This window comes from Sturnira hondurensis, unplaced genomic scaffold (genome assembly GCF_014824575.4).
Source record: "Sturnira hondurensis isolate 20B ecotype Veracruz unplaced genomic scaffold, ASM1482457v3 Scaffold0021555, whole genome shotgun sequence".
In the NCBI taxonomy this organism is placed as follows: Eukaryota; Metazoa; Chordata; class Mammalia; order Chiroptera; family Phyllostomidae; genus Sturnira; species Sturnira hondurensis.
In genome coordinates, this window is record NW_028094186.1 from 3735464 (window position 1) to 3878805 (window position 143342).

The window sequence follows — 143342 nt, forward strand, 5'->3', positions numbered from 1 at the left end:
GAGGTGGCGGCAGCAGATGTGGGCTAGGCGAGGCTGGTGCTGACCCAGGGAACAGGCTCAGAGGGCGCCCCTGGTGACCATGGGGGGCTGGACATGTCAGGGGGAGAGGAGTGTGCAGAAAGGGGTCCCAGGCCCTGGGATGGTGGCCCTGCCCGAACCCCCTGCCCAAACCCCACCGCCCACAATCTCATTTCTGACTGGGACTCATTTAAGAGCAATGGCCAGCTTGCTCGGGAACTTCAAAGATAGTATTTGATGAGTTTTAGCAGCTTCAGCAAAACTCTAATTTGAATTTCAGGTGCTGGTGTGTGATTTCCTCGGTGACAGCTCCGAGGGATGCTTGGGCTCGGCTGTCATCCGGTGGGGCCTCTCACTGGCTGCCACTGTAGCCGCCTGCCTTCCCGAGGAGGAGGGACGAGGAGGAGAGAGGGAGGCGGAGAGAAGCCGGGCTCCACTGAAGCTCAGGGAGAAGAGGCAGAAACAAGTGACAGGGAGAGAGGGCGGGGGAGGGAGAGGTCCCAGAGCAGAGAAGAAACAGAGAGAGGGGGAAGGGGGAGGAGACTGGAGAGAAAGGGGGAAAGAGAGCCGGGGAGTGAGGGTGGGGTTAGGGGCCTTGGGGAGAGATGACAGGGCCACAGAGAGCAACAGGCACAGGAAGACCCAGAGGGGACGAGGCGAGACAGAGAGACAGACTGACAGGCCCAAGGCAGACCAACAGAGGTGGAGAGGGACACAGGAAGTCAGTGGAAGGCAGGAAAAGATGGATGAGAGGGACGAAGAGAGGCAGACTGAGGAAGACCAGAGAAGAGACCCCCAGAGAAGAGACCCCCAGAGAGACGCTCGTCCAGCCCATTTACACTTACTTGCTTAGTGCCAGGCCTGGTGGGCATGGGGTCCAGGGGCCCCAGCTAGGAACAAGCCAGGCAGGGTCCAGGGGCTGAGGAGGGGGCCTGGGCTCAGGGCACTGCGTCGCGCGGGAGAAGGGGGCTCGGTGTCCAGCCCCCCTCCCCTTCCTGCAGCTCCTCCCACCTGGGTGTGGCTGGGTGAAGCCCTGTTCTGACCCTCTGCCCCCTGCCCTGACCCCGCAGCAACAGGAGCTTAATGCTCAACCCCAGGGCTGGGCGTGCAAGTGTAGTTCCCCACGGCTCGTCCCGTGTAGTTCCCCACGGCACACCCCCATGCAGGCAGAGAGGGAAGGGAGACAGAATGAAAGGGGGGTGTAGGTGCAGGGAGAAGCGTCACTTCGCCCCGTTTCTTCTTCTGTAAAACAGCGGGAGCAGAATATCACACGTCTTACCTGGCTCTTAGCAGGTAAAAAGAGATTTACGTTAAGGTCTTAGCCCAGCACCTGGCTCAGGTGAATCTGACCCGAAGGGACACACACCTGATAAAATGGACCTGGGTTCTGAGATCTGTCCCCCCACACTCCTTCCCCCCACTTTGCCCCTCCTGGGGGAGGAGGAGGGCAGCGCCTTCTGCCCTCAGTCTCCTCCGCCCCAGCTGGCAGGGAGAGAAGCCTTACCAGACAGCAGCTCTGGCTGGTGAACCCTCAAGGCCACGCAGGACTCCTCCAGCCCAGGCACGAACTCTTGTTATCATAGGTCCTGTGACTGCCACCCAGGCTGGCACTCAGCTGGGGGGTAGGAATTTGGAGAGATGGGACCTGCGGCCCTGGGCAGGCGAGAGTGGAGGCTGGGGCAGGAGGAGGTGAGGACGCCAGCCCAGCATATCTCGGGGCTCCTGAGCACCTGCAGGAGCTTTTTTCTTTTTAAATGAGCACACTCCTTTAAAAGCACACTACCTCGGTCCAGGTAGTCTGGACTGAGCTGACTGAGTGTGAGAAAATGTGAATTGTCTCATTAGGATTTTTATACTGATCACATATGAAAATGAAAATGATTTGGGTGTAATGGATTAAGTACACCATTTATATTAATTTCACCTGTTTCTTTTCACCCTTTGAATGTGGATATTAGGAAGTTTGAAATGACACAGGGACTCATATTTCTAACTGGACCTCACTGTTCTAGAACATCCAAGCTGGAAGGGCCACTAGGCATCCCGGACTCGGAACCTCCCTGGTACCAGTGGGGAGGCTGAGGCCCAGAGGGAAGGGACTTGTCTCAGGTCATACAGCCAGAAGGCAGAGTCCAGGAAACTGAAACTCAGGTCTCAGGGACAGAGGTGTGAAGACACACGCTGGGTCCACTGGTGTTGCCCAGGCCACAGGCTCCTCAGGACGATGAGGAGGCACACGCCTGAGAGTTGTAACTACTACGAAGTGGGGTAGGAGCTTGGAGAGGCTCCCACCAGGGCGGTTGGAGGGTCCTGACCTCGGCCTAAAGCCCTCAACAGTGACAGGGCCAGAGAGTTAATGATGCCGCAGCTGCCCAAGGAGTGTGCTCATTTAAAAAGAAAAAGCGAAGCTGAACTGCGGACAATAACAAAAGCTGCAGTCCTTACGCGCTTAATGAAGGGCAGAATGAAATTCTGAGAACATGACCTGCTCTGTGCCTTCGGCCCTCTGGGGAAACCAGCAGGGAGCTGTGGGAAGAACAAAGCCTGCATATTCTGCTGAAGCTGGCTGGGTGACCCTGGGCCAGCCGGCACCTCCATGGCCCAGGGTTTAAGGGTGCAGACTTTGGAATGAGATGAACCCAGTCACGGGCTCTGTGGCTTGTCACTGATCCCGAGCCAGCTAGCCTACCTCAGGCCACACGTCCTCGTCTGGAAAATACCCCTGACTCCTGCTCGAATCATTGCTGGGAGGGTGGGTGGATGACAGATGTGAAGAGTTTAGCCTCCGCTGGGCAAACGGGAAGTGGTCCTGTGCTCAGCAAACATTTGCTGCTGGGCCCTGGGAGTCCGACAGCCAACCAGACGGGCTGGGGCCCAGCCCTGCAGCTCTCTGGAGCCAGAGGAGACCGACCAATGAGTAGTTGACTTGGATAGAGAGGAGTGCCAGGAAGAAAACCAGAGGACAGCTAAAGGATGGAGAGTGACAGGGGACTGATTTAGGCAGCAGGGACAGGGAAGGCTCTCTCGGAAAGTGGCATCTGAACTATTAGGAATGTGGGTGGAATCCGAGAACGCTGGGTTGGGAAGGCCACGATTTCGCAGTCCTCCGTCTCCTGGCGTCCCCGCCCGGGGGCCCTCCCAGCACAGCTAAGGCACCGGCATCCTACGGCCAGGTTTCAGCCCCAGTTCCGTCTCCTGGCAGAACCTCGGTAAGTTCCGTTACTTCTCCAAGACCCTGTTCCTCCACTTGGATAACAGGGGTCATGACACACAGCGGGGCTGCTGTGGCCACCCCGGGAGGACCCGTTGGGTGGCCAGTCCCCCACGGATGCCAAGTGCAACCCGGCCCTGGGCTGGCAGCAAGGCAGGCACACACAGACAGCTGCGGGGTCCCCTAAATTCTAGGATGTGGAATTTAGCACAAGCACAAAGGAGGATGCCCTGAAAAAGGTGGCCTTTGAGTCGAAGCTCAGAATGTCTTCAAGCATAAGCGGGAGTTGTCTGGGAAAACAGGAAGGGGAGGCCTTGGAGACAGCCCCACCAGAGGTTTGGGGAGCAGGCGCTGTCCTGCTCTCCCTTCTGGGCCCAGAGCTGGGGCAGGCAGAGTGTGTGGGCGGTTTGAGCCCCAGGAGAGAAGAGTCTGAGGCAGGGGTGGTGAGTGATGTGGCTGAGGAGCGGGCAGAGGGCAGATCTGGGAGGGTCCGCTCTGGACTTCATCTCTGGGGGCCAGGGCGCCGTGGGTGGGGGCAGGGTGGGGGTTGCAGCAGGCACCACAGGATGCGGTTGGATCGAGTCCTAGGCAGATCCCTCTGACAGCCGAAGGTCTGTGAAGACAGCTCTGGAGCCCCTGGTGCCTTCCCTTCCCAGCTTGGGGCCTCCAGGGCCTCCAGGGCCTCCAGGGCTTCCAGCTGCCCCGGAGCCCATCTCCTCTGCACATGCTCCGCCTGGAAATAGCACCCACAGGAGTCAGAGCAGGGCAACTTTCAGGAGTGAGAGACAAGGGGCTGGGCCGAGGAGGGTGGGGAGCAGCTGGCTGGGAAAGGCTGGCAGAGGGCACAGGTGGGGGATGGGCGGGGGCGCGCAGGACGGCCAGGGCAGGTAAGCTTGGCCCCTGGGCATGCGCACTTGGCTGGCTGCACAGGATCTCACGTTGGGGACCTTTCAGCCTTGTCACCTCCCTTGTCCCTCCCCGGCAGCCTGTGTCTGCAGCCCCAGGAAGTCTTGTGGAAAAGCTTCTGATCAGAGAATTAGGGGGAGCCCTGTGGTATCCAGGGGATCCCATCTCCTCTGGGCTCCTGAGTGGTGGGCTAAGGAACTGCCCACAAACCTGGCCTTGATCACCCAGCCAGCCAGGCCTGCCCTGCGTGACTCGGGGCACAGAGGCCCCCCTTCAGGCCTCGCCCTCTTGGTCCCCAGGCGACAGGCCCCACAGGTCGGGAGCAGAGCCCACCCACACTGGCTCCTCCTGCTGCCCCGTGGGCACCCACGTCCAGACTCGAAGCACCGCCTCCTCCCACGGCAGCTGGGTTTCTGGGATCAGGGCCAGGGAAGCCAACAAGCACTCACAGCGTCTCCTCTCTGCCAGGCACCCCGTTAGAGCCTTCGTGGGTTGAAGTTGTTAATCCAGAGGCAGGAGGTACTGCTACTGCCCCCATTTCACTGATAAGGAAACGAAGGCTCAGAGAGCTATGCAACACGCCCAAAGCCAGGGCAGCAGCATGGCTGACATTAGACCCTGTGGCACGACAGCGCTCTCAGCCCTCGGGCTGTCCTGGGCTCTAGGCTTGCTTCAGACCGGGGCTCTCGCTTGGCAGGACCACTGCCCCGGGCTGCTCTGTCTCCCACGGGCAGCCTTTCCCCACCAGCTCTGGGAAGCTCCCCTCTGCCAGGCCTAGGTACTTTCGTCACCTTTCCCTGCCAGCTCCGCTCAGCTGTGCCAGCGGCGGGCACAGCCCCCGAAGCCCAGCCCCACTAAGGGGCAGGGGAAGCTGGGCTGCCCCAGATGGACACAGCCATGGGAGGCTCTTGTTGGTGCCACTATCAGCACCCGGGCTGCGTCTCGGCCCAGAGTGGACACGTTCCCCCTCCCACTGGACACAGGGAATTCTTCCAACGTTTCTTTCCCCAGTGAGCGATGAGGTCCTGCTGGGGTGCAGGGCCTGCCGACAAGCCTCTCAGGGCACCATGGCCAGCAAGGAAACGGAGGCTGAGATAAGCCCCACACCATGAAGGTGCAGAGTCGGGCCCAGAATCCCAACTTCCCTACCACCCATGCTCTGTCCGTTGCAGAATACTGGAGAAGGGCCCTCGGGGTTACTTAGTCCACAGCCTGGGGTGCAGCTGAGGAGACCTATCCAAGGTCACACAGCTCATGTGTGGTGATGCATGTGGTCTCCCAAGGTTTTCCATTACCAACATGCTGGCATATTGCCACAAGTTTTGTTAGTTCCAAGATAAACATCACATCCAAGATTATGGAATGCTTTTTTAAAAAATGTGTTCGATTGAGGCCAGTGCCTCCTACTACGATAGTAGTTAGAAAGTCACACACACACACACACACACACACACAAATGAGCCTGCCCCCAAGAGCACCCCGGGGCCCGGCCACCCATCCCATGCGGGTGGAGCTGGGCCTGGGCAGCATGCTCGGCGCAGTGTCTTCCCAAAGACGGCGGACGGGAGAGAGCTTCCTGGCCGCCTCTCTGCCCCTTTCTAACTTCAGCTTAGCTCTGGAGCAGGGGAAACAGGAGCAAAATGCTGGGTGATCTTGGACAAACCTGGAGAGATCTTGGATGTCTCGACCCCTTTGAGCTTGGAGTTCGCATGTGTAAAACTGGGGAGCAGTGGCATCGTGGTTGAGGTGGCGTCACTATCGGTTGCGTTGGAGGTAGAGACTCAGCCCCAGGAACAGAATCGACAACGAGGAGGGTGAAGATGGAGGGCCAGACGAGAGAGGGCACTGGCTGTCGAGCATGAAGCAGGGGCGGCCATGGAAGTGAAAGTAAGTACTCGGAGCCTGGCAGCAGCGTTTCCACTCAAGGGCATTTCCCTCCTGACACCGGGCACCCGTGGAAATGTCACAGGCTTTGGAGTCTGACATTCCTGGTTTGAATTTGAGCTCAGCCACTTCCTATACGAGCCTCTTCCAATACGATACCCTCATCCAATGTGACAGCCACATGTGACTATTTAAACACAAATTCTCAGCCACACTAGCCACTTCACATTTGATCACTGATTCCCACATCAGACAGCGCAGCTTGGGCTGTCCCTCATCACAGAATCCTACTGCATGGCGATCATCAGGTGACCTGAATGTGGACGCAGGGCCTGGCCCAGAGCAGCGGGGAACGTGCGGCAGCGCTCAGCCCTGCCTGCCTCAGACTCTGGCTGAGCCCCGAGTCACTGCACTCACCTGGCCAAGACGGTGCTTTTCTGTGCCGAGCGGGTCAAATGCCGGAGCCGGCTGCTCTGGCTGCGGTTCTGCTACGGACTCGTGTGGCTGAGTGATGCTGCCCCCTAGAACCGTGATTTCTTCATTTGCAAAACAGTAATTTATGCTCCTCCAGAATCAGAACACTGCTGCCAGAGTCAAGCAAGTGATGGAAAGTGCTCTGAAGCACAGGGACCAGAGACACAGGGACGGCGCAGTGAGGTGGGAATAGCCTGCGGGCGGCTGACAGGAGGCGGAACCGCAACTCCACCTCCACTAGCTGAGGACCCTTAAGTCCACCAAGGAGGCTGAATCTGAGTTCCTTCACTCTAGAAGGGGTAATGATGAAGATGCCACTCTGAACTTTCATATTTCTGTGAGGATCAATAATGCAGATGCAAGTGGTCTGAAAATAGCCGAGTGCTACTCAAGAGTGGGACACTTGGGACTTCTGTTACCCATACCAATACCAGGGAGGCCAAACACTTGCCACCTCCTCTCCTTTCTCTGCCCCCCTGCCCGAGAGCCGTGCTCCCCCAGGCCAGGCCTCTCCGCTCCAGTAGACCAGGTCACGACAGCACCCAATGGATAAAACCTGTTCTGCTGATGCTGCACAAGACCCTGACTCCACTGGGGCCACATGGCCACACCTTGGCGTACGTCACGTCTAGGAAGTTTGCTTGCACTGACACCCCTTGGGCTGCAGGGTCTTCTCCTGGGCAGCTCTGTGGCACAGCGGGGAGCAGGGGCGCAGGTGTCCACAGACCCCGGCTCTACTCCTGGTTTGGCTCACACAACAGGTGTCCCCTGTGCACGAGCCATATGCCAAACACCAGGAACTGGGGGACAGAGAGATGGTGAACCCCAGGCCTGCCCTCCAGGGGCTCTGTCCAGCCCCTGCTTTTTCTTCTCTCTCTTCACCCCCGCCCAACAGGAAGCCCTCCTTACCTGAGCTCAGAGGCACCCAGAAGGGTCTCTGCACTGGGGCAGGGACCATCCCAGAGCTTGGGGTCCCTGATAGTGTGACTGGTGTCATTTTTATTGAGCACTTGCTACATGCTGTTATCTAGCAGAGTCCTTTATGTGCATTCATAACCTTCACAATTACCCTAAGAATGTTTGTTGCCTCCATTTTATAGACAAAAAAATCATTGACGTTAACATACTGGAAGTGGCCTGTCTAGCAAAACAGAGCAGGAGTCTGAACTCAGATCTGAGTAACTCTAAGGCCGGCTCTGAGCTCTGTTGTCTTCCGGTCTGATACTGCCCAATAAAATGACCACTGTCCTGGAACACAGGTTTCCTTTAGGAGCCCAAGAACAGGGAAGAGAGGGGAAGTGAGATCAGCCACAGTGCTCCCCAGAGCCTCCTGGGTCAGGGAACTGCCCTTGTGCACCTGTGCCAGGCCCTGTGTGGGGCTCAGCTGCCCCCACGCTGTCCTCCAGTCAGAGGAAGGGCCCCGAAGGAGCTGTCCAGTGTCAGGACTGGTGAAACTAAGGGGTGGGTCCCGAGTCACAACGGATCTTGTCCCAAACAGGCAGAGGGCAGGTAGGGAGACTCAGTAGGTCTTATGACAACAGTCCAGGCAGGCCTGACAGACAGACCAGGCTGCTGAAGGCCTGGAAAGGATGGCTGGGTGCTAAGCAAGAAATGCCTGCATACACAGCACAAGGTTGAAGAGCAAGCTCTGGAGCCAGGTGGCTTGGGTTCAGCTCCCAGCTGCACTGTTCACTGGCCATGTTGTTCAAGTGACTTCTGTGGTGTCAGTTGTCATGGACATCAGGGTGCTGGTGAAACAAGCTTCTGTAATGCTCTGTCCACTGTCCAGCATGTGCTAAGTGCTTAACAATAGCAACTATTAATTATATTTCTGAAGAATATTAATTTTCCATCCTCATGAAAAAGACAAAGAAAAAAGAGAGAGAAGCACAGCGTTTGTGGGTACTCAGACCTCAGTCAGGGCTCACTCGGGTGCTTTTGGTGCTTGTTTCTCAGACATGACCCTTGCCTGGCTGCAGGTAGCCTGTCCCCGCCAAGCAGAGGCCATGCACCCTGTGGCCGGACACGGACCCAACCTCCACAGCACCTGGCCCGGGGCCAGAGCACTTAACAGGCCTGCAGAGTCTGGGACTTCAGGGCTGGGACACCTGACGTGCCAGGCCACCTATGCACGTGTGCGTGTTAACAAAAATAGTAACGCACAGGTCTTGCCCTTGAAGAGTCACAGTGGAGCCAGCGAGGCGCTGAAGCCACCCAGTGACAATCTCTTTATCTATGCTCCCGACCCCACTCCTGCTGCCACCCGCTGTCTCTCACCCCGCAGTCGCGTGGGCACAGCTACCCTTTCCCTCCTTCTGCCTCGGCTCCCTGGGCTTGAGGCAGCTCTAGCCCTGGCCTCTCTGGAAATGCTGGCTTTGGCCCGAAAACTGTGTGGAGCACAGAAGTTCCAACCGTAAATGCAATGAAAAGCCATTCGGTCCTGAGCCAGCCCCAGGGGCCGCCTTTCCCACCCCCTGCCCGTTCTTATCAGACCCTCGTGATGACAGGTCTCTGAAGTCTCCCCTGGAGGGGTCTGTGAGTCCCTGGACAAGGTCACTTGTCCTGATGTGTTTGATCAGCTGCTTCTGGCTTGCACTGGGGGAGCCAGAGCAAGAAGAGCCGGCAGGAGTGGTGTTTGATCAGAGCAGCCAGGGAGCTCTGGCCTGGCGGGCTGCTCTTGGCCTCCTGCTAATCTCTCCTTGGAGGACAAAGAAAGGAGGATGTTGGGATAGGCCAGCCCACAGGTAACCTGGGGAACATCTTTGCTGGCAGAGGTGAGATGGAGAAGCTGGACTCTTCGTGAGTGGCCGGGAGGGCACGAGAGAGGCGCACTGCTCGGTCCGGGTTGGGCGGCAGCATCTAAGCCATCCGAGTTGGGGCCTGGGGCCAAGTGTGTGGTGGGAGAGACAGGTATCTTCATGGACTGGGGCCTGTGATCGGGTAGCACTAGGTGACTGGGCAGAGGACAGACCAGGTGCACAAGAAGAAAATGAACTTGCTCTCTATGCCTCTGTCCTAGACCCTTGCCTCCCAGGGAAACCCGAGTCCTGGGTTATTTCCCGATGGAGGGTGATGGCTCTTGTCTAGGACAAGTTATTTTTCCACACGAAACACATCCCAGAGTGCACGCTCGCAGAGGGTGAGGTGAGCGATGAACAGGACAGCTCAAGAGGCAGGTTGGGAAGGCCAGCGTTCCCATTTCCTCTGCTCTCCCTGGCTGTGTTCCCGCCTGACCTCCAGTCTGTGCCTTTGCTCAGACACGACCCCTTAGCTGTGGCACGTCAGGGCTCCGAGTCCCTGCTCCAACCTCCTCTTATCCCCATTCGCTCTGGTCTGCTGCGGTGCAGCCCAGAGGTAAACCCTGCCCTGACCTTGAGCACCCTGGCAGTGCACGTCAGGCCCTCCACCTTAGGACACGCTGGGCTTCCTTCCGTCCTGTCCTTTCTGGAGCATCTCTACTCTGCTAGGCATTGAACAAACGCTAACTCTCCTCCACACAATCACTGTTAGGAACGACTTGCCCAAGGTCATCGTCTAGTCAGAGTGGGGCTGAGAAGTTCTGAGTCCAGGCCTGAGATAACTGGACCACCAGGAAGCCGCTTGGCCCATTTCTTACCTCTGCTCAGCCGCTCCTGACCCGCAGCAGCACTCTGCCTCCGTACCCGTCACCTTCATGGCTGGGTCCCAGCTGTGTGCTGCTGTTACCTTCAGGTGCCTGGAATGCTCTTGGAATTACTGCTCTAAAAACGACAGCCCTGGCCTCTCTCTCCAAAGACACTGCCTAGGCAGAAGAGCCCCGAGGGCTTTGGGCAGGAGCCTGTCCGAGCTGGCCACACCAGGACTGTCCCAGGAGATGCCAGCAGAGCGCCCCACCTGCAGCGCTGACCTGAGCTTGGAGGTGGCGGGATCCGATGCCTCCCGGCCTCACACACTGGTTCTCACTGCAGAAATCACGTGCAGCCTCGCTGGGCATCTGCCTCTCGTCTCCTCGTTGGCCGCCAGCAACATGACATTTTCAGCTTTCACCACAAAAGGTTTCTGCTTATTTTATACTTATCTGCTCAGCGCTTTATGCTTTGGGGGGCAGTTGAGATTCTAGAGATAAATGAGAAGTAGTGCGTGTTATAAGGATCCCTAAGGATTCAGAGAGATTGGAAGAAGAGACACAGCAACGTGAAGGAATGAATGTTCTCCTCAACGCTAGAAATTGCAGGGAATGGCTGACCAGTATGTGAAGGGCTTTATTAATAAAACTAAAATTTTCAAGACTAAATTAATTAAATCCAGGCTTTTAATCTGCACTACAGTTCTGCGTGGCAGATATAATACTGTCCCTCACTGACAGACGGGAGTCAGAGGAGGGCGCTCAGAAAGGGTGTCTCACCCGAGGGCACAGTCAGAAGTGGCACAGCTGGGACGTGCCCAGGTCTGACACAAGACTGGTCTCCAAAACACTGCACCACACTCGCTCCTTGGGAAAGAGGGTTTAGGAAATGAGACTGCATACACAGGAGAGCACCCCACACCTGCTAACAAGGCCTGAAGGAACACAACAGCCCCTAGAACCCCAGGCCTATTAAGCCGGCTTGACAGCTGCCCAGAGGCAAAGAGAAAACACTTGTATCATCACCACAGCCCACTTGAAACTCACAGGGCATCATGTTTTTCAAAGTACATGTTTTATTTACATGGAATAGTGCAAAGTGAGCACAAATAAAGGTGTATGATCCAATGTATCTAGCATCCTGTGCTGAGTAGTTGTCCGGACCATGGGTGGTAGTGGGCGGGGCTGGCCCTAGCAAGGGAAACGATAAACATTTCTGTGATTTGGAAGCGGTCTAAATTCACCGAGCCCAGGGGACACCTCCTCTCTCGACACGTCATCCCCAAAGCACTGACAGCTCCTCTTCCGCAGGGGCCGACTCGCAGGCATGGCGAGTCTCTGTGTCCTGGCCGTGCGCTGAGCTTCTGCCCCAAGTCCTACCAGCCCCGGTTTTCCATGGCAACCCGACAACGACCAGCGGCCTTCCCACTCCTTTTACTTCTGTTTCCCCCCATCTCCCTGTGTCCCTGGGATACACTGGGTGGAGAGAGCAGGGCCGAGCTGCTGAGTTTTCTTCGGGAGGATGGACTAAAATGTGCCAGCACCTCCTCCACCACCGTCCACCTTTCTGGCCCCAGTTGAACAGAGACACCACAATGTCAGGTGACTTCCATCCCTCGGTCAGTTCACTGGCCTCAGGCACAGAAGATTTCAAGGCACATCCCTCTGATCTCATCAACGTGCCATCAGCCCATGCTGACCAGACCATTACCTGGCGTGAGAGAGCAGCTCTCCAGGCCCACCTCATCCCCTCAGTCCTGGGAGCGTTCCCGATTGGACCAGGGGCAGAGAGCAGGGCCCTTGTCCCCCACTTACCTCGCTGGACCGACCCGCTGGAGCTTGCTCCCAGGGTGTGCTCCATGATCAATAGGAGGGGGAATCAGGACACTTTCTCAGAGGATTGGGATCACTGGGGAACCCAGGATTCGCAAAGGGTAGGCCCTGGCCTCAACTTTTCCAAACGCAAAGCTTCTGAGACAGAGGAGGTGGGCTTTCTGAGATTAGCAAGTCAACACCTTGGTCGCTGCCCCTTTGCTGCCCCTGTGGCCCCAGGTTCTGCTCACATACTTGCTCTTGGGTCATCTATGTGCTGTCTCACTTGCCTAGGTAAGTCCCACTCCGTAGGAGTTCCCACCATTCCCACCAAACTAGACTCCGGCTGGCAGTCTGCCTGCCTTTCCCTCTTCATCAGCTGTTTCATGAGCTCTGGGAGCCACAGACGTCCCCGCACCTCCTCAAAGGCCCCCAGTTCAGCAGGGAGCCTGCAGGGCAGCACCCAAGGCGATGAGGCAACTCGAACACCACTGCCACAAAGTACACAGGTGACGTGGACTGAGCGCACGTAACAACGCCCGCCCTCTGTGGTGGCGATTCCGAAGGTCTCCTGGGCAGAAGTGGGGGAAAAGAATAAGATGGCTAAGTAGAGCTAGAAAAAGTCTTTCCGCAGGAAAATTCACACTTGGGTGTCTCCAGGGAGTGACACTGGAAAGTCACTGCCAACGCAGAGTCTTGCAAAGGTCTACTCAGAGCAAAGACTAAATTCGGGATGGCCTTTCCTTTCTCCCGAGCAGATGGAGCGCAGGGTTCGTGCGTCCTGCCGTGTGTGCTGTCGGGGGGTGGGGGGGTCCACCAGCAGTACCTCCGACTTCTGTGCCTGCCCCCAGCGCAGTGACCTCTGCTCTGGGGATTCTGAAGGAACCGCATGTCCTGTCCCAGGCTGGGCCCGTCAGACACTGGGAAAGGGTTTATCAGTGTGTCTAAGGACCTGGAACTTGTCTTTAAATCGCATAGCTTCCTTTATTCATAAGACTTTTGAAAAAGAAACATCACTTTCTCTTCAGGCCTCAGCAATTGCTTTTTAATGTGTCTGTGTCTTGGCTGGAAGAGGTCATGATGGCGCTGCAGTTCCCAGCCACTGAGCAGCTGCCGCCTCCTCCGCGGAAGTGCAGCCAGTCCACTCCCCTCCGGTGGGCTTTATCTGGGGTCTAGGGGAGAGTCGGTGCCGCGGCGCCATGTGCAGATCAAGAGCTCTCTGGGTCTGAGAGCTCACAGGACTGGAAAGGAAAGAGAGACGGCTTGGCCGAAGCAGTGAGGGCTTTCGGTAGCGGCAAAGTCTTAAAGGTTTGAGCACCACCTTCTGGTCAGTTTTTGGCTTTTGAGGCTGACTTGCCTTTGAAAACTTCATTTACTTCACAAATAAAGATCCCTGGGCTGACAAGCTCAAGTGATTTGCATATCAAAAAGAGGGTACTCTGGAGGCAGGGGCCTCGGGGGTGAGTGGGCCCAGGCTGGACCTGCTGTCCGCACACAGCCCGATGGGCGGCCTGCGAACTCGCTGGGCAGTGGTGAGGATCCGCCTTCTGCCTGTCCAGTGGTGCCAGGAACAGTCCCTGCCATGACCCAGAAGCAACCTTCGCCACTGCTTGCCCCCGGTGATGACATGTGCTTGGAAAGAAGGGCTGGGCCAGGCTCCGGCCAGCTGCAGTGGGAGGGCCAGTGTCAAAGTGGGCACTGCCCTCCCAGGGGCCGGGCCCCACGCTGCGGCCGGGTGCCCTGCCCATGCGTGTGCGCTGCACAAGCAGACTCCCCCTTCTGGCATGGAGGAGAGGAAGACAAATGCTAGTCATTCCCTCCGAACGGCAGGAACCTACATCCATCTAATTGCACTTCATAATGGATTCCACAAACCATTAATTATCAGATTACATGTTAGGAACTGAAGATACAAGGGCTTTGTGAAATTCAGACTCCAAGGGACCACTGACCTGCGGTGGCAGTGGCAGCCGGAAAAGTGGGGACAGTGGACCCCTCACACTGCGCGGAAGACGGTGGCAGCAGGCAGAGCTGGGGGTGGTCACGGATGCTGCTCCTCCTGGCGCTAGCTCCTCAGCTCCTTACCTGCACCGGCGGGAGGAGCAAGGCCTCCAGGTGGGGCAGGAGTTGCAGGGGCTGAGTGGGAAGCGGGTGAGGACAGTGCGGAAAGGCCACAGGAACCGGCCTTCAGGCGCAGAACACCATGAAGAACATCCCAGACGGCCTTGGAGCAAATGAGCCCAGCAGGAACCCTCCAAAGGCCTTGTTTTTGGAAGGGCTGACTGTGCTGACCAGGTGGGACTCCCCAGGTAAACATGTCATCCCTATAGTGACATGCTGCTACCTGTCCCATTAGCACCATGACAGGGGCTGGGCAGCCCAAACTGGGAGGGTGGGAGAAGTGAGGAAAGGGCCTAGTGTGCTCAAGACCAGGGTGGGGGGCAGTCCCTGGATGGTCTGTGGGTGCTTTTCCTTTGATTTTAAGAGGCACTGACATGCAGCCCTACTGTGTGGGCCACAGCCCCGGGCCCACATCTTTGGTTCTGCAGAGGGCTGCTGGCACCCTGCACCTTGCTGGTGACCCACAGCTCTTCCAGACTCTGTTTCAGAAGCTGCCCTCCGCTTACGGATGACAGTGTCACAGATACCACGACAGGCCTGCGGGGAGGTTGGCCTGCCTGCCACGGAGAGCAGCCGAATCGGGGCCGATGACTCAGACATTGGGGGTTCTATGAGGACAAGCACTCGTCTTCCGTCTGGTTCCCAAGTGAGACTAGTTTGGTTGCTGGTAGGCTAAGATGCTCACCATCCAGGACAGCCAGGGGCAGAGGGCAAAGGGCAAGCCGTGGAGCTTTCTCTCTGCTGCAAAGGCAGGATCTGTCACTGGATAAGCAGCCACTCACTTGGCCTCCCCGCAGATCAGGGTCACGGTGCCGTCCAGCAGATCCTCCACGGTCACCGCCACGAGCTCCGAGCTGGCCTGTGATGTCTGCGCATCTGGCAGCGCCACAAACACCTGTGAGCCAGCAAGCTGGGTCTCCTCCAAAGTGATCACCTGCTCGGTTGCAGCCACCGGTGGCTCTGGGGTTTGGATCACCTGAAAGGGAAAAAGCATGAGGCTGCTCTGGGCAGTGTCCACAGTCAGCTCCCCAGAATCTACCTGGCTTTCATCTCCTGCTGTAATGATGATATTTATGTGTCCGCCTGAGGAGAGCAATTACATGTGCCTAATGGGAAGAGGCAGATCCGACACACTGGTGATGCAAAAGAGAAGGCAGGCAAGCAGCCTAAACAGCCGTGTGCCACACTGCTGTAATTTGGCACAGCGTGCCACCTCCGGGTACTCGGACTCTGTGATTACCGGCCACTGAACGCGGGCTCCGTCTCTCACCGGCTTTCCTGGCTCGGGCACCGCACTGCAGAGGTGGGGCCGTGTGAAGGGAGTGCTATTGCAGGCGGCCGGCGTCACGGTAGAGCCACGGAAACTGGAATGGCTGACCGGCAGCCCCGGCTTGCCAAAAGTGGCGTGTCTGGACCTCAATCAGGTTAAGAGCCTTCTTTGGTGGCTCTGTGGGTACAGAGCGAAGGTTACAGGAGGGAGAGCAGGGAGACAAAATGTGACTTTTGTCAACTTGCTTACTGGTCTCACAGGGTGGGTAAGGCTGTTTCCTCCTCTCCTCCACAGGCCACATAGGCCCCTTCCAAATCTGCTGTTAAAGGGGACTTTCCCCTCTCAGGGAGAACTGGTCTGTGCTTAAGAACCCCCAGTTCCTGCCTGACCCCCCACGTGATGTTTTTGAACTGTGGAGCTCAGGACAGCTGGATGACCCCTGATATTCCTGAACCAGAGTGCCTGCAGGGGGCAGGCACAGGCACCCTGGCTCTTGCGAACTGGCCAGGAATGGGCAGCGGCAGGGAAGCCGAGCTCAGCCACATCTCTGCACTGCTGGGAGTCAAGAGACCAGCTGTGACGTTCAATCAAAAATCACCCAGGAGCGTAGTTTTCAAAGTGTGTTTTCTTTCTCTTTTATCAATGGAATCTTCCTTTCCCCCAAAGGACACTGTACCAAGAACCCTAACAGAGAGCTGACAGCAGAGCTCCTGGTCCATGTGGCAGGAGCAGCATCCGGAGGCCTGCACGCCCGCCCTGCCCTCTGCTCCCTGAGGCTGAGGCACATGGTTCAGAAGTGACGGCTCCAGACGGCTGGACGGGGACACGCAGTCAGTCTGCGTCCTTCTCCAGTCTACCCACAAATGACTGCCACCAGGCTTCTCCTCTTCTGCCCACTCTTGGGAGAAGACAGGAAGAATGAAGGAGGAGCAGGACATGGAGAGGGGTGGAGCAAGCTTAGCTTTGGGACATTAGGAGAGGCAGCTCTCCATGGGAAACACGAGGCCCCACATGTCCACAGGTGTCCTGTGCCCAGCCCAGAGGAGTTACCAGAGCATCAGCTGAAGGTGTTCCCAACAAGGAGCTCAGGGGCCCATCCCCGAGGTTTTCTGCAACTCTTGCTAGACCCCACAGTGCGTCACAGGAGGCGGAAGTGCAGGGACAAGGAGAGAAGCCAAGGCGGTTCCGCTTTTGGAAATTCTGGTTCGGGCTCCCACTGCTTAGAGGACATTCCTTATGTGGCCTTCAGGACACTAGAACTTTCTCTTCTGTCTGGTAAGAGGCCCCGAGAGACTCACGCACAGGTCTGCCTGTGGTGAACGTATTGCTTACAGGACCCTCGGAGAGCCCTGGAGAGCAACGCTGGTGTTGTGAGAGGGATACCTCGAGAAGCCCTAGGAACCATGTTGGCAGCCTTCTGTCTGATGGCCCCAGACTCACCTGCACCACCTGCGAGGTTGCTGCTTGGGTTTCGGGCCCCATCACCTTCGGGTGTTCGGATTCCAAGTGACCCTCCAGCTGGGCCTGGGAGGTGAAGAGCTCCCCGCAGAGCTCGCAGGGGAAGGTGCTCTCTGACTGCTTGAAGTGCTCCGTGGTGACGTGGTGCTGCAGGGCTCCGGGGAAGCGGAACGTGGCCGCGCAGTACAAGCACCTGAATGGCTGCGACCCTGGAGGAGGGAGACAGAAGGGATCAGCTGTGCACGAGAAGCTGAAAGGGATAAGAGCAGGGGGAGGGGAGAGGAGGCAGCAGCGAGGACCACGGTTCAAAGGCAGACCAGGTTCTGTGGGACCAAAGCTCCCCTGAGCCGTGGCTTCGCAGCACCGGATGCAGGCTCGACCTGCCTCTGCTGAAGCTCACTGTCCACTCGACTGCCCGTAGTGATGCTGACGGCACCATGTTCCAGGCAGCAGATTTTAACGACTCTGGAGTGGCTTCAGTGTCATCTTAGGACTGCTGCGGGCGAGGTGGCGGCCAGTTACAACTGTCCGTGACTGTGCTTGGAGCACATGGGAACCTGACAAAGGCCAGCAGCAAGCCCGCGGAACACGTGTCTGGGGCTTGGAAGAAGACCCCTAAGCCAGGGTTGAGGCGCAGGGATGCACATCTTTAACTGACAGGAATCCAGAGGTTGAGAAGAGAGGAGGCCAGAGGTGAGTGTTCAGAATGTTTGGACGCCCCCAGAGCAGGCATCAAAAGCACGCTGGTTCTGCACAGCGCTCCACAGACCACAGCCAGAGGCCGCTCTGTGTTCGCCATCTGCACCCAGTGCTCTTGGTGGCGGGTGTAACACCACATGCAAAACACACACAATGACAGTCTGAAATGAAGGTGACTCTGAGAAGCTGGATCCTTACCTTAATTTATTTCTTGTTTTCCTTTTTATATATGCACACAAGGGTGCATGAAAATCCATGTCAAAGCAGGCCTAAAACAGCATTCGGAAGAGCCTATAAACTCTAAGTGACAAGGAAGCGCAGTTTCACTGGTTCATTAAAAAGGGTGCATCTCATCACCGGCCCTTTGGATTTGATGAGACACAGCAGTGACAATGACAATCACGGAGAACATGGGACGTTCCCTAGTGCCAGGCCGCTACGTGTTTTCTGTCTGCTAACACGCTCAATTCTTACGGTTACAGGGTGAGGTGGGAATGACGGCTGTCCCGTTTTACAGACCAGGAAACTGAGGCATGGGTAGCTACTAAGCTGGGCCCCACAGCTGTGGACAGTGGAGGGGAGAGTCACCACTGGGCACTGCAGTTCGACAGCGTCTCCAGGGGCACTGACCTGAATGCTGGCACTTGATGTGAACTTGAAGCAAAGCTGGCGTGGGGAAGAGCTCCTTGCACTGGTCACACTCATGGAACTTCATGTCTGTGGAGCACACGAGGGAAGAGATGGTGGGAAAGAACAAAAACATGGCTCTCCGAGGCTGGACAGTACTGCGGCCGGGGCGGGGCGGGGGCTAACACCGAGCAGCATCTGCCGAGTGGCAGGCCCTATGCCTACGACGCATTAGTGCGCTCTAGTGGCAAAGGCTGCAGGTCTGGGGGTGCAAACAGGGGCGTTGTGAGGATTACGTGACAAAGCACACGTGGAGTCCTCAGCACTGGGCCCTGCGTTTAAGAAACTCGCCCCACTGCTGGCTGTGGCAATTACCCCTGGATTTGCCTGCCAGGTAGGGATTAATAACAGAGGAGGGGAAACAGGCTCAGAGAGGTCACTTGTCAAGACCATGCAGCTGTCGGGGCTGCAGTCAGGGTTTCCACCCAGAACCTGTCTGCCACCAAAGCTGCCTCCTAAATGCTCTGGCCGATTGTCACTCGGGGGCTGGCAGGAGCTTGCCCTGCCTAGGTGCCTGGGTTTGAGAGTCACCACCACTCAAGCTGCTGACACCGGTGGGCTAGGGAGCCCCCTTCAGGCATGCTGGGTCAGAACAAAGGTCACTGCCACAAAACGCCACGTTCTAGCACTGGACGTTGGGATTCTGGGTCAGGAACCAGGAAGCCATGTCACGGGCTCACGCTCCCCGCCCCTGGCCCCCAGCGCACCTGCATGCTCTGTTTTGATGTGCTTCTTGTGTTCAATGGTGTTGGGAAAGGTTTTGTCACACGAGCTGCACTGAAGTGACGAGAACTTAGACGATCGATGATTCTGAGCGGCAAACACATCAGGGTGGTGGGTCCGATTGTGGTACCACAAACCGGACAATTGCTGCAGGAGATCGGTGCAAGTGTTAGGGTTTAGAATGTTCCAGCAAGCTGAGGAGCTCACAAAGCCCTCATGAGAGAGAGGGAATGTTCTCAGGCAAGCTCATGGGTCGAGTCACAGTCTCACCCATCACACTGAGTGCTGACGTGATGGAGCCTAGTGTAAGCGGGGACAGGTTACCTGCCTGTTTCCCAAGAAGCTGCTACAGGACAGGGCTCAGCAGAGAAACCAGTCTGAGAGGAGGAGTTACAACTTCCCAGGGAGGTGGAGGCTGAGGCACAGAGGGGTAAAACGACTTGCCCAGGGTCACACGATTAGTGAACAGCAGGAGCAGGATTCAAATGCTGGCGCCTGCTCTTCACCACCGAGCTGTGTCTCACTGCTTCCCAGAGGCCCAGGGTGTGGCAGGGCACACACTGTCCATACTCCACAGGCAAGTGTTCCCCTCCTTCCCAGGCCCAGAGAAGCACCAGGACACTCTGCCTACAGTCCTGTGGTTTCCTAAAGACAAGCCCAGGTGTCACTCAGCCCAGGTGTCAGTGAGCTCTGTAACTCTAACGTCGCAGCACAAGGCTTGGCACAAAGTTAACTCCTGACCTTGGTTGAAATGAAATTAGCCACCGTGTTTCACTCTCTAACCCAAACCCTACAGATGTCAGCGAGAAGCTCTCTGTTCTCTGTAGTCTTAGAGTTTCTCAAAGATGCTTTTTCTTCTTAGTTATATATGGGGTTTCATTTGAATTACATACCAAATTCTAAGGTAAAAAAGCAGAGCCCTTCCCTGGGAGTTAACAAAAGTAATTGTGCTAGAGAAGAGGATTCCATGCAGTGTTACTACACACCCTACTGTCTTTCTCATGTTCCTGGACACATGGGCCAGTAGGTTCTGAAGAATGTGAGTTCCCCCAGGGGAAGCAGCTCTCAGTTCAGGGGTGTGAGGACCACCCCAATCAGAGCCCCCCACTGCATCCCCCCTACCCTGATCGGACCCCCCCTCTGAGGGAGTCTGAATTATGACAAGCTGCACCTTCGTGAGTGACAGCCAAGCTGTCATCTCCACAGACGACAGGTGCCCCACGAGCCACAAATTGGAAAAGGCCAAAGGGAGGATCGTTCAGGGGCAGGGCAAGAGCCCCCAGGGGAAAGAGAGGTCACCTGGTAGGACTTGTTGCAGATCCCACAGCTGAAGGGCTTCCCGCCGACGTGGGTCACCATGTGCCGCTCCAGCATGGAAGGGGCGCTGAAGATCTTCCCACACGTGGGGCAGGGGTGGTACTCTTTGGAGTGCACCTCGTGGATGTGCTTGCGGTGGTCCTGCAGGGTGGGGAAGCTCATCCTGCACTTCTTGCAGTCGTAGGGATCTTCTATGTCTGGTTCCGCCAGAGGAAGGGGCGGAGAAAACACACCACAGGTGGCCGTCAGCCAGGTGCTGGAGGCTGTGCATGGCTCCAGACACAGGGCTCTGTTCAGAGGCCATGCACGGTCACAGACTCCCAAGACCAGAGGTCGGTATAGCGATCACCCGACCACCCCCATCCTCATCACGGGGGGTCGGGTTCCTCCGAGGCTTCTGGACTAACCACCTGTGCGCATCAAACGGTTCACCTCAACTCCTGTCGTACATCTTACAAGTTAAATTCCATCCTACGGCTCCCCAGGGGGTACGGCTCCTGTGCTTCCCCTGCTCGCAGGGTGCGTTCTGTTTTCTAACTCTACAAAGATTTCCAACACGCTCCCCAGCGCGTCACTGTTTCCTTTGCTGCCGGTCACATGAATGATAGGAGGAATGCTCCCTTGCTCCCCTCTTCAGACTTAATAAAAACACTCTCATGGGTAAAGTTTAATGAGCACCACGTGAAAGGCACGTTCTTGGTGCCTCACACACACAAGCCCACTCAATCCTTTCAATAACCCTGTGAGTATGCTCTGTTATCGGTCTTACTCTGTAGACAAGGAGAGTCAGGGCTCAGAGAGGTGGCCAGTGGCACGAGGCGGAGGTGGCTGAAGGAGGTAACAAGCCCAGCCTTCATTCCCAAGGCCATGCTCTGAGCCATATGCTTAATTAGACATGCCGACTCTTTGGTGGCATCTCAAAAATAAGAACCAGTGGGATGAAGAATGCATTTGCCATCCCTATGGCAGGAAACTTCAGTCTTTTTCTGCAAACAACAGAAAGTGAAATGTTTCGATAACAGAACCCTTTGCCCACAAGGAAGGGGCAGCCGCGAGCCGGTCTCCCACGCACACCGGCTCAGACCGACTCGGAAACTCGGACGTGCGGCGGCGCTCAGTGCCATTAACTGCTTCCCTGTGGACACACAGCTTTGAAATCTCGGCTCTGCTTTGTCTTTAAGACACTCTGAAGCAGTTCCCCACCAGCAGTGAGGAGGTCCTGAGAAACAGGTAAGGAACAAAGAGAGGGGCCCGCATGCTGGGCCCACTGCCTCCGACAGCCTCTAAGGCTCGACAAAGCATTACGGGTCCTTGCCATTGTGGAAACTGAGAGTGCCCCCCGCCCTGCTCCTGCCTCCCATGTCATGCTACTGAGAAAAGGAGACTGAAGCATGACGTCACTTAGAAAGGCTGAGGGCTGGAGAGCGTCCTGCTAAGTGAAACGAGCCAGGCGGTGAAGGACAAGTACCATATGATCTCACTTCTAAGTGGAACCTAATCAACAAAACAAACAAGTGAGCAAAACGGAACCTGAGAATGGAAACAAAGAACAAACTGACAGTGACCAGAGGGGAGTGGGGTGCGGGTGTGTAAGCAGGATAACAGGAAAGAAGGGGGTAAAGTCAAGGAACATGTATAAAGGACCCATGGACAAGGACAACAGGGTGGGGTATTGAATGTGGGGGTGTGTGGCAGGGGAGAGCAATGGGGGAAATGGGGACAACTGTAACTGAACAACAACAAGAAGAAAAGGTTGACAGGACATCAAACTTGTGGGGCTGGACCCAAGCCGATCTCACTCATCTGGAAGTCTACTGTAACCGGATGCTTTGCACAGGCCTCTAAACCCTTTGGGGGGTGGTGCCCTTTATATTCCTCCTGGACCACCAATTCCCAGCCATGGGCTGGGCACACGGGAGCTCTGGCAAAGTCCTTCGCCGGCTGGCCGATGACAGATGTGACCTCGTGGACATAAAGCCTAGGCTTTCGAGGTGCGGTGTTGGTGGACGGCTAGAAACTGGTGTGGGGGGAACAAGGACAGGGACAGGAGAAGGGAAGGTGGGTACGCAAGGGGCACGGCGCACAACAAACAGGCTTTGATGGTGACCGAGGCCCCCGAGAGGGCTGCTCTCGTCACCAGGACTCCTTTCAGGAATCCGCTGAGCACTTTTGTGTGTTAGGACTGGAGCTTTAAACATGATAGCTCACTTCATTCTCAGGACAATTTAAGGTGCTAGCGTCATTATTTTCTTTACAGAAAGGGCCCAAGAGACTTAGAAAGGTAAAGGGATTTGTTTAAGGTCTCAAGGAAGTGAACAGCAGGGTCAAGATTCAAGTCCAGACCCACGTGATTTCAGGGACCATGCTCTTAACCCCCTGCTGAGCTGTGCTGATGACACACCTGCTGCAGTGACAGCAGGCAGTGTGATGCGGCTGCCAAGGGCCACATGGTGACTTCCGGATGCTGTAACAGGAATCACGCCCCGCCCCCCGCCTTCCTGTGCGTGTGTTTGATACAAGTGTGTTTTGTCACGTATTGGTTCTAGCAGAAGGGGAGAAAGATGGAGGCAGACCCCACCAACTGAGTGACTACCATGGCATTTGAAAGAGAATGTTGGCAGAAAGCTTTTAAGCAAGCGTGACTAGGGACCACTTATGAGGGTGTGTGTGCACTCAAAGGGTGCTGGTTGCTCCTAAGGGGAAAGGTGGGCATGACCCCGAGATCAGAGTGGGAAGGAGCGTGGGGGTAGGATCCAGACGCTCGGTGGACTAAGGCGAGCATCCCAGTGCTCTGTGAGCCTGTCTGTTACAGAGGCTCTTCCCTTTGGCCAAATGGGGCTGGTGGGGGCTACAACGGAGACAAGGAAACAGCCCACCCAGTGGACAGGCATCACACAGTGACATGTCAAATGGGATTCCCCCTGAGACAGAAATGAGGGACTCTGGGTTTTGCAGGAGAGCAGGGGAGAGGAAGGCAATGAGCGCAGCCCAGCCCTGGTAGAGTGACAATTCTGTTGTGACTGCTGCCCGTCTGCTCAGGGCTGGGTCTGCATGGAATGCTCCCCAGCTGCAATCTCAGTACTTACTGTGAAATGTGTGCAGGTGGATGGAGAGCCCGTTGGCTTGTCGGAAGCCCTTGCCGCAGTCCCTGCAGACATACGGCTTGTCCCCAGTGTGGGTCCGCACATGGCGGGACAGCTCGATGGACTGGGCAAACACAGCATCACAGTACTGACACGCATACATTTTTCCTGGAAACATACAAGAACATATTAGAGCCAGCACTAACCCTGTATGGCATTCCTAAAGGAAAGTCATATTCTAAAGCATGTACTGGGGAAATGTAATCTGCAAGATGAGGGTACAACATCACGCAGTTTGCAATACCCTGAGTGAGAGGTCTGAGCCCCCCCATTAGACGATGCCTCACAAACACGGCTGATGGAACAGAGATGGTGTCAGTGTGGTCTCCCTGCCCTGAGGGACAGGCAGAGTTCCTATCACACAAGATCATCCATCTCTGAAACAGCCATCACAGGCATGAAAGAGCTCATTCCACTGCCAGGAAATGGATATACATCCTTGTGCCCAGAAACACCCGAGTCTGAACCCCCTGAAACAGATTCGGCACAAAAATGCAATAGCACATAAAGGCGAGAGACGTGGATTCAGAGAAGAGCCAAAGCCGTCTCTCAATGACCTGCTATAGTCACTACAAATCACTTGGCTGCTCTGTTTCCTCACTCACATGGTAAGAATGTAATGACCAGACTGCCAAAGACTGTTATAAAATATAGGTAAAGAGCAGGTAGAGAACTAGCATTTGTTAAATATGCTAGACCAACTATACCTTCAACCACCCCTATGGGCCAACAGAGAAGGAAAATCGGTGGGGTGAGGGTCCGGACTCTCCAAATCCTAGGCCTACTCACACTATAGCAATCAAGCTCATTTTCATTTTTCCATATTGGGCTTTGAAATAAGTTTCTGTTACAAAAAAAAGGATGTCTTAAGCCAAGAATTCGAGTCACTGAGGAGTCTCAGATTCAGACTCTCCTTTGCCCCAACTTCCTAGACAACCTTGTCTCGGAGCCTTGGGTCCCCTCTGCACACTGACAGTGCCTGCACCCGTTGCCAGTTCCCAGAACTCCAGGCCTCTACACCCGACTGCTCATCAGTCTCTGTCTGTCTGGAAGCCTAACAGGCATCTCAGATTCGTAACGTCCAAAACAAAGCTCCTGATTCTCTACCCACCCCCAACAGGCCAGTGTCCCCCACCTCAGTAAATGGGAGCGCCATTTACTCAGTTGCCTGTATCAAAGTCCCACAGCCACCCTTGCTTCCTCTCCTGCCCACACATTCCTCATCCAATCCACCATTCGTCCCACTACTTCCACTTTAACAATCCGTCCCCAAACCGGAACCTTCCACATCTCTCTGCTCCCAACTCAACGCCAGCTGACAGCTCTGAAACCCCTGCACCGGATACGGCAATGCCTCCCGCCTCCCCGTTGACACCCTACTCTTGCCCTATCACAGTTTACTGTCCAGCACTATCTCTAGAGGACGTAAGTCAGACCCTGCCACTCCTTGGCTCAAACTCTCCCATGGGCTCCTGTGGTAGACAGCACAACGCCCCAAAGATGATGTATCCCAACCCTGAAACTTGTCAAGATTGTCAGCTTACATGGCAAACGGGACTCTGTAGATATGAAAATTAAGGATCTTGAGATGGGAAGATTGCCTTGGATTGAACACGCAGGCCCAAAGCAGTCACCGGGGTCCTCGCAGGACGGAGGAAGGAGAGTTGGGGAGGAGGCATGACAGCAGAAGCAGGAGTGATGCAGCCACGGGCCAAGGCGCGTGGGCAGCCTTTACAGGCAGGAAAGGCAGGGAGTGAATTCTCCCGAGGCTCCAGAAGGAATGCACTCAGCCCAAACTTCAGTCTTGTTAAGACCATTTTGGACTTTTAACCTCCAAAGTGACAAGATGACATATTTGCGTTGTTTCAAGCCATAGCATATGACACAACAGTTCACATCAAACTGAAGCCCTTACCTTGGCTTGTAAGACCTGCAAGGTCTGGCCTCTGGCGACCTCTCTGATCTCATCTCCCAACACTCACCCCTCCACTCCGCTCTGGCCCCTTCTAGCTTCTCTGGGCTCTCACACAGCTCCTGCTCACTCCTGCTTGGGATGTTTGTCCCCTAGAGCTTCCCCAGGTCCTATCTCTACTTCATTCAGGTTTCTCCTCAAATCTCAGCTCTCAGAAGCCTTTTCTGATGATACAAATAGTGCCCCGCCCCAACCCTGTCGTCCTCTTGCTGGTTACCCCACCCTATTTTTCTTTATAGTAATAACTACCACCTGAATTTATGTTGCACAGTTGTCTATGGTCTGCTTTACCCATTGGGATTCAGCTCCATGAGAGCAGCACGTGTATAATTACACCACCCCCAGTGCCTGCCACAGGCCTCAAGAAATTCACTTACTCAGTAAATATTTACTGAGGGCCTACTATTGCCCAGGACTATTCTGAGTTCCACAGATACAGCAGTTTAAAAAAGTCTAACAGTTGTGCCCTCATAAAGCTTTCATTCTAATGGGGGGAGACTAACTATAAACAGATTCACGAAGCAGGTAATGCATCATGAGATGAGCACAATGGGGAGAACCAGTGTGGGGGCCTGGGGCTGGGCTGCTGAGACTCGGCACAGGTGTCAGCAGAAAGTGGGGTGAAAGCCTCTGCAGGGATTGAAGCAGAGGGGACACAGGATACGGTTTAGCTTCAAAAGGACCCCTGGGAGGCCACGACAGTCCAGGGAGACGAGGCAGCGTTGTTGCTCACACACGGCTGCTCCCAGCTACACACAGAACCTTCGGGACGGCTGCTCCCCGCTGACTGGACTGGGAGCCCCTCCTGCCGCCTTCCGGGCATTGCTGCGCACGACACCACTGGTGACGCTGCCTGTTGCCGTCCTACACTAGACACACTCCACGCCACCAGCTCTGTGAGCACAGGACCAGCCCAGTCACCAGCACCGTCACTGCCCAATCCACAGGTGCTCAGCCAAGGTCTGTCTCACGCTCAAAGGCCGCCGTCAAGCCCCAGGAATTCCTGGCTTTATGTAGATTCTGCAACTATAAAGTTGTAACCCTCCATCAGCCAGCCTCGCTTCAGAAACTCTCACCACGAGCATCTGACATGCCTGTGCACATACGTGCTCCTGGCCCTCTGTGTACCTAGATCTTACATTGTGTTTTGTTCTTACTCTCCTTGAGATACATACCACGCCTACTTCCGCGCGGGTTTTTGGGCAGCTCATGCAAAGCCTGCGGGAGAAATGGAGACACTCCCCGCGCCTCACCTTCTGAGTGCTTCTTCTTGGTGTGGTAGGCTAGGGCCGAGGCCTGCGTGAAGGTCATGAGGCAGTGCTTGCACATGAACGGGCGGTCCCCCGTGTGAAGGCGGAGGTGGTTCTTCAGGGTGGAGTTGGCCGCAAACTTCGCGCCGCACTCTTCGCAGGAGAAAGGCTTCTCGTCGAAGTGCTCGGTCAGTTTGTGGTACTGCATGCCTAGGGAGGCCGTGCCGGAGGGACGCTGGCGTCGGGGTCACGAAGCCGCACCACACCCAGCCCCAGGATACACCCGACAGCACTGCCTCGGGGCGGGCACGGCCCGCGTCGGCCTCCCACAGCCACGCTGCTCATCACACATCCCTGCTGCCCACCTGCCCGCCACCCACCTCTCCAAAGTCACCTCGGCCTCACTCACAGTTTAATCAGGCGTGATGCGTCCTAGGCATATCTTTCCCCCTCTCTCTCTTAAATAGGACCCAGTCACCCAGAAAGAGTGAAACAAAACTCACTTTTATGTTTCATTAGTTTTACCCAATATCTGGGGCAAGGGAAAACAACCCTGACTGTGCATCCCGTCATTTCCGGAACTCTCATTTATTACCAAGAGACAAGTGATGCAGAAAAGCCAGACCGTCAGGGGTGAAACAGCTGGCTGTCGTCGTGAGTGAGGACAGGCACCAGGTGCCGAGTGCCAACTCTACTGGAGGCACCGCACCATGTATCTGGCTCTATCATCTCAAATCATCATAATAATCTAAAAGGTATGTGGCATCGGGTGCCTGTCGGTGGGGAACTTCAAGTCCAGAGAACTGCCTGCAACGCTCGTGCTCTTCTCAAAACAGGTCCTGCCCCCAAGGGAGCCCCTCCGTTCCCTAAGGCGCCCACTGTGCACAGCTAGAAGCGGCGCTGGAATCCCAACCACGGCAAGAAGCCCCACCCTCGCTCACTCCATACTCGGGAACATACCTGAGGCATGAGCAAATTCTCTTCCGCAGAGGTCACACGTCACTGGAAGCCTCTTCTTCTTCTTCTTGGGGACGTCAGGCTCTCCGCCTGCACCATGAGCCTCCAGCTGATGTTTCTCCAGCTCCCGCTTCGAGCCCCTGGTCTCGCTGCACTCCTCACACCGCACCTGTTTGCTCTTGGCCACCCGGCAGCGCTTCATGTGCACCTTCAGGCGGCAGTAGAAGTGGAAGCTTTTGTCACAGGCCTTGCAGATGAAGCTCTTCCTGGCAGAGTCCGGGGAGGAAGACGTGTCTTTCTCCTGCCGTTCTGCTGAGGAACCAGTCTCTCCTTGGTCGTTCTGCTTCCCAGAGTGGCGGTCTTCTTCACCTGGTTCAGCTGCCTGTTCATCTGCTTTGTCATTAGCTTCAAGGTGATTATTACTCACCTTCCACGTTTCCTCCTCTCCATCTTCCTGAGTAAGGAAACCTGCATGGGAGGGAAAGCACATGGCCCTGGGAGTTCTCTGAGTTTCTACTTTGCTCTCTAACGTTTCTTCTTAGAGGAGAATGCAGACTACTCGAGACCCTCAGAAAACGCTGGAGCAAGATCTCTGTCATCTTTACTTGATTAACACAAACAGTGTCATTTTACATCTATGTCTATGACTTTCCTAAGTATTGAGAGCACATGAAATAACTAAGGCAGCTAGGGACGAACTCTCACATGAACTGCTGCCTCTTCTCCCCAGTGAGGAAGCGACCTGGGGGCCTGCCAGGACCCGCACCCGCCCGCTGCTCACCAGCGCGTGCCAGCTCCTGCATGACGGGCTGCAGGCCTGGGCAGGACCTGTGGGTGCTGCAGAGGAGCTGACATATCTCCCAGGCTGAGGCGGACTTTCCCACGGCTCTGCTCAGCGCTGCTCTCGGGGACGCTCCAGGGCTGACTGTCTCGGAGGAAATGCTCAGAATCTAAATGAACACCAAGAGACAAAGGTTTGTGGTTCATAGCAGCAGATTTTCTGCATGGTTTTCAACTTTAAAAAAATAAAAGCTAAGTTCAGGAAGGCACTGCCCCATCTGTACCAAGTTTACATGGCTTGTGATAAATGTAGTGGAGAGCCCTGTTTTCCAAAGAACAGGGAAATCAACACAATAAAAAAAATAGTAGGCACATGGGAAGGCACATGTGCAAATACAAAGAAGGTGCAAGCGAGGAAGCATTAAGTATTTTCAATGAGAAATACCCTTCTAACAACTAGGAATCTCTCAAAGAACTTTCCTAGATCTCAATATTAAAAGCTTGGAAAACTGTACGATTTTGTTGTTGGTGTTTCTGCCTTGAAGATCAAAATAATTTTTCATAATATATAATTGTCTCAATGTCTGGAAGTCATTTTGCATGATCAGTGGCTTCACATTTTTAGATACTCGGATGTGCCCTTTTCAACATCATTTTCTTTCATAAAGAACTCAGCTTTTTAAAGAAAGGGCCTTTCAAGAGACCGAGAATATTATTTCAAAGCCGCCCTCTCTCAGAATGTTAGTGCTATCAGCAGAAAGACTCGGTACACGGAGAAAATAAAGCAAACCCATCCACAGATGGCCAAACGGAATTTTCATTCTGGAAGGTATTTTATTCCTGCTCTTTTCAAGTCTATCTACATAAACCCGACGTCCCTGGGGGCAGGCATGAGACTAATTAGGAGGCTAACACTGATCAACGGCAGAAGCCCATCTCTGAAGTGCGGGCGTGCTGGCAGAGAGTCCAGCAGACGAGTCTTTCCTCGGAAGCCCGCAGGAATGTGTGCCTTCTTCTCCCCATCTGAGAGTCAGACTGAGGTGGGGCCGGTACCTGTGCGGGCCATTAGAAACCAGCCCTTTGGCCCTGGCTGGCACGGTTCAGTGGATTGAGCAACCGAGCGAGCATCAAAGGGTCGCCAGTTCAATTCCCAGTCAGGGCACATGCCTGGGTTGTGGGCCAGGTCCCCAGTGGGAGATGCCTGAGAGGCAACCACAGAATGATGTTTCTCTCCCTCTCTTTCTCCCTCCCTTCTCTAAAAATAAATAAATAAAATCTTAAAAAATAAATAAACCAGCCCTTCTGTCCACCTCCCATGCCTGCTTGGATGAAAAGGCTCTACAGGTGAAGTTGGGGTTTCGCTCTATGTTCCTTTATAATTCCTCCCTGTGCAGGATACACACGATCCTGAACCAGACGTCCCTGAACTCTCCCCCAGTCCCCACCTGGTTTTTCTGGGATGCAGCCCACACTGTGAGAAGCCTTACAGAAAAGGAGTTGGCATTATTCGTTACCCCATATGGGCAAAAGCTTTGTTCTATCTATGTTTATCTTGGCTCTTTCTAGAGCCAGAATGGAGCGTGTAGTAAGACCATCTTACTTTCCTTCCTCTAAAAGAAGTTGCTTCTGAAAACATGTTATTTAGAGAACAGTATTACAGTTCCCTTTGAGTTCATGGAGATTCAGAGGGATGGAATAAATCTAGGTTTGAATCACCTGAAGCTGGTTTATACTCTGGCTTCACCTGTGACCAGTGGAGCATCCTAAACAAGTAACTGAGCCCCGGGAGCCTCAGTCCCCTTGTCTGTGAAATGCAGACAACAGCATCTACCACTTCGTTGGGAGGGTCGAGGAGCAGACGTGCTGTGCACGTGGAGGGCAGGCACGCGCAGGCGTTCCGCAGCAGCGGGCTCCTCCCGCGGAACGGGGCGGCCCGGGCAGTGACTCTGACCAACTCCCCGCAGGGGTGTGTTTGTACTCCCACCACACCTCCTTCACTGTCTCCGCCAGGCGCTCTTCCTCTGAGGTAAAGCCTCCGTCTGCCTGCCTGCGCTGGACGGCCTCCAGGATCAATCTGTGATGCCTCAGGATGGTTTCAAAGGCAGCACATTCTGGGGTGCTCACTGAAAGGAAGGGAGTGGAAAACTCATTAGTAAAACTAGGAGCACCATTTTCGGCCCTGGGAATTCTCTTCACCTTTTCTCACCTTAGCTCCACAACGAGAACCCACTGCACCTGTCTGCTGCCTGGCGTCGGGAGCGAGGAAAATGCACATAGCCCTGCACTCAGAGTACAATTACTAATACAAGCTTGGAATGCTTACCGCACATTTTATCAAAAAAGGTTTACACCAGGATCAAAATCACTAGTCCCTGCTCCTAGTGGTAGAGACGTGGAAGATTACTGAGAGAGAGTTCTGTCTTCCGAAGGAACTGACAATACCCTCCAGCGGGAACAAAGGCATGACCAGGTCGGGAACCCACCTGCCCGGAAGAAAGCATCGGCACCAGGCTCCCTTCGTATTTCTTCCATGAGCCGGTTCAGAGGGCAGGCCTTTGTCCTCCGAACCATCAGCAGCAGCCGCCACACGGCTGTCGCAGAGAGAGTCTGCTTTTCTAGAACTGCCGACATCAAAGCAGTGAAACCACCCGAACCAGAGTCACGTTTCACAAGCTTCTCCATGACCTTCAAGATGCAGCACAAACATACGTGTCAGGGGCTTTCTGGCCACCAGCCCAGCCACAGGGCCGCAAGTCTGAGCACGGGGTCCCCGGGAATGGACTCCTGGGGGCGGGGAGGCGGCGTTTCTTAGCATCCTTCACCTCTCTCAACCCGAGAGTTTCATGTGTAAGCTCTTCATTCCTCCCGTTGCCTGCCTTTCCTCATCACTGCAGAAATTGCAGCCACCCACTGTCACGCAGCCTCACAAACTGAATCACCTGTATTCCTCCTCCATGGACACCTCAGCATTTCTCAACATAGCGTGTGTGTACATTTATATAAAATATGAACATGTTTAAAAGTATATACATACTGACCTTTCCTCCTTTCTCATTTCACTCCCCCGCCCCCTCGGCCATGCTCCCTCTCTTACCTCTCCTTCTCCAGGGGCTAAACTCTTCACGTGCGGGATCATTTTTAGTAACACCTGGTTGTCTGTGAAAATCTCGGAGAGGTTTTCGTGGTACCGCCTCAGCAGCTCAGTGCCGTAGTCATCAGGGCTCTCCTGGACTGCAAGGACATTAGCAGAACAATAACAATGCTCGATGGACCACCCGTTCCTCAAGGGCTTCTGCTACAGAAGTGCAGGGGAGTAACGAATGAGAGGCAGAGAGCGGTGTGGGCGCTGTCTCCTCGGGAGAGCGAGGGCAGCTCCTGGCCTGGGGCCTCCCACGGAGGCGTGTGCTCGGGGCTCCTTTGATCTGCACATGATTACTTGGTGCTTCGGGGGCACAAGACCACAGAGCCTTTGAAAGTTAGCGCCCGGTGGCAGAAGCTGGTGATTGCTCAATGGGGTGGGGAGGTAATGAGAAGGCTGCACTTGTACGAGATTCAGATGTACAGATTCCGGGGGTTAGGTGAAGGGTCCATGGGCTGGTCCAGAAAACCAGCAGGCGCGAGCCGAGCCTGTGCTGGTGAAGCCAGCCCACTGTTCTTCTGTTGATACACTCTTTGAGTCAGTCTGCTAGATCTTCTCTTAAGAGGTCAGATTTATTTGAAAGTAAAGAAAAATCGACACCATCAGGCATCTCCCATAGTTTTGCAGATATTTAAAAATTTACTTTCCTCTTTGGCCCAATAACTCTGCTTCTGGGCATCTAAAGTTGAGAAATGTTTTGAAGCAAAAAGAATGCGGTCTATGTACCAAGGTGTCTGTCCCTATGCAACCTGTGGTGATGGCGATGGTGATGATGCTGATGAAGATGACAACGAACATTTACTGAGCGCCCACCACGTGCTAGGTTTTGCATGTGTAATCTCACGGTAGCTACAAACATGAACGTGACAGGTGCCTTCTTCTCTTTATTTCACAGAGGAGAGAACAAGGTTCACTTAGGCTACTTCTCAGGGTCACACGGCTACGAAATGAGTCAGGATGCAGAGCCAGGCGGCGCTGACTGTCCTCATCATTAGGCCAACCGTGCACCAGGCAACACCCTCATGATGGGGGTGCAGAGCCTTCGGAACAGGAGTGTAGGGAGGTTTTTTTGTAAGGGGGGGAGAACGTTTGTTATACTGTTAAATGGGAAAATTATAAAATGATAAATATGGTAGAGTATCTCAACACTGTACAAATAATGTGACAAAATATGTCAATGTGTCAATATTGACACCATCAGGTAGTAGGGTTTAGGCTTTCTTATTTTTAAAAGTGTTCAAGTCTGCCTAAGTACACATTACTTTTATAAGCTAGGAAAAAAGGTCTCTCATCTCCCAAATATGCCTTTTCTGAGAACCATCTAGTTTCAAATGCCCTAAGTTAGGGGAGAACTGGCTGGAGTTGTTGCTTTTCTAGCAACGGAACAGGGACTCGCCGCCCCAAACTGAGTGGGTGTGAGGGACAGCCGGAACCAAACAGCACTCAGGTGGGAATGGGGGAATCAAGATTTGCGGGGTTTCTGTTTTTGCTCATGTTTGTCAATATAATGTGTTGAACTCGTGAGCCCCGTGAGCCTGTGTGGCTCCTTAGGCATTCACAGGTGACACAGGACAGTCCTGACAAACCCTGCACCACTGGAACCTGACGAGGGAGCTTAACAGAAAAGAGTCATCCTCAGGTCTCAGGTCTTCACTCCGGAAACACTGGAATCATTGATTTGTGACAGGTGGTCCCTGTTTTGCAATGGCATTTCTTAACGTATGATCTTGCTGCCCAGCATGGAGCTAAAAGGGTGTTTTAAGCTATAATTTTCTGTAGGAGTGGTTCCAGCCCGGAGAGCCAACAATTAACTAATACCTGTGGTGCTCGGCAAAGTGGCTAGTTTCTGCAAATTCTCCAGCAGAAGGGCCAAGTTCGGGAACATCATCTTCACAGCCTGGAGGAGTTTTACCAAACTCTCAGCAGTCAGGCTCCTCTCCTTAGACATTCTGTTCAACAGATTTTCTATTGTCTCCTTGGGTGTTCCGCCCTCACAGCAATTCAGAATCACCTGCGGTGGCAAGTAATCAACCAGACACCAGTTACTGGCAATTGCAAATGTATCTGACACCACTGAGAAACCCAGCAAGACGGTTTTACAAGATGCTCTGTCTCCACATCCCCCCTCTGCTGGTCTCTAGCATTTTTTCATAATTTCTTCCTTATTCTGTTTCAGTAAAAATCCAAAACATTCTCCAAACAAACAGCTCTATGAAAATAGATCTTTCCCAATTGCAGGGCTGTGTATATTCTTTGCCTCCAAGAGTTCACACTCTGAAAATAGTTTTACACCAGGCCTGTACGGCAGAGCAAGTAGCTCACATCTGACCTGACCCTTTAGACTGAGTTCGTTCAGACAGTAGGATTGAGAAACAGATCGGCAACTGATTAATACAGCTAGAATGTTTTTCAATTTCTGTTCAGTAAAGTATAGGTTGCAATTTCAAAGCAATTCTATTATTTTATTTCCTTTTATTTTATCTGTACAGAAACCTGAATACCCAGATCATCTATACATTATCCGTGCTTCCAAAATAACAGGTTTAAAGTACATTTCTGGGTCACTTTTCTCGCAGATTCTTTACTGTCTATCCTCCCCGTTCTCAATGGCCACATATGTCAGCTCCAGGCCACACCCCCCAGTTCCACTCGTGCTCCTCCTGGGTGTGTGAAGGGATGTTCTGAGTCAAGAATGCATGGGGCTCAAGCAAAAGGATGAAAAAGCAAACGCGTGACAGCTATTTTGCAGGTATTTTCCGGTCACAAGAGAACTGTTTCCTAAGGGTTACAACTCAGTCTGCATGACTCAGCTCTTAGGACACTGACAAGGCAGGGGACTGTGTCAATACACGTAATCTACAGATTCACAGTAACTGAACTTCGAGACGTCCTTCGGAAAACTACCAGCTCTTGGCAGAAGCAGTCAGGTGGGCTGGTCACGACAGCACGCCAGGGGGTGCTGCTATCAAGTTAACTCCCATTCTAAAGGAATGAATTGTGCTATAAGACCAAATCGGTTTTATATACATGAAAGGGAAATCTATGTTGTATATATATTATAAATCAAGCTGTCATACTCCTTGTCAGTACGGAGCACAGTCATCCTCTTTACGAACTAATATGTATTAGCTTTCTCCTAAATGAACCATAATTTAAAATGTAAGAGCTTGTATCTAAAAACCATACTGATTTCAGTGCTATCTCTTCATTCCTAAGCAATAACCTGACACGTAATGAGGCAGCCAGTTCCTGCTAAGAGTAGGAATGGGTTTTATAGCCAGACAGGCCTCGTTTGAATCCCAGTTCCACAATGTATTGCCCCTGTGACCTTGGGCAAGATATTTAATTCTTTGAACCCCATTTTCCTCATCTGCAAAAGAAGGTAACTGTACCTCTTCTTGCACAGTTCTCATAAGGATTCTGTAAAATGGAGTTACTATTTGTGGAGCCTAGCAGAACGCCCAGGACACAGGAGACTGTGAGTGAAGGACCGTGGTCACTGACGTCACGGGGAAGCAGCATGCACGGTGGTTAAGAGAATGCGCTCCGTTTGGAAGCCAGGGTTCCAGTGCTGGCCATACACAGTTGTGTCTCTGGGTGAGCTGCTGAACCTTCCTACGCGTCTGTTCTTCATCTTTAAATTGGGGCGATACCTGTGACTTCATCAAGTTGCTCTGAGGGTAGAATCTGCACGCTTCGAATGGCCTCTACGTACTCCCTGGCACACAGTAGGCACTAAGTAAATGGCAGCTATGGTAATTGCTGTTTTTGTATGTTTCCAATCCTGAAGACACTCCTATTTACCATTTCTTACAGGAGCCAAAGTATCTGGAGATAAGGGCCATGGTGCCTGTGATCAGCACCGCTCCTTAACTCGGGAAGGGTCAGGAGGCCTGAACCCACGTGCCTCGATGTCACAGCACCGCGGCTCTGCAACCGGCATTTACTTCTAGACTCCTGTTCACTGTTTTACCTCAATTTTCGTGAGAAGAAGTAGTTTAACGAGGCTCTGGTGGAACCCCAATCCTAAGAAGTGGTTTTTTGTGTGTGTGATTTATAGCTAATTTAAGTTCTCCTGCATCAGCCTTTTCTGTCAAGTTAACTGAAAGAGACAGAAGAAAATGACAGTGTGGTCCGTCTTGCTGCAGAGAATGAGGCTGACTGTGGGCTCTACCTATAAATGCTGCTTTACCAAGATAATGAAGCAGTTCGAAGGACGCATTCAATCCAGCTCATAAGGAAAGGTCTGAATGAGCAATTGACTGAAATCACTATGGGAATCAGGTGCTTCTAGGTCTATAGGCAACGTTCTCTAACTGGCGACTGAAATTGCACTTAATACGAAGTCTAAGGATAAAACGGGAGTTTAACCTTACTCTTATCTTGTGCATTACCTTTCTCTAAGAAGTTCAAAGGAGTTAAAGGTTGAAAATATAATTAATTTTCAAAATACAATTTTTTAAGATTTTATTTATTTATGTTTAGAGGGGAAGGGGAAGGAGAGAGGGAGAGAAATATCAATGTACGGTTGCCTCTTCTGAGTGCCCCGCTGGCAACTGGATTGCAACCCAGGCATGTGCCCTGACTGGGAATCGAACCTTGATCCTTTGGTTCGCAGGCCTGTGCTCAATCCACTGAGCTATACCAGCCAAGGCTCAAAATACAATTTTGAGATTAAAGACTATTTCCATCTTACATGGAAAAAAGCAATACAAGATTACTGAGAACAAGAATATCAAGAACTCAGTCTCACTCCTAACCTAGTGCTTAGCCATGACACCAGCGGCTTCCACCCATTTCTCAGCTGAACACGTATGCCGCTTCCTGCAGTTTTAGAACGGATGCCACAGAAGTTCTCCGTCCCTATTCCTTCCTTCCAAATACAGAACTATGTTTTAGCACCAAGTCGAAATCAATAGCATCGACAAATACAGTTACCTAGCTGACCTGAGAAGTCATGCCGGCAGTTTCACGAGGATTTCAGTGGCCAGCTGGTGGGAGAGTGAACTGGTGTAACCTTCCTGAAGGGCAATCTGGCAATGCGTATCAAGCAAGCACTTGGAAAATTTTACACGCTTTATCTGGATATCCCACGTCTTGACAATTACTCTAAGGAAGTACTTTCACTAGTGTGCCAAGACTGTGCGCCAGGACACTCTCTGCAGCATCACTCATAACAGCAAGACACCGGGAACACATGCCCAGCAATGAAGAACTAATGCCTGATGGTGTGTCCACTAGGCAATACAACACAGCTACCAAAGTCCATGCTGTGAGTATGGAAATGCATTCACGATATATTGAGTTTAAAAAGTTAAAGAACCGTATGGTAATCCCATCCCAGGGATGACTCAAATAAGAAAAAGTGGGAGCACATGCTTGAAAATGTTAGCAGTGATCATCTCTGAGCAATCATCTCTGAGTGTTGAGATGGTAGAATATTTTAATTTTTTCCTGTTTGTTTTCCCAATTTCCCACAGATGAATAGTATATCATTTCTGTAAAGAGGGAAAGTGTCATAATAATTACAAACATACCAATCTACTTCAGTTCTCAGGACAGCTGTTTTATAATTAAACTCTTTGGAACAGAGTGGGAACACGCACCCATCGATCCACCTCACCCTTTAAGGTCCAACTAGCACGTGCGAGGCTCTCAGCAAGCTGAGGCCAGGATACAGAGGCATGAGTCAAGGGCCTGAACCTCGAGGTGCTTACTATGTAGTACGTACAAAAATACTGCAAGATGGAAAGTCCTATGTGTCACAAAAAATGTTTTTTAAAAAGTGCTATACAAATTCAGAAGGGTGGGAGAGACACTCGACACAGTTACCCTTTTCTCAGTGCCGGGCAGGAATTCCTCCTTGGCTGTTTCCAGGAACTCCATAATAGGTCTCAGCTGTGTCACACACTGGATCAGGTCCTCCTTGTGCTCCAGTAACAGAGCGGACAAGGTCCTTCCCTCCTCTGTGCTCCCTGGGGGAGAAAGAGCTGGAGAAGCACAAGAGGAGTGAGTCGATTTGAAGAAAACGACAGCAGGGTTTGTCAAGCGAGATCTAACAGAATTGTAAAGTGATTCTCAGCCTATTCTGAGGACGCAGATGCACTCTCTCTCTTTTCAGAGAGGAAAATACTTTATTATTCTGTTTAAATTGTATGAAAGGAAAAATGTCTCGCTTATCTGTTGAAACACAAAGCTGCAGAGCCAGCCAGAGGTTAACTTCTGGTTGGCAAGGCCACCACTCTGTGCCGAACCCAAATAAGAGGAAACTTCGGCCTTTAAAAGTGCTGTCAGCGAACCAGCTCGCCCTGGGCTCAAAACATTGGTTTGGGTGTGTGGCTTTCTGAAGGGCAGAAGCACACTGGTGGTATTCTCCAACTTCAAGGTGTCAGACAGTTTAGTTAACTAGGAGATAGAAATGGAGACTCCAATTTAGCTTGTATATATTTAACTTGCAGCTTCCTGAATTACATGCACAGTGCATGTGAAGAATCACTTAACAATAACTAAGCCACTGAAGAAATGAATTGCTAGAGCAAACTTCATAGCATCTGCTGAACAGAACTCGGTGACTCGGGTGGATGGGTTTGCTCCTACCTTTTGGCTGTACCGCTTCCACATCCTCTGGCTTTCTGCCTAACAGCGCTGCCTTCACCGCAGGGTTAGAATCTTGGTACCGCTGCAAAAGGGACACAACGGACTGAACATCGAGGCTCTCATCTCTCACTTTATCCAGGATTCTCTGGAATGCTAAACGTCCTTCTTCACCCGTAAGACATCCCATTATGGTCTGTGGAACACAAGTACCCAGAAAGAGAGATCAGCCGGACACAAGAACCTCACACCTCTTGAATTTGTCAAGTAAGGTCCTCGACAATCTGATCCCCTCCACTTGACTTTCCGGTGACATCTGGCATTGCTACTGCATCTGTGTAACGACGGTCCCCTAAGTGCATCGTGCTGAGGCATTTCGAGTAGCACTTTCTGACCACTCCTTTCCAGCCTCGCTCGTTGGTTCTTCTTCCAAATACCTAAGACTGCTCTCAACTCCTTATTTTTTTCTCTTTATTCTCTCCCTTTTGAAAAGCTCTCAACTATCACTTTGGTGTAGCTAACCCTGAAAAGAACTCTGATACTGAGCTCTGCATTTGAATTGAGAGCCGCACAGTTTCTGCTGGACATGCCTTATCACCCAGGGGCCTCGGCACCACGTGTCTCAGCCCGAACTCACCGCGCTGGCCCTGCTAATCCCCAAGCCCCCAAAATGTCAGCAATTCCAGTGACGGGAGAAACGAATCGCCTTCCCTTTCTTTGTTCTGACAGAGAACCTCTCCCACACACATGGGAGGAGGGCTAACTAGAAGGTGGGATTAACACTTCTACTTTAGCAATAATGAACTTATTGGAAAGCAATCTGGTAACCAAAACTTAATTTCATGTGTACAGTTTAATGTACATAGCCTTTACATTTTTACTTGGCAAAACACAACCTACCTTTGATGTTTTTTTATTGCCGATACTATGAAAGAAACCAGTTTTCTCACGAGAGTCTTTAAAGAACAAAATGAGAGTTTTCTACCCCCACCAACCTGACACACAATAGGATCTCCTCAATATCTACACTTGCCAAGTTAAGCTAGTCAGTTATAAATTCTGGTAGTAATTATATGTTTTAAATTTTTTGTTTAGAGAGACGTCGTCTTTTTCCCCTTGTCCCAAATAATTAGGAATTATAAATGAGTTAGGCTCTGCATTCTAGGTTTTGCTTTAGCTCATTTCTGGATTGCAGAATGACTGCATAAAGCTCAATTAAACCTTTTTTTTTTAAAGGTCCCTATGTTTTTTGGCCATCTCCAAAGTAAACTTAGATAAAACACAGTTTAGTCATCCACATTTTTACTGGAGTAAGTAACTACCATGAACTCACCTCTATTTTAAGAACAACAAAGAAGATAAAGGCATCAATTGAGTGCTTAGTCCCCTTTAATCACATTTATCCAACCCCTCACCCTCCTTGGTTAGCTGGCCCACGCTCCCTTTACAATGGCGCTGAGAGCAGGGGGAACTAGGGAAGGCAGCCTCTCAAGCGGCTCCCAACATTCCTGCCCCCGGGCACTCCTGCCCTGAGGCTGAACCGAATAGTGAAGAAGACATTATGGCAAAGGAAACTGGACGCCACTTCCAAGATTAGGTCCCTGTGACTCCGGTCTTGCCTCTGTGTGCACTGCTTCTGTCTCTTCCCTGGACGGGAGCTGCTGTGCTGTGAGATGCCCCACAGAGTGGCCAAGAGTCAGTGAGGGAACCTGGAAGTGGCTCTTCTGAAGCCTGCCGAAAGTCACGTGAGCGAGCTTAGAAAGAGACTCTCTCCTGGCTGAGCCTTGAGGTCTGCAGCCCTGGCTGACACCTTAAGGGCCAGCCTACGAGACCCTGAGCCAGGGACTCAGCTAAACTAGGCCTGGACTCCTGACCCACAGAAGGCACAGGTAATAGAGGTCTGTTTTTCCAAGCTGCTAAACTTTAATTTGTTACACAGTAACTGACAACTAATGGAGGCTCACTTGCTGCTAATGCCCTTAAGTACACGTCTCTTTCCCTTTATTTTCCTTTCCTTCCTTTCTTCAACGCATCATAATTGATAGAGCACGTAGCTATCCCATCCCACACTTGGCCAGCTTTGTTCACCCCCCCGAAGCTCTCCGAATGCCCCAAATCCACCTTTCTCAGCATCCAATCTGTCTGGTATCATGATCTGAGCCACTGGGGAAGAGAAGCTCTCATCAGTGGTGGCATCTGAAGGGCTTCTCATTATCCTCTCTGCTGTTTCCTCCTCTGCAGAACTACTCGGCAGTGAAATTAAAACATTTGTTAACTTCCTCGCTCAGCAGTGCCTAGGCGGACCATCTGGGGAGGGGGCAGGGGTGTGCTGCTGAAGGGCCGGAAGGGGGCAGTCAGTGGTCTGGATGGCCCTGCTCTCTGCTCTCTCCTCCAGAGCCTGCCGGGGGCCTGCCCCCGAGCCAGCAGCAGTGACTGTCACCTCACGAGCCCCACCTGCCCCGCGGCTCCTTGGTGGAGTGAGCTCTTTCCAACCCCCGCATGTATCTGCCTAAACAGAAGGGCGTCACGTGCTGCTGCAGGATGGCGTTCGCTGACTGCTCCCGTAACAGAGCTCCAAGACGTGAGCCGGAACAGAGGTCTGTTCTTTAGCCACACATTTGGAACTCCTTTGATTCTCAGAGCTAAAGGCACTTCAGTAAATTCATACCAATTTACAGTCACATGTGTCATCAAAGCGTGTTATCTGAGTAAAATATTTAAAGATGGGACAGTTTCCTTTCCCTCTATTAGATGTAAAAGAAACATTTAATCTTCCCTACACTCAGGTCTTTTCACCGACTTTACTTGATTCCCAGCTGTTTGCCCACTGCGTCCAGGTCTGGACGGGCACACTCCAGCCTTCCTTGCTCACAGTCCCCTAAACGCTATCAGCAACAGGGACACAACCACCGCAGTCTGGCACCCCCCCAGACACTGTGCGCACGTGCTGTCGACTTTACTCCCACATCAGTTCCGGGAGGCCTTACTACGACTAGTTAAATGGGAGTTGGAGGGGTGAAGGAACCTGCTGACGTCACAGGACGAGCAAGCAGAGTAGCCCGGAAGGAACACTGCGCTCACTCCATCAACCTGGCGCCCTTTTTCCGCAGTTCCATCTCCCAGATTCTGGGCGTAACCACATCCTTTTACACTGGATCCTGCTGGGCTGACTAGAGTCAACGCCACTTTGAACACTGAATGGTACCTAGACAAACTGCAGCACTCCTCTGGGTCTCAGTGATTAGCAGACACTGGTACACAATAGGTGCTTAAGAAATGTCTAACTGAATGGAATTCCCTTGCCATAAAACCACCAGGCCTTCTATTTACACAGCGTATCTTCGACTTGATAATTAGCACACAGGAGGTTTGAGAAAACGACTTATTTCATCTCTTACAGACCTGCAAAATGAATCTTAGTCACTCCCTGCTCAAGAGGGCCAGCCTAGCCTGTCAGCGCCCTCGGTCCACAGACCTCCAGCCTGCACTTCTGACAAACCTCCAAAGCAGTGACACAGCTGAAGACAGCTGATTCACGTGGAAGACAAGATTGCCTTTGAAACAAAGTTGAAGAAGAAAAAAATGCTACTACCTCTTCAACGTGGGAGTCTTTCTAGAACTTTAGGTGAAAGTGGATCAAACAGCAAGGAAGTCAATAGTAGAAAAAGTTATCACCTTATTCTAGTGAAAGACTCACTTTGCTATATACACAATTAATTAAAAGCAGGGATATGGCTAGAATAAAGAAGACAATTAAAAGTTCTAGTGTAAAAGCTGAAAAAAGGCCGAGTTTGCCTTTGAATGGAGATTTTACTAAGCTCAGCCAGAAAGCCTCCTAGGTCAGGAACTGCTTTTCCTAGTGGGCAGGGCCTGTTACACTGAGACACGGGAAGACAGGGGCCTCGGCCCCACCCCAGCACCCAAGAGATTCCTCCGTAATCAGTTTCGGCTTCGGTTTCACGGTTCAAGCAGCCCAGCCTCTTCTCACGCTGCCGCAATCACTGCCTGGGGAACGGCTTTTCCGCCTTTCATCCTTCCCCTCAGGAAACAAAGCAGTCAGGCCCCTGGTTCCTGGTGTGCACCCTGACGGCCCAGACCCGCTGCACACCCACTACCTGTTTTTCAGAAGGACAGGCTGGTCCATGTCAACCAGAACACCATTCACAAGCCCTAAATCAAGTCTCACAACTACACATCTAAGGACAGATTATTTTTCAAGTTAAGCTCTCTCAAGTTATGACGATTAACCAAATAACCACCACTGCCAACAACAAAAAATACTCAAAGTTCTTTGGGAACTCAAAATACAAGGGGGAACACGAAAAAAACCCAGAATTATCTTCTGAGGGTGGGCCCCTTGTACTTACTACAGGCTTCCCCGGCCAGGTGAGTGTTCTAGGGGCCCATCTGTGTCAGTGTACCAATTGGTGGCATTGTGAGAGGCTGCGTTCAGCTTCAGTGAATTTTTTTTGAAGACTCAATGCCTTTGCCCATTTCATGACGGGTGATTTCCGAGCTCACGTGCCCACACCATGCTGGGTGTTCAGCACTTTTTGACCCAAAACAACATGACCCCCCTGTGCCCCACCCTCCCTACTCACCCAATCTCATCCCAGGTGACTTTTTTTTTTGTTTCCCCAGATGAAAAAGGTCCTCAAAGGGAAACATTTTGCTGATGTGGAAGAGGTGAAACAAAAAATGGCAGAAGCATTAAAAGGCATCAAAATCAATGAGTTTAAAAACTGTTTTGAGCAGTAGGAAAAATGTCTCCATAGGAGAGTACTTTGAAGGCAACTGAAGTTGAAACATGTAAAAATATACAATTTTTTATAAATAAATTCTGTTTTGGGGGTCCCCCCTCATACAGTTTATCCAGCTCTATTAGCCTCTTGACCTTGAGCAACCTCATCGCCGTAAGCCTTCGTGTCCCAATCTGTAAAATGGGAATGTTACCCCCACATGGTAGAATCGCTGTGAAGTGAAGGTTATTTATACAAAACTCCTACTAAATGCCAGGCACAGAGAAGGAGCTCAGGAGGTGGTGACTACTACTGTCTGTTACGCATTAACACAGCATTTTAGACTTAAGTTGACCTTGAAACCCCCTTTCAACTAATGCCTGTTAATACCCTAGTGCCACGGTCATCTACTCCCACACATGAGCTGGTGTGCTGTTACTTTAGGCATAATTTGCAAGTCATGTCTTCAAAGAGGTTCCATCGCCATCCCGGAAGTAGCATCCTGAACTGCAGGTGTGGTGTCTCGTACAAAGCCATCAGTCTCGAGAACAACTGTTCCGTGTAGCTAAAACTCACCAGGTGTGCTTGTTAAAATGCACACCTCTAGTTACGCTTTCAGAGACTCTGATTCTTAGGCTGTGACAGAACTTGGAAATCTCCATCTTTAACAAGTTCCCTGTGGGCTGCTGGTTTTCATCTCCCTAAGCCACACTCTGTGAAGCACTGCCAGTAAATTAACAGCTTACGGAACTCTCAAAAGTCTGACGGTGGATGTCACGGTGTCTCTGCTGACATCTCTCAAACTTTTGAGGGGTCACTGAAAATCCATTTTCCCCAAGTGTTACTCTCTGCCTACCCCTTGATTTGACAAATATTTACTGAGCAATGGGCATGTGCCAGACAGTGAGCTGGTAGCTAGGAAAACATAAGACTGGATCCGTATCCTTACAGAATGTCCAACAGCAAAGGAATCATGCCACACTTGTAACACAGAAGCCACCGAACCACAGGAATCACCACAAGGCTTCAGTGTTCAGTGTATTTGAGAACCATTCCGCATCGTTCTGCATTTCAGCCACAGTTGTACAGTTGTTTCGTGGGTTTTGCTCGTTGTTGCTCTTCTGCTTACAGTTCACTGTATGTCAATCACACTTCAACAGAGCTGTCTAAGGGCAAGTCAAACGAGAGAGAAGTGTGGGGCCCAAGTACAAAGCAGTACCTCCCTACCTCTCTATTTATCTAATTTAATTTAATCTTACATTCTTCAGGCGTTTTTTTCCTTTCTCTCTCTGTTGTGGGAAGGTTTATTATGGACTATAACCATCAGTTTTAAACACCGCCACCACGTGGTTTGTAGAGCTCTTCCTCTGACCTCTGAAACCGGGAGAAATAACAGAGCCTGCTACGACTGCCAACAGTGACCCTGTGCTCTTTCGAAGCATTGTTAATGTTACCACCAGCAAAGGATTAGGACAAGAATTGGGAGGAAAAAAAATGTTAAATGATCCATGTCTGTAAATATTTTTGAGTACCTGTTATTTGTCAGATACTTTTAGGTACCAGTGTTAGGAAAAAAATGCGTAAGACCCAGTTCCAGTTAAGTACAGAGGCGTCACAATAACTTCAGTGTGGCTGATCTCAGGAATGGCTTTGCTCTCTGTATCCAAACTTAAGCGGAAAGGAAGTCTTAAGGAAGAAAATAAAGAGGTGTGCCTGATGGATTAAACAGTTAAGAGAACACCCATGTGCAAAAATATAAAAGTGTAATGTCTTCCAGCATAACGGGTGCAAAGAACACCAAGGGTTTACAGCTTGAACCTCCCCTAAGAGAGTCAGCAGGGTTGGTCTAGTCTTATAAGTAGCTTATCTCTTAAGAAAACAATTTATAGCCAATGGTTATACTAACTACAGTTAAAATAAATACTTGACATTGACTTTGTTTTTTTAAAGTAATTTGTTATATATATCAGGAATACATTTAAGTATTAGAAGGCATTTATTTATTGGATTAATACGAACTAACAAAACTAAACGCCTACAGCAACTTGGGCGACCTCCCAACACTACCCCACCAATCAGGGGAGAAAGCCTGCGGGGGGTGGGATCAGGGGAGGGACAGTGTCCTCTCACTCTGCACTGGGAGAAAGCGGGGGCCAGGGGAGTCCCAGAGTGGCCCCAGAGTCAGTCCTGCAGGGTCACGAGGAATTAGGCTGGGAGGGGGCCACCAGGTGCGGGCGCGTGTCACTGCAACACTGAAGAAAGAAAGAGACAACTGGAAAATAGGGTCTGAAAACCATTTGGCAGCTTTCTGTCAGTTAATTCTTAAGCATTCATACATACATCATAGAACATATCATTTTTACCTTGTTAGAAGGCAGTATGAACTCAATTTGTAAGAAAACAGCTCAAAGTCACTGCTTAGGTTTGAATCCTTGCTCAGAGTCTTACTAGCTCTGCAACCTGGGACAAGTTACGCTATTCATTTGAGATAGTTTTCACATCCATAAAACAAGTAAAAAAACATAAAAAATAGTAAAACAGTATCCACCTCAGCGACTTCTGTGAGGATTAAACGAGACAGCACATGTTCTAAACACAGCACCGTTCAATAAGCGTTCACCGTGACTGTTCTGACGTCTGAAACGGCCACTGTGTTCCCAAATGTCGGATGCGATTTGTTGTGAGTTTACGCCCTCTTTGTGCCACGTGTTGCGTGTTTGTTGGTGTTCTGTTTAACCCTGATGACTCGGAGGGAATGTGGAGTCACTTAAGAATCAAAACTGGTTGTAAGCTGGAATTCACCTGGTAATCAAAACAGAATTTCATTTTGAAAGTATCTTGCCTAGTACTTTTGCAAGACTGCCCTTTACAGCATAAATGTAAAATAATAGTTTGAAAATACTGAGACTGTGGGTGATTCTGCATTTTCTGCTCCGTCTGGGAAGCAGATCCGGTACCCTGAGAACACTGAGCTAGCAAATAAAACTCACGGTACCTACCTCCTTCTGTACACCTTTAATTTCTGAACACTCCTCTAGTTTTGTTAAAACATCCTGGGTAACCAAGAGTGCTTCTGAGAAGACACTTTCATTTTCTAGAAGAAAATTCAGCTGGTATTTCTTCTCTTCCTCTAAATGTAAAACAAAACAAAATTAAAAAATCAGTGATTCATTCCTTGAAATGACTTTTAAAAGTTTAAGTCACCTGAGAACCACTAAGGCACAGACAGTGTGTGTAACTGACACCTAGCACGTCAGTTCTGAGTAGTAGAAAACAGGACTCAGACGCCCTCCTCTGTGCGTCCGTCCTCACCCTGGTTAAAGCCACGGCGAGGTTATCAGAAATGGCGCACTATTACTTCAACACTGCTCTTCTGCTCTGAAGTTCAGCTTCAGGCTTCCATCACACAAAAAGGCATATTTAAACAAAGAATGCTCCAGTAGGAGCCACGCATTGGACTTTGGTACCCTAGCTAAGAGCCACCTTTCGTAGATTTATCAATGAAACAAACCATTCATGAAGACCACGGAATCCAGTAACTGACGACAGGAGGACAGACCACACAACGGCCCTCACGCGCGCATTACCTGGCTCTGCGCGGGCCGCCTTTGCCTCCCCAGCGGCTCGTGCGACAGGGGAGGGAGAACTCACTGCAGCGGTGTGAGGAGGTTCCCCTGGGGCGTCTGCACCGCCCTGCACCCCCTGGGCAGGGGAAGGGTCCACGCTCATCTCTTGTGCATCCAGGTGGACGGCTTCCTGGGTCCCCACTTTCACAGGCGTAGAACCCTCTGGGGAAGAGTGAAGCTCTCCCGCCCCCTGCGAGGAAAGGATTTCTACTTCCGGCTTCTCCAGCCCCTCCTTGAGCGACTCAGAGGGTGGTGCGGAGACATCCCTCACCACCTGACCCTGCACGGAGCAGTTCACGAGGCTGGTCAGGAGAGTCTTGCAACTGACAGCCACGTCGAACATCTGGAGGCTGTCGGCTAAGGAGATGATCTTGGAGAAGTTGTGCTTGCCCACGGGCAGCCTGCCGGTGTACACCATCTCCAACAGCAGGGCGAACTCCTCGGGGCTCACCACGGACGCGTCGATGGAGATGGTGTCGGTGTTGTCCAGCAGGGTTTTGAACAGGAGGCTGGCGGCGGCCAGGACGAGTTTGTGGGCCCGGAAGTAAATGGTGCCGATGGAAATGGTGCAGTCACAGAACTGCTGCTCCTTGCACAGCGTGTAGAGCTGCTGCAGCAGCTGCCGGCTGTAGTTGGGGAGCTCCATCCCGCCAGCTCTGCCCTGAGGACTGCTCTTCCTCTCTTTCCAGAACCCGCTCTGAGGATCAGCACTAGATCCTAGACAAACCCAAAAAGACCGTGTGAATACTCCACAACAGGCAGGGAACTGCTTCGGATAAAATATTAAAACAAACCAGCAAAAAGGGCAAGTCACTCATTCACTTAACAGATTTTGCTTGATGTGAAGGGGCACAGTGCCAAGTGTACTAAATTAATGCTGATAATAACCGTCATGTGTTTAACTAGAACAGGACTGTGCTTAGTGCTTCACCTGGATGACCCTTTAATCCTCACAACAACTCTACGGGAAAGACAGTGCATCCTCCCCATTCTACTGGTGAGACTGAAATGCAAAGGGGCTGCGAGAACCGGCTGAGGGAAACAGCCATTGAACATCGTGCCGGCAGCTCACTGCTTTCAACGCTGTAAGTACCCATGTGGCTGTACGCATTCCTGCTCCCAATTACCGTATTTTGCCATGTATAATGAGCACTTTTTTGCCCATTTTTTTGAGGGGGAAACAAGAGTGCACTTATACATGGGTAGCACCAAAACATGGGTGCACATTATACACGGCAAATTGCGGTAGTTCTCAGCCAACTGAAGGAGACAGATTTATAAAGAGACTCATAACTCACGAGTCCTCATTTATTCTACCTACCTGCAACATCGTTCACGAGTCATCACGCTCCCCCCGCCCCCACTAAAATGCATTTCCACTTGCTGCTGCTCTTTCCTTATCCTACTGCCTCACTGGCCTTCCCAGCGTCCTTTGGTCAGCCGCCTCTGCATCACTTTGGCCCCTAAAGTCTGGGGTGCTCCGGGACTCTGTGACTCTATTGCCTATTTTCTCTCACTTGACGCAGTAACTGTGAAATCCCTAAGTGCAGACAGCTTTCAGATTTCCACCTCCATTGCAGACCTCTCCTTGGAACTCCAGACGCATCCCTCTAACCACGCATACAGCATCTCTGCCTGGAGGCCTCCTCTCCAACCTCAGACCACCCCCTCCCTCTTACTCACTTTTGTGAGGAAATATTTATCTCCCACTGACATGTTTTTTACTGTTCATTATGTAAGCTCTATTATAGAAGGACCTCTTTTAAATTTTTTCTCATTTTCTATGTCCTAGTACTTAAAATTCTGCCCAACACAAACATTGTTGGTTGGTTGTAGAATGCATAAATGAATGGAAGAAAATGTAATGATATAGATCTGGACCCAGAAACCCAGTTTAGGGAACAGGAAAGTTCAGGAGTGAAGTTTGGAGCGGGAGCTAACAGGTCAGAGAGGAAGCTAACAGGTTCAGTACCCAAAGAGTGGGTACTGAAGAGGTGAAAAGAGTAAGAGAACAAGGCATGCCCAGCAGGGAAGAAACCACGGAGGAGTTGGGGGCAGAGGGTTAGAGGGTGGGATTAGAACAGTTTGGTGTGAGTGGACGAGCAGGGACAGGGAATGTCAGACGATGCAGCTGGAGAGGCAGGCAGGGGCGCTGGCCACTGAGAAGTATGTGAGCCATGCACAGGAAGGTGAATTTATCCCAAAGGCAATGAGGAGCCACTGAAGGGTTTGAAGGGCTTTAAACAGGAAAGTCGCATGGTCAAACATGCATTTTAAACATACCATATAGCAAAGATTTGTGCAGAATTTGAGGGGGATAATGCTAAAGACAGGCTCTATTATTGCAGGACTTCAGGGGGGAAAAATCAATGAGGGCCTTGACAGGAAGAGCGGTAATAGAAGACAGAAAGATACAGCCAAAAATATTTAGACAGTACAACTGTTGTCACTTAGGGTCTGAGTGGATGTGACTCCCAGGTTTCTGGTGTGGTGAGTGGGGATGGGTGGTGAGGTGACCCACAGTGGGACAAAAGCCACTTGTCAGGCCCTATTTCCCAGAGCTGGCTGGACCCCATAAAGCATGACTGGCCCTAATTGTTTTATGGGCCTTTATCCTCAGGACTAGAAAATTCCTGGAAGTGCCCTGAAGGCACTGAGTTCCCAGGAACTTGCCAAACAGGACAGACCAGACCACAACTGACCACCACCACTCGCACCCAGAAGATAACATGGAAATGAGCTGCAGTCCTGATGAAAAATCCTGCCCTACAACCACCCACCACCCGATAAAACTCACAGCCCCGATGACCCCTCAGGGCCGGTGCTGCTGCTGGCCCACCTCTCCGCACCCGGCCCTGTCCGTCCGGAGGGAAAGTAAAAATAAAACCTTTACTCTGCCTTTCTTCTCTTTATGAATGCTTTCACAGCCTGCTTCACCGACTACCCTAACAATGCAGATAATACAAGAAAAACATAGTTTAGGGGAAGGTGACATCTAGTTAGGTTTTGGGTCTGAGGATCTTATGATGACAACAAAATTGTATAATCTCACTAAAAATAAGCATAAGTACAGTAAAAAAAAACCTGGCAGAAAGACACATGTCAATACAACACAGGTCACCTTGTTAGCAGGATTATGGATAATGTCCTGTCTACTCCACCATTATTTCTTTATTTTCTACATTTGGAACTGACAGAGAAAAATAGAAATAAAGCACTTCCAAGTTCCAGTTTCCAGTCTGTCTTGTAAGGAGTTTAGAAGTCACCATTTCATCTGGACAACAAGTGAAAACCCAAACAAAGTGAAAAATCAACAACTCTTCTTAGATCAGTCAGAGAGGTGAGGTTTCAAAACTGCTGCCCCCCCCAACCCGAAGAGACAGAGAGGGGAGACAGAGGCTCACTGCTTCCCGGGGCAGGAGCCCACCACGGACGCTCACGGCACCAGCACCGCGAGGGGACCGACACTGGGACCCACCAGCCACCACAGGCTCAGCGAGGACAAGTCTGGGCGGTAAAAATTCCAGAGACTCTGAGTCATAGTTTCATGAGTTCTACCTCCAGGAGCTCTCCCGGTGCTCTTAGCAAATATCAGAGAAAAAAATCCCTCCTGCTTCTGGGAGGGGAGGGGGAACAGCAACCATTTCTTAAAAATATACCAGAGCGCTCTGTTCTTCTTAACAAGGCCTCCCCTCAGGAGACTCTATTCCCAGAGCCCAACCTAATCGGGGGAAGAGAAATACCCGACTTTTGCCCATCCTGGACATCCGGTCCCACCCAGGAGTGGGGTGATGCAGACACGCTGGGGAAGTGCACCGTCCGGAAGTCCGTGCCCCCCAAGACAGAGGCCTGACCACGGGTCCATAAAGCTCCCGCTCACGGCTCACCACCCGCCAGTGGAGGCCGCTGACCACGGTTCTTTCTACCCAGTACATCGATGTCTACCTTCCACAGAGAATTAGAAGGTGCACCAAAGGCAAAAGAAATAAAAAACGAAACAGTTTGAAGAGACTGAGCAAGCACCAGAACCTCAGTCAGATATGTCAGGAATGATCAGACCAGGGATTTTTTAAAAACACGATTCATGTGCTAAGGGAAAAAGCAGAGCCCATGCAGGAACAGATGGACACTGTAAACAGACGGGGAGTCTAAGGAAGAACAGAGAAGAGGCGCCGGAGATCGAAAACACGGCAAGAGGTGGAGCGCCTTCGGCGTGGTCATTAGCGGGTGGTGCGCAGCTGAGGGCAGGGCCTCCGAGCTGGAGGCTGTGGGGACAGGGCCTGACAAAGTTAAAAAGCGCAGTGAGAAGAGCGTTTAGAAAAACCACCCAGAGCAGAATATCCAAGAATTGTGAGAACTCCAAATGGCAAAGCATACACACAACGCGAATATATAAAGGAGAAGAAAGAGAGAAAGGAACAACAAAACATCGGCAAGCCAGACCAAGAACACGAAGAGAACGCCACACCACGAGTGGGAGGGCTTTGGCCCAGGCATCCAAAGCTGGTCCAACGTCCGAAAATCAGTGAACGTAACCCCATGTCACCAGGCTAAAGAAGCTGTAACGATGACAGACTAAAGATTATAGCAACAGACGCAGAAAAAGGATTTGAACAAATCCAACATCCACTCATGATAAAAACTCTCAGCAACCTGGGCATAAAGGGGAACTCCCTCAACTTGCTAAAGAACATTCTATTAGAAAAACCCTACAGCTGACACTACACTCCAGGGTGAGACACCTGAAGGTTTGGCGCTACGACCGGAAAGAGGGCCCGGTGTGCTCTCTCCCCAGTGCCTTCCTGCGCCAAAGTGGGAATGCCCGCTGCCGCAGGCAGACAATAAGAGCAAAGAAAACATATGAATAAGACAGTCTGTTCACAGATATTGTGACTGTCTATGTAGAAAATCTGAAAGAATCAATAAAAAAAACAATAAACTAAGATGGCAAGGTAAATATACGAAAGTTAATAGCTTTCCAATATGGTGGCAATGAACAAGTGGACTTTGAAACTAAGACATAACCATTTTATTAGTGCCCAAGAAAGAAATTAAAAAATGTAATACTTAGAAACCAGTTAACAAAATATGTACAAGATGTATGTGAGAAAAACTACAAAACTGATTAATGATATCAAGAACTAACAATGGAGATGTTTATATTCATGGCCTGGAAGACTTGGTACTGCCAAGATTTCAGTACTTCCTAACTTGATCTATGAACTCAGTATAATCCTAGCCCAAACCCCAGAGAGTTGTTCTGTGGACAGCGGCAGATTCTAAAGTCTACATAGAGAGCCGAATGCCCAGAGTGGCCGGCACAACATTCTGGAAGAACAGAGTTGGGGGTGGACACCACTTGGCTTCAGGACTGACTACAACTCTGCAGTAACCAAGACAGTGAGGTGCTGTGAAAAACAGATAAACAGGCCCACAAACATACAGCCAGCTGTTTTATGACAAAGGACCCATGACAATACAGTGAAGCAGAGACAGTATTTGCAATAAATGGTGATGGAACAACTAAACATCCACATGTAAAAAAAATTTCATCACAGAGCTTAGAGTCCTCACAAATTTAACTCAGAATGAATCACAGACCTAAATCTAAAATGTAAAACTAAAATTTTGAGAATATAACATGGGAAAAAACCTACATGAACTTGGGTATAACAATGACTTTTTAGGTGCAACACCAAAGGCAGGACCCCTGAAAGAAGTAACTGATTAGCTGGACTTAACTAAAATGTAAAAACTTCTGAAAAACACTATTTAGAAGAAGAGAGGCCACAGGCAAGGAGAAGATTTTTGCAAAAGACATACCTGATAAAGAGCTATTATCCAAAATACACAAAGAATTCTTTTTTTTTAAAGATTTTATTTATTTATGTTTAGAGGGGAAGGGAAGGAGAGAGGGAGAAAAACAACAATGTATGGTTGCCTTTCGTGCGTCCCCTGCTGGGAATTGGCCTGCAGGGAACTGGCCTGCAACCCAGGCATGTGCCCTGACTGAGAATCGAACCGCGATCGTCTGAGTCGCAGGCCCGCACTCAATCCACTGAGCTACACCAGCCAGGGGTACACAAAGAATTCTTAATACTCAGCAATAAGAAAACAAACAGCCTGATTAAAGACTGACCAAAGATCTTAATAGACATCTCACCAAAGAAGATACACAGACCACAAGCATACAAAAAATGTTCAACATCATATTTCATAAGGGAATTGCAAATTAAAGCAACAATGTGATACCACTATTCACCTGTTAGAATGGCCAAAATCCAAAGCAGTGACAATACCAAGTGCAGCAACGAGAACTCCTTTTCATGGCTGGTGAAATGGTACAGTCTCTTTGGGAAACAGATTAGAAGTTGCTTATAAAACTGAACATACCCTTACAATATAACCCAGCAATAGTGCTCCTCAGTATTTACCTAAATGAACTGAAAACCATGTCCACACAAAAACCTGCATATAGATGTTTTTGTGCAAGACACAGCAACTCTAGTCATAACTGCCAAGACTTAGAGGCAACCAAGGTATCCTTTAGTAGGTGAGTGGATAAATGTGTACATCCACACAATGGAATATTACTCAAAGCTGGGGGAAACAAGCTATCGAGCCATGGAGAGACATGGAGGAAACATACTGTATAAGAAACCAGTCTGAAGGCTGTATATACTACATGAATCCCACCAGGTAACACGCTGGGAAAGGCACGCTGCGGAGACAGACAGAAGATCAGTGCCAGGGGCTGGGGTGGGTAAGGGATGAAGAGGCGGAGCACAGAGGGCTTCAGGACAGTGACACCGTTCTGTACGATACTGCAACGCTGGATTCGTGTGTTGCAGACTTGTCAAAGCCCAGAAGATATACAACACCAAAACAGCACCCTAACGGAAACTTTGGAGTTTGGGTGATAATGACATGTAGATAGGCTCGTGATCACAACGAATGCATCGCTGTGCTGGGGGACTTTAGGGAAGCCTGGGCGAGTGTGGGGACAGGGTCATACGGGAACTCTGCACTTGCAGTTTTGCTGGGGACTTAGGACTGCTCTAAAAAACAAAGGTCATTTCTTTACAAAAATTTCCTAGAATGAACATAAATTTTTCAGTTCTAATCACCCCAAGCCCTATCTAACATACTGGGGTATCTAGTATTGTTGGGTATTCATGAAATTCACAAAATTTTTCAGTATGCTCAACAAGCATCTTTAAGAAAACCCAGCCCTACTCTTTGAGTACAGTTTGTCTTAATATTCACATTATAAAAATGCATACTTTAAAAAAAGAGACAAAGAAACTGTCCGAGGAGCTAAATGACTTGCTGCAATACTACCAGCAATTGAAGCAAGACTGGAATCTGAATCTCCTGGTACTTGTGAAAACCAGAAAAAAAATCCCAAAACCTTGTAATATTTACCACAGGCAAAAGGAGGGGTTACCTTTAGAAAAAAGAAGGTACTTCTAAAAAAATTAAAAATTAACTTATCTACATTAGATCCCTTTAAACATTCTTATGAATAAGAAGTGATTGGAATTACATTTTCAGGACAAACTAAAACTCAAAATGTCGTATTTTGGTCCTTTTTTGGGGGGGAGAGTATCCGCATCTCCCATCAGATTAAACAGTAAGACACATCAGTGACCCAAAGGGAGGTATTCTGAACATTTACCACAGGACCTTGTGGTCAGAGCTATTTCATATTTTTGTCAACTAAATTAGATGAGAAAATACAACAATTTTAGCAGAATAAGCAACTAAGCCAGGTTAAAAAAACTGAACAGAATCATGTAGCTTACTGATTAACAGACACTAAACTAAAACATGGTTATAAATCTGACCAATAAAAGGAGAGTGGGGTTAGTTAAGGCAGAAAACATTCAAGGGTAATCAGGAGCTTCTTTAAAAATGTATGTTGGCAATGCTGAAAGTTGAAATTGTAGTCAGATTAACAGGAATACTAATTAAAGAACAGACTTTTGGCAAAATGGCACAGTGAGTTGATGTTAAGTGAACCTTTTCTCCCACAGAGATAGTGGATAAAATAAAACAAAAAAAGCTTTAAAAATACATAGTCAAGCTGAAAAAAAAAAGAAAGAAAGAAAGAAAAGAACTCCTGAGGCACCTGAAATGAAAGAGATATCAAAATCAAAGCCAAAACAGTAAATGGAAGCTGAGACCATGCTGGTCCCTGGGGGTTGCCAACCCCAATACAGACCCTGGGCTTGGAGGAGAAAGCACTAATGCTCACGTGGAGACTGGGAATATAGCTTTAGGCAAATGGAGGTGGGGGAGTTGGAACTGAGACACTTGCACAAAGAGCCTCAATCACCTACCCCTCCTTGAAATGCGGTCTGGAAAATCTCTGCTCACTGATTCAGCAAACAGCAATAAAAGTCGCTAACTATCAAGGCCTGGAGTAGGGAAAAGGTACCTGCAAGAAATCTACAGTGAAGGCCTATGCCATGGAGGTGTGAAACCTAAATTTGCTCCCTCTATCACCCAGGAATCCTGAGCTGAAAAATTAATATAAAAGCTGATCTTTGACATGCCACAGAAAAAAATGACGATTACTTTCATAACCCTAGGCACGGACTCACACAGGGAAAAAGAAAAATACAGAGAAGAGCTCAGTATTACAAACCATATGAGGAAACATGAATGTGAAACATAAATCTATAAAAGGTAACAGTAGGAAATGTCAGGGGGAATCTTTGAAATGGGGGTAGGGAAACTTTTTAAACCAAAACTTGTGAGAGAGAGACAGAGAGAGAGAGAAGGAAAAAGGCTAAATTTGACTATATTGATTACTAAAGGTTTCTGTCAAAAGAACTCTATAGACACAATTAACAGACAAATGGACAAATGGTACAACTAGCAGAAAATATTTGCAAAGTTTAAAGGCAACAAGGAATCAATATCTAGAATATTTAAGGAGTTCCTGCAAACGTTAGGAACAAAACTGAAATCCAAGGTGGAGGGTGGGAACCGGGCAATGACGCGACTGGGCAGTTCGGAGGAGGAGCTCACTGAACTGATAGCAGTAGTTGTTGTGATGGCATCTAACATGTGTTGTGATGTTCATCATATTCGGGAAGTGCACTATGCACTTTATACACAGGAGCTCATTTTATCCTCTTAAGAACCTGATAGGCAGATGTTGTCTCTATCCCCGTCTACTGATGGGGAGAAGAAAGCCTAGAGAGGTCGAGCATTTTCTCTGAGGTCTCACGGTAACATGTGGTGGACATGGACTTGCATCTAGGGCACCACTGGTGGGTGTGAAACTTGATAGAGCTGTTCTGAAAAAACATTCTGGTAATATTTAGTTACATTTTCTGTGCATACACACATGTGCCTTAAGACCCAGGACTCACACTCCTAGATATATAGCCTAGAAAAATCCTCACATATGGAAATATGGCCAGAAGTATCACTGGAGCATCGTCTGTGGTAGCAGGGAGATCAGAGACAACTGAGATGCCCATCACTAAGAGAATGTAAGCAGGCATGCAGGATGTGCATTATGGAGTACAGTGCATTTCAAAGAAGCAACAGGCAGCTATTTAGACAAAAGCATGGATAGATCTGAAATACCCAGTGCTGAGTGAAAATGTAAGAATGAGAAGGAGATCTAGAGCATAACATCATTTATATACATAAGTCAAAAATGTACATTCGAGCCCTGCCTGGTGTAGCTCAGTGGATTGAGCGCAGGCCTGTGAAGCAAAGGGTTGCTGGTTTGATTCCCACTCAGGGCACGTGCCTGGGTTGCAGGCCAGGTCCCCAGTAGGGGACACACGAGAGGCAACCACACATTGATGTTTCCCTCCTACTCTTTCTCCTTCCCTTCCCCTCTAAGAGTAAATAAATAAATAAATTTTAAAAATACACATTCGAAACAATGCCATTTAGCACATAAAGTGACATACGTGCTAAAGACATTTATCAAACACGTAAGACTGGGTGCCTATAGTGGGGGAAACAGGAGCAGGGGTTGGGGGTAAAGGAGGAAAATAAAAATCAAACAAGAGGGACCTCGCCCAGATAGATACAGGAGGCTCCCTGCACCTCCCCCAAAATGTCAAAACATAAAAAGTCACATGAGGAAGTGAATCACCAAGGAAGAAAAGAGCATTCCCAAGAACTGAAAATCATAAAAATTATAGATTACTGTAAAAAGTACTAAAATGGCTTCATTTTAATAAGCAGGAAGAATAAAGGAAGGCCATATGAAAAACAAAATAATGTGGAAAAAGAATAGATGGATGTGAAAAAAACTTTTAGAAATGAAAAATTACATAATCAAAATTTATCCATTGATGAACTACATAGGTTAGACATAGCTAAAGAAAAAATTAGTGATTAGGAAGAGAAGCCTGAGAAAATTACTCGGAAAGTAGCAGAGTTAAAAAAATAGAAATATTAAAGAGAAGTTAAGCAACATTGAAGACAGAATAAGAAGGTTACACATGCATCTAATAGGTGTTCCAGACAGAGACAATGGAGAACATGTGGGAAAAGCAATTCGAAGATATAATTTTTGAGAATTTTCTAGAATTAAAGACAGACATGAGTCTTTAAAATGAAAACTTCAAAATACTAACAACACAGGGGAAAAAATTGTAAGAAACCCAAGAAAAAATACATTCCTTACCAGAGAATGACAATTGGACTCATACAACTTCTCATTAAGGAGAACAAATGTCAGAAGAAAAAACAGTAAGTTTTCAAATATGAAAGAAAATAACAATCAACCAAGTATCTATATCCAGTTTGAAATAAAATCATCTGTAGACAAAGATAAGAAACCTACAGACTGTCAATAAGTTACTGTAAGGATAAAACTGAATCAGAAGGAAGAGACAGAATGAATGTAAAAGAAATAAAAGCAAGTAGCAAGCAAAGAAACTGCTGAACATGCCCAGTAGAACAGTTAAAACCGGAAAGACTGGTAACACCAAACGTTGGTGAGCAGATGGAGGGACTAGAACTCTCAAACGCTGCTGGTGGAAGTACACATGGTTTCTTATAGTAAAGAATGAACTACTGATAGAGGCAACAACATGGGTAAACCTTAAAAATATAATGTTAAGGCAATGCCAGTCACAAAAGAGCACATACTATGTGACAGTTTACAGGTGACAGAAACACAGGCAAAACTATTCTGCGGTGATACAAATCAGACAGTGGCTGTGGAGGGTGCCGGGGTCGTGTGGGGAAGGGAACTGAACAGAAATGCAAAGGACCTTTCTGGGGAAATGAAACTGTTCTACATCTTATTTTGGATGGTCATTAAAAAGAAGATTATTGAGAGACTTCCGGCCAAGATGGAGGCATAGGTGGAAACACTGTGCCTCCTTGCACAACCAAATTTAAAGACAACAAAGTTTTAGTAACAAAAACACAACCAAAACACAGAAAATTGAACTATACAGAAGTCAGACAACAACGAACCTTTCAGCTAGACCAGTAAGAGGGGCAGAGCCAGCTGGGTCTGAGTGGGGTTGCTCAGGAAAACTCAGCCTGACTGACCCAGGCACTGGAGGTGGTTGGCGGATCCCAGGCGTGGGGTTACAACAAGCAGACCCAGTGAGGAGGGCACTAGGCAGCAGGCTGACCATGGTCACACATTTGCGCGCAGATAAACCAGGCCAAGGAGTGAGCAGTGAGACAGACCACACAGGCCCCAGTGCCAGGAAGCAGCAGAGGGGACCGCCATTGCCCCTCTTGGACCCCACCCCCATGTACAGCATCACAACCCAGCGACTGAGTGGCCCCACCCTGGTGAACACCTAGGCCTCTGCCCCTCATGGGTAACAGGCGCAAACAGACCAAAACATTATGGCTCAAGAAGAACTCAAAGCCCCAGAGCCGATAACTCTAAGTGACCAAGAGATAGCTAACCTATCAGATGCACAGTTCAAAACACTGGTGATCAGGATGCTCACAGAACTGGTTGATTTTAGTCACAAATTAGAGGTACAAATGAAGGCTAAACTAATTGAAATAAAGAGAAATGCACAGGAAACCAATAGCTATGGAAAGGAAACTGGGACTCAAATCAAGGGAGTGGACCAGAAGGAAGAAAAAAATGACCAAATAGAAAAGTATGAAGAAACAAGAATTCAAAAAATGAGGAGAGGCTTAGGAATCTCCAGGACATTTTAAACATTCCAGCATCCGAATTATAGGGGTGCCAGAAGGGGAAAAGAAACAGCCACGAGTGGAAAACTTATTTGAACAAATAATAAAGGAGAACTTCCCCAGTCTGGCAAAGGAAATAGACTTCCAGGAAATCCAGGAAGCTCAGAGAGTCCCAAAGAAGTTGGACCCAAGAAGGAACACACCAAGGCACATCATAATACATTGGCCAAGATTAAAATGAAGGAGAGAATTCTAGAAGCAGCAAGAGATAAGGGGACAGTCACCTACAAAGGAGTGCCCATCAGACTGTCAGCTGATTTCTCAAAAGAGACCTTACAGGCAAGAAGGGGCTGGAAAGAAGTATTCTAAGTCATGAAATCCAAACACCTACAGCCAAGATTGCTTTATCCAGCAAAACTTTCATTTAAAATGGAAGGACAGATAAAGTGCTTCTCAGATAAGATCAAATTCAAGGAGTTCATCATCACCAAGCCCTTATTATATCAAATGCTAAAGGGACTTATCTAAGAAAAAGAAGATAAAAAATACGAACAGTGAAAGGACAGTAAATTCACAGTTATTAACAACCACACCTAAAACAAAAGCAAACAAAGAGGACAGCTAGATCAGGAGTGGAACCATAGAAATGAAGAACACATGGAGGGTTAGCAACAGGGGAGTGGGAGGAGGAGAAGGGGGGAGAAGGTACAGAGAACGGGTAGCATAGATGGTAGGTAGAAAATAGGTAGGGAGGAGGGCAAGAATAGTATGGGAAATATAGAATCTAAAGAACTTAGACATGTGGACATAAACTAAAGGGGGGGAATGGTGGGGGAGGTGTGTGCAGGGTGGAGGGGAATGAAGGGGGGGAAATAGGACAACTGTAATGACATAATCAATAAAATATATTTTTTAAAAAAGAGTAGATTATTTGTCAAAAACTTAAAACAGAAAACTTAAGCTCAATGTACGGCATGTTAAGTATATCTCAATAAAAAAGAAATGAAGAAACGCGACGGCACACCTAAAACGCGCTGACTGTTTAAGAATGGGTATGAGCAGTGGAGGTGAAAACAGTGTAGAACGACCCCAGCACTGGCCACTCACTGAATGTCCACCACGTGCAGGCACCTCTCTAAATGCTGTACTTGTACTAACTCATTTAACCCTTTTGACAGCTCTGTGAAGCAGGTGCTTTTAGCACCCCCATATTATAGGTAAGAAAACCGGGGCATGGAGAGGTTGCACTCACCCAGGGTTACACAGCTTGTGTGTGGCAGAGTCAGGGTCCAAGCTCAGGCAATCTGGCTCTGAGATGCTGAAAACTCCACTGCCTCCCTGAAATGAAAAATCAACAGCATGGAACATGAAAGACGGGAGACTAGACCTGGGGTGTTCCATGGTCAAGGGGATGACAAAAATAACAATTAACATTAACCTTTGTTAAGTGATGTATGTTAACAGGTAAGGATAAAAGGGAGTAGGAGCTAAATAAATATTTGCAAATAAGAGATATAAAAGGGAATAAAGAAAATGTGATTGAGCAACAGCAAGTGGGAAAAGGGAAAAGGGGAAAGGGAAAAAAGAAGGCAAAAAAGTATAATAAATAGAAAACAACTTAAGATGGTAGAAATAAGTTCAAATATATTAGTAATTGCAAATTTTTATAAAAGCAGATTCAACTTTCTTGTTAAAAGCAGACTCTCTGATTGGATTTTTTTTTAGAAATGGGGGGAAAAACCAGCTTTATGTTGCTTATAAGAGAATTAATGTGTGGGTGTGTTTACCCTTAAAGCAGTGCTGAATATGTCTTAAACGCTGCATGTGTTAGCTGTTATTATTACCAAGCTGTGAATCATTCTCATTAAAAGTGTTGAAACTAGCCATCTGATATGACAGCTGAGTATCTATCTGTAAACAAACAATTAAACTATATAATCTTTGCAGACCACTTTCAGGTACAGACTACTGTTATCAAATGAATCTAACGTATAATCATGAGGGATACACTAATGATTTGTGGGTTGCTGAAATATACCATAGAGGCTCAAGTATACTTTGCTGATCTCACGATTAAAATGTAAAAGCCTCTAACGTGTATTTTACTGAGTTTACTCCTCACTTCCTCAGCAAGGAAGTTAAATGGAGGAGAGAGAATACGGCACTAGATATAATGTCACCAAAGTGTGCTTCTCAAAGTTAGGAAACTATAGTGTAAACACTGAGTGTTAGAAATCTCTCTGGGAATCCTGTAGACTCTCACACAGAGGCAACCTAAATCATGTTATTAAGCACTTACTGAAATCGCTAGGCTTGGGAGAACTGTCAAAGTTCCCAGGGGAGGAACATTTAAGCAACAGAAGAGCACTAGAATGACGAATGTTCCTCAAAGGAACAATATTAAAGCCTCAAGAAAAGACTAGACAGATGTAGAATCAAGATACTTACAAAGAAAAAACTTAATGGTTGAACCAAGCGCTGCATAATGACCCGAAACACAAATGGGGTGTCAACGCAAAGGAAATCTAGGCCAGCGTTCTAAAAGGAGCACGAGAATGTATATTCTGTCTATCTATAATCTCATTCTGTCTGCTTCCAAAAATAAACTCAAAGTTTGAAGAGTTTGTAAGTTATAAAGAAACAATTACATACAGAAGAAAACCCAGAAAATGCAAAAGAACTAAAGTCATAGTTGGTAGAAAATACAGAATCCCTTTAACAAACAAAAAGAAATACAAAAACTTGCAGTTTCAATATGTACTGCTTAATTAACTAAAATACGTGTTCTGAAATCCACAACTGCGGCGGCGCCCTGAGCGAAGGGCGAAGCCCTCACACAAAGGCCTCTGCCCCCACTGCTGGAGCCCAGAGGCTCGTCCCTGTGCCTCGGGAACCGGTCTGCAATTCGCGATTCACCGCACTCACTTTCCCGTAAGTCGGCAATACACACGCCAACCAATAATTATTCATGGGTAGGCTGCCTACTACTATTTACTCAGCATGTTGCTAGGTGCTGTGTGGGAGCCAAGTGAAATATAAAACAAGACCCTTGTCCACAGAGAGTTTGTAGTAAAGTTGACCCTACACTGGAATGACTGAAAAACTCTTAAAAGACTTGATCCACAAGAGACAAAAGGAGGAAAAGGGGTGGGGGGAAGATCGATCCCAGGGAGCAGCAGGAAAAGGAAAGGGTTGGAGCAGGTCAGTGGAAGTTGGGGACAATTTCAACAGGCAAGGGTGGAAGGGTGAAGAACTACAGGCAGAGGGGGAACAAGCAACCCGGATCCACCGGCGGACACGTGGCGTGCACGCTGAAAGCAGTGTAGTGCACAGAACCAGCCCTGCACCTGGCGCCGGAAAGGTATCCAACCAGTACTCGCTGTTGTTGTTATTACGGACACTGGGCTGGCTGGGGTGGGTCTCCAAAGACGCTCCTGGTAGGAGGAAGTGTGGAGCACAGGGCTGCCTAGGTCAGGCAGGCCGGAAGTGAGCAGAGGAGCTTCTGTCTACTTCGAGGGAGGAGCTTCTGGCGTTGAAACAGCACAACTGAAGCCGAGCTTTACCAGGGGACAGGTGGGATGGACTGACGAGGAAAGGCGACTAGCAATGAGGACGGACAGGCACCTTCTGTGCACTGTCTACCGTCAAACACCTGGAGTCCCACGGAACAGAAGCTGGTCCCACCTCTGCCTGCACTTCTGTATGCCAATATTCAAGAGATAAATGCCATTCTAATACTTGGTCAGGGTCCTCTCTTCTGGTTCCCTTAACAATCCCCGCCTCTCCTTGTGGAACATCTAAGACATCTCTCTTATGGTCTGGCTTGAGGCTGCCTTACCTGCTTAAAGGTGGTTTTTTTGTTTGTTTGTTTACTGTCCCTGTTAGCTGAATAATTTTTTTAATTCTGTCTTGATGCCTGGGTTCTGCTGGAACTGGAAAGCTGGGAGGGACCTTGCTGAGCCCTGTTCATTGCTTTCAGCAAACAGAAGCTCATCCTTGATCTATCCTGTACTTGTCTTACGACCCAGCGACCTTAGTCCAAACCCTCCCTTTGCGAGGGAGGAAACTGAGGTCCTGAGAGGCTGCGCACTCTTTGATCTGTGTCAGCTTTAACCCCGTGGCTGTTTAGCGTCTCACAAACAACCAGAATCAGGTAAAATAACAGGCACTCTCAACATAATTAGACCAAAGATCACACATTCAGAGACAAGAAATGAGGCATTTGCTACACACACAAAGATGATTTAAAATCTAAGGTATGTAAGGAATCAGCTAAGTTAAAAGAGAACCAGTAGCAATTATTTCTGAGAACGCAAGGAAGATTGGCGAGGTTAGAAAAGGGTGACTGTAGCTCTTAGCAGGCCCAGATTTCTCAAGTTCAAAAGCAGCTGTCATCTGGTTTCTTCTCTTACACGAAGGGCATGAAAGGCAGCAATTTATAGTGCAAGGGATGAAGATTTTTGTATCAGATACTCCTGGGTTTACATAAGTATAGTCACCGTTATTTCTAATGTTATCATCGCTACCACCATCAGTCCATCCCAAACTCGGGTCTGCTAAGTGTTCCAGCCCCTGGGAGCTGCAGCGACACTCGAATGAGCTCTGTGCTTTCCCCTAAGGCACATCCCGGTCATCGGGACCTCCAGGGAGCCAGGATAGCTCTAAAGAATGCCATTGCTGCAGAGACTAAAGTGGCCAAATCAGGTATAAAAATCACCTTTGGGGTTTGTGGAGGGGGTGGCTATCTACTGAGAGCTCCGTGGCAGAAGCCATGGAGGGACGATGCTACGCTTACACACTGGGATTTGCACCTCATCATCCCTGTTACTCTCACTTTACAGATGAAGACTAAGGCTCAGAGACGCCCACTGCCTATGGGCTGCAGAGTTAATAAGAGGCAGAAAAAAAAAGCCTAGGTTCTCAACCCTCAAGCCATGGTTCTTTCCTTTGTAACGCCGAGGCCTCAGTGGATGCCAAGACTTAGCTACCACTTCCGCAGAGAATTCTTCCTTCCAAGAGCTCAGCAGCCATTAAAGGATAGAGCTGTCAACTCTTCGTCACTTAACAAGTGAGCTTCCAGTCTCCCCCTGAGGGAGCTGGTTAGGGAGCCAACTATATTCAGGGCCCCAATGGCTCAGGAGACCGTCGTTTTCTCAATTACTAATTCATGTCTCACAACAAGATGAGTCCTAATGACATTCTGCTCTCTTCATTTTCTACCAAATCATACTAGGGTACTAAATAACCACTAATAAAAGCTACTAATAATTAAGTGCCCTGTTATGAACTTTTCACATGTCACCTCCTTTAATACTAACAACCTGGCAAGACAGTCAAACTGTATTTAAACCAAGAGGTTAAGGAACAGGCACAAGGCCACACAGCAAACCAGTCCAGGGAGGAACCGAGATTCTGATGCAGCCGGCCGGTCCTTCAGTGCGTGCCCTCCATCTGCCAGAATGTTTTCTCGAACTTTAATGTGCACTCTAAGAATCACTTGGGCACCTTGCCAAAGCAAAGATTCTGATCCAGGAGTTCTGGGATGGGGCTTGAATTCTGCATTTCTAATAAGCTCCAGGTGATACGAACGCTGCTGGTTCAAGGAACCCTCTCTGAGTCACAAAGGACTATGACATTATCTGTTCTCAAATCTCAGTTTTTCACATCTAGTTATTACATCACGTGTTAAGCAATCGTTCACCTCTGAAAAGTAATGAGTCACCAAATCTTTCCTTTTCTACCTGCCCTTGGCTCCAGCCTGAAAAACAAACTCTGAAATAGCTTTGGGAATAAAACCTACAAAATATGGACGATTCCAACAACCAGGCCCCATGGCCTGGCACCAACCCAACTCCTTTAAAATGCATTTCAGCAACCCAGTCTTCCAGGACTAGCCCCGCTTTCCTGGCTACTGCCAAAGAAACTAGAGGTCAAAATGCTCCTGATCCAGGTTCAAGTGGTCCACTGCGCCTGGCTAAGCCTTGAAAGGGCACCGGGCGGTATAGCCAAACAGTAAATGTGTGAAGTGGGTACAGTGAAGAGAGCCTGGCTCACGCCACTACATATAACCTACTGTGACACATTCTTTCAGCTACTGTGCCACCAGTCGCCCCCACAGAATCAGATATCTTTGCTCATCTCCCATAGCCTCCTACCCAGATCCCCCCCAAATGGTATTAAATAGCATTTCAAGGCCTGTATTCTTAGTATAAAGTCTAAAATTAAGAGTCAATGTTATGTGCTGCCTTGACATTCTGTAAAATCAGGAAAGCCTCAAAGTGCTTAAGCACAAATTCCACCCCCTGCTCTGTTCCCACGGACGAGGTCCTATAGCTAAACAATCTCTCTTATCAAAGGGTCCTATAGTTCCTGCTTATCCCAGAGCACTGGGATTTAGTACCCTGACAGCCCCCCAATTTTTCAAATAAACCAATTACACCTGCCCTGGCTGCTGTGGCCCAGTTGGTTGGGTGTCATCTTGTAAGCTGAGAGGTCGCAGGTTCAATTCCTGGTGGTCAGAGCACAAGCCTGGGTTGAGGGTTTAGTCCCCAGCTGGTACACATGTGAGAGCTGGCTGATCGATGTTTCTCTCCCTCTTGTTCTCCCTCCCTTACCCTCTCTCTGGAATCGCTAAGAGAAAAGCAAATAAATAAATACAAATAAACGATCACACGCTCTGGCAGGAACCAGAGGGCACTCAACCCTCTTAGTACTGCAAAGCCTGCCTCCCACAGCCCCAGGCCGCAGTCACATGCAGCCTAGCACGGTGGCTGCCCTCCTCTGGGGCTGGGTGTGTGTGTGACTAATAAACAGTTGTCAGTCTCATCTGTCCAGGGTCCTGTGTTGCGTGTTCAGCCGTGACCCTAGGGTGAGAACCCTTCCCTTACCAACGGGGTGAAAAGGAGGCTGTTAAAACTCGTTTTCTGCCCAGTCTACCAGTCTCTGCTCTTTTTCACGCCCTGGAATCTCCTGACTGCATTGGTGTGGTCAGCAACTCTCTGTGACAGCAACGATGTCCAGCACTGTGTTAATCTCAGTCCTGCACTTTCCAATCAATTCCCCCACCCTCCCTACGAGGTAGATATGATTATCAGTCCCAATTTTCAGGTGCGGAAACTAGTTTCTAACAAGGCTGTGCAGCTTGCCCAAGACTCAGTGCTAATGAACCGAGCAGAGCTCAGCTGCAGATCTGCCCGGCTCCTCATTACCACCTTGGCCTTGACAGGATGTCTGGGCTCACTGCCGCCACTCCTCATCGCCACTCACAGACAGAGACGCACTGCTGCACGGCCTGATGGGAGCACCTGCGTCCGAGGCACCTGGTTTCTTCTGCTGGCCTCGGCTGGAAGTCGGCTGCAGAGGCGTGCCTGGGAAAGGGCGCTAGTGGGACAGGCCCGCAGACCGACTGGGTGCCGAGAGGCATCCCTCGCTTGCTGGGCTTAAGGTCTGGTTTGGTTGCTGACCCCGCAGACACGAAAACCCTATCCTGTAAAAGTCTCATGGTTAACTGGACTTGGGAGATCAGAGAATACTGTCTAAATTCGTAAGAACTATTGTAGAAATCAGAAAGTCAATTTATTAGTTCACTTACTAGTGACATATGCCTGCCTACTCCTTGCAGTTATCTGTAAAAACAAGTAAATAAATAATCAAATAAGCAAACAAGCAGTGAGGTCAAGTATCATCAGGAAGCTTTTTAAGAATCACAAAAGATCCCTGGTAGGTGTGGCTCAGCGGACTGGGTGCCGGTTTGATTCCGTCAGGGCACATGCCTGGGTTGTGGGCTAGATCCCTAGTTCAGCACGTGCAAGAGGCAACCAACTGATGATTCTCTCACACACAGATGTTTCTCTCCCTCTCTTTCTCCCTCCCTTCCCCTCTCTCTAAAAAGATAAATAAAATATTGTTATTAAAAGAATCACAGAAGAGGCTGTATGCTACATTTACTAGAAGCTTGGTGCACCTGTCCTGGCCCTAGAAGTAAACGCCTGGCCCCCAGACTCGGCAGATGCAGTCCAAGGGGTCAATGTACCCTGTACGGGCAGCGCCAGCTGCCATTCTGTCTTGTCACCTCCATCACTGAACTCCTGGACTCTTCTGTGGCTCCAATCTCTCGGTACAACTGGACTCAGCTTTGTCCTTGAGGTAACCTTGTGCAGGCACCTAAGAGCAGCGACCGTGTGCTGATTTCTCAGTCTTTCTCTGAGACCACAAGGAACAGCCTCCTGTTGCTCCCGCTCACAGCCGGCCGTGCTGCTGGGGACCAGATGGGAGTCAGTGAGGAAAGTCAGGGCGAGAGCAGAGGGCTGGGCCTCTCATGACAGACCTCTGGGCTACGATCAGCGATTTCATGCAAAGCCTTAAACTCACTGAAAATCAGCAGGAGATACAAAGAACTTCTGAAATCACCTCGTCTGATTCCCACATTTTGTAGATGAGAAGCTTAGGTGTTGAGAAGGGAAGTGTTTTTAAGACATCCCCATTAACTAATGACAGAAATGAGACCCTCCCTGTTACCCACGTCTGAGCTACACATTCTAAGTGGAAAGCAACGAGGAAGACATTTAGAACGGGGGAAAGACAGACAATTTGGAAGGGTTAAGGCAGCAACCTAACAATGTCTAGCTAACATTCACTAAGATTTATTATCTCCCAGACACTGTGCCAGGAACTTTGCATGGGTGGTCTCACATAATTTTTGCAAAACCTGTGAGGCAGTTACTATTATTAACTCCATTTTCAAATGAGAAAGTGGAGGCCTGGAGAGAGTAAATGACTTGCCCCAAATCCCAAAGCCAGTGGGTGGCAGCGTCGGCAAACGAGCCCATGCTGCCCACTCTGGAGCTGGACCCTCTACCACTGTCCACTGCCCAGGACCGAGAATTTAAAAAGCAGTTAAGCTCTTGATCTTAGAGTCTCTCTCCTCCTTTTTTAGCATCTTCTTTGTTCAGAGGCACTGCACAGACACACAGTAAGTGAAGTGATTTTTAAGGAAGAGCAGATGACATTATTGAGGATTTACTTTTTCTGGGCTACAGGAGGCAGCATTTCTCAAGCCCCTGGCTTGTCCAAGGCCACACAGCTGGGAACAGTGCCGCTGGGGGATGTGAAGGCCACGCAGCCCCAGCACAACTCCTGGGTCCAGCTTCCCAGCCTTGTCAGTGGAGAGTGTGTCCAGCAGATCTCTACTGAGCTCAGCCAAGTGCCCTTCACTGAGGTTTGACACTGCACAGAGCAGAAATTCCGCATAACCCCTGTTCTCGGGGAGCTTATGCCACAGCTAGAAAGAAGAGACCACTTTCAGCTTAAAACCCTTCCTTTCCTATACCTTTGTAGTTAGGGAGCAGGAGCACTGACGAGACTAGGAACCTCCAGCTCCCTGCACTACTGCCCTTTTACACACTCGGCTCACCCAGCCCCTAGACACCTCTGCGCACACTTCACAGACGAACTCCAGTCTCCTCTTCTCTGAGTGCCGTAAGCATCCTTTGTCTTTGAAGACACAGGACTTATTTTCATCTCTATCCTTCTGTTATCCATCATCAGGGAGTGTGACAAGAGGGTTAACTCAAGAAACCAAAAACAAAGTCTAAATTTGGGAAAGAGCCTATGGGATTCCACAGCATTTGCTCACAAATGTTCAAAGGAAGACACAGAAAATTTCATCCTCAACAATCTGCTGCCCGGGAAAAAAGTCCCGAGCTCTAGAAGCCAATTAGTCTGCCGAATTGGACTTTGACCTTAGAAAGTCTGCCCCAGTTTGACTCTGACTGGAACTGAGGGCAGCTGACAGCGGAGTGCCAGCTACAGGAGCAGCTGGCATCTAGGCGGCCAAATTTAACGACTGTCAGGGCTTCAGAGCAGTACCCAGAAGTTAGACTGCCACAGCAGTCTAGGGGCTGAATGCAGACGAGCAGCAGATTTCACAGATTGGACTACAATCTGTAAGGTCCTACTATGTTCCTAACATCACCTTAGGAGGTGGAAACTCAAAACAATGACCGAGCCCACGGCACCAGAAAACACACCAGCCAAGCTGGGGCCCGCTCCTCTCTTTCTCCATCAGCCCCAGACAGTGAACGTGAGGCCCCGGCACCAACCTTTGCCCAAGCACAGACCAATGTGGGAGCTGCAACAGGGTAGGCGGTTCTCAGTCCTGTGGCCTGGGGCTCATTCCCAGGGGTCAGAGCATGTTCATACTCATTCTTCTAGACTGTCACTGAGATAAAAGTCTCACCCTGGCCAGTGTGGCTCAGTTGGTTGGCGCACCATTGTGTAGACTGAAAGGTCATGGGTTTGATTCCTGGTCAAGACACATACCCAGGTTGCAAGTTCAATCCGCAGCCAATCAACGTTTCTCTCTCATGTCAATGTTTATTTTTCTGTCTCTCTGTCTCTCCCCCCCCACCCCTCCCCCTCTCTCTAAAAGCAACAAAAAAATATCCTCTGGTGAGGATTAAAAAGTAAAAATAAAAACATAAAATAAAATATAAAAGTGAAACCATGTATGTACTAGAAGAAAACATTAATGAGTTCCTCGTAAATTGAGAGTGAGGCAAGCTTTCTTACTCAAAATCTAAAGTAATACTTACACTGTGAGACTGATAAACATAAAACTATGTAAAGGTGTAAAACCTCTGTACAGCAATAAAACATGCAAAGTTAGGCAGATGACAAACTGGAAAAATATTTTTGCAACTTGTGTTACAGACATTATCTCAAAATAATGAGATACCCTGTATCTCAAAAAAGGAGAAAATCAATTTAGACTATATTGATATGTTACTTCTTACCTAACGGACTGGCAAAAGCCCACAACTCTGACAGCAAGACTCGAGAGAAGAGAAAAAGAGGGATAGGCATGAAATAAATCCTTCTGTGAATGAGTCTCGTTATACTGCTTTGATTTTAGAACCATGTAGATGGTTAACATAATTAGAAACCAAGATTAGATTTTTAAAAGCAATTTTCTAAAGTTTAAAGCAAATGAACCTGTTTAGCACATTTGTCAAGTTGGTGGCATGGTCACACAGAGAAAATGGTTACAAGTGAATTTAGGAGAGTATTTGACGGTACATCTCAAGTAGCACATGGTCTCAGTGCAAAGGAACCACTCAGAATGAAAGCAACATTCAGAAATCTAGACTTCCGGCCAAGATGGAGGTGTAGGTGGAAACCCTGTGCCTCCTTGCACAACCAAGTGTTAGGGTGGGCCAGTATAGGAGGAAGCCCCCAGCTGGACTACAACTCCTCAGCTGGACTACAAATCAAGATGGCCGATGCTCAAAATGGCGCCCGGAAATACCAGCTGACATCCAATCAGAGAGCCGGAAGGGTGGGCTTTGCAAAAGGGATATCCGAACAGAAACCAATGCGGTATCGCCACTTTGTTTAGAGGGGACCAATCCCCAGCTCCCACAGGAGGCCACGGGGAATAACACCCCCCACCCCACCCCCCACCCGCCATCTTCCCTATCCCATGGTGAGGCGAGTCTCCTTGATTGCCTCTCCAGAGCAAGGAATCTCGCCCCGGTGCATCTACCTCAATAAAGCTCTATATTTAGCCTATTTTTGTGGCTGATTGGCATTTTTTCCTCGGTGGAGCTTGAGAAAAATCTTTCACCAAGATTAAAGACAACAAAGTTTTAGTAACAAAAACGCAACCAAAACACATAAAATTGAACTATACAGAAGTCAGACAACAACGAACCTTTCGGCCAGACCAGTAAGAGGGGCAGAGCCAGCAGCTGGCGGAGCGGGGTCACGCAGGAAAGGGTGGCCGGACCGACCCAAGAGCACAGGCAGCGGTTGGCGGATCCCAGGTGTGGAGTTGCAACGGGCAGACCTAGTGAGGGCACAAGGCAGCAGGCCGACCGCGGTCACACATTCATGCGCAGATAAACCAGGCCAAGGAGCGAGCAGTGAGACAGACCACACAGGCCCCAGTCCCAGGAAGCAGCAGAGGGGACCGCCCCCACGTATAGCGTCATAATCCAGATACTGAGTTGCCCCGCCCTGGTGAACACCTAGGCCTCTGCCCCTCATACTTAACAGGCGCAAACAGACCAAAACATTATGGCTCAAGAAAAACTCAAAGCCCCAGAGCTGATAACTCTAAGCGACCAAGAGATAGCCAACCTATCAGATGCACAGTTCAAAACACTGGTGATCAGGATGCTCACAGAACTAGTTGAATTTAGTCACAAATTAGAGGAACAAATGACGGCTACATTAATTGAAATGAAGGGAAATGTGCAGGAAACCAATAGTGATGGGAAGGAAACTGGGACTCAAATCAAGGGAGTGGACCAGAAGGAAGAAAAAAATGACCAAACAGAAAAGAATGAAGAAACAAGAATTTAAAAAAATGAGGAGAGGCTTAGGAACCTCTAGGACATCTTTAAATGTTCCAACATCCGAATTATAGGAGTACCAGAAGGGGAAGAGTAGGAGCAACAAGTGAAAACTTATTTGAACAAACAATAAAGGAGAACTTCCCCAATCTGGCAAAGGACATAGACTTCCAGGAAATCCAGGAAGCTCAGAGAGTCCCAAAGAAGTTGGAACCAAGGAGGAACACACCAAGGCACATCATAATTACATTAGCCAAGATTAAAATGAAGGAGAGAATCCTAGAAGCAGCAAAAGATAAGAGGACAGTCACCTACAAAAGAGCTTCCATCTCAAAAGAGATCTTACAGGCAAGAAAGGGCTGGAAAGAAGTATTCTAAGTCATGAAATCCAAACACCTACAGCTCTATCCAGATTGCTCTATCCAGCAAAACTTTCATTTAAAATGGAAGGACAGATAAAGTGCTTCTCAGATAAGATCAAATTCAAGGAGTTCATCATCACCAAGCCCTTATTATATGAAATGTTAAAAGGACTTATCTAAGAAAAAGAAGATAAAAAATGCGAACAGTGAAAGGACAGCAAATTCACAGTTATTAACAACCACACCTAAAACAAAAGCAAACTAAGAGGACAGCTTGATCAGGAGTGGAACCATAGAAATGGAGATCACATGGAGGGTTAGCAACAGGGGAGTGGGAGGAGGAGAAGGGGGGAGAAGGTACAGAGAATGGGTAGCATAGATGGTAGGTAGAAAATAGGTAGGGAGGAGGGCAGGAATACTATGGGAAATACAGAATCTAAAGAACTTGAGACATGTGGACATAAATTAAAGGAGGGATGGGATGGTCTGGGAGGGGTGTGCAGGGTGGAGGGGAATGAAGGGGGGAAATTGGACAACTATAATGACATAACCAATAAAATATATTTAAAAAACAAAAAGAAATCTAACTGTCAGTGCAGATAATGGCAGTGCTACTGGCCTGGTCAATAACATGGCCAGGGAACCCAGCAGCCTCAAAGCCCCAGAGCATGGCCCACTTGTCCCCAAGTGGGAGGTGAGGCGGGAGAACAGCACAGCCGGGAGCTGGAGGGCAGCACGTGCCCAGGGGAACAGCGCCATCCTGAGGGCTGGCAGCCTTCCTGGGGCTGCAGTGTGGTCCCGACATGCTCAGACCTGTGCTTTGTGAAAATCTGACAGCAGGGGCAAGACATATTGAAGAAGAACGAAGCTGGAAGCCAGCTGGCCAACTGGAAGGTTGCTGCAGTAACCCAAGACGAGAGGTTATAGTAGCTTTAACCAAAAGAGAAAGGGGACAGCCAATGGGCTTCGGGGGTACAGAAATGTGTGCTCTCTGTGGGTGGGGAGGGGAAGGAGGGTGGTGGGCCCAGAGAAGGGCAAGAACACGGGAAGACCCCCGGGTTTCTGCCTTTGGCAATGCCGCAGTGCCATTCACTGATACTAGGGACTGAAGAGAAGTACCAGAGGGGGACAAATGACGAATTCACTGCTGCCAGAGCCCCTGGCACCATCCTGCAGAGTTAGTGGGGACAAAGAGCTTCAGGAGTCCAGAAGGAGGCCCCGACCGTCAGGCAGCACATCCAGAGAGCTGAGGGACAGAGAAGAAACTGGGGGCTCGGACTGCCTCCTGCGGTGCTCTCTCGGGAGTCAGAAACAGAATTTCTATTATTTGCCCCAGAACCGGACTCCGGGGCCTCTAGCAGCGGCCAAGCATCCAAACACCAACAGAGGCTGGACAGACGTAAAACCTCCAATGCTTAAATGCATGCAACTAACTGTTACACGTTGTACGGGCCAACCAACTCTGGCCCACAGAAGTTCTCCACTGAGGTGCCATTTTTACAAAATAGCCTAAGAAAGATTTAAAAGGTATTTCCTTCAAGTACTAATAAAATAAAAAATTACATTTATGAATTGACTTTCCCAGAGGTTCCCGTTTTAGAAAGGTTCTGCGATGAGCTTGCTTTCAAAGAAAAGCCCTTTACTTTTCCAGGTGCGGAGGGACCCCAGACAGATGCAGGGGCAGCATCCTCTCCACGTCTACTGCTCTGTCTCTGCCTCCTTGGTTCCCTCCCTCTCCTCCTCTTTCCCACTCAACTGCCCTCTCCTAACTCCAAGGAAGTGAATCCATCTGCCAGAAGCTGCTGCCTAGAGCCAAGAATCAGGCTTCTACGACTCTGCCCTCCACCTGTCAGAAGAAACAAATATGGTGTCTGCTGACAAGGCTGCCAAGATGATCGCCCCCATTTCGCCAGTCTCATGTAGAACAGGGACAAACGAGGGCCTCTAAGGGATTCCTGAAGCACCTCATTGGGTAAACATCTCTATTACAGATGACCACTCAACTGTGCATAACCACTTTAGGCAGGAAACAAGGCCTGGAAAGACAGTTTCAAAACTCTGAGATCAAGGCCCCCCAACAGTAGAAAACTATTTTTTCAGGAGGAGCCTCATTATTGCCTTGATTTGGTGATGTGAGGTTTCATCGTTGGCTCTGCACCCTTTGAGGGCTCAAGGACCGAGATCTGATTAACACGATGGGCTCTCTCTCCCCAGAAAAATGACACTCATAAAATTTTCAGGTGAAGTTCAAGGGTTCATGGATCCCTTGCAACTGGACCATTCACCCCAGATTAGATACCTACCTTATGATACATCTAAGGAAATGGAACACCTGGTCTCATGATTTTCAGGATCTGACAACATGATTTGGAGGCTAACAATATTAGGGAAGTGTAGTATGCTAGCTTTCTTTCCTTACCCTTCTCTCCCATGATGCCTGCAGGAGTCTTGAAACTGCGTGCTCTCTGCAAATGAAATACTGCAACCTCTGCACGGCTTTTAAAAAAATAACAATCTCTTCTCTGAAATTAAATGTCCTCAATATTCACTTTTTCCTCTATGTGGTTATAGCTTGCTTTCTCCACATTATCAAGATGATGACTTTGGAAGGCAAGCTATTGGAGATCCAGAAACCATATATCCCAATTCCATGTCCTGTAAAAATCAAAGAGCTCACTCTCTTGCAGAGCTGAAGGAGGCTGGGGGTCCCTGCCTGCCCCCCGGGGTGCTGGAACAGGCAGGGGTCCAGGAGGGTATGTAAATACTCAGTATGAGGCAACAGGGCATACCAATTTGTTTTTCAATCTATTTTATTTCAGTTCAAAGCATCGTTGCCAACAGATAGTCTAAGAAAACAAGCCACACTTTGGTTATACTTAGTCTTCCCCCAATCTCCAAAAGCAGTTGAATATTGCCAAAGTGTGGCTCTTTTTTCCTGCGCTGCCTGTCTGCGATGACACTTTGAACTGAAATAAAACAGACTGAAAAACAAATCAGTATGTCCTCGCTCTGCCTGCAGTTTTATATTATCCTTCAAAGCTAGTGTTACCACCTACTCTTTACTGGAGCCCAGCAGACACAAATCACAGAGCAAAACTGCAATACTTTAAATGCAGCAGTCCCACCCAGACCTAGAATAGCACTTTGATTCAGGGCTTGTTGTTTAACATTGCATCGGTGTGCCACTCCCTGTCCGGTTCTGTGCGCCATTTGCTGGGCTGGATTATATCTTCCGATGGCATGGGCCATCTGGTTACTGGACACAGTTTAAAGCAAAACTTGACATCACTGATCTTGCATAGTTCGCTCGGTTTATTACTGCCTCTGTAATTTTTCGTGTTCATGAGCCCAAACATCGTATTATTTTCGCCTATTTAAAAAGTCTGCTACTTACTTCAAAGCATTCAATGACCTGTTTTGACTAGGCAGGACATTAAAAATAATGCAGCGATATTTTGAAACTTTTAGAGGAAACCCCAAATCATTTGCAAACAAATTTTGAAATGACCACAGACTAGAATCTGAAGTCTATTATTTCCATAGAATGCCTTAAAAAATGCAAATACATGTAATGGAAGGACACAAATAGCTTTGAGCTTAAAACACTAAAATTATTTTTTTAAAATGCTCTGAATAGACAGCTGTATAATGTGGTTGGAAAAAAAATTACATCCCCACCGGAGAAGTTCAACTCTTAAAGACATGAAGGAAAAATAAGACCTGTCCCCCTCCCCCCACCCCGCAAAGATAGAAATACACACAGACACCTTCAATTCTGTCTGTAACACACGTCAGGATTTTTGTTTTATTAAGCATTTTAAGTAAGTTTCCATTTGGGGCCAAATTTGGTTAGTTTCCTCTGACTGGAATTCAGCAACATATGTAACAAGAAAACTCAGAACGTATTCCATTTTCTCTAATCCACACAATATAGCTCTTTGAAAAGGTACCACTGTCCACCTCTGTCCGGTTAGACAACTAACGTAAATGGCCCTTGAGCACACAGCTCTATCACCGGGGAAGCTGAGTCAGGGCCCAGGACCCCCGGCAGAGGACTGAACCACAGCACAGTCACGCATTTCTTCGTGCTCCAGCGTTCCAGCTTCTCGTCCACTTGCAGGCTCTGAACCTGCTGAAAAGCTCTGCCTCCCCACTTCTCTCCCCTTCCCCTTCTTGCAGGACTGGATTCTTGTCACTCAAGCAGTTTCAGCTTAAACCACCTCTTTTGCCTTCCAAGGCCATCTTCATACAAGGAGTCTCTCAGGTCAGCACTGTTTTCTTCCCTCTACGGCAGTTGCCACAATTTGGAATAAACTTTGCTATTTCTTCACTGGCTCAGACACTATGTTTTAGGTCCACCTTGCTCACTCAGTAAGCATAGGGGCTAAGCACAATGGTGCCTGGTACACAGCAGGCACTCAAATATTTGCTCAAGAACAGCCTGGATTTGTTTATTTAATATTTACCAGATGACTGGTTGTGAGTACTGGCTAGCAGTGATTCAAAAACAGGTAAAGTGTGGTTTCTGCCCTTGAGGTCCCAAGTTGGTAGAAAAGATAAACAAACGGAATGATATAGGGTGGCGAGTGTGATCAGTTTAGGTTCAGATTCAGCTCCCTTATGCATTTGCTATGTAACCTTGGACATCTCTCATCTCTGAGTCTCAATGTCTTCATCTCTAAAATGGGAGTATTAATACTACCTATGTCAGAGCGGTGGTGTGAAGATTAAATGATGATTCATGCAAATCAAGCACAGTGTCAATCAAGCTCAAAGAGCTCTTGGCACACAGGAATCACTCAATAAACATTAACTACTAACTTATTTTGATGCTTTGACAGCTGTATTTGAAATTATCTTTGTTTATTTGTGTACTATCTGTCCAGCCTCTATAGAATTAAAATCCCGTGGAAGAACAAAGATCATATTGATCTCACCATGGCACTTCTAGAGATTTGAACCATTTCTAGGATACGGAAGGTGCTCAACAAATACCGAATGATCCACAAAGGCGCACATGCAAGTATAGGGTTCTGAAAGCATTTGTTAAACTTGTGATGAATAGCTAGGTTTGGGAACTGCTGCCAGACGTGAAAGGCATCTAAATTAGAAAGTGGGGTGTGGCAGAAGTCTGATGATTTCGCCAAGTAGAAAGGGATTTCACTTTGGGGTTATAATTAAATCTCCATAAACCACACAAAGATTGGATACAACTCCGAGAAAGAATCAATAGCCCCAGGTCAACAGACTGGAAAGAGGACACTCTGGGAAGTATGTCAAGGGTCACCAGAAAGGGGGCTTCCAGGGATGATCTCCACTTGCCAGACCACTGATCTGCGCCACACCCTGAAACATCTGAACCACTCAGAATCAAGAATTTCTCCTCCTAAACAGAAACATGGACACCTGCTCGTAAAGTGTTGTTAGCACAAAAATGCTGCGTATGAATAAATTAACCACCTGACTTCTTGTAGAAGCCGGATGGACGGTATTGTTATTTAAAGTAAGGAAAACAATTCTCACTTTGAACAAATCATTAAGACCACAGGAGGTAATGAAGTCAGAGTGTTTTGTCAAAAAGCCCAGGTGCACGGGACAGTTGTGATTGGAGTTTCCCATTACGTGGGAAGGGACCAGAAGAAATGCTGAACGACATTGACCCAGTCTACTTGTGCCTAGGGTAGGAGTTGAAACTCTTTTCTGTGAAGGGCGTTATTTTCAGCTTCACGGGCCCAGCGATCACTGCTGCGCAACACACTCAACCACCCTACTCTGTCCTAGTAGCAGGGAAGCAGCCAACGGCCTACATAAACAATGAGCACGGCTTGTGTTCCAATAAAACTCCATTTACGGACTCCGGAATTCGACTGCATACAACCACCGCAATTCAAAAATGTAAAAACCATTCTTAGCTCCCGGCAGACAAAATCGGGAGGGGGAGGTGAGGGGACGGATTTGGCCCAAGGCCAGAATACCTTGCCTAGTGCAGGGACTTGGCGGGAGAGGGGAATAAGACTGAGAGTAACCGCAACGAGAGGCCAACCATCCCACCGCGCTGAGCAGCAGGAGGTGCGGGGCTAGGGCAGGCCCCGGGCGGAGAGAAGGCCCGGGGGTGGGGGGTGGGGGCAGCACGCCAGCCGCAGCCTTTCTCCTAGGGAGACTACCGCCCAGCCAGTGCTCTAAGTGTAGGCCGCCCCTGGGAGTCCGCGGTGTTCCCCACGAGGAAGGGTCTCTGTGATCCCCTCATTTGGGGCGCCTCCAGGGCCTCAGCTATAAAAGGGGTCTCCACGTGGAGTCCCAGCCCCGTTTCTATGGTTACCTGTTCAGCACCGATTCAAACTGCCGTTCTTTATTGACAGCGCCATAGAGAACACGAACACTCCTGCCCGAAGGGAACAATAAAGATTTCTCCATTCAACAGCACCAGAGACGCCGCGAGGCGGCCATCTTGAGGCCAGCGCGGAAGGGACACAAGTGGTAAGGAAGAGGCCCGGCTTGCCCGGCGCACCGTAGTCACGTGCTAGGGGCGGGCCTCTGGGGGGAGGGGCCTGCGTCACGCACGAGCTCTCCGCCAACGCTAGGACGCTGGGGCCAGCCGGCTGCTGGCCTCGCCTCTGACATCTGACCCTGAGTGTCCATTCTTCTCCTCTCCCCTCCCCACGCTCCCTTAGGAAAGTCCTAATCGAGTTACACTGTCTCTGTCTAAGGTAGCTCTGGAGTTAGGCTCTTATTTCAAAGAATGGCAGGCAAGTAGACACAAAAAATTTCTCTTCATTTTTCCAAAACATCACGATCTCATACAATGCGGAGACTTGACCTGAGGCTGGTACCCAGACGTATTCTCATTGGTGGAAAGGCTTGACACCGCTCAGACATGATAGGCTAACAGACCCGTATCGACCAATCATGGTGTCTTGAAGGCATTTTGGTCCCACCTCCCCCTCCCAGTTTTAGTGTTTGGGGTTTCGGAGGGAAAGTATTCACAGACTATTTGTTTACTCAATTTCTCTCTTACCTTGTCGTACACTATGCATTCCACGTTGAAGATCCTCTTGCCATCTTCACATAAACAGATGAAGTCAGATCCAGAGAGTGTCAGACTTATTAAGTCATATCAGCGCTGACCAGTGGAACTTCACTCTGTCACTCTGTCACTGACACGCAGCCAATTTTGCTGTCACTGCCAGTCATGCCGCTCAGTTCCAGTTGTCTCAGTACAATGCCGAGTTCCCTCTGTGGTTACAGCTGTTACCTCCACAGTGTCAATATTCAGTCGTTCTGAGAGCTGTCACTGTCAGCCTGACTCCCACTCCATCACCGTTGTGAGTCACAAATTCCATTCACCGGCAGAACTGCTGCATTGTTGCTGCCAGTGGTCCATCATTTCTACTGTCGCTGTCCGAAATGCTAATACTCTCAATGGCCACAAACTTCAAAGAGTTCTGTACAACATAGCACAGACTGTGTGCCCAGCTGTCACCCTCTCAGTTGTCTCACTGTCATTGGCACTCACCTTTCACTGCCATCAATACTTAGCAAGGCCACACTGGGTTACACAGCTGTCCTCGTTACTGCCCAGTTAGTCACTTTCACTATTATGCTCACACATCACTGTCACATTCAGGGGCAGATTTACTGTGGCTGACATTCAGTCACTTTTGTACTCACCAGAGCCACACACAGCTATTGTGTCTCTTAGTCAATTATTTCTGCTGTCGCTGCATTCTCCTCTAGCGAGAGCACTCAATATAGGGTCGCCAGATTTAGTGAACAATCAAACACCTACAATGTTTCTTGGCACATAGTAAGTGCTCAAGAAATATTTGTCAAATTAATAGATTGAAAGACAGTGTTGCTCTAATGTGCTGTCTTGAGGCACAGACAGTGTTGAGGCAAAGACAGTGTTGCTCTAATGTGGATGGCTTGAGGCTTATCAGTCTCAGACAACAGGAATGACTTTGCAGGCACAATCTGTCTTCCTTCTTTTACATAACGAAGCTCTGTATCCCATCAGGACTAAGAGAGGTAGCCACTGTGCTTGTACTGAATTACTGGGACCTTGGTCACAAAGAATAGGTTTTTTAAAAGTTTTTATTTCTTGTTTCATGTTTTAAAACACAACCACGTTTGTTGTAGCACATTTAGAAAACATAAGAAGGACACCCTCCTTCCGAAGGATTGGGTCAGACATAGAAAAGAAGGCTATCTCCCAGTGTGGCCCCCACACACTCGCAACAGTCAGTGGGTCAATGGCTACGGTTTCTCCATAATTGTTTTGCATTATTAAAAATCCCCATGGGAATGCCTTGCCTACAGTTTATGAAGAACAGCATAGGGCCTTGGACAGCAATGGCCCTGGCTTCAGGCTGGCCAGCATATGGGAGAATAAGAAAACAGTGGCTGGACCCTTTAAAAGAGCCTCATGTCTTGGGAGATCTTCAGTGCTTTCAGAGAAAGAACTGTTGCTTCCCCGTCACCCAAAGGGTCCAATCCTTGACCTTGAGGGGGAAGGTACTTGCAGACTTTTCGCTCTTTCTACCTTGACAGAAAATGTTCCCAGGACAGTGGTTGATGTGGGTCCAGCTAAACTATCATTTCTGGAGTGACTGTTACATGCCACAAACACTGGGGTGAAGAGAACATGGTCCCTCCCCTGGTAGAAAACAACACCTGTTACCACATCTACAGCTAAGAACAGCAGTGATCACTGATCTTGCTTGTACTCTCTGCCAGGTACCACGCCGATCTCTGTACCTCAATTATCTCATCTAGTTCTCATCACCACCCAGTGGTGATGATTATTACCCCCTTTTATGCAAGAGAAAACAGACTTGGAGAAAGAAAGTGAATAAATTGCTCTAGGTAACACAGCTACTAAGCAGAGGGGTTTAAACCTAGGAAGCCTGACTCCAGAGCCTAAGTTTGTTCCCCCAAAATGCCTTATGGTTTTTACAAAATACATTCACTGTACACAATTCGCAGATTCCCAAAAAAACCCCACAAATAAGAAAGTTAAAAACAGAATCAGCACTTAGCAATAACATATCATTACAGATGCACATGTCTCTGTCTCTGGGCAGATATATATAGGTAGGTACAGGGACAAACACTAATGATAACAGTGCCAGCTTCCCGCTAGCAAGCACTGTATGCTGAACACTTCTGAGCGCTTTCCATGAATTAATACATTTAATTCAGGCAAATGGACTTGGACAGACATAATTTTATTAAAGTGAGCTCATTTGACATATTCAGGGTTCACACCAGCAGCCAACCACCTGGTGATGTTTTTTTTCCCCAATCTGACTCCTTTCTCAGTCTTTGCTGTCTTTTCTCTGCCTTCCAATCCAATCTTAAGCCCAGAGTTCTTGGGCTGCAGAAGCAGAGTCTTTAAATAGCATCCTGTGCACAGCTGCTGCCTGGTCAAATGTCTCTGCTGTTCCCCAGGGCTTCGGTGTTATTTGTAGAAGTAAATTTTGCTAGAGGCCTGACACATGCTTTTCATTTCTTACAGTAGGTATCTGGGCCTTGCATTCCTTTTCCTGGCTTTCCGAGTGTTAGAATTCCACTGCCCCCTTCTCCAATCCAATTGAAGCGTGGTCTTCAGATCTTGCCCAGTGGAGACCAGAGCGTCTTAGATGAGGATGCTGTTGGAATTTGCCGAATGAGTCAGAAAAGTCAGCTGCCTTCTCATCCATCTGGGATGGAAAAAGGCAGAGCAGGAGGGAGATCGGCCTCCTCACTCCAACAGGGCTGCCTGCCAATGGGAGTCTGGAACACTTCTGTGGCTCTGCCTCTGCCCGTAGCATATATTGTGAATAGATCCCTTGCCTCGGTTTCCCCTGAGACAAAAGGCATTCTTGTGTTTGGAGCGATGGAATCAGCGTCTCTACGGAGAGATGGAGACCACCCCGCCGAGCTTGCCTCTCCTCTCCAGGCCCCAGGTCAGTGCGGCCTGCCCACCATTCTCTGCCTGGTGGCTCAGGTCAGACAAGTGGGAGTTGCCCTTGACATTCCTGTTGCTCAGCCAGTCACTTGTCAATTTTACCTCTAAATATACTCTTTCCATTTCCTCAGGCAAAGTTCACATGACCTTTACCCTCCACCGACTGTGATGTTCTCCTTGTGCCACCTCTTTCGCTGTCCTTTATTTTGTTCGGCAGACAGCACGCCAGCGGAGTCTTTCATTTCTCTTAGAATCAACTTTGTGAAGGCGTAATAATGTCACATACAAGACAATGTACTCATTTAAAGTGGAGTTTTGGCCACTATATATACCTGTGTAACAAACAGCATTTGGAGATGTAGAACATTTTAATTTTTTAGAGCAGTTTTAGTTTCACAGGGAAACTGAGAAAGGCACAAAGATTTCTCATAGCCCCCTGGCCCTACCCGTGCATAGCCTCCCCCACCGTCAACTTCGCCCACCAGAACAATGCATTTGTTACTCTTGCTGTACCTCCATTCATAGATCATTATCATTCAACACCCAGCGTTCACATTTGGGTTCACTCTCGGTGTTGTACGGTTTATGGGTTTGGGCAAACATACAATGACATGTATCCGCTCTCAGAGTATTGTACAGAATATTTCACTAAAATCCTCTGTGTTCTGCCTATTCATCCCTCCCTCCCCCCAGCCATTGGCAACCACTGATTTTCTGTCTCCACAGTTTTGCCCTTTTCTGGTGTCATATAGTTGCAGTCACACCGCACCTAACCTTTTCAGATTGGCCTGTTTCACTCAGGAACGTGCATGTAAGTTTCCTCCATGTCTTTTCATAGCTTCCTAGCTCATTGCTTTTCAGCGCCGAAAAATATTCCACAGTGTATCTATTCACCTCCTGAAGCATATTTTGGTTGCTTTTAAATTTTGGCAATTATACCTAGAGCTGCTATAAACACCTGGAGGCAGGTTTTTGTATGGCCATGAGTTTTCAGTCCCCTTGAGTGAAAATCAGGGGGGCACCACTGCTGGGGCATAGGCTAAGGGTGTGTTTATTTTATAAGAAACTGTGACTGTCTTCCGAAGTGCTGGGCCACTCTGCTTTCTCACGAGCAAGAAATAGGAATTCCTGTTGCTGTACATTTCCATCTGCACTTGATGTTGTCAGTGTTTTGGGATTTTGACTGTTCTGATAGCTGTATTGAGGTATCTCTCATTGTTCTTTTAATTTGCATTTCCCTGATGGCGTAGTATGTGGAACATCTTTTCATATGCCTACTCGCCATCTGTGTACCTTGGGTAAGGTGTTTGTTAAGTCTTTGGCTCATTTTTCAATCAGGTTGTTTGCTTTCCTAGTGTTGAATTTTAAGAGTTCTTTGTGTATTTTGGATAATAGTTCTTTATCAGATATGTGTCTGCAAATATTTTCTCCTAGTGTGTAGCTTGTCTTCTCACAGTGCTCTTGACGGTGTCTTTCACAGAGAAGAAAACTAATTTTAATGAGTCCAGCTTATCAAATCTGTGTTTCATAGAATGTGCCCTTGGTGTTGTATCTAAAAAGTCATCGCCATACCCCGGAGTCACGAAGATTTTCTTCTGTATTAGTTTCTAGGCGCTGTATAGCTTTGTGTTTTACATTTAGATCTCTGGCTCATTTTAAGGTAATTTTGTGAGGGCTATAAGGTCTGGTCTATATTCATTTTTCTTTTTTTGCATGTGGATGCCCAATTACTCCAGGACCATCTGTGGAAAAGCTATCTTTGCTCCATTGTAGGGCCTTTCCCCCTTTTGTCAAAACCCAGTTGACTTCACTGGCGTGGGTCTCTTTCTGGGCTCCGGATTCCACTCGAACGATCTGCTCTTTTGCCAGCACCACAGTCCTGGTCACTGTGGCCTCGTGGTAAGTCTCAGAGTTGAGTGGTATCCGCCCTCCAGCTGACCGTTCTTCAATATTGTGTTCCTATCCTGGGCTTTTTGCCTCTGCCAATACACTGTAAAGTCAATTTGTCAAAATCCACAAAGTAACTTGCTAGGATTTTCACTGGGATTGCATTGAATCTATCATTAAGGTGGACAGAAGCGACACCTTGGCAACACGGAGCCTTCCTATCCGTGAACACAGAATGTCCCTGCAGTGACTTAGTTCGATAATTTCTTTCATCGGAGCTTGTAGTTCTCCTCACGTAGATCTGGAACATAGTCTGTTGGGTTTTACTTAAGTATTTGTTTGGGGGAAATGACATTGCTGATGGAAATGACATTGTGTTTTCAGTTTCGAAACTTGTCTTTGACGGTGTGTGGGAAAGTGATTGACTTTTGGATCTTGCAATCTGGCTGTAATCCCTTATTAGGAAGTTTTTTGTTGATTCAGAATTTCTGAGTGGACAATCACGCCGCCAGTAAAAAATAAACAGAGGGTAATATTTTTTCTTCCCAATCCACATACCTTTTATTTCCTCTTCTTAACTGATTGTATTACCTAGGAATTCCACTCCGATGGGGGAAAGTGCTGGGGAGAGGTGACTCCCTTGCCTCCTGCCTGAGCTCAGTGGGAGAGTGTCGGGTTTCTCGTGGTCAAGTATAAAGTCAGCTGTGTGTTTTTGCCGATGTTCTTCATCAATTTGAGGACGTCCCCCTCTGGTCCCAATTTGCCTAGAGCCTTTATCGTGAATGGGTGTTGGACTGTGTCACACACTTTTCCTGCATCTCTTGTTACCGTCACATGGTTCTCTTCTTTAGTCTGGTGACGTGGTAGATTACACCGATGGGTTTTTGAAAATCAGCTGGCCCTGCACGTGTCGTGGTGGACAATTCTTTTTATGCATTGTTGGATTTGACCGAGAGATACTGGCCTGTGGTTTTCTTCTCCTGGAATATGTTTGTTTTTGGTATCAGCGTAACACTGGCTTCAAAGAACAAATTAGGAAGCAGTTCCTCTGCTTTTCCCGTTTGGAAGAGATTGTAGATACTTGATACGATTTCTTCCCTGAAGATTTGGTAGAATTCATCAGTGAAATCGTCTGGACCTTGTGCTGTCTATTGTAGGCCATTAATTGTTGAATTAATTTCTTTAATAGATACAGGGCCCTAATCTTGTGTGGATTTTGGCAGATTGACTCTCAAGGAGTTGGTCCATTTCATCGAAGTTATTGGATTTGTAGGCGTGAAGTTGTTCAGAGCGTTTGTTCCGTCATGGTCCTTGGGATCTAATGACGTCCCTGTCTTCACTTCTAATTAATATGAGTGCTTTGTGTCCTCTCTGTTTTTCTCTTAATTGGTGCGTTTAGACCACTGAAAGTCAAGGTGATCATTGATACCCTTGGATAATCACCTTTCCTATTTGCCACAGTTTCCCGTGTGTCGTCCTTTGTTGCCGGTCTTGTCTGCCACATTTTTTCATCCTTTCGTGGTTTTCAACGAGCATGTGATACGACTCCATTTGCTCTCCATTCTTAGCATATCAGTCATACTTCTTATTTTTTAGCAGTTGCCTTAGGTTTTGCAATATACATTTACAACTAGTCCAAGTCAATTTTCAAATAAACCTCTAAACTTCCCAGGTAGTGTGAGCCCTTTAGAGTAACAAATCATCCTCCATATTGTCCCTTGTATCATTGCTATCATTTGCTTCATCATCCATAATTATACATAAGAATATATTTGCATACATATAATCAATACAGTGTTTCTATTAGTATTGTGAATGAACTGTTACCTGTTGAATCAATTAAGAAGATGAAAAATAAAAGTTTTTCTTTTACTTTCACTTACTGTTTGTCCAGTGTTCTTCCTTTCTTTACAGAGACCCGATTTTCTGACCTATATAATTTTTGTTTTTTCTAAAACACTTCTTTTAACATTTTTTACAAGGCAGTTCTGGTGGTAACCAATTCCTTACATTTTTACTTGTCTGAGAAACTCTATTTTTCCTTTACTTTCACAGGATAACTTTACGGGCTACATAATTCTAGCTTGGATTTTTTTTCCTGTTAACACTTTAAATATTTCACCCCGCTCTTTTCTTGCTTGCGTGGTTTCTGAGAAGTCAGATGTAATTCTTATCTCTGTTCCTCTACAAGGAAGGTAGTCCCCTCTCCCCTTATTTCCTCCAAATTTTTTTCTTTCCCTTTGGTTTCTGGTGTTTAAATATGATATGCCTTGGTATGTTCTTGGGGTCTGGCTGTTGCCTTTTTTTCTCTCTCTGCTTTTCAGTTCTAGAGGTTTCTGTTGAGATATCCTCAAGTTCAGAAATCCTTTCCTCAAGTCATTTCCAGTCTACTGCTGTGCCCATCAAAGGCATTCTTCATTCCCATGACAGGGTTTCTGATCTCCAGCATTTCTTTCTTATCGTTTCCGCCTCCGTTTACATTGCCCACCTGGTGCTGCCTGCTGCCTGCTGTATGACTGACGTACCAGTCATCACTGGTCTGATGGCTCCGACATCCCTGCCGTACCTGAATCTGCTGCCTGCTTGTCTCTTCAAACCATGCTTTTTGCCTTTTAATATGCCCTGCAATTTTTCGTTGAAAGGGGGACAGGATGTTCTGGGTAAAGGGACTGCTGAAAATTATGCCTTTAGTGATGGGCAGTACGGTGTAGAGGGAAGGAAAGCTTTTATAGTCCTATGATGACGTTTCCGTTTTTTAGCAAGCTGTGTCCCCCAATGGTGACCTTCGCAAGTGCTTCTCCTTCCCTCAATGCCCTTAGGTGAAACGGGGTGTCCAGAGGGGACCGGGGTGGGTGCTTTTCTCCCCGCAGGTCAGTTATGCTCCGATACAACCAACTCGAGCAGGTCAGACTTGTTCACTAGCTTCTCCTGAGGGCAGACCTTATTCTTAAGAAGAACGGAATGTGCTGGTATGTTTCAAAATGGTTCCTTTACCCTCCCTCTGTCGGAAGCGCTCTGATACTCACTGGGAGAACCCCATGGACCTCCCAGAGGCCAAACTCACAAAGGGGTGCCCCCACCCGCACCAATCATGGGTCCCCCTGGAGCTTTTCACTCTCACGCTTGTCCGCGCTGAGCCTCCAGCAATTTGTCGCTTACACGCTGGAGCTCTTCCCTGTCCCGGCACCGGTTCTTGCTGAGGCTCTGCTTCTGGGTTTCTGCCCCAGGTACGGCGCGATTCTCTGCATCTGCCTGTCTGTCCCTTCAGTTTTGGGGGCAGCCGTTTGCAGTGTGATCTCGCTGCTACATCTAAGAAGAGGTGTTGATTTTTGTTTGTTTAGCTTTTGACTTGTCAGTATGGAGCAGTGATTTCTAATCTGATGTGCGAGACCAGAAACCAGAAGTCTTATCCTAGAACATTTTCACCACCTGAAAAAGTTTTCCCAAGTCCCTTTCCTGTCCACCTCCCTCCAGACCCAGCTACCCTTCAACCACACACCCACTTTGTCTCAAGACAGGTGACTTCCGTCTATTCCAGAATGCCGTCAGTTAAAATTGTGTTGGATGTTGTATTTTGTAGCTACAGCGGAAATAGAAATTTTAATTTAATTTCCAAGCTATGGGAATAAAACTAAAAAAAAAAAAGCCACAGAAAATCCTATAAAAGAGTTTTGCTTTAGGCTGCAAATAATAAAAATAAATCTGTCTAAACCGATTGTGAGAGTGAGAAATTTATTCTCTTTTGAACAAGGACCCCAAAGTAGGACAATTCGGGAGCACTTAACTGCACCACCAGTGAGTCACCAAAGTCAAGTTTCTCTATGTCTTTCCACTTTTCCAGCCTCAGTGCATCAGCCTCACCCACAGACCGTTTCCTCTCCTGGACGCCAGGCAGCTGTAGGAGCCTCAGGCTTCACACTGTCACAGCTACAGTCATAGGCAAACTGTTTCTTCCTGTGCTCCCCATTTGTCAGGGGAAAAAATCTTTCCCCAGAGTCCCTCATTCTCTACTGTACACTCCTCTGCCTCTTTGCATCATACATTCACATCTAAGCCCATCACTGACAAGGACATGGAGACCACTGTGTTTGTCTTAGGGCAAGTCTGGGTCACGCTCCAACTCACTCTCAAAGCCCGGGACGGACTGCACCCTTCTGAAGTACATGGTCGAGGGCAGGGAAATGGGGAAATGACGGGCAGGGCAGCAGTCGATAGTGTCTGCCATTGTTATGAACAACTTCGTAGGAAAAAACCCAGAAAACCGAAGAGGAATGTCCAAGTTTTTTGAAAAATCTGAAATGCCCAAGCTGCTACAAGAATGGAAATATTTAAAATGTTCACACACCCAGTCATGCAGTAAAATAATGAAGTGCCCAGGCACTACTGAGAAAACCAGATCAATGAGCACCACCGCCATTGCCCCGCCCCCGCCCCGTCTCCCAGTGAAAAGGCCACCGGGCCAGGACGGCTTTGTTAGCAAATCCCACCAAATGTTTAAAGAACAGTTCGTTCTATACTATTCCAGTTTCCCCAAAGAAGAGGGCCGGGAAAGCTGCCCAGCCGACGTACAACTCTGGTTAAACCTTGATGGTGTAACCAGTTACAGAGAGTGTGAGAAAAGGTTACTATAGTCCAGTTTTATAATTATAGATGAAAAATTCCCGACTCAAAAAAACCCCAGTACCATTTAGTTTAGGAATGTACAGATGCCTTAGCATTAGATAAATCTGTTAAAGGGTTAAAAAGTAAATTTAAAAACTGTAATATTTCCATGGAACCCTGGCTGGCGTGGCTCAGTGGATTGAGTGCCATCCTGCAAACCAAAAGGTTGCAGGTTCGATTCCCAGTCAGGGCACATACCTGGGTTGCGGTCCAGGTTCCCTAGCTGGGGGCATGTGAGAGGCAACCAATCAATGTATCTCTCGCACATGGATGTTTCTCTCCCCCTCTTTTTCCCTCCCTTCCCCCTCTCTAAAAAGTAAATAAATAAAATTTTCAAAAAAATATTTCAATAGGTACAGGAAAACCATCTACTTGTGATTAAAGTAATTTTCTTCACTTGATAAAATTAAAACCCTACAACAGACATCATATTTAATGTTTTAAATGTAAATTTCCCGTTAGTATGGAAACCAGACGAGTACACCTTGCAGCTCCACTGCTGGTCGGCATAGCACCGGAACCTCGCGAACGGTGGAGACGGCGATCCAACTCAGCGAGGAAAGAACGATGATTCAAGAGGTGGTGGGAGATTGGCTCGCAGTGTAGAGAAAGTGAAAGTGGCCTCCTCCCACACACTATTGAGAAAAGGACAAGTCACACCCTGGCAGTGACTTAGGTGTATTAGGTGTGTACACCAAACGTCGTTCATATGAAAGCATACATATGCATTTAAAGTGTAGGTGTGTAAATTACAAGTATAAATAAAATGGACAGAGAACCTAAGGGGAAAGGAGAATGAGATTGGCAACTGAGGATGAACAGAAGAAAAACAAACAATTAGACAAATAAAATAATAAATAGTATACAATAAAAATAACTAATAAATAGATGCCCACCTGGGGCAAGACGGAAGCAGCTCCTTTAAGTGTAGATCTGGGCTTGATTCATCTTTCAGCCACAAGACGCCCAGTTTTACAAATAATCGGGCGCTCTGCCCTGTTACTCGACTGACTGGCAGACCATCCCCCAAACAGAAAGTGGCCGAGTCTGACGTGATGAATCGAGGGCCCTGTGTGACGACTCACGCAAATGCCTTCCTCTTCGGGGCCAGCACCATGTGCCTCCAACTGTCTCATCGCGTCAAGCGGTGTGCTCACCATCTCGAGTCATTTCTGGTGAGGCTTTCGTCATCGCTGGGGGTTGTTTGCTTGTTTCTCAGTCGGTCCTGCGTTTCTGACGCCCCCCTTTCCCCGCAGGTTGGAGCCATCTGGGATAAAGAAGGTGCTTAAGATTTTACAAAGAACAAAACAGATTAACTAAAGGTTTGCTTCTCACGTTGAGTGTATTTCTGTTCACCTTTCACTCTACAAAAAGTCTTTGTTTCATTTCAGTCGATGGACAATGAGGCCGAGGGACTGGATGAAATGTAATTTCTTCTCTTTGCAGCTGTTTCCATGGGTGGAAATTTCTTCCTTCAGAAATCCACACGGCTTTACTCGTGTGTCTGTCCAAGTGTCGTCTGGGGAAGAGGCTTTCCTACTTATAACAGCATCTCCCTTGCTCCCTACCTCCCTCATCCCGCTTACTTTTTCTTCATGGCACTTAGTATTGTATCATATTTGCTGTTTATTTGTTCATGCGTCTCCCCACCTAGAATGTGAGCTAAGTGAGAACAGAGGTCTGGTCTGCTCTGTTCACTGCCCCACCCCCACGCTGGGCAAAGCGCCTGGAACAGGGAACGCACTCACTGAGCATGTATTGACAGGGCGGATGAGGACTCTCCCGATGGACTCTGTGAAAGTCTCTCCATTACATTCCTGCTCAGTACATTGCTTACAGTGCACCCAATAAACATTTATCCCTTTTGCTGTTCGTCTTTCCACTCTGTCCATATAGTGCTATTCACCCAGTATTTATGGAACTCCTATTACATGCCAGGCACTGCGCTAGGTGCTGGGGGATTCTGTGGTGAAGGAAAGAGGCCATGCCTCATACATTTTTGGTTTTGCTTTCAACAATGACAATTGTCTCACGTTCCTAAAATCAGCACACACTTATTAAAAGTTGACTTCTCCAGTTCAAAAGAACCCATGCGCCCCCTATGTTCATAGCAGTACTATTTATGATAGCCAAGTTGGAAACAGCCTAAGTGCCCATCAGTAAATGAGTGGATAAAAAAACCTATGGTACATTTACCCAACAAAAGTCTATGCAGCAGAAAGAAAGAAGGAGCTCCTACCCTTCGTGACACCATGGATGGCACTGGAGAGCATTATGCTAAGTGAAACAAGCCAGTCTGTGAAAGACAAATACCATATGATCTCACTCATAAGAGGAATCCAATGAACAAAATAAACTAACAACAACAAAAAAAACCAGAATCGCAGGCGTGAAAACGTGAAACAGGCTTAAAGTGAGCAGAGGTGCGAGGGGAGGGGGGTAATGGTGAAAAGGAGGGGAAGGGACTAGACAAAGAACATGGACAATAGTGTGGGGATTGACTGTGGGAGCGGGGTGGGGGGGGTGGGATGAGCGGAGGAAGACAAAGGGGGAGAATTGGGACAACTATAAAGGAATAACAATAAAAATGATTCAAAAGAAGTTGACTTCGCGCCAAGCACAGAGTGAATCTCATTACATCCATTACCCTTTTCAAACCTCACAGTAACCCCATGAAGTTCATCTTATTAGTGTGTCTCAAAATTTAACTCCCATAAGCGTGAAGTTTACGGGCAATAAATAAAACAACAGAATTAACCTGTCGAAGCCTCACAGAGGGTTCCCAAGAGCAATACACAGGGCACAGCTGCACAGACTAGGGGCAGAGCCCAGCAAAGCCTCCCTCACCCCCGACTCCACCACTGTTCCCCAGGGGCTCCTGATGTCCTTTTCCCACTAGGCACGCCTTTGCCTCAATGTCACAGATTTGTTTAGTGACCGTCTTACCCCTCATGGCTTTTATCCAGAAGAAGTACAGATGAACAGTCACACACATGTTTGAACATGATGCCAAGCATGTTGACACATGCCCCCCTTTGCCCTCCCACAGCCAGCACTGCCCCTTCACGAGACAGGACTTGGAGACGCCTTGGTGTTTTCTAGCTCATTGTAGAGGCAGTGAAGTTGACCGTCAGAGAAGCTAAGAAACTTACTCAAGGTGAGTGGCCGATTCAGGGTTCACACCTCGGTCTGCCTCCCAAACCCACCTGCTCCTCCGCTGAGCTGTGCCCACTCCAGTGGGACCACTCTCACCCACGGAGGCCTCTGCCAATCTGCCTCCCACATTTCTCCACGAGAGCAGGGCCACTAACCTGCGAGGCAGGAGGCCTGGGTTCTAGTCCCGATTCAGCCCGGAAGTTACTGTGTGACCTTGGGCTGGGTGTCTTCTCTCTGACCTTCAGTTTCCTCATCTGCAAAGTGAGAGGAGAAAGATGAGCATTTTCCATATTTTAAAAGATGTGGCATTCAGAATGACAGGACACTGGAGACACAGAGCGCAGACAGGCAGAGCAGGTGAACCTGGAGCTTCTCCAGCCGAACCTGGAGCTTCTCCAGCCGAACCTGGAGTTTGGGCGTTCCGAGCTCTGCCCGAATGGCCCCCTGCATCACTGGGGACCTTGTGGACGAGCCTCAGGGACTCTGGGAACCTCCAGAGTTGGGCGCTGGATGGTGTGTGCGTGCTTGTACACACTTTCCATCCGTTTTACGGGGGCCTGTGACCCCCATTACAAAGCGATGATGACGACGATGAGGACACCAGTCAGAGCTGACCTGCACCAGGAGCCGCGCTGAGCACTTCATGTGCATTGACTCATTTCATCCTCCCAGCAACTGGATGAGCAGGGGGTAATGACCGGATCTCCATTTTACAGATGAGAAGACAGAGGACAGAGTGGTCTGGTCTGTTGCAGAAGGTTGCTCCGCTAATACATGCTTTTCTAAACACCTCCTAGCTTTTTATAAGGACAAGCAGCCCAGTGTCTTGGGTTAAGGTTTATATACTCAGAAAACGTTATATTGTCTCCTGTGGGATATTGTTTTACACTAACAAGGACGGTTTGCATTCTGGAATTGTATTTTGTACCAGGCCTTGCCCAGGACACATCCTGTATCCTCTGATTCCCTCCGTGCTATCCAGCTTGACTTCTGCTGGAGTGGTCCCACCTTCTCTGGGCCCTTGGACAGTGTTTTGCAAAATGGTCTGAGGACCTCACCTTGGGGTCACCTGGGAAGGTACAGATCACCTCGGACCTAGCTGGGGTCCCTGGGGGGTGTCTCTGTATGTTTCTCACCAACTTGAGTGCACAGAGGTTGGAAGGCTCCCTTTACGAAATCCCAGGGCCTGACTTCACTGCCTTGGGGCAGCCTGTGGAGAGGCGTGGGCGTGAAAAAGGGAGGGAGGTAATGTTGTCCAGCTGTGCGCGGGGCTTGGCGCTACACACAGTATTTGCTGTTTGCGGGCAGGGACGTTGTCTGTCTGGAGGTGTTCCTCCTGCCAGAACAAATCACCTGTGGCACACGGTAGGCCAAGCACTATTTGCTGAAGAAGTGACTGACAGACTGATTAAGTGAATGAAGGAATGAGTGGCTGGGAGGGCGTTAGCAGGGAGATGATGTTCTAAATTTAGAACGATCACTCTAGTTGTGGAACCGCAAATAGATCCTGGTGGGGTAAGGTCACAGGCTGTTGGGCAGCTACTGGGAGGCTGATAGGGTGCCCAAGCTGGAGACGATGGTGGCTCTGACCAGGATGGAAGTGAGATGCGGTAAGAAAATGGACAGAGAGGGGCTCGGAGGGCGACAGCTCTGGGACTTGATGAGTGGGGGCTGAGGGACAGGCGGGAATCGGATGTGGTCCCCACACTTCCGACTTGGACAACTGGCTGTGACTGTGGGGAGCACTCGGTACACCCAGCCCTGATTCCAGGCCATGCTGTGGACCCTGCGGAGGACAGCATGGTTTTGTCTGGCTCCAGGCTGTGGCATATGTTCTTCCTTCAGCCTGGAAGGCCTTTCCAGTCCCTCTGTGCCTGGCCAACCACCTTTGTCCCGAAGGGCTCAGATCAGCCGTCACTGTCTCTGTCAGTGCTTCATGGTCAGTGCCATCTGTGGGCCAGGTGCCCCTCCTCCAGCCCCCCCAGGCCCTGGCCTCCCCACAGCGGGCGCTGACCACCCTAGGGTCTCTTGGTGTCCGGCCTGTGGCCCCCTGTAAGTGTTTGTGGAATGACATACATTTACAATATTGTATGTTGCTGAACAAGAGCTCGAAGAATTAAATTCCACCAGTGACCTCAGAAGTAGTAGAGTTCTTCTCTACCAGCCATTGGGGTGGGGGCGGGGAGGAATCAGGATGGAGACTGAGGAAGTGGGCTCTCACCTGCGGGATGAGGCCCATTTCTCTCTCTTCTTTTGACTCTGGCCTCACAGACTGCAGTTTGGAGACCTGGGCAGGGCAGGTCCCGCTCTGAGCATCCCCATTCTCCCTCACCAAGGCCAGCGTTTGGGGTGCATGCACAGAGCTGGTGTGTCCAATTTGGGGTGTTACCAGTGCTGGGTACTCTTCTAAGTGCTGTCTGAGTATTATCTCACTTAATCCTTACCACAAGCTATGGCATGGGTGGTATTTTTCTATCTTCTCAAGGCGGGGAACCGAAGCACAGAGAGGTATCTTGCCCGAAGTCTCACAGCTGCAACAGGCGGGGCGGGGCTTTTCCCCAGCGAGCTGTTCCCAGAGCTCCCCTCTTCACCCCGCGGCGGACCCGCCTCTCAGCTGGGTGATCCGTGATGAGCCCCTTTCCTGCCTCGCAGTGGGAACTGTTCTCCGAGGGAGGTTATTTAGTCCCGGTGTCCTCAGGGCCCACTTTTAAACAGCCGCTTCCCCAAGGGAACAGAAACTCCCAGCCTCTCTTCTCTGCCCCTGGTGCTGACAGACAGGAAACCTGAGGGCGCAGACGGTGCTGCAGCCATGGCCCCGCCGCTCACCCAGCGCACAACAGGGACAAGCGCCTTCGCCACTTGGAACCCCGGTTATGGTGCCTGTGAAAGTGCAGGTGGTTCCAGAACCTTCCTCCTCGGTGGCTGAAAGGACGGAATAACACAGGCGGGGCCGCCAGGTTGAGTAAACAGAACTACAAGCTGCTCAGCCTGCATTTCCTGGGGACCCACTCGGAAGGCCTGGGCTGCGGTGAAAACCTGCCTTTGCCCACATTCGACGCACCGGGCTGGTGATCCGGCACTCCTGATTAACCCCGTGCCTCCATTGTCTGGGTTGGAGAGGACTGACCTGGGATTTTAGTTGAGGAGCCTTGGTGGGGCCTTTCGGAAATGCAGGCTGACGTGAGGAGACACCCTCTTCACCAGAAGCAGGACAGAGACTGCAGGTCCCTGCCAGCAGTCCCAGGCCGGCCAAGTTCACTGCAGTCGGTTCCCTATCCAAGGGCGCCCTCTCGTGTCAGCATCCGGGTTGGCAGCCTGGCGTGTGGATGAGCAGAGGCTGGGACCTGGGGTGGGGCCCAGAAAGGCCTTCACAGGTGGCAAACAGACAGCCCGTGGGCCAAATCCGGCCCTCCACCTTGTTTTATCCTGCTGGGCACCCTGTTTGTACCCGGCGGCAGCACTGAGCCCTTTGCCCCTCGTTAAGGAGTAGTTACATTTATACAGTCCTAACATTACAGTCGGCCCTTTGAAGGCAACCGCAAGGCTGATGTGGCTCCTGGTGAAAATGAGTTTGACACCCCTAGATTGTCTCGACTGTTCCCTGCAGAGCCGCTTTCCCCAGCTCCTCCGATCGTCCTGCTTTCTCTTTTCCCTTTCCTCTCCGCCATCTCTGCCTCTCCACTGCCACTCACAACCTGCCGAGCCACACCTGAACTAATCACATTGCATCAGAGAGGCTGCAGGTGCGTGAGAAACAGCACAGCTCAGGAGCCACAGAAACGCAGGTGGAGACGCCGGGAAACACCACTTACTAGCTATAGGACCCCGGGGGGCTTCGAGAAACCCCTCTGAAGCAGTACTTTGTGAGGTGGTGCTAATAATCTCTGCCTTGGCTATGTGGAAGGACTTGGGTGAGGAAAAATTGGTCGTGTGTGCAGACATGTTCTGGAAACTGTACAGTGCCGGGACAATGTGAGAAATTTTATGGTACATTTTCACGGTTCATCTATGGTAAGAGACTCGGTTATTACTAGTAGTGATACAGCGGCAGTTTCTGGGCACCCTAGTGCCCCAGCCCTGGGTGCCTGGAAACGTCCTTAGCTCCTTGCCTCCAACTTTAAGATGCAGGGTGCACCCCTCCAAGGCTCGCCCTTCTGTGCTGCACTGGGTACCACCAGCATCTGGGCGGCAGAGCGGCTTACACAACAGCAAAGAGCCTGCACCTGCCTCAGTTTCCTCACACGACAGGGACGACAGAGAGCAGCCTCCCTTCTGGTGAGGATTCAACGAGATAATAAGGGGGGAGCACCTGGCAACTTCAGCAAACCCCATAAACGCTGGTTCGGATTCCACCCCAGCTTGACTGTTACTCTGCCTGCAAGCAAGCAGTGCAGGAAATGGAAGCTGCATGGGATTCGTAGCCAGAGGGAATCGACTTCGAACATCGGCTGTCACCAGCGTCATGGCTAGGGGACTCTGGCAGGGGTCTTTGCCTCTCTGAGCCAGGCTTCTCCCCCAGGAGCCGGGAGAGGCATCGAATCTCCGTGCTGGGGCGAGGAGTGCCTGACATCGCTCGGGAAAGTGCTCCGTGTGTTTCCGTCACGGCCCAATCACCAGATAAACGGCAGCTGTTATGTATTTCTTTCTCCTCTTTCAGACACATCCATTCATCTGTCTATTAAAATACATCTATTGTATTAAACTTCCTCTGTGGGCCCGATCTCATGCCAGTTGCCAGGGATATAAAGATAAATAAGACATGAGCCTTGCCCTCCAGGAATATGCAGTCTTGTGCGGGAATAATAATAAAAGGAATCACTTCTATTTATTGAGCACCTGCTATGTGGCGGACGCTGCATTAGTGCTTCCCACATGCCCCCCTCAGTGATCCTCATGAAGACCCAGCACTTAAGCCTGAGCCCCATGACATGAGCCCAGAGGCCTTGGTCTCTACCAGTGCTTCCCCGTCTTCTGGAATTGGCTGGCCAGGTAAGGATGCCAAGGGCAGGTGAGAGAGGCCATCACAGAGGTCTAAAGAGGCCAGTGGGGCCCCAGGGAGTGTGTGCTCAACTCCATGGGGCAATGTCGGGGAGACGGGGGCAGTTGGAGGGCTTGCAGAGGAGGGTTTAGGGAGTGAGGCTCTGGGGAGTCAGGGCAGCGGGCAGGGGCTTGGAGGCCCAAAGTGACAGGGAGTCTTCAGGGGACCTGAGTGCTTTGGGAGGGTTAGAGCAAGGGAGAGGGGTGGATAGATGTTGCTGGGGCGGTGGGTGCAGAAGGGGCTTGGGTCATGGGGGCCTCGGGTGTCCCAGCTCTGCTGAGGACCCCAGGCTGTGGGGGCGGTGCGGGCTCCCAAGGGAGGTGTGGGAATGGAGAGGAGATGAGGTGGTCTCATGGCAGCAGGAGGGGGGGGGGCAGGAGGAAACCAGCTGGGAGGAATTAGCCAAAACCCATCCTGGAACGAGATGAGTGGCCCAAGACGGTGGGGAGAGTCAACTGTGCCAGGACAGTGTGTCAGGACTGACTGCTCTGCCCATGGAGCCGACACAGGTGGGAGAACAGGGGCCACCCCTCCCTGGGTGGCTGGGCGGATACTGCCACCTACCAGGACAGGGACCCAAGTGGAAAGGCAGCATTTAGCAGGGAGCGGGGAGCTGGTGAGTTTATTTGGAACTTGTCGCTGTTCAATAAGCAGGTCGGGTCTTGTGCTGTGCACCATATTGAGTCCGTCAGCTCTGCACAAGCCTATCATCATCCCCACTTTGCAGATGAAGAAACCGAGGTTCAGAGATGGCAAGTGCCTTCCGAGGATTGCACAGCTCGTGAGTGGCAGGGCCAAGATCTGAACCCACATCTTTCTGGCTTCCAGCCTGGTGGAAGCCTGGCCCTTTGTTAGAACTGGAAGGGCCCTCAGCGTCGTTCCAGAAGCCCAGGAAGGTATTGACTGTGGCCCCTTAACCCGTTCTCTTGCCCCCAGAGACTCCCCCTGGGGTTTTAGCCCTTCTTTGAGACTCAGCCTTGACCAAGCTCGCCCTGGGCCAGAGTGGCCTACTGGCCCACAAGGGGGCAGTGCCCCTGGTACCCCGACAAGGCCACCCCCCCCATGCAGTGCCTCGCATGGAGGGCGGTAAGATGTGGGTGCTGAGAACGGGGTACCACTTCACTTTGGGTCTGGGGAGAAGAAATGGAGAGAAGGGGCGGGGAGAGGCCTGTGCCCCTCACAAGTGAACCAGCGAATGAGCAGCACTGAGCAAGGAAGAGCAGAAGAGGCAGCACGCGTCACCAGGTTGGGGGCTGGTTACGACCCACCCGGCGTTGTGCCCCCAGCCTTCCCTCCTCGCACCTCATTCGGCCCTCACACCAGCCGTGTGACACACGTACTGTTCTATTTTCATTTCACAGAGCGGGAAACAGGGGCCCAGAGAGGCTGAGTGGCCTGCCCAGGGGAGGCACGGAGAGGGCAATGGGGGGAAGTGGGGGTGGGGGTAGGACAGATGCAGGGTCAGTGGGTACCGTCTCCCTGAACTTCCCGTTGGGGCTGAAGGGGCAGAGAAGCGACTCAGGCCTGAGAGTGGCAGGGTCACTGATACGTGACATATGACCATGGCTGTGCCTTCTCTACTCTGGGTTCAATAGCTTCCTCTTTGCATAGTTTAGGTGGTGTTTAGGTTTCTTCCCAGACTGAAATGATGTAATTATAAGAGCCAGGGAATGGAGGGAATATTGGGGTGTCAAGGAGCCAGTGACTCTGGCCTTCAACTGGGCTAGGGGGGAAGGAGCCGGACTGTCCACCCCCCATTCTGGGCTGCAGTGGCCCTTGTGAAATTGGTTCCCCAACTTCGGCTCCCTCACTGTTGCACAGAAACCACTGGGGGGCGCTGTGTCCTCACACTTCTCACTGAGCCTCCCTGGGGCACAGCCCAGAACGGCCACTTGAGGCTGAAGAGCACTTGCAAGGCCAGGGGCCAGCACCCCGGAGGCCTCGGGACACAGCTGGGCCCACTCCAGCCATGTGGGACCTGCAGGACGTTTCAGCCGCGGTAAAGTGGGGACAGGGACGTCGGCCTCTCAGGCCTGTTGTGCGAAATGCTCTAAAGGGGAGAGCGCGTGTGAGTGTTTCCAGGAACCCGGAGGTGAGTGTCTACTGTCCAAACCCTCAAAAACCTGATCAGTCACACTTCCCAGGGAGGAGCGTGGCCTCCGGGGGCGGGGGTGGGGTGGGGTGGGGGGGGTGGAGGGTGGGGGCGGGGAGGTGCCCACGGAGACTGTACAGCTGGCTCAGGCACTTTTCACGCACTGCCCCCTTTACATTCCCACGGGGGCCCCCCAGGGCATGGATTATCATCATCTCCGTTTCACATTGGCAAAGTCCAGGCCCAGAGAGGTGACATGGCTGGCCCAGGGTCACCCAGCCATCGGTGGCCTTTGTGACTCTAAACCTGGGTCTGTCTGGCTCCACACACTTGCCTTCCACCCCACCCCGCCCCCCACGGCCTCCTTCTGGGGCGGGAGGGGCCCCATATGTCTCCCCAATGTCTTTCCGCCTGAGACCTCAGGTGAGTGCCCTTTATTTAGTCTTTTGGGGGCGTGGGCTCCCCTCCCAATGGCTTTCCCGTGAACCAGTACAGGGTGGGGCAGAGGCAGGCTTGCCGTCCTTTGTACAGAAAACAAGACAACAGTGAAGAAATGATAACACGAGAATGAACCGTGCTTTGTGTGCCCGCTGCTGTAAACCCGCTCGTGCCCCGCCTTGTGCGTTCCTGGCATGGAAGCATATTTCCGTGGGGTCGGGCACTGTGCAGTTTCCTCTTCCCTCGGACTGGAGCGTGGTTCTCCCTCCCCTCTGAGAGGCAGGGCTGGCCCTGGGATGCAGGTGGCCTTCCCTGCCACTTGACCGAGCCCTCGCGTTGGGTGAGTGGCAGACAAGCAGGAGAAGCTGGACTCACAGCCCATCCCTTGGGCTCCCCGAGGCATCTGGGATGTGGGGTGTCCCCTGTGGTGGGGGAACTCGCCTCCAGGAGACGGTCTAATAGCAGGGCTGACCGTTTTTCCGGTTTTGTTTCTTATCTTGATGAGAGAAAGATCCTCCTCTTTGCTTGGCTGCAGATAAATAGAAACATGGTGTAGTTTTCACAATTTGTTCTTTCCGAGCTTGAGAAGAGTGGAGGGAACAGCAGGGACACTCTGGAATCTCCCCCCTCCCCCCACCGCCCCCAGTGGTGTTTTGGAGTCCCTGAGCCGTGGAAGCGTGGTGTCCAGAGGAGCCCAGGAGACCAGGCGGGGCAGGCCCAGGGAGAGAACCAGACGTGCCCAAGGCAGCCCAAGGTCAGTGACAGGGTGGGACCAGAACCTACCTGTTCTCCTGGTCTCACACCAACACGTTTTGCCAAGTCACTTGGCACCTGGAGTGTGGTTAGCTCAGGAAATTCAGACAAGCAGAGAAGGACAGGACAGTGGGGGCAGGGTGGTGCCGACCTTGCTCTTTGAAAGCTCTAGTGGGCCGCTGATTGTCTCCCTCTGACGTCAGCCCCTGGGCAAACAGTGGCCGCGGAGAGCAAATGTTATGCGAGTAAGTGCGCAAACACGGAGCTGGTGGCAGTTTCAGTGTCAGAAACAGGCCGACTCAGGCTCCACCGGATGTGCCCTCTGATGCTGCCTCTTACCAAATGCTGGCCAAGCAGGACCTGCCTGCAGAGATGGGGGGTGGGTCCCTGAGAAGCCAGGAGAACTGAGAAGTAGCTTGCCCAGGATGGAAAGAGGGTGTCTAGGGATGTGGGAAGGAGAATACGCGGCCAGTTACTGAGTGCCAGCCTGACGGGACACTTTACAGAGATTCTCACGGAATCTTCCCGGCAGCCTCCAGGGACAGGCATTGGCGTCCCCATTTTGTAGAGGAGGATGCAGAGGCTCAGAGAGGTTAAGTAACTTGCCCGCAGTCACACAGATGGGAAGTGGTGGAGCACGGATTTGATCCCAGGTCTGTCTGTCCCAGGGTGTTTCAAAATCTGGACAGGGAACCTCACTTTATCATAAATACCAGGAACATTTATCAAAAGGAGGTACTCAGGCTTCTCCCCAGACCTGCTGGATTGGGACCTTGGGCGTGCCTGGGAGCAGCGCGTTTAACAAGCTCCCAGGGTAGGGGTAGCGAGCAGCCTTTGCCGCTAAGCCCTGCGAGTCGTGGCTCAGCGAAGGAGCTGGCTGACTTTCCCCGAACCCGGATAGACGGTCAGCATTTCCGACGTGTCGGCCTGAGAGCCTCAGACGCATCTAAGCTCTGCTATTCCAGTGTGAGAGAAGCCACAGAGGATACTCACTTGAATGAGGGCGGCTGTGTTCCAATCAAACGCTATTCACAAACACAGGTGATGGGCCAGGTTTGGCTCATGGTCATTGCTGCCCTCTGCTTAGTCCACAGCATGCAAAGTACCAGCATAGCCCGTCTTTCTTACTGTTTCCCCAGCAGCCCTGGGACGAGAGTGTGGTCATCTCCATTCTGCAGATGAGAAGACTGAGGCCCAAGGAAGCCAGACGTCCAGGGCCACACAGGGAGCGACTGGCTGAGCGGGGACCTGACCCTGACCTCCTGATGCCCAGTCCCACAGCACTGGAAAGCACAAAGACTGCTAAGAGTGCCTGGGCTTCGGGGACTGTCATTATTTAATGACTTGTATGTGGCCACTATTCACTGAGCATTTACCAGGTGACAGCCAGAGTCATTGCCTCACGTACATGCTACCCAGATGTTGGATGTCATTGTCCCTGTCACATGGGGCTGTCACAACCTCCCTGGGAGGTAGGAAGGCATCTGCAATGTGTCAAAACCAGCTTATCTTCAGTGCCCCACACACCTGATCCGCTGCAGCTGGACACGGGGAGAGGGGAGCTGCTGACAAGACACATAAGCCTTCCCATTCTTGAGCGTGCGCGTGCACCCTCCCCAAACACCAAACAGACCCCCTGGTCGGTTCAGTGACCTCCTTGCCATAGGTAGGAGAACACACAGTGCGAGACATACAAATGGCCTGTCTGGTTTACGTGAGATGTCCCCCATGAGATCAGGGGCCAGGAAATCGCCCGGTGTGGGCAAAAGAAGGTGGGACTCCAGTTGGCCTGGACTCCACGCCACACTCTGTGCCAGGTCTGCCGGGTAACCAGGGTGTCACTTCCCTGCTTTCTAAATGAGTGCCACTCCCCCAGTTTGTAAAGCGGGTGGGAAATAGGTCTGTGTGGCTGCTTCAGCTGTTCATTCACTTGCCCCATCTCTGACAATGAATGGGTCACGTACCCAGCCCTGTGCCAGGCACAGCTGGATTGGCGTGATTTGAAATTCCGAAGATCCGAGAGTCCATTCTTGCTCCTCCCAAGCAGGAGAGAGTAGGTAAATGACGGGTCCCTTGGTTCAAGGATGCCTTAGGCTAGGATTTCTCTCAGGGTGAAGAGTTTCTCTCTCTCCTGCATTAGGGGGGCCCAGGGAAGAATGCAGAGCCAGCTCCACTCAGCAACCCACTCAGTAATCCAACCTCCCAGCCATCCACCCCTCCTCTTCACCTGCCTTTGCATCCTTCCATCCAATCATCCATCTCTCTCCCTCCATCTACTACCCATCCAAGTATTTGCTAGGCACTGACTGTGTGCCTGGTCCAGCTGCTACCTCCCCACCTCCAGGATGTCCCTCCAGTGCCCGTACCAGCCCAGGGTCTGAGGTAGAGGGGGTGGAAAACCTGGAGTCTAGGCAGCAGTCATTCTCCATTCTCAGAGTCCTGGGAATTGGTGGAATGCCTTCAGGCGGTTTTAGGGTGCAGAGGGCGAGAAGAGGATCTGCTCGGGCTGCGCACGGCTCCCCATTCAGGCGTCCAGGTGTGGCCGCCCCTCCTGGCTCTGCTCTGGCCTCCGCCCTCTGAGAACACCTGCGGCCCCAGGGGGGGGGGCCTGCGGGAACGGATGGTGATCCTGGGGGGATGGGCAAACAAAATGTGGCGTGTCCATCTGACAAGGACTGAAGCACGGCATGTGCCACCACATGGAGGAACCTCGAGAACACTGTGCCACCAGAAGGCATCCGCACACAGAAGACCTCAGCCTGTGTGACCCCACTTACATGGAGTGTCCAGGAAGGCAAGTCTGCAGGGACAGAAAGCGTATCGTAGTTGCCAGGGGCCGAGGGAGAGGAGGACGGAGGAACAACGGCTAATGAGGACGGGAATCCTCTGGGGGCTGACGGAATGTTCTGGAATTAGAAAGTAGTGAGGTTGCACAACCTTGCGACACCCATGAAACCATTGGATTGTCTTTTTCAACAGGGTGAATTTTGTGGGCTGTGAGTTCTTTTAAAGGATTTGAAAGTTATTACGAAACATTCAAACCTTACAACAGTGTCCCCAAGGACTGCCACACAGCCTCCTCCCAGCTCCTGGCGACCCAAGGCGGGCAGCACTGAGGCTGTGTGTCAGCCAAGAGCCTGGGAGCTCAGACCCGCTCTGGCAGCTGATTGTGGGGGATGGGGGGCGGGGGGAGAAGCAGAGCTGGACTCCTGGTCCAGGGCTCGTTCCTCCACGTCCTGCTGCCTGGTGAGCAGATGGTGTTTTGCGGGCCAGTTGCCCAGCAAAGCCCGCTCACATCTCAGTTCAGGGGTCTCTGCAGGAAGGGACCACGCCAGGAGAGGCAGCCGGGACGGCTGGTGGCTGCAGTTCAAGAGCGTTACTCGGTGACAGGCACAGGGGATCGACGCCTGTCATCTACTGCCTTCTCAAAGAGCCCTTCCACAGACCTGCCTCGTGCGCTCCACACCCCTTTGTCAGGGGCATCCTGCTCATTCCTGGGACTCAGTCACACAGGCCCCACTATGGAAACCAGAGAAATGGGCAGGGGGTGGGCCTGTAACTTAGGTTGGGCCGTGAACAGGGAGCAACTACTTTGAAGGCCTGGGGGCCAGTGGAGTCCTGGTTGGTCATCGAGGAGGCACAGGTGGGGGCTTCTGCTGCTCCCACCTGCTCCGGTCTCTCTCTGCTGCCCTGCCATCCATCATGCCTTGTTTTCTACTCACTCTCTAGGCCTGGTCTTCCCACTTACTGCTGATGTGATGGGTTCCCAACATCCTTCAAAAAAAATTCCCACTACACTCGTGAGCGACAGAACCAGGTTCCATTGCTTGCAGCCATTCACTCTGACCATGAACCCAAGAAGACAGATACATTCACCGGCCCATTTTACAGATGAGAGAACCGAGGCTCAGAAGGGTGAAGTGACAAGCTCAGAGCCCCCAGCTAAGGAGAGCCAAAGCCAAGATTTAAACCCAGGTCTGTCTGGGTCCAGAGCTCAATCTCCCAACCTGTACAAGAAAGAAGGGACAGCAAATCTGTCCTATGAGCCAGACACTGCAGGGTGGGGGACACATCCTCTCAACGGCTCTAAGGAGACAAACCATCCTCATCTGAGAGAGACGAAAACCACCGAGGCTCAGAGAGATTTATGGGTTGCAGAGCTGATCCAAACCCGAAACTCCAATGGTAGGTGTCCCCTCTCTTCGCCGTTGGAAGACTTCTTCTGATCAGGGCTCTTGGCTCCATTAGCACCTCCCTGCTGAGGCCTCAGGGGTAGAAACCGACTCAAGCCATTAACTCGTGAGCTCAGGGGTGGGGACAGCCCCAGGGAGGAGTCCTGCCCCCACTGCCCGGGGGCTCAGAGGCAGCAGCACCATCAGCCTTTGCTGTTGCCTCACAGAAAGTTTTACGTGATGTGACGTACTTCACTTGAAAAGGAAGTAAGTATCGGGCCATCCCTTTCGGCCGTCCAACAGAGCTGTAAGGGCGCTGTCCCAGCTGGCACCTGGGGACACCTCCGAGTCTTTGCATCGCAGGCCACGGCACCAGGTCAGAATGTGGCCTGTTGCTTGGGCTGCTGTGGGCCAGGCAGGACCTTGGGAAGAACCACCCAGTGCTGGTGTGGAGGGGTACAGGGCCAGGGTGATGGAAGGAAAGGGACCCTGGGTCCTGTCTGAACCAGCCTTAGTCCAAATGCCAAGGCCATTCTCAACCAGCTTCCATTGTCAGGCTGCACATCAGCACCCACCTCGAACCCCCTTCAGCCCTTACCCCAGCCCGACCTCAGCACCAGGCCCAGCTTTCAACACCACCGGCTCCTGCCCTGGCGCCAGCCCCATCCACGTTCAACCAGACATCAGCTCAGCCAACCCAGGCTCAGCCCCTCTGCAGCTGCAGCCCTGGCGGAAGGCTCAGCCCCACCCCAGGCCTGAACTCCCAGCTCTGCTGAACCCTGGAGCTAACCCCGTCCCAGTGCACACTGGGCCCAAGGCCGGCCAGTGGTACACTCGGGGTCAAGGGCAGAGGGGTCACTAGATGCCTTTCCTCTGACTCGGGGTCTCACATAAATTATTTATTACATACCTCCCATGTGCCCAGACTTATTCTAGGTGCTGGGGACGTATCTGTGAACATAAAGGTGGCTGTGGGCAGAGGGGACGGCCTCCCTTCTCCCTGCGCACGCACTCCCTCCCACCTTCCCTCGCTTCCCCAGCCTCCTCCTTCCAATCCCAGGCTCATTCCTCTCCCCATCTCCCTCTCCCCCCAGCCTCCCAGCATTGAGACCTCTGCTCACTCTGTACCCATTCAGTCTCTGCCCTTCTTCTCCAGGGCCTGGTGGCTCGGGCTATGCTCTGGACAGCTGCCAGCTGGCTCCCTTTGTGATGGGAGCCCGCTTCCTCCCTCTGGGCCTTGAATAAGCTTCAGAAAGGATGGTAGGAGAGAAAGGGTTGGGCGACCTGGACTTCCAGGGCTCACCAGCTCGGGACCTTCTAGAAATTGCCCATCTGTGCACAGGGCTCTCTCTCTGAGTGGTAAACTGTTGCTGGGTTTTCTGGACCAAACTGTGCTAGGGAGCAGCCCCCGGTGTCAGGAACCCAACAGTCTCCTCTCTGGTGGGGCCTGGAGTTCCCTCCCCAAATGCATGGTTGGAGGGCTATGCAGCCCTGGACACCTGGCCACTCGCCATCTGACTCTTCCCTCTTCCGCATCACCTGGCGTGACGTCCGGGAGCCCCAGGGTCCAGGACCTGCCCTCTGTCCCCAGCTGCCCAGGCTTCTGCCTCTCCTGGCTCCGCCCCAGCCTCTCTGTTCCCACCACTGGTCTCCCCCCCCTCTCTTCCTCTCCTGGTATCTTTTGCCCTTTTAGGCATTGTTTTTCCATTCTTCTGACTGTCTTAGGCTCACCTCTTTCCTGTCTTTTCATTTTCACTGCAACACATTTCTTTTCCCTCTTTGTCTCTGTCTCTCTTCCCCTCAATTCTCATCACCTGTCTCATCCAAAAACATGCAAAGGGGCTGGAACTTCAGATCAATGGCAAAGGAAGACGTAGGAGTTTGAGCTTTTGGTGCTTAAGAAACCCTTGCGATTCACCCCTTTAGAGCAGGTACCCTGTGGTCTGTGTGAAGCACCGCTCCAGAGATGGCTGAATGGCCTTAAGCCAGCTGTTATCTGAGGTTTACAGTGACTTGCAGGATCTCACCTGGTCCTCTAGCCATCCTGTGAGGAAAACAGGGCACGGGTAACAGCCCCATTTTCCCATGGGGAGCCTGATGCTCAGAGTGGTCGGTGACTCTCTCCCGTAGGCCAGGAGCTGACCCCACGTCCAGTGTTTTCCATCGTCACATTTGTTGCACTGTGGGCTGTAGCACCCACCTCACACACAGGTAGGAATATTTCTGGGACGCACAAGCTTCCAAAGCTGGGTAGCAGGTGGTGTTTCATGTCCTCCCTGACCCTGGCTAGACCTGGGTGGGCTGCTAGATGTGGGGCAGCACAGTGTGGGGGGCTCCCATCCCAGCCTTGCTTTGAGGGCGCGTTCTGAGTGCTGGACAGGAGTGCAGTGGGGCCGTTATCCGTCTGGTTTGAATTAGATGCCGGGCTCTGCGGAACCTCGGGCTCATTAGTGTTTTCATCACCCAGCCCAGTACCTGCAAGATGGTAGCATTTCATTGTCTTCTTGTTTTTTCTTTTTCTTTTGTTTCTCTTTCCCCACTTTCTTTAATGCCTCAAATTTCCACTTTATGCCACAAAAATGCAAAGGGTGCCACAGCCCTGCTGGGACAGTCAAGTCACCAGTACCTCTGGTGCCCACACCCCTCACCACTCTCCAGAGAGGCACCAGCTTCAGGCCCGTGGGTCCCTGCCCCAGGACAGGGCACTCAGGGAGGCAGGGCTGTGTGTCTCCCTGCCCCTGGCAAGTGCCCCCACCCACAACGTCGTTTCTCTGGAAACTCAGGCTGGTACAATGGTTATCAGGTATTTCAGGGGTCTCTCTGCCTTCATTTTTTTTGCCCTGATCCAGTTTTGAAGTCTGATCCACCACTTATTCTTTTGCTTAACAAGTCCACCTCTCCTCGCCTGCAAAGTGGATGTAATAAGAACACCCCCCATCATTACATTGGGCTGAAAGGAGACAGTGAGTAGAAGGTGCTTGTTCCAAGCCGAGCACATAGTAAGTGCTTCGTGAGTAGAGGACATCGTTATTATTCTGCTGACGCCGGGGACGCCACGACCAGTTGAAGAGCGTCTGCCTCCATGGCTGCTGGGAAGACTAGATGACAAGTCTTAGCAGGGGAGGCCTGGAGAGTGCTCAGGAAGGGCTGCATTGGTGCTCAGCATCATTGCCATCACCACCATCACCACCATCATCACCACCATCACCACCATCACCACCATCCATCATCACCACCATCACCACCACCATCATCACCACCATCACCACCATCACCACCATCCATCATCACCACCATCACCACCACCACCATCACCATCATCACCACCATCACCATCATCATCACCACCACCAACCATCACCACCACCATCACCACCACCATCACCACCACCATCACCACCACCATCACCATCCATCATCACCACCATCACCACCACCATCACCACCACCATCACCACCATCACCACCATCACCACCACCATCACCACCACCATCATCACCATCATCACTACCACCATCACCACCATCACCACCACCATCACCACCACCATCACCACCACCATCATCACCACCATCATCACCACCATCACCACCACCATCACCACCATCACCACCACCATCACCACCACCATCACCACCATCATCACCACCATCATCACCACCATCACCACCACCATCACCACCATCACCACCACCATCACCACCACCATCACCACCACCAACCATCATCACCACCATCACCACCACCATCATCACCACCATCATCACCATCATCACCATCATCATCACCACCATCACCACCACCATCACCACCACCAACCATCATCACCACCATCACCACCACCATCTTCACCACCATCATCACCATCATCACCATCATCATCACCACCATCATCACCACCATTACCATCATCATCACCATCACAACCTTCACCATCACCACCATCATCACCTTCATTACGATCGTTACCATCCTTATCATCATCTCATCATCTCGAACTCTAGTTTTATTATTCTTCCCCTGTTTTCTCCTCAGCAAAGGGTGGGAGAGGAACCGAGCAGGGCTGAGCTGACTTGGAAGGACTGAATTGCAGGGCCGGCAAGGCTGCTGAGAAGAGAGATGAGCTGTGTTAAGTGGAGCGGGGGAGGCGGAGGGGCAGGTGAGTGGGTCCAGAAGAAGCAGGAGCAGGGGAGGCAGTGGAGGGAGGAGTTAACTCCTGACGAGGAGATCGGAGCTTACGTGACAGGGGCATGTGTGAGTCGACAAGGGCCCCTCTCCAATCCTTTCACTGTCACGGCGGTCCTCGGAGCAGGGCTCAGTTACTCGCATGTCTAGTGCGGTCATCTCAGGCATCGGGGCTGGTGGGTGTGGAGGGGCAGACACTGTGGGCAGGGCCTCTGGGAGGCAGTGCCACGTGTGGGCAGGCCGGTCTGTGAGGCTGTGACCTTGCTCCAGTCGTGCACCCTCTCTGGGCTCCTGTTTCCCCACCTGTAAAATGAGAATAATAACGGGACCCGTGCCACTGGGTTGCTGGGGAGACTGAGTGAGTTAATCTATGTGAATCTCTTAGAACAGTGCCCGGCACAGAGCGAGTACCTATTGGACATTAGCTTGACTCAAAAGCTATGAGAAGGGGAATCGAGTGGACACTCACTTACCTTGAGCTGAGCCCAGAGAAGCCCATTCACTTCGCCCTTGGCTGTTCCCACACTGGGAGCTGGAGAACTGTCTGATAAAAACGAACTGAACTGAAATTAGAAACCACATTATGCCGTCAGCTCACGCTGAGTTTGCGGTCAGCGAAACCCCAGAGCCTTTCTTCACGGCCTTGCTGCTCAGCCAGTGATCCCTCATCCTGTATTTGTGGGTTTTCGCTTTAGTTTTTGTGGTCTTTTTGCTTTTTTTGTGTGTTCCGGATGATAAAAGTAATATATGCCCACTGTGGAAAGTTTGCAATGAGCATAAAATTACAAAGGGCAGGAAAAGAGCAGGTTACAAATCAGCATGAATGTTTGGAATCCACTTGCATAAAATGTTTTCATATATTTATAAAGAGAGGCAGAGATGGACAGAAATAGAGAGTAAAAGGATGCTTAAAAAGATGTTCACTGAAATATTCGCAGCGGAACTCATGTGACTTTTACGAGCTCCCTGACATTTTTCCCTTCACGCTGTTTGGCTTCTTATAAGAACAGACATGTAGTATCTTTCCCCAATTTTTGATAACAATTATTTAAAAATGGAAACCAGATCATTTAGCTCCACGACGTAAAATTCCTCAAGGGTTCTCCATTTATTCAAGAAATATTCACTGAGTGGGTACCACGTGCCAGGCTGGCTCTGCCCCCCACTTCATGGTCCTCAAAGCTCTCATCACTATTTCAGAGTATCGTTCTTCATAGTTTCTGAGGTTCACGTCTACCCCCAACCCCAGGGAACTTGACCAGTGTGAAGGCAGAGCCCCATTGAATGCCAATGTGTGTCTGTGCACAGCCTATCTCCAGTGCCCAAACAATGCCTGGCATGGGGTGGGCACTCAATAAATATTTATTGAATGAATGAGTGTTTTAAAAGCAAAAATAAAGAAGTAAAAGGAAATCTTTCATAATGCTACCACCTAGAGATTATTGTAAGCATCCTGGTATATTTTTTCCAACCTTTTTTCTGTTTTATGCACACATATAGTTGAAGACCCATTTTGCATCTTTGTTTTTTTAACCCAGCATAAGAGCACAAGCATCCTCCATGGTGTTAAGAATTACTATTATTCATCCTGGCTGGTGTAGCTCAGTGGATTGAGTGCGGGCCTGTGAACCAGAGGATCGCGGTTCGAATCCCAGTCAGGGCACATGCCTGGGTTGCAGGCCAGGTCCCAGCAGGGGACGCATGAGAGGCACCAATACATTGATGTTCTCTCTCTCTCTCCTTCTCTTCCCCTCTAAAGATAAATAAAATCTTTTTAAAAAAGAATTACTATTATTCTTGAATGTATAGCAGTGCTGCTCCACCGAGGCTGATTTGCCAGCTAGAGGGCATTTGGCATGTCTGGGGACATTTCTGGCTGCCACAGGAGGAAGGTGGGGTGCATGGCTATGGCTGCTAGCACCCCACCACACACAGGACAGCCCCCACAAAGCAGGGTGGCCTGGCCCGGACGCTGATCTGCGCTGAGGCTGAGAACCCTGCTGCCGAGTGATCCGTCGTGAGGGGCTCCAAGACTTGACTTACCCCCTCTTCTTGTTGCAAATGAAGCTCTTTCTAGTTTTTCATGGATGCACACAAGGTCAGGAGAAGAGTTCCAGGCGCAAATCCCCACCCACTTTCTGCATTTCCATAGGATACGTCGTGATGCTTCATTTCCCAGAACTTAAGTGAAGGGCAGTATCACTCCTTGAACTTCATTTCATCGATTCCAACTGGGCCGTCCTGCTGCTCTGGGCCTCCTGCCCTCTGCCACGCTCATGGTCTCTCCCAGCTGTGAGCCACACCTAAGAAAATATCCAGGCTCCCATGGCCTGTGTGCTTTCTGTGACGAGGGCTTTCTGTGACAGTCCCTCACCTGTCCCACTGTTCAGGCTGCTATGACAGCCTGCCACTGACTAGGTGGTTTAAAAGACAAATATTCATATCTCACAGTTCTGGAGGCTGGCAAGTCCAAGGTCAAGATGCAGACAGATCCTGTGCCTGGTGGGGGCCCTCTGTCTGGTTTTCAGACGGTTGCCTTCTTGTTGTACCCTCACGTGGTGCAGAGAGAGGGTGCTCATCTCCTTCTTATTAGGGCAGTGATACCCTCCTGACCTCACCTAAACCTCATCACTGCTCAAAAGCCCCCCCCCAATTCCATCTCACTGGGGGTTGGGGTCTCAACGTATGACTTTCAGGGGGCAGTACTCAAACATGCAGTCCATAACATCACCTGTCTAAGATGTCAAACCTTCATTTGGGAAGAGCCTGGCTAACCGTGCCCTATAAATAATGCCGTGAGAATGGAAGGGCAGAATGCAAGGAAGAAAGGCACTACTTGCCACCCCTGACTGACGTCAGCAAAATCACTGTTGTTCAAGAGAGGGTGGGCACCCCTTTGGGAGCTGCTTTTGGGGTGTGCAGTGCCTTCCTTTAGTCAGAGCGTCATCCAGGCGGGCAGCGCTGCTACGTGTACAAACACAGCCTTCGTGCAAGAGAATATTCATTCAACAAATGTGTACTGAGACCCACTGTGCGCCAGGCACTGTCCCAGGCGCTGAGACCCAGAGAGGACACAAGACACAGAGAGAGAGAACCTCTGCCCTCACAGAACCTGCATTCTAGAGGGGCCAGCATCACATCAACAAATCACACAAAATACAACAGGGACGGAGACAGAGGGGCTGGACCAGGGCTGCGATTTTAGGTGAGATCGTCAGAGATGGGCTCTCCGAGGAGGGGAGGTTTTCAGGTGATCTGAATTACGGCAGTGGGGAAGCCCTGGGGATATCTGAGGGAAGAGCACGTGCCAAGGCCCTGAGGCAGGTGTGTGTGGGCAAGTGCGAGGCACAGGAAAGAGGCTGGGGTGTCTGGTGTGAACTGAGCAAGGGGGAGAGCCATAGGAGATGAGGTCAGAGGGACAGGCAGTGGCCAGGTCGAGGAGGGACTGGGAGGCCACCGTGAGGGCTTGACGTTGTATTCCACTGGCAGCTTTAAGTGGAGTAGAAAAGAGATCTGATGTCCATTTTAAACGACCCCTCTGGCTGCTGCATGGAAGGTGGCTGAGCAGATGGGAGTGTAAGCGGGGAGCCCAGGGAGAGGCTGTTGTGATACTGTGGGCAAGAGAGGACGGTGGCTTGGAACGGGGAGGAAGGAGGTACAGAGATGGCGAGAAGTAGCCAGATCCCAGATACACTTTAAAGGAAGAGCTGGTGGGACGGCCGATGGCTTGCATGCTGGAGAGGCAGGGGAGAAAGAGGAATTGAAAATAACTAACAACTGGGGGCTGAGAGGGAGCTCTCCGAGCTACGAGAGTTCTCTCTGCAGGGATGTGTTTTCGTGACAGGCCCACATGTGATGGAACCCAAGACAGACAGCCAACCCCTGGACAGTTGGATGCTGACCAGCTGGCAGGGCCAGGCGTGCTCTAGGGTTTTCCCCCCTCCCCTGAACTTGGGTTTGTTTGTTTTTTTTTTTTACTCTTAATTTGGTGCCTGGGGACCACTCCCTCCCACCCCCCTTCCCACCCCTGAGCGCAGCCTCATGGAGAAGCCGTGCCTTTCAGCCAAAGGACTGTCAGGACAGGGCTCGCTGGCTGCACCCGCCAGGAAGTGGTTTGCGCCTCCCCTCTCCTGGCCCCTTGGCCGGACAGGGCATGGCACCCTGGTGCAAGCTGAGACGCCTCAGTCCCCCAGCTCTCGGGAAGGCTGCTGCCCACCTGGCCTTCCACTCGCAGCTTGGCCATCTCTCTCGGTCAGGCTGGCCTGCGTAACAGAGAATAAATTAGTGCTTCCATTAAAGGGGTGTGGGAAAATGTTTGTGTTGTTTATAGGGCTGGGCATCCAGGGATATGAATGGCAGGACGGGAGTAGCCTTCCACCTGCCCAGGGAAGTGGTCCTAGAGGCAGCATCTACACTCCAGGTCACCAAAGGTCTCTCGGTGCTTCCGGAGACTTGACTTCAGGAAGTGGCCACTGCACTGGGGTTGCACAGAGCTGGATTCGAGCCCCAAGCAGATGTGGCTGCATGACTGGGGGGCAATCCTCGATGGGCACTGGGCCTCAGTTTCCTAATCTGTTAATGAAGAAGTTGATCTCAATGGCCTCTCAGGGTCTCCCTCGTTGCTGCTGTCTGGGATCTGCTTGACTGTGGGCAGCAGAAGCTGCCCCTGAGGTTGGTTCTGACACCACCACCAGATGCAGGGGGGAAAGCAGTGTGGACAATATTTCAAGGTGGGGCAGTGCCTAACTCTGAATATCACTACTGCCAATGGGGCAATTTCCTACCACAAGCACTGCCTCTTCTACCTGGGAGAAGGTTGAGGTGCACCCAGCAATGTCCAAGCCAGCTGGCTGGGAGCTCCTGGCAAGGGAGGAGGCCGGGCAGGGTAGGGGGAGTGGCAGCTGGCCTGGGGGAGGCTGGAGAGGCTCCAGAGAGGGTGGGGCTGGCCCTGGATGTGCGTGTGTTGGATGGGTGGGGGATTCGCTGCCTTCTGTTATGGGCTGCCCTTAAAGGCTCTGAGACGAGGTCCAAGGAAGGCTTTCAGCAGGCACTGTGTCCAATATGATGGCTGAACTGGGGATCAGTCTCCAGCGGGGGGTAGCTCGGCACTGGGGTTTTATGCCCGAGCTCCTGATCCGGAAGCAACAGGCTCAAAGCTGACCGCAGGTCCTCCTGAGCCAACCTGGGCAGCTGCCTTTGCTTCTCTGGGCCTCGTTTCCTCCTCTGTAGAAGTTCCACCTCCCAAGGTGGAGGCGAGGATTCGGTAAAACAAGCTGCTGTGTGTCGGGGAACCTGGGCACAGTTCACTGTCAGCGAGTGTCATTTTCTGGAGGACAGGAGGCCCATCCAGCAGTGTCTGCCCCCCAATCTCACCCCTGGGCTGCGCAGAGTGAACTTGGGAAGATCCCCCTCTCCCGGCTGGCCCTATGCCTTGAGCCAGGAGACAGAGCTATCGAGGGACTCCGGGAGTGCCCCAGGTGACGCAGACTCCTGCCCACGTCCTGGATCCTCTATGAGCCCCTCCCCAGACTCCAGCCCGCACTGCGGAAGACGCGCAGTGCGGCCCATTCCAGGCCCGAGACTGGGGCTGCCGGCAGCTTCCGCCTCCGACGGCTCGCAGGGCCAGGCCCTTGCTCTGCTCCACAGACCCTGCCTCGTCCCAGGGGACGTATCTGTTTGCAGGGTGGGCGTGCTCTTCTGCCTCCCCACCGGGTTCCAATGTGACCAGCCGGTGACTCACAGCCCCCAAACCGAGTGCTTGGCACCTTCTAGCACACAATGCCTGTCCTATTCCTCGGCGCTCGGCAGAGGCGATCAATGACAGGGTGTACTTGGGGGCCACCCACCCACCAAATTATCTCCTTTGTGGATGCCTGAAATTCCACCATTAATACTTCATTCTTTTGGAGGATATTATGGTCTTATCTCAGTTCCACTCTTGCAATATAAGCCCCTTGGGATATATAACATACCTGAATATGGATGAGCATGTCAAAACATTTTCCTTCCCGGCGGGAGGGGTCCAAGTTCTCAGGCTCCGAGTTCGGCATTTTTTCCCAATACCCGGCACTTTCGGTTACGCAGCAAACATGATCAAGCCCCTACTATGTGCTGCAGCCTAGGCCCAGTGCAGAGATGAGGAAGACATGGTCTTGTCTTTGAGGTACATGGTAGGTTCTCCCTAAATGTTAGCGGAAGCCTTTACCCTCACACTTAGTGCTGGTGCATAGTAGGAGCTCACTGAACAATTATAGACTGAATGAGTGAACCCTGACAGCTGCAGAAATAAGGCCGCACAGCACCGGGAGGGCGAACACAGGGCTGAAGCCCACGGTCGGAGGTCGCCTTCTGGCTCGGCCGCGCATCAGCTGTGAGGCCATCAGCAAGTTTCTGCGGCTTTCTCTGCCTCAGTCTCCTCATTGGCAAAATGGGAATGATAATGGGCGCTATGAGGATTAACTGAGTTAATCTTTGTAAGGTACTTAGAACATTTCCTGGCACACGACATGCACTATGTAAGTGTTTGTTAAGTAACTAGAACTCAGCAAACATTATTGAAGACACATGGAAGGTATTCGGTCATGTTTGTTGGCAGGTCTGAGGGCTGCCCGTGGCAGGAGTGATGTTTGAGTTTTCTCCGTGGCCTCCGAGGCTGGCACGGGAGAGACGTCAGCAAACGCTGGTTCACCGGACTGGTCCTGTCCTCCTGGACCCGTCCTTGCTTTGCTGACCGGGAGCTGCGTGTCTGGGAGTGCTGGGGGCCCCAGCAGGGCTGGTGCATTTTGGCAGTCCGCGTTCTTAGAGACTCGGTCGTAAATCCAGTTGTCGTCGGGTCCCTCCAGCAGGGCTGTTTTTTTCTGCCTGTTTGGGTGCAGACAGAAACTGTCAATACAGAATCGATCTTTACAAGACAGAGACTAATGCGTGGGGCGGTGAAACGTGGTGCAGAGACAAGCAGGAACAGCCGGTTCTTCTCATGGCTTCCCCGTGGTTCCGGGCTCGGGGCATGCGATCGGTACTCGGCAACCGCTCGGTAGTGGTGCCTGAGCCTGGCTGGGAACAACCCAACTCTTCCTGACTCCTCCCGCAGGCTGTGGTCTGTCCATCCCCAGCTTTTGTTTGGGTTGGTCTCACAATGCAAAACACCTTTTTACATCCCCTTCTCTTTTCTGAATTCCTTCTGCCTTGTTCCCGTGGCTTTTCCCTAGATCTCTGCTCAGTTTTTGTTCCCTGTCTTCCCTTCCGGGCAAACGCCCCAGCCCCACCAACCCGCTCCTTGCTCCTTTGTTTGTTCATTCACCGGACATTGACTGGGAGCCTGAATACTCACTCAGCAAATATTCACTGAAGCCTCCACTCTGTGCTGGACACGATACTGGGGCCCAGGGACCCGAACCATACAGTCTCATGAGAAAAATGGCAGTCACAGTGCGCAAAGGAGGGGTCTGTGGGGCTACCAAACGTGGAGCTCTAACCCAGTCTTGGGGTTCAGGAAGGGCCTGTGTTAGGGGGTAAGATTTAAGCTGAGTGTCCAGGAAGGAACTGGAGTCAAAAGGTGAAGGGAGAGAGCACTGCAGACTTTAAACTTGACCCCAGGGGCTGTGGGGAGTTTGAAATGGACACTTGGAGGAGGGGTTGTCAATTTTAGATACAAAATTTTAGGTTTTAAAATACGAAACTGGTATTTTTTAAGTTTTTATTTGAAATCAGCTCCATTAAAGAATAATTTATGTCTAATATTCACCCATTTTAAGTGTACAAGTACATCATTTTTGACAAGGGTATACAGTTGTGTAATCACGACCATAATCCAGGCATGAAACGTTTCCATCACCCCCCACAGGGCCTCCCTGCCCCTCTGCAGCCAGGCCCCTCCCCTCCCCCCCACCAGTGGAGACAACCTCTGATCTGCTTTCAGATCCGCAGGTTTGCCTGTCTAGACTTTTCCGTCAATTGCACCGCAATGGCAGCCTCCTGGGTCTGGCCTTTTCACTTAGCACCATGCTCTCAGCCCTTGTGTTGTCTGCTGTGGAACCCTCTTTGCTACAAAGTAATACTCCCTTGCAAGGCCGTACCAGTGTGGTTATCCTTTCAGGGTTGGTGCGCATTTGTGTGGGGAAAGGCTGGTTTGGATTCTCCCCTCCTCCACCCTAAAGCATGCAGCCTTGCAACTCTTTCCCTGCAGGAGAATGGTCAGGGGACTTATTCCCCGGGGAAGGAGAGAGCAAGTATTCTTCAGAACAATGAGATCGGACTGGCTTCCTTGTTTGCCAGGAGATACTTGTCTCGAAAGCCAGCCTGGTGGAGAAAGAAAAGCTTCTTAAAAATGTCCAAAGCTCCCCTGTATTCACAAGCTAGGCCTGACCCACACAAACCAGAGAACTTCACTGAGAGAGAGCCTTAGAGGGAGCCGTGGGCTGCCGGCGAAGCACCCAGCACAGAGACAGCGGCACCAGTGGGGCTTCCTGTGAGGACAGGAGAGGAAGGGGGACCAGTTTGGGGGGGGGTAGTGGGGGGAATGCTGCCAGGTCGGTTGGTTGGAACGGAGGAGAAAACAGAAGTTCTCTTGGGCCCTTTAGGGAAGTCAAGGGGGAACTGAGGGCATGGTGGCTCAGGCCAGCACCACGGGGCATGTCCAGGCCAGCAAGTCTGAGAGAGCCTGTCCAGCTCCCCACGGCCTGTGGGTGGTGGACACAAGTCCCAGAAGTCCAGTGTGCCTCCCAAAGTGGGGTTTGAAGGGACCAAGAGGATCAGGGCAAAGAGGCCACAGAAGGCTAACGGCAGGGTCCCCCGTCAGCAGCAGATGTGGGCACACACCTGCCTGCCAAGAGAGACCGAGGACAGCAGCTGTAGCTTCTGTGAAAACAGAGTCTGAAGTTTGTAGATAAGGGGCCCAGGGCACCCGAGGCCGAGGAGGTGGGCCAGAGGACCCGCCTGGACTAACAGCAGCCCCTCGCATACCCCAAGAACCACCTTAGGAAGGAAATGTGGGGTGGGAGGTGCAAGGAACCCTTGAAAGGCAGAGAGACTGAAGTAACCCAAAAGAGGTGGTGTCACCTTTCATTGAAAAGGTCGGGTTTGTTGGGATCAGTTAGAGAATTTCATCTCTATGATGTTTGGTACATCTTGATGATAGTGGGTGTGATGTTTTCCTGCCATGGAAGGCCTCTCTGGCTGGAGTGTGGGGGACAGCTTGGGGCAGGGACACTGGCTCCTGGGGCAGGGACACTGGCTCTGGAGGCTAGGCTGAGGACTGTCGTAATGGTCCTGATAGGAGACCTGGACCAGGGCAGGGGCTGTGGGTCTCGACCTCAGTTGTGCATTGAAATCACAGTGTCCTGCTCAGACCACGCCCCCGGCCAATGCAGTCAGAATGTCTGGAGGCGGACCCAGGTGTCAGTATTTTTAAAGGCCCTCACATGATGTCATTATGCACCAAGGTTGAGAAAATCAGAAGTTGGAGAGCAGAGCTTCTCAAACTGTAACATCCATCTGAATCGCCTTGGGGATGTTCTTAAAACAGACATTTTCGTCTGTGGGTCAGAGGCAGGGCCAGGAGTCTGCGGCTAATGCTGTTGGCACGCAAACCACGCCGTGAGGAGCGAGTGTCTGGAGATGATACTGAGGGGGAGACTCAAAGGCTGGGTGAAGCCTGGATGTGGAGGAGGGCAGGGGCTTCCAGGGAGACTTCCAGGTTTCTGGTGCGAGCGCCTGGGAGGATGGGGGCCTTTAGCCGAGCTCTGGAGCCGGCTGCTGAGTGGGCGTGAGGATTCAGGGTGGGGTGGAGGCCAGTCCAGTCCAAGTCCTGTTGAGCGCAATAGACAGTATGGATTTGAGGAGTCGGTTCGGGGATCATCGGCACCTTACTAACACCAGCTCGTATTTACTGAGCACTAACCATGTGCTGGGCACTAGAGTGAGCATTTTGTATACAATAACTCGCTTAAAGGCCACAGTGCTCAGATGGGAAAACGGAGACACGTCCAGTCACTGGCTGCACATAGTGGTTAGACAATCACATACTTTACAAAGTGTTCCCCCGATATTGCTGGTACCCAACTGGCACCATACATAGTTAGCACACTATTATTGACTATATTGCACCAGACTCTTATGAGGTCCTCAGGCAGCAATGCAGCCTTAGGGCGCTTTTGGACTCAGGTAATAGAAACTCAAGTCAAACTCCCTTACATAAAAAAAATGGAAGTTATTGGCCCAAGTAACCAAAAACTCAAAGGACAGATCTGATTTATAGACAGGCTTGGATCCAGGCACTCAGATGGTGTCAAGAACCCCCTGCATGTCCTGCCTCTGAGTCCCTGGGTCAGAGTCATTCTCAGGCAGCCTCTCCGTAGATGCGACAATGACGGCCCAACAGCCCCAGGCTCCTGTCTTCCCAGTTCAGCAGTCTGGACAGAGGGGCAGACTGTTTCCTAATTGCTCCTGCAATAGTCTTGGCATTGCCACTCACTGGCTCTGATTGGCCAGCACAGGTCATGTGCCAACCTCTGAACCAATCACTGTGGCTAGGAGGATGTGGCACTGTCCTTGGCCAGGCAAAGGTCAAGTGTCCACTCCAGTGGTCAACTCTGGGGCCTGAAAGTAAACGGGTGGGGATGGATTCTGGGCAGGCGAGAGCACGGGTGCCACCAGGAACGGGAACACAAGCCAGACCTCGCCTCACGGTCATGGTCACAGGGCACTAGAACAGGAGTGCCGAGATCCCACCATGCACTGTGCAGTTCCCACATCCTGGCCCTGCTGTTTTGTCAGCCTGGAGCGCCTCCCAGCTCACTGCCACGGACTATTCTACTTATCCCTTCCTGGCTCCAGTCCATCTGCCCCTTCTGGGGCCTCCCTCATAACCCCAGGGTTTATCAGATACCTCTTACCCACCACGTCACAGTCCGCAGGGGCCTCAGTGTCTGCTTCCTGCTTTCTCTGGCCCTATAGGCGTCTCCAGGTGCAGCTTCCTGCCCATCCTGGATTTCCCTTAACTCTGCCTCAGGGTGCCGGTGTGCTGCCAGGGGTGTGCACAACCCAAGGGTCCAGGGGAGTCCTTGATCCAGGTGTAAAACCTGAATCACTGGGAGATGAGAGCTGGTGGGCAAATTTTCTCTTCTCCCCACCACGCATCCCCAAGGGGTGTCCCAAGGCTCAGTAGGTGTGGTTTCTCAGGGTGCAGTTCACAGGCCCAGCAATCGGTGACTGGCCTGCAGCCAACTTGAACACACCCTCCCAAGGCTCTTTCCCTCCCCAGTCACTCCTCTTGTCCTTCCCTTCTGCTTCCTGGAGGTATTAGTCAGGGCTCTTCGGAGAAACAGAACAAAGAGGAGGTCTATCTACGTCGACGTTGACACCAATATACACACATATGTAGATTGAGATTTCTTGTAAGAAACTAGCTCACGCAGTTACGGGGGCAGAGAGCTCCCAGCATCTGCCCCCTGTGAGCTGGAGACCCAAGGAAGTTGGCGGTGTAGTTTCTGCCCGACTCTGAGCCTGAGAACTGGGAGGCCCGATGGCACAGGGCCCAGTCCAGGACGACTCACTTTATCGTAATACTCGTTCTCTCGCGGGGGTCTGGCGCCAAACCCACGGCGTCTCTGAGACCTGCCTGTGCGCACACAAGTGCTTCCTGAGGGCAGAGGCCTGGGCGGGGTGGGGTAACTCAGGGTGCTCTGTGAATGGGCGTTCCCCGTCAGGCTGGGAAGAAAGCGATTCCTTTTTCTCCCCAACTTTATTGAGTTCTATTCGAAGTACAATAACCTGCACACATTTCAAGTGTACAATTTTGGTCAGTTCTGACATATGTATACAATCACGAAACCATCACCATAATTGGGATAAGAAAAACGTTTCCCTCAGTCCCAAAACCGCCGCTCTGTACCCGTCACTACAAATTGTTTTCATTTCTGAGTTTTATACAGTCACGTGGCGCACACTCTTTGTCTTGCTCCTTCCGCTCAGCTCTATTATTCTGATTCATCCACGTTGTTGCATGTTTCAACCATTTACTCCTTTTCATTGCTGAGTCATAGCCCCCTGTATGGCTACACAACAGTTTGTTGGTCCACTCGTCTGTTGAAGAACTTCTGGGGTTGGTCCCAGTTTTTAGCTATTACACATAAAGCTGTTATGAACATTTGCATACAAAGCTTTGGCAAACACAGGCATTTCCTTTTCTTTGGGGTAAGGAGGAATGAAGTGGCCGGGTCGCATGGTACTGCCAAACCACATTCCAAAGCGGTGACACTGCTTTCTATTCCCACCAGAAGCGTATGCCAGTTCAGTCCTCCCCAGCACTTGGTGTGGTGTGTGTCTCTAATTTTGGCCGTTCCAATAGGTGTGAATGGTACCTCATGGTGGTTATAGTCATCTGTGCTCAGGTCATGAATTATTTTGAATGTCTTCTATGTGTTTATTTGCCATCTATCTATCCGCTTTGGTGAAGTGTCTATCCAAATCTTGGGCCTTTTTGGAGGAGTTGGGCTGTTTGCTTTCTTATTTTTGAAAGTTCTTTATATATTCCAGATGCAAGTCCCTTAACAGATATGTGATCTGCAAATGGCTTCTGCCCGTCTGCGTCTTATCTTTTCATTTTCTTAACAGAGTCTTTCAAAAAGCATACATTCTTAATTTTGATGTAGTCCAATTTACCCATTTCTTTTATGGGTAGCATTTTTGGTGCTAGATCCAAGAAATCTTTGCCTACCCCAAGATCACAAAGATTTCTTCCTATGTTTTCTTCTAGAACTTTTATATTATTATGTTTTATATTTAGGGATATGATCCATTTTTCTTAAAGTATGAAAATGCAAGATGCAAGACACAGCTCACAGGATAACACGTCCAGTCTTCACCCAGAAGCGTGCTCTCCACCCTTGATTTTCCAGAGAAAATCAGGCCCTGATTTTCCAGGTTCGGGACATCATATTTTCATGGCTCTTTGCACGTTGACTTTTGGGCTGCACCTGGGCATTTCGAGCATAGTTATGTTGCATAGATTCTGGATCATTATTGCCTTTAAAGAATGTTGAGGTTTTTCCTTGAGCGGCCAGACACCCTGGCTGGGTTCAGACTCTGAGTTCTGCGTGGCTCCTGTGGGCGGTGGTTCGTCTCCCAGTCCAGTTCTCTTGAGTCTTTGCCACGTCGGTTTGGATCCACCCAGTGTTCGCGTCGTTCTGGGTCAGGCAGAGCCTGTCTGGGTCATTCTGATCTCCAAGCCCTCTCCCGATTCCAGCCGTGTAACAACCGTTGGAGACGCAGGAGGCGAAATCAACCTCCTCATGTGGCAGACGAAGTATTCAGGGCCCACGGCTACACAGGTGCTCAGGGGCAGAAGTCACAAATAGTGTGTTCCTTCCCCACCCACTGTGAGGGCTGATAGAGACCTAGATCTGAGTTGCTGGGGGTGGGAGGCTGCTCTAGCATCTCCACGCCACGCAGCTGAGACCTGAGGCCAACAGCTGACCTCCCCAGCCACACCCTGGCTCTGGCTGAGGCCTCCCAGCTCCTGGCCCACCCCTCTTTCCCCCCACCCAGATGCAAAGCGCTCTGACTCAGATCGTCCTCATCTATCCATCTCATGGCCCGAGAGCATATGGTGGGAGGGGAGGAAGGGAAGAAGTCCGAGAAAGGGGTGATCCCATCTCTCTGGGTGTCTCGGGGACTCACCATGAAGTCAGCAGAGTCCCAGCTGCTGATGTCAAGGAACAATGGTAATAAACACTATGCTTCCTGAACACTTTCTGTGTGCCAGGCGCCATGCAAAGCACGTGTACATACACGCAGGCACTCCTGACTCTGGTAACAGCTCCATGGGGCAAGGCCTGAGATGACACCCATTTCATGGATGAGGAAACTGAGGTGCCAAAAGGCAACCTCCCCTTTTCAAGGTCACACAGCCGATAAATGGTAGGACCCTTGAAGGGGGACCTTAGAGTTGGTTGCCTTTCTCTGTGACCTGGGCTGGTGTGGCCATTGAACCAGCTCCCCAGTGCCTTGCCACGTTCCCTGAAAATCTCCTACCCTCCGAGCACCACTCAGGTGCCAGAACCCTTTCTTGAGATGCCCAGGGGATTGAGCTAATCCCAGCCCCAGAACCAAAAGGAAGGGGCAGATTCCCAAGGGCCCTTCAGACTGAGCAGACCCCTGCCTCCAACCGAAAATGAACCCAAATGGCGAAAGAGGCCGTCTCTGTGGATACAGAGAGATGGGGTTGATTGTCTTCTGTTCTGCATTAAGTAACAAAGGGGAAGACCAACCGGGCATGGTGCATGAGGTTCCCCACCAGCACCACCGGGACCCCTGGAACATCTTTATCCACTTACCCGGGGAATCAGGAAATTCTCCTCCAAGCCAGTTTTATTGGAGATTTTGGAAGCGAAGCTCACAGCCTCCCAATCAATAACAGATGAACGATGCTCGAATCGCATTTTTTCGGGAGGACGTTTGGCCCGGGCCTGTCCCAAGGCCTAGCCTTGGACATTCCCCTTGCATTGGACATTGTTGGGAAATTAGCAGGGCAGTTCTAGAAACCAGAGTCATCGGCGTGTGGGCGCGGCGGGAAAGGCTGTGCTGGCTGGGTCAGCCTGGGGAAGCCCTGTGTTTTGCAAGGGTTGGGGTCTGGCTCACACAGCACCCCCTTGGCTCTCCTCTCCCCGCACCTCGTCCCTGGCTCGACTTCCACATGTGCTCAGCACGGGCATCAAGTCCACAGGCCAATAAAGAATCAATCAAATCCAGTCCAGGCGGAGCTGGGGCCGTGGCGCCACGGTGCTGCTGGAGGAAGCGTGGGCAGCGGGGGTGAAGGCAGTCCCAGCTGTGCAGAGTGATGTCTGCGGAAAACTTCTTACCGCACCCACAGATGCGCTGGAGAAGGTGGTCCAAGACAGGAACCAGGACCACCTCTTGGGTCTCCATGTCCCCCAGAGCCACAGTTGAAAGTAGGGGAGGGGGAGCCCCAAGGCGGAGAGGAATGGCGGTAACACTCTGTTCCCCTCAGACCATCCGTAGTGTGAGAAATGAACTGCTTGGAGTGAGGAGCAGGGTCCGCAGTTCTGTTCTCCCATCGTACCAACACCCGCTGAGCACCTACTACACGCATATGGGGTGCAAGGGTGTGAAAGCACCATGAGCGAACGCAGGGCCTGCCTGCTTTTGTGTGTGTGTGTGTAGCAGCTCGATCAACATCACAGCTCCCTCCTCAGAGAGGAAAAGGCAACAAAAAAAACACCCACATTCTGGGGTCCCCACCGGGATGATGGCTCTCTCCTTGTACTGCTTTGGAGAGTCCATCACTCCATGGCGCAGGTTCCTTCACTGAAGAAACCCCCTTGCTGAAGAAAACGCTACATATTTCGGTCTTGCTAGATCTGTGACCATCCTGTGGCGGGTATTTGTTGAGCACCAGCTGGGTTCAGGGCCCCAAAGAGACATTTACTTGGGAGGCAGGAGGCCAGCCAGCGATCAGAGAACCGGACAGCGGAAACCCATGCCGAAGGCTGGTCTAGTTCGGTCCACAGAGAGGGAGCCCCATGCCACGGGGTGGACTGGCTCAGGCCCTCGAGGCTCCCCTTCTGTTTCGTACCTGGCCCTGCCAGTGCATCACTGTGGGATGCTGGTCCCACCGGACCTGCCCCCGGCTCGATTTCCCCACCTGTAAAAGGGGGTGGTGGATAGGTGAGTGTTTCTACAAGTGTCACCTGTGGTCAGCTTGCATCCAAATGACCTCAGGGTAACCTGGTAAAATCGCAGGTTTCTGGACCTCACAGCAGGCCTCTGACAGAGGTCCTCAGAAGAGAAGGTGGGGCTGGGAACATGAAGTCATAATGCACTCCCTTTGGGGATTCTGACAGCCCTGAAATTTGAGCAAGACCCATGGAGGGGACAGTGCCTCGGTGTGGGGCAAGTTCGCCAAAGCGGATTCTGTTCTAAACGAACTCAGCTGTGAGGGACTCAGGTAGTCAGGGAAGACCTCCTGGAGGTGGACATGAGCTGAGACTGAAAGCATAATAACAGTGATGGTCATCGTTGTTGTTGTCAAATGACTTTACAAGATTCTTAAGCACATCCACCCATTTCTTCTTGCTGGGCAAAGTGCTTTAAGTTCATGGTCTTATTTAACTGCTGTGACAGCCCAGTGAGATAAGACCTCTTGTCTCCATTTCATTGTGAGAAAACTTACCTCCCTCAGGTGTGGGGACCCCCTCTGAGACAGACCGAAAATTCTCCCTCTCACAGTGCACAGGCTGGGTGCTCCTGCTCCCAAAACCTGGAGCAAACAGAGGCCTTCCGGGAACAGAGGGGTTGGCGTCTGGGACTCAGAGAACAAGAAGGGATTATTTTTTCCAATGCTTCGTTCACTCACACATCCATTCATTCATTCACTCACTCCCTCGTTCAGAATGCGCTCATTCGTTTCATTGCTCCCTCATTAATGAATTCGTGTACTTACTTACTCATTCGTTGAATCCCACTTTCTGTTTGTAGCAGATTTTATTTCTTGACTGTGTAGTTAGGATTCATTCATTACGCACAACAGAAACACGGCTCAAACGCACTCAAGCAGGAAAGGGAACTTACCCATACAAGCATCCGAAATGCCCAGAGGTGAGCCCACACAGCTTCAGTCTGACTGCATGCAGGTGCCCGGATGTTGATGTCTGCGACTCTCCATACGCCCTCTCTGCTTTCCTGTGTCAACTTCACTCTCAGGCTGGTTGGGTGTTTTCCTCTCTGCTTATAAAGTTGTCCACCAACAGCTGCAAGCTTATGTCCTATCAGCTTAGCCCTCCAGCTGAAAGAAGGTGCTTCTTTTCCAAGAGCTCAGCAAAAATCCCAGGGAGGCCTTTTGTTGCCCTAGCAAGAGTCACGTGCTCACCCCTGACCAATCACTGTGGTTGGAGGAGTCAGGGCTCTGATTGGCCAGGCCTAGTCATGGGGAGCATGGCGGGGGAGTTTGTTTCTCTAAGGAAACTTAGGGCGCTATTACTAGAAAATGGATCGGGGGCCAAAAATGAACAGGTGTCTTCTACATAGGAGTAAGAAGTTCACCTTGTTCTGGGCTCCTCCCACCCAGTTCCAGTTTGACTCCAGATCTACTGGCCAATTTCTTCCTGGTTTCATGGTGGAGTTGAGGTAATAACCCCTTCCCATTTGGAAACGCCAAACTACGCTGTCCTGGGGGGTGAGACGCTGATACCCTGGGCGTTCACCACCTGGCCAGCCGGAGGCTTTACAGATGAGCCCCTTTAATCCATCTGCAGCCCCCTAGCGAGGGGCGCAGGGGAAGGGCTGTTCCCATTTCACGCTTGAGAAACCTGACGATTTGTGAAGGACTGTAGCTACTGTGATGGCTGATTACATGTGTCAGCTTGACCGTGTGAAGGGTGCCCTGGTAGCTGGTGAAACGTTATTTCTGGATGTGTCTGCGAGGGTGTTTCTGGAAGAGATCAGCATCTGAATCGGTAGATGGAGTCAGGAAGAGCCGTCTCGCCAGTGTGGGCGTGGTGCAGTCCTCTGCGGGCCTGAACGGAGCACGGGGTTGGAGGAAGGGTGGATTCGCTCCCTCCTTGACTGGGGACATCCATCTGCTGCTGTCGGACGTCAGCGCCTCTGGTGCTTCGGCCTTTCAGACCCAGACTTACAGCATTGGCTCTGCTGACCCCTGACCCTTGGGCCTGCAGACTCAGACTGCATGACATCACCGCTTTCCCTGTCCTGGGTCTCCGGCTTGCAGAGGAGGAGGGCAGGTGATGGGGCCTCTCAGCCTCCGTAATCACACGAGCCAATTCCTATAATAAATCTCCTATACGTCTCTCCATATGCTGTTGGTTCTGGTTTTCAGGGGAACCCTGACTGCGTCAGCTACAGTCACAGCTGCCAAGTGATGGAGCCCGAGTTGCAGCCCAGTTCTTGGTGATCCTGGAGTCCAGGCTGTCCAGTCCCTGCAGTGACGGTGAATTCCTGCCCACAGGTGAAGCTTGGTTCTGTTCGGGGTGAGGGAGTGAGGACAGGGTTCCCAACTTGGAATGGGTGGGAAAGGACCTTCCACAGATACTGGAGGCTTTCTCAGACCCACCCTTGCTGAACAAGGCCCTGATTTCTGTTGTACTGGCCACAGGACGCATTGCAAGCCTCCCGGGGTGTAGGGTAACTGAGGTCACCACAAAGCCGAGGAGGGGTGGGAGCCACATGTTTGCATAGTGTCCACTGTGTTCCCAGAACTGAGCTGGGCTGAGCAGGATACCAGGAAACGTAACTGTCATCATCCTCGTGGGCAGAGGTTCTTAGCATATTGGCGCAAGTGACCCCAGAGGCCCTTTCATTCAGGGCTGGGGAGCCCTGGTGGCTGTTAGGACTGCACGCGTGACATGCATACATGACATGTGTGCATGCGGCTGGAAGGGCATGTGGCTGGTGTGGGTGGGGAGTCTTGTGGAACACGGACCCCTCTCTGGGGGGACAGCCATCACTGTGGACATGTGAGCCCTGAGCTGTTACACCTTCTGGTTCTGGGGGGGAAACCCTAGAAATCAACTTTTATGGAAATTCCTCCAGTCTTTAAAAAACAGGTTTAACTATTTAAGAGGTACTATGTGGGCAAAAGCAACACGTCTACAGATATTTTGACCTCACCTCACTTCGCTTAGGGGGATGCTGAGGCCCAGAGAAGAGAGGTAATGAATATGCCCAAGGTCATCAGCCAGAGTGAGAACGAGCTCTCCCACCTTCCAGACCTGCGGGCTGACCCCTGAGCCATTGTGTCCCTTACAAGTACATGTCCAGCACACGGCAGCTGACACAGAGCTTCTGCACCCCACGTCTCAGGATCTTCACCTTGCCCCAGGGGCAGGCAGAGTGGGGCCAATCACCTCCACGTTCCTGATGAGGAAGCAGCGGCATAGAGGGGCTGAGCATGGAGCCCAGGTCCCGGAGCCAGAGTGCGGAGCTCCGACATCTGGCCCCCAGGGCAGTGCCATGTCTACTCTGCTCATTGATGCTGCGTCTTGTGGTCAGGGTTTCAGACTGAGTCAGGCTTTCTGGAAGCCGGAAGCCTGTAGCAGAGAGTCCGCACTAGGAGACAAGGCTCATGTTAAGTATGCTCGATGGAGCACAGATGTGTGGGACAGAAAATGAGGGGAAGTAACAGCGGCAGCTGGCCCGGGTCAGGCACTGGGCTGGAAGTTTCCCGCGAATTCTCTCATTTAGTCTGCACAGCTACTCCCGTGAGAGAGGTATTCTGATTTTGCCGAGGAGGAAACGACGGCACAGAAAGGTGAAGACCCTCAATCAAGGTCATACCTAGGAGGTGATGAAGCTGGAACCTGCACCCGATGGGTCTGGATCCAGAGAGCCCATGCCGTGGAAATGCGGGCCCTTGGCTGGCACTGTCAGAGAGGACGCCCAGGGCCCCTGGAGTGCTTTCCAATTCGGGGTCAGCAGGAGGAAATGCTTGGAGACAGAAATCTGCAGGTCCTTGAAGGATGGCTTAGCTACAGCCGTGCTCTGAGGCCAGGCTCTTCTGTGTCAGGAGGACATTGACGTCCAGAGCAGTTTAGGCCCAAAGCCACACAGCATCCTGGTGGAAGACCCGGACCCGGACCCGAGTACCTGGCCTCTCAGCTGCTGTCCGGCTGCCCCAAGCCTTTCCCACACAGTCCCCTGGTGTCTGCATTTCTGTTTATGGGACTTTCCCAAGGGGGACCCACGAGTGTCGGAATCCTGCCTGCCTCACCTCTCTGTTGCTTCAGGACAAATCCTCCCAACCCTTAGTGGCTAGAAACACCAGTTTCCTCATCTCCCCTGTGCCTGTAGACTGACTGGGCTCAGCTGGTGGCCCTTCTGCTCCACGTGACGTGGGCTGGGCTGCCCTCCGCTGGGGGCTCACCTTCAGCCCCACAGGTTGATGTCGACAGTGGGTGGGGCTGAAGGTGTGGAACAGAGAGCCTACCTGTCTCTGCCCTGCCCCCCGTATTCCATGTGGAATGGGCTTCTCACAGCGTAGCAGTTGGGTTCTATGATATTGTGACATAAAAGAAATGTATATTGTGATCTTTGCCCCTGGTTCTTGGCGAGAGCTTCTAAAACCCTTGTAATAAGAGTGATAGGAATATCTTTTATTCGATTTTTGTTCCCACCTCCTGAAACAGCTGCTGAAATATCTGTTGTTATTTATAACAAGATCCTTTCAATGATACCTGAGTTTATGACACTGAGGTGACTTTTGGAAAGCCCCTAAGAATGGGGGCTGGTTGCCAAGGGAGCCAACCATATGATTAGAGGGTTGGAACTTTAATCACTAATAAGCAATGAAATCAAGCCACGCAGTGAAACCTCAGTAAAAACCCTGACTGGAGGGGTTTGGGAACTTCCAGGTTGGTGAACATGTGGGGGAGGGGGGTCTTGCAGGGTGGCCCACGTACCTGGAGAGGGCAGGAGAGCTCCCCACACCTGGTACCTCTCCCTCTGGCTGTTCTTCTGTGTCCTTCGTGATATCCTTTGTCACAAACCAGCAGATGAAAGTAAATGTTTCCTTGAGCCTGTGAACCATTGTAGCAAATTATCAAAACTGTGGAGGGGGTTGTGGGAACAGGTGACACCTTGGGACTTGAGATTGGAGTCTGAAGGGGGTAGTTTTTAGGGACCGAGTCTTTAAAGACCTGTGGGGTCTGTGCTCACTCGGGAGAGCTGAGTTAAACCGTAGGCCAACCTAGTTGGTGTCCTCCAAGAACTGGGGAGCTGACTGGTTTGGAAAAACACACACATCTGAGGTCAGGTGAGCTGGGAGTAGAGGAGACGGGGTTTTCCTTCAGGATCCAAGAGAGGGCATCCCCGGAGTGAGCTCTCTGCCGCCCGGGTGAAAGCCGCAGGCCTCTGCCCAGCCTCGGGTGTCTCAGGCAGCGCTCTGAGGCCAGTTGTTGGCCAAAGGCAGTCGTAAGCCGACTCCAGGCCAAGGGGCAGGGACTACCCAGGAGGTGAATACCGGTGGGGGGGGGGGGGCGGGAATTCACCTTTGGAGGCCAGCTTCTGTGCTACCATTGCCAACACCCGCTCCACTTCTCCCATCCTGGGACTCTACGCTCCCCAGTTCCCTCTGTTGACCAGAACTCAGCCTAGCTCATCCGGGGCTTTGCAGGACCCTGATCTCTGGTAGTGTTGGCGTCTAGTAGGTGCTTAATCAATATTCGCTGAACGGAGGACGGAATGGAGGGAGGGAGGAAGGGAGGGGAGGGAGGGTTTCCGACAACAGCCAGAGCCCTAAGCTAGCCTTCTCCCCGAACCTCCAGCATACCAAGCTCCTGCCCACTGTAGGTCTCCACGCTTGCTGTTCCCTCTGCCTAGAACGTTCTTTGGCCTGAGTTCTCCATGACCAGGTCCCTCTTGTCATCCAGGCTGCAGCTCAGAAGTCACCTCCTCATAGAGGCCCCCTCAAATCACCCAGTGTCACAACCACCACTAGCCACCCCTACTACCCTGAATTGTTTGCTTCATAGCACTTGTCGCCGCCTGAGATGATCCTGCTTATTGATGTATCTGTGACCAACGTCCCTGGCCCCCTCCCTCCAGAGCAAGGTTTCCCAGCTTGGCACAGTTGACATTTTGGGCTGGGTAACTCTTTGCTGAGGCAGGATCGGGGTGGGGGGAATCCTGTGTACGTGGAATGTCCAACAGCACCCCTGGTCTCTGTCTGCTAGGTCTCAATAGCATCACCTGCACGTTGTGATAACCAAAAATATCTCTAGACACCCCAAAGGTCTCGGGCAGGTGTGTGTGCATGCGTGCAAAATCAGGCCTGGCTGAGAACCGTCATTCTGAGCGACCGGACCTCGCGCTTTAACCCCCACCAGAGCCCCACCCCAGATTCAGCAGGTCTGGGGCTGGCTGAGAGTTGGCCTTTCTCACAAGTCCCTGGTGACGCTGACCCTGCCCGTGCGGGGACCACACTCGGAGAGCCCTGCTCTGAAAGGAGGCCGCCTGTCCGTCTTGTAGGCTCAGTGCCTACAGCAGTGGCTGTGCATAGCTGGCACTCATAAATATTTCTCGAATAAACCATCTTAACATCGCAGCAGTGAGGAGACCACTCCTGGGGGTTTACAGAGAAAAATTATCTGGCGGGAGAAGAGGGAAATTTATGTGCTTGAGGCAGGAGGGAGAGAGAGAGTAGTTGAAACTGGTGTGTTGGCTCGGACCTGGGTGGGCTTTATGGCTTGGCCATTCATCTTGGACTTCTCCTGCGGTTTGCTCTGATCCATTCCTCCTTGTCTTCAGGAGATTATTTGCTGCGGGAGCAGCTGGCAGCGGGGTTCCTGTGACGCACGCTCCCTCCCTCTGGGTCCCTGGCCTCTCTGAGCACGGAGCTGCCTCGCAGCCGGAGGACTGAAGAGGTGCCGGTCCAAGGGGGTGAGACGGTGCCTCCGTGCAGCTCTAATGGCATTAACAATGAAGACCAGAGCTGACACTGCAGGGGTGGGCGCTCACTGTGGGCCGGCAGAGGGACGACATCTACAGGCAGGACCTCATCTGCCCTGCCCCAGGGCTCTGGGAAGTAGGTGCATGTTAGTACCCCTGCTCCACAGGTGAGGAAACCGAGACTCTGAGAGGCAACCTTGGTCTAAGCCGGAGAGATGAAGCTGGGATAAAAACCCAGATCTGCGTTGGTTTCTCAAATGGCTGTGGTAGGTGCTCAAATGTGTTCTGTGGGGGGGGCTGGTTTTGTGCCCCCCCCCTCCCCGTGGTTCCTAGATCTCACCAGGCATGTGGGGCCCAGGGACTTTGCACCTTTGGGTCCCTCCTCCTGGAATGCTCTTCCCTCAGGTACCTCTGCACACGGTGGTCTTCCTCACCTCGTCTGGGTCAGATCAAACACCACCTTCTTAATTAGGGCTCCCTCACCTCCAGGCTTAAAGCTTCAGCTCACCCCCACTCTGGCCCCCCCAGCCTTGCCTGCTTTATTCTCCGCCACAGCACTTGCCTGCATCCCGCATACCCTGGGTTTTACTTACTACACACACAGGGTGTTACAAAAGTAGGCTTACAGTCATTCGTATGCAAAATAACACAATCATTAATAAATAATACAAAAAGAAATTCTGTGTCACATACTCACAACTGCAAACCCACCCTGTATTTTCTGTCTCCTCCTTCTGGAGTGTCAGCCCCAGGGCGGGCAGGGAGCCTTGCTTTGTTTTGTTCACTGCTGTGTCCCCAGAGCTTGGGACGGTCCCTGGTGGATATTAGGAACTCATTGAGCATTTGCTGAAGGAATAATGAGAGGAAGGAAGGGAGGGAGGGAGGGAGGGAGGGAGGGAAATTCTGTTAAAAGTCCACAAACTTTTCTTACTGCACAACTTCTGGGAGCCTTCATCACGCTAATGCTTACACTGTAAATACAAAGATCATTTGCATTTACAAATGATCTTTGTAACTGGGACTTCCCAAACTTCCTTGATGACTGAGCACACTTTCTGGTGGAGCTGCTATTGACCGTGACTGTCCCCAGGCACGGCTTGCAGCCCCCCATCCTCCTGAGCCCCCTCTCCTCACCCTGCCCTCCTCCTGCATAAGGGGCACACTCAGGTGTTGGGGTGCACGGACACCTCTCTGCACACCCATTTGCTGGCTGTGGTGAGATCAGCTTGCATGACCACATTGGCCTGCCCTTGGGCGTGCAAGCCATCTTTGAATGGACTGATTGTCAAAGGCAGAGAAAGGCCAGCTCACCTTTGAAAGAGGTCACTCACCAGGCAAAAGCAAGGTGGCCTGAACTTGGGACAACAAAACAAGGTAGACAATGAGTCCATTAGAAGCAGATGAGGGCTGCAGGGGTTGGGAGAGCTTGGCTCTCCCCCAGTCAGCAGGACGACCAGGAGGCAGGTCGCGCTGGGACAACAGTTTCCACGTCTCTCTATCTGCAATCAGAGCCAGCAGCCCCTGAGGCGGGGGGCCGAAGGACTCACCATCCAATCTCTGAGTTCCTGCTGCGCAGCTGGACCTTCATGGCAGCCAGCCCCACCTGGGAGCCCTCGTACTTTTCTGTACCTGCAAAGCCGCCTTCCTATGGGACTTCGTCACTTAAAGAGGAAAGGGTCCCTTAAAAAATGCCAGCAGTACACACTTGGGCATCAGCAGCCCTTGGCTCAAATCCCGGCTCAGGCAAGGGCCGCTGAGTGACTTCAGGCAAGTCCCTTTATCACTCAGAGCCTCGATTTCCTGCTCTATATAATAGAGCAACCTGGACTAACTCTCTCCCTCCTCGTCTCCTGTATAGTCTATGGGGTTTGTTCATTCATTCATTCATTCATTCACTCACCCATTCTACACACACCATTCTGGGCTCTCCTGACCCTGACCCCGCCGTGATCGTCTGTGGGCTCTGCCATCTCTCCACGTCCACACTCCTATGGATAGGATAAATCTTTCCTATGCATAGTCCAGAGGAAGGAGCACAGGACTGGACATGGGCAAGGCTGGGTGCCACCGGGGTCCTGCTGCGTCAGACTCGGTGGCAGTCGGGTGACATTTTCCTTTCTTTTTCCATAACCTTTTGGTTCTTCTGATTTCCAGAGAAATAAAAAATTCTCCAGAGGGGCTCCTCTAGTATTTTGTGTAATAGTATGTGTGTGTGTGTGTGTGTTTTATATATATATAAAACATATGGGTTGTATATTATATTTATATTTCTCATCTCACAGTGGAGCTATATCCCAATAAACTCATTACAAGTTGAAAATATCATAAGTTGAAAATGTGCTTAATACACTTAACCAACCGTAGCTCAGCCTTTAATGTCCCCAGAACACATTCCCCAGAAATCGCTGGGAGCACAGTACACTGTAGAGTATTGTCTACCTGTCCCCATGACTGCGGGGCTGACCGGCAGCTGTGGCTCACAGCCAGTGCCCAGCCTCATGAGAGCACATTCATTGTACCTCGTATCTCCAGGAAAAAATCAAAGTTCCGAATGTGGAATACAGTTTCTACCAAGTGTGTATCACTTTTACACCATCATAAAGTCAAAAAAATAAATGATCGAACCATCTGTGTGTGTATATGTATATATAAAATATACCTGTGTATAAGTGTATACGCGTGTGTATATACAGATACACATATATGTTATGATTTCTCAAATGCTTGTGATGTGCCAGGCTTTGTACGAAGCCAGTTCAACCCATCATACTCTTTAGTCCTTCTGATGACCTCATGATGTACATACTATGACTATGCCCCTTTTCCAGAAGGGGAAGCTGTGACTCAGAGAGATTAAGAGCTTGCTTGAGGTCACCCAACTGCTAAGTGGCAGAGCCCCCCCACCCGCAGGCAGCGGGGCAAGGGGGGCAGAGCTAACTGGGTGGGCAGAGAGGGCAGAAAACAGCGGCATGGACTGCGGCCTGGAGTCTATTTAAAGCCTGTAGCAGGGTGGGCGGGTAAGTCCTGTCTTGTATAAGTGATGCATGCTCACAGGACAAAACAAAGAGAAGCAGAGAAATGCCAAGAAGGGAATAAAAAGAAACTCCACACCCACCCACCATCCAGAAATAATCAGAGTTAGAGTCTGTGGGGTTTTTCCTACACTTTCACTGAATTCCAGAATCCATCTCCGTCTCTCACCTCCACGCGGTGGCTCCTGTTCTGAAAGAGCTTTTGAACAGGCTCCTTCCACTTCGTAAGACACCGTGGCCATTTCCACATGCAATGAAGTATTCTTTGGGGAGAAACGACTTATCAAAAATTTCATGGTATTCTGACTGTGGGATAATTCATCCCCAATAGAGAGATTGATCCAAAAATTGCATATTTAAATTGTATCTATGCGTTAGCTATAATAGATGACACTTAGGATGAACATTCTTGCAGATAAATCTTTCCCATGATCTTCATATTTCCCAAAAAAATTCCTAAGGGAGGAATTGTTCTGTTTATTACCTTGCACAAAGGGCATGCCAAGCACTCACTATTCGATGTCTGCTTGCCCGGATAGAAGGACAGCCTTTCATTCAGGCACCCAGACCTCTCAACTTCCTCCCACTTTGTTGGGAGTGGCAGCCCATGATTTGTGGTAGCCAGTGAGATCCAGACCATTTTTTTTGTGGTAGCCAATGAGATCCAGCCCATTTTTTTGTGGTGATCAATGAGATCCAGCAGCATTTGGCTCATGCAACAGTCCTGAGGTCTTCCACCTTCACAATGCCAGCAGGATGTAGAGTTTGTCATTAGTACTGAATTCATGTTAAAAGCAAAAGGAGAGGGGTAACAGTCTAAAGAACCTCAGAGCAGATACCCTCAATCACTTGCTGAGCGCTATGGAAAATCAGGTGAAATCCTGCCCGGGTCAGGAGACCTGGATTCTGATCTGTGTGGACTCTCCGTGGGACCCAGTAAAAGTCATTTCACTTCTGTCCTCTCTCTTCTCATAGGGAGGGGATTGGACGAGACCACAGAGGAACCTTTCAGATCTTGAATGCTACGGTTCGCTCATGCCCTTGACCTGCAGATGCTGACTTACTCGGTTCATTGCAATGACTACATTTTAAGATTATGGAACTTGAGGTCCTGTATGAACAGTATCTTTCCTAAGGTGCCACCACAAATTCACAGTGACAGCAGGGACAGAACCCATGTATTGTGTTCCCTGGGTCCTTGCAGTTTCCTCTCTACCTCTTCTGGCAAGTGCATGCACATATTTTTCCTGAGTGGTGTGCTTGTGTGTGTGCATACATCTGTGTGTGTACACTTAGCTGTAGACATGTATAGCTGTGTGTCCACAGTTCTGTGTACGCACACATGTTTTTCCTGTGCATGTGTGCATTCGGATATATGTATGGGTACATTTTCTGCATGTGCATAATCTGTGTGCATGCATTTTCTACATGTGTGTATACACATATCTCCATGTGTGTATACTTCTGTCTGTGTGTGCGTCTCGGTGGACATGTGCATTTGTGAGAGCTATGTGCATAGTAGGACCTAACAGCAAGGCAGAGCTCTGGGTTCGGTTGTCGCCTCTGCCTGGGGATCGTCTTGGCTGCCTGGGGTGGCAGGAAGCAGTGGTGGGGAGTGATTCCTTCAAGCACACAGAACATCAGGTCATACTTCAGTGGCAGGTGACTCAGAGGTCTTCGTCTGGACGGGTGTCACCCACCCTGGGAATGCTGGTTGGCAGCCTGTGGTAGAGAACGGGGACCCTCACTAGGGGCTGGCCTGGGAGCCACCCATTCTGCTGTCCTTCAACACAGCGATCACTCTGTAAGGTCCCTCGCAGACAAGCAGGGATGCTTACTGCAGACCAAGCCTGCTGGGGTGCTGGAGAGACAGAGAGGGTGAGGTAGGTGTGGGGGAGGGGCGCCTCCGCAGGGGGCCTCAGTGCAATGCCAGAGGGCATGGCAGTAACAGGGGAGGGCAGCTGAGACATCTCGGGGCTGTGATGGAGGAGAGAACATCGGTTCTGCGGGACCCACAGGTGGGTCGAGGCCTGCAGGGTGGAGCTTCCCAAGTGGGCCAGGTGGGCAGAAAAGGTTGCACTAGATCAGGTGATTAGGGCCTGGAGGCTGTTTAAAGCAGGGGTGTCCAAACTTTTGTCGTCTCTGGGCCACACTGGAAGTAGAGTTGTCTTGGGCTACACATTAAATACATTGCAACACATAATTACAAAAAAAATCTCACAATGTTTTAAGTAAATTTATGACTTTGTGTTCAGTTGCATTCACAGCCATCCTGGGTTACACACGGCCCACAGCCCACAGGTTGGACGCCCCTGGTTTAAAGCATGCAGCAAGGCAGGCAGGTAAGAACTGCCTTATATTAGTGGTGTGTGCTCACTGTTCAAGACAGAAAAGCAGAGAAACAGAAGGAAATGAATAAAAATGAATCCCATACCCACCCACCCTCCAGAAATGAACAGATAAAATGTTGGTGATTTTTTGTGCATGTAGATATGTAGTTTTGCTGATGTAATTGGGATCACACCGTTTGTGTTATCTGGCAAATTGCTTTGGTGTTCACGCAATGCAGTGTCCATGGACAGTTTCCACGTCCTAAGTGTAGCTTAGCGTGTGCGAGTGCACGAGCAATGAAGCCCAAAGCCTGGCCTGCTGCTCTGGGCCTCACTTACCGCATCTACACAAGGAGAAAAAGTAGGGCCGCCCTCCCAGGGCAGGTTCGGGGGTTAAACGGGGAAATGGATATAGATACTGCGCCAGCCCCGTGTCTGGGCCAGCCTGGGGCCTTCCTCCACAGGAGCGCTATTACTGGCTGCCTGCGATTCTAATGCACAGATTTGTCCCCATTTGTTTAATGCACCCCTATTGCTGGGCACCGAAGATGCTCCCAGCTTTTTGCTGCTGGGAAAACACAACCGCCTGCTCTGGCCACCGAAGGCGAGTAAGTGCCGTCCACATGGACGCAGTGGGGCATTCCAGGCTGCGGGGACAGCGAGCAGCAGCCAGGACCGGCAAGGATATGGCCAGACACTCCACTGGGCGGGGGCTGGGCTGTGGCAAGGCTGAGCTGGAGAGACCGACAGGGGTCAGGTTCTGCTTTGGTACTTGGGCACTGGCCTCTTGGTCTCTTGGGGACAGTCTGGCAGGGGATTAATAATGTCGAATGACACTGCCACTATTTGCAGGTGAGGGGACAGGCCAAGGAGTGAAAAGGTAATGGGGAGAGAGACATGTGGGGACATTGAGTGATAAAGAGAAGGGGACAGGAGGGTGCTCCCCTTGAAGAGTCTATCCCAGCTCTACCACTTAGTAGCTGTGTGACCCTGGGCAAGTTACTTAACCTCTCTGTGCCTTAGTTGCCTCATCTGTAAGATGGGGCTGCTGTGAGGGGTAAATGAATTAATATCCATTGATCCCAGAACCATGCCTGACGAACAGTAAGCGCTGTGTAGTATACAGTGAGACATTATTGTCGCATTACTGGAGAAGGCAAAGGGAGAGGGACTGGTACGAAATGGCCTTGCTGTCACCAGGTTGAGCACGTAAGTCCCCAGGAATGGCGGTTTGAGAGCTGCACCGCACTGGGCTCCTCGTCCCCAGGCTCTGATCAGAGCCATAGCACCTGGTCCTGGAGGGTGACCCTCCTGGGCTCTCTGCCCCACCCCCTGACTTCTTCCCCCTCCTCATTCTTTCCCACAGATCATGGTCCTGAGTGTGTGTGAGTGGAGCCCTTCAGGGTGGTATGGGGTTCAACTGGAGTCTTCCAGATGGACAGGCAGACAGACAGATGTGGTAGAACATTCTGCCCGAGGAAAAGCAGCTTCCTGCCATCACACCTCCTGCACTGTGCCATGTTGGGAGAGTGTTCGCTTCTGGCCTTAAGTTGCATTGACAAGGCTCCTTTTATTGTGTTAGCCTCAGGAGACGCCAGGCTTCTGGAAGGAACAGACAGTGACACCTCCTGTCCACCGAAGACTTTCTAACCACCCCCCCCCCCCCGATTTCTCTCTAGAGCCCGTGAGGGGAGAGTGGTCTTCCGCACTCACAGAGTAGGACCACAGCCCACCCGAGGCCCCCCACGCCCATGCACTCCTCACCCTGTGCCAGGGTCAGACAACTCTGGCTGCCTGGGCTGCAGACACAAGGGCCCGGCCCCCTGCCCAGCCCCACCCACTGGGTGTGGGGAGCTGAGACAGTGGGAGGGATGCCGCTGATAGGGCCCAGGGTGAGGTCAGCCCTGGGCGGCCCCGTGGAAGAACTGAGTGTTCAGGAGGCTCTGGCAAAGGGGAAAGGAGTTCCCTGCTGATGCTGGAAGCTGGGGCTGACGATGAGTGTCCTGAACAAGGCGGTGCTACCTTGGATGTGAGAGGCAGGAGGGACCTGGGTTTGGGGGTCAGATGGCCACTTATGTGCAGTAACCATAGCACCGGTGACCACGACAACCCGCTGAGTGCTGCTCACACTGTACAGGTCCTCATTTAGTTTCCCCCTTTTCCTATGGGCAGGTGTTCTTGTCTCTGTTTTTCAGCTGAGAAACAGGCTCAGAGAGGGGAAGTGACTGACTCAGGGCCACATAGCCAAGTTCCCTCCCAGGATGGCTGAACTTCAGTCTCACTGCTGGATGGATTCAGAATTCAGAATTTAAAAAGGTGCTCAGTTCTAGTGGTTTCCAAACCTATCTGCCTGTAGAATCACCTTCACGGAACAGATTCCCAGGTCCTAAACCAGCTGGCAATCCCAGTGCACTTCCTGCCACTATTCCAGCAGGGACATGCGCAGAAGCAGGCCACACCTGCGTGGAGGAGCGCAAGGATGGAACAGAGGGTCTCGTGGCGCAGAGGAAAGCACTTGCTTACACTGTGCACCTGGGCAATCCTGGGCTTTAATCTCCCTCCTTACTTCCTTCTTGGCAAACGGAGGAAAATATCTGGCTTGTAACATGAAGAACTAGAGAGAGTATTGGGAAGCCCCTGGCTCTCACAGGGGGCGGGGCGGGGGGCTCAATGAAGTCTCTCTGGTCTGGATTCCAGGATTGTGGGCAAGGGCTTTATTTTCCTTCCTGTTGAGTCTTCCCCAGCACCACCTAGCATACATCTTGAACCACTGACTGGTGCTTAATATAGAGTTACTGAACAAGTTCCATGTGCATGTTTAAATACAAACCCACCTTTTCTTAGTCACTAACACTTTAGTGTGAACTGGTGTATGGAAGCACTCACCCAGACATAGTCAGGAGAAAGTCCGAGTCAAACTGTCTGGGGAGCTGGTCAGGATTGGCGGGGAAAAGGGGTAGAGAAAGGTGTCAGAGCCAGAAGCACCCCTCCAGTTCTCACAGGCAAAGGAACTGAGGCTCGAAGGCAGAAGATGGACTGTGTACGTGGCACCATTTGTGCCCAGGGTGGCATTTTCTCCTGTGATCAGCAGGCACTTGCTCTCTTCCACTGTTACCTGAGCTCCTACCCCATCCAAGCTCGCCGTGCCCTGTCACGCGCCCCTGCCTTAGACCATCGTCAGGTGAGACCACAGGGTCAGGACCACCATGAAACAGAGACTCCCTGATTTCCCATTCCACATAGCTTCTCGGCATTTGTCAGCAAGCCTCTCACACTTAACATGTCCAAAATCAGACTCTTTATTTTCTAGACTCACCTCTTCTTCCCTAATCTTCTCCACCTCGAATGGCATCACCCTCCCCCCAGCAGCTCCCACCGAAAATGGAGATGCCATCTTCAATGGGGCTCTCTGGGGGTAGGCCCTGTCCAGGAGTCCCTGCGCAGTGACCTTTGAGGAAGAGCTCTCAGGAGGAGGCAGGGGAGGGTGGCTGAGCAAGGCTGCGGCATCAGCTGGAAACGGGCTTTAGCCAGATCCCTCTGGTACAGAGTTAGTTATACCTTGAAAGGTCAAGGAGGCGCATCTTTTGTGACCTCCTGTCAGCTGGCCACTGGCAGGGCACTCCTCTGGAGCAGGGGGCGGCTGACACACCTGCTCGGGCGCTGGGGAAGGGTGCTCCAGGAGCTCTGGGGATCTGGGTGGGGCACCTCGAACACCCACTACACACATCGCCCTTCACTCCTCCATCCGTTGAGTCTCACATCCAGTCCATCAGCTCCACTCTGCTCCACAGGGCGCCCCACCAGGATCAGCTGTCACCATCTGCACCCCCTTCACCTCGGTCCGTGCCCCCCTACCTGTCACCTACCCTGACCCCACAGCCCTCTTCCCAGCTGGTTTCCACTTCTGCCTCCATCGGCCATTCTGCCGCTAACAACTAGAATAACTTTTTAAAAACATAAGCCCCATCAGCTCACTGTCCTACTTTGAACCCTCTGGAAGCTGCCCACCACACTTATAATACCACCGAAAACCTGCGAGGTTTGGTCTGCGAGGTTCAGAGTCATTGGACCTCTCCCTGCCTAGTTTCTCACTCTCCTCCTCTCTTACTGCTCCCCCGCCTACACCCCACCTCACCTCAGTTAATTCCACAGTTATAATATGCCATTTTGGCAGTACTGATTTCCAAATACACCAATAGTTTCTTAGTTGTTGCTAATGCCCAGAAACACAGCCCCAGTGAGCTTAAGCAAAAGGAGGAATGCATGACTAAGGTTCACATAAGTGAGAAAACTGAGGATGGGACCGTGTCAGGCACAGCTGGATCCAGGGACCAAGTGATGTTACCAAGACCCTGGCTGTCTTTTCCATCCCTCTCACTATAGCTTTCAGCTCGGCTTCCTCCTGTGTGTTGGTGCAAACGCCAAAGAAGCTTTTGTCCATGAGATCAGAAAGGCAGCTCTGACAAGCCTATGTCCACAAAGCTTATGGTCTAATCGATTGTTTTCTCCCAGAATCCATATAGCTGACTTCTTGGTAGGAATCTGATTGGCTGTCTTTGGGCCAATGGCCCACCCACTGGGTCAATTACTCCATCCAGAGTGGCAGATTCCGTGACCGGCAAGGTGGTGGGCACAGCAGGAAGCACCGTAACTGGTGTTTCCAGAGGGGATGGAATCCTCGGAAAGAAATAGCAAGGAATGTCCCTTGTACCTTGCCTCTCAAGTCACCCTTGGTTCCAATCAAACAGGAAAAGAAATGACTGTAAGAGTCACAATCCATCAGCACTCTAATTGTTTTCACATAGGTCATGGCGTTGCTAAGGCACAGAGAGGCTGTGAGTCATGGGCAGTTTCCAGGGCTAATGCTGTGACTCCAAGCTGTTCCCTTTCACTCCAGAAACTGTCCAAAAGTGAGTGAGTGAGAATCATCATAATTTTGAATCCCCTCTGTGTCTCAGTGGCTCTGATATTTACAACATTGAACGTGTAAAATTAGTTGAGACATACCTCCCACAAACCGCCAAGCACAGGTGCGCGCGTTGGGAAGCTGTTGTTACAACGAACGAACACAGTAGGTGGGGCACAGGACAGTGATTCCCATAGTATTTTTCACAAGATACAGTTACTGTGGAAAGGAGAAAAAGTTACATGTGCAAATAAATCTAGGCAACAATGAAATTACACAAAATCAATCCAGTTTCTTTCATGTGGGACTCCCTAGAGCCTTTAACATGCTAAAGAATTTGTGGCTTTCCAAGAGGGAGAAATTGTTTGCAACATTTCCCAAAATATTTGCCCCAAATAGATGTTTTAGGCATACCATCTGGCGGCTCTTATGTCCCTCAGAAAATAACTGAAAACTGGAAAGATCACAGGATTTGGAATCAGAACACTCAGCTTTGGAGCCCAGCTCTGCTATTTGATAACTGTGTGCACTTTCCATTTTGAGCCTCAGTTTCCTCCTCTGTAAAACGGGATGATTATAATCACCACCCTATTTTTGCCTCATTGTAAGGGTTGTGAAGTCATTCGATAAAGTGCCTGGGGCAATGACTCCTTCCTCTCTGATCTAAACTCAGTCCTTGCAGCAGAATTACCGACGGATACAAATACTGCCCCTGGCGGGGGCAGCCTGAGAAATGCCACCCACATCCTGATATCCCCAGGTACAAAACTCTGTCAACCTTGGGAGCTCAATGGCCAGCTTGCATGGGACACCTTAAGGCTGTCGTCCAGAGAGCTGATGTCTCTCCCACATCACTGGGAGCTTCAGGAATGGTAAACATCCTGTCGGATGGCTCTAGCCAACGGGTTGGAGCGCACATATCGGGAATGGGAGAGATGTCACATCAGACAAGAACAGAAAATATCAGGGAACTTCTTTGTTCGGCAGCTGTTACTGTCTAATTACCCTGGGCACTCTCTGACTTTCAACTCTAGAACCTTTTAAACTACTAAAAGTTTCAGTGTCGCCAGCTCTGCAAATCCCACTCTATGAATAGGGTGTTCCAATTTTTTTTTACGGATGCTGGATTTCGCTGCACTGAAGTCTTTGTACTGAAGTTAACTGAGTGCACACAGTTAACAGGCCTGGCTAAGAAGGTAAGCTGGATTACAGGGGGCCTGTGCCCAGAATCTGTCTTTGTGGGGTCGAGTGGAGATGGGAGGAGGCGATTCAGGAGTTGTCAGCAGCCATCGTCCCCACTGAAACCAGGGGAGCCACACATAGATGAGAGATGAGTGAACACAAATGGTCCTGATCCCCAAGGCTGGGCCTTCAAAGCTGGGAGCTTCGCCTATGAATCAGCCATTTCCTTCTCCTTTAAACTGAGTTAGGTTTCTGTCTCTCAACCAAAAGAAGCTTGATCAACCTTATCTTCTTGATCAAAGATCAATCTTTGATCTTCTTATTTGTAAGTAGTCAACAAATGTTTACTGAGCACCTACTACGTGCCAGGCCCTGCTGTGAGCACTGGGAGTGCAACAAGGGGCAACACGGACCTAGTCCCTGTTCTCCTGGGCCTGTCCGAAGCATAGACTCTTTGGATGAATTAACTTAAAAATATTGGTTTTATATGTCAATTACATCTTCATATAAGAAAGAAAAAATATGTTTAGTTCCTGATTACAAAACTAATACAAAGTCATTGGAGATAAAAGGAAAAAGGACTCATGGACATGGACAACAGTGTGGTGATTGCTGGGTGGATCGGGATAAGGGGATGAAACGGTAATGGGAAAAATACAATAAAGATTTTTAAAACACAGAGAAACAAAACATACAAAAAAGGGGAGGAAAAAAATCACTTATAATTCCATCACCCAGAGACAATTGCTTTTAACTTTTTTATATATTTCATTTTTTTCCAACACAAATGTTTTTTTAAAAATGAAATAACAGAATATATGGTTCCCATCGTGCATTCTCACCGAAGGCATCTGGACTATTTTCCCACGTCACTAAATATTCTTCAGAAACATTATTTGGAAAAAACATGATTCAAAACAGCTGCCTTGCATTTTATCGCACAGATAAACAGAGTGTTTAATAAGGAATCTCCTGTTCTTGGGCAATCAGGTTATTTCCAACTTTACAGTGTTATAAATAACACGGAGATGAACATCCCCATAAAAAAAACCCCAAAACAAAACCTTTATTTGGATCTCTTGAATTCTTTAGATGCAGCTCCAGAAGTGGAATTTTGATGGGCCGTAAGGTGGAAACATTTCAATGTCTTTCAGAGCACATCACGTTTTGCGAGGCAGAGAAGCTGCGTCTGTTTGTGTCTCTACCTGGAGGGTGGAAGTGGGCCTCCTTCTCCTCACCCTTCCTCTTTTGGAAATTAACAGGGCCAACATTGTGTGAGCAGGTCATAGATTTTTTAAAAGATTTTATTTATTTGTTTTTATAGAGAGGGGAAGGGAGGGAGAAAGGGAGGGAGAAAGAGAGGGAGAAAACATCAATGTGTGGTCATCTCTCATGTGCCCCCTACTGGGGACCTGGTCTGCAACCCAGGCATGTGCCCTCACTGGGAATCGAACCAGTGACCCTTTGGTTGGTAGGGCAGCACTCACTCCACTCAACCACACCAGCCAGGGCAACAGCACATAAACTTTAAGAGGCACCAAAAGAAAACTCAAGATACTCAAGATAAATAGTATTTTAGCGCAATATTTAAAAAAATCAAAAGTAATGCAAAAAAAAAATCCTTGGTGAACAAAATACCAAGATTTTATATAAAAACACAGTGCCATGAGCCTGAGAAAAGATGTGTTTCCCCACTTACATGATTTCATGTATTTTTAAAGATATTTTTCCAGAACATTGAAGTAGTTCAAAATATGAAAACAACTAAAATGTAGATGCATTTAAACTCACAATATTAAATATCGGGAAGTATTTGGACATCTTTTGATAAAGTGTTGTATTCACCAAACATTTTCAAAGTTTTTTCTTCTTTGTGGGAACTATGACTCTCAGT

At 50.4% G+C, this 143342-nt stretch overlaps 1 protein-coding gene and 1 long non-coding RNA gene across 4 annotated transcripts; both read right to left on the reverse strand.

Moving 5' to 3' along the window:
* Positions 1-11153: 11153 nt before the first annotated feature.
* On the reverse strand, positions 11154-77725 carry ZBTB40 (zinc finger and BTB domain containing 40). Of its 2 annotated transcripts, XM_037033038.1 has the most exons (19): positions 77572-77725; positions 59790-59875; positions 46346-47101; positions 45758-45888; positions 38023-38215; positions 37258-37415; positions 33244-33436; positions 31381-31517; positions 30770-30971; positions 30276-30409; positions 28288-28456; positions 27510-27974; positions 26553-26759; positions 23271-23435; positions 20167-20381; positions 18852-19014; positions 18088-18174; positions 16741-16967; positions 11154-15006 (listed from the first exon to the last, which is right to left on the reverse strand). In XM_037033038.1, exons 3-19 carry the CDS (start codon positions 47028-47030, stop codon positions 14809-14811), a joined length of 3729 nt encoding a protein of 1242 aa, XP_036888933.1. In that variant the 5' UTR covers positions 47031-47101; positions 59790-59875; positions 77572-77725; the 3' UTR covers positions 11154-14808. The 2 variants fall into 2 exon arrangements, with proteins under 2 accessions (XP_036888933.1, XP_036888934.1); XM_037033039.1 differs by lacking the exon at positions 59790-59875.
* A 37757-nt stretch (positions 77726-115482) lies between these two features.
* On the reverse strand, positions 115483-122685 carry LOC118977827 (uncharacterized). Of its 2 annotated transcripts, XR_005064616.1 has the most exons (4): positions 121916-122685; positions 121260-121414; positions 121050-121051; positions 115483-115493 (listed from the first exon to the last, which is right to left on the reverse strand). It is a non-coding gene; the product is annotated as an uncharacterized LOC118977827 (long non-coding RNA). The 2 variants fall into 2 exon arrangements; XR_005064615.1 differs by having other exon boundaries at positions 121260-122685.
* Between the last annotated feature and the right edge of the window lie 20657 nt (positions 122686-143342).

Coding starts and splice junctions, on each gene's coding strand:
- ZBTB40 (XM_037033039.1), bottom strand. CDS start 47,030: ATGGAGCTCCCCAACTACAGCCGGCAGCTGCTGCAGCAGCTCTACACG. Junction 31,518..33,243: donor CACTTTGCCGAGCACCACAG/GTATTAGTTAAT, acceptor ATGTCCTTGCAG/TCCAGGAGAGCCCTGATGAC. Junction 18,175..18,851: donor CATCAAAACAGAGCATGCAG/GTGCGCTGGGGG, acceptor TGTGCTCCACAG/ACATGAAGTTCCATGAGTGT.